Source organism: Phaseolus vulgaris, chromosome 1, assembly GCF_051622355.1.
Source record: "Phaseolus vulgaris cultivar YP4 chromosome 1, ASM5162235v1, whole genome shotgun sequence".
Taxonomy (NCBI): domain Eukaryota; kingdom Viridiplantae; phylum Streptophyta; class Magnoliopsida; order Fabales; family Fabaceae; genus Phaseolus; species Phaseolus vulgaris.
This window is the reverse complement of record NC_143498.1, coordinates 10,112,766-10,256,944: the sequence shown is the minus strand read 5'-3', so window position 1 is coordinate 10,256,944 and position 144,179 is coordinate 10,112,766. Positions and strand designations below refer to the sequence as shown.

At 35.3% G+C, this 144,179-nt stretch overlaps 6 protein-coding genes and 2 pseudogenes across 11 annotated transcripts; 4 read left to right on the top strand and 4 right to left on the bottom strand.

Annotated features, from left to right (window-relative positions):
• Nucleotides 1–7,204: 7,204 nt before the first annotated feature.
• On the bottom strand, nt 7,205–14,743 carry LOC137813497 (rust resistance kinase Lr10). 2 transcript variants are annotated; one of them, XM_068615787.2, is made up of 4 exons: nt 13,928–14,743; nt 13,219–13,250; nt 12,853–12,876; nt 7,205–8,585 (listed from the first exon to the last, which is right to left on the bottom strand). In XM_068615787.2, the coding sequence occupies exons 1-4, from the start codon at nt 14,695–14,697 to the stop codon at nt 7,345–7,347; spliced, it is 2,067 nt and encodes a 688-aa protein (XP_068471888.1). In that variant the 5' UTR covers nt 14,698–14,743; the 3' UTR covers nt 7,205–7,344. The 2 variants fall into 2 exon arrangements, with proteins under 2 accessions (XP_068471888.1, XP_090156207.1); XM_090300081.1 differs by having other exon boundaries at nt 13,932–14,731.
• A 5,274-nt stretch (nt 14,744–20,017) lies between these two features.
• Nucleotides 20,018–22,095, top strand: LOC137813496 (rust resistance kinase Lr10-like). Its single transcript, XM_090300073.1, has 2 exons — nt 20,018–20,777; nt 20,972–22,095. The coding sequence occupies exons 1-2, from the start codon at nt 20,501–20,503 to the stop codon at nt 22,060–22,062; spliced, it is 1,368 nt and encodes a 455-aa protein (XP_090156199.1). The 5' UTR covers nt 20,018–20,500; the 3' UTR covers nt 22,063–22,095.
• Nucleotides 22,096–44,978: 22,883 nt separating this feature from the next.
• LOC137813494 (rust resistance kinase Lr10) lies at nt 44,979–46,329 on the bottom strand. The gene is given in 2 exon segments (XM_068615785.2): nt 44,979–45,166; nt 45,169–46,329. Coding segments are annotated over 2 exon segments (1,167 nt in total). The 5' UTR covers nt 46,261–46,329; the 3' UTR covers nt 44,979–45,091.
• Nucleotides 46,330–50,859: 4,530 nt separating this feature from the next.
• On the top strand, nt 50,860–51,321 carry LOC137815483 (putative RING-H2 finger protein ATL21A). The gene has a single exon (XM_068618600.1). It carries the CDS (start codon nt 50,860–50,862, stop codon nt 51,319–51,321), a length of 462 nt encoding a protein of 153 aa, XP_068474701.1.
• Nucleotides 51,322–54,152: 2,831 nt separating this feature from the next.
• LOC137815482 (rust resistance kinase Lr10 pseudogene) lies at nt 54,153–55,542 on the top strand (annotated as a pseudogene). Its single transcript, XR_016519419.1, has one exon. The product of XR_016519419.1 is annotated as a rust resistance kinase Lr10 pseudogene (transcript).
• An 11,250-nt stretch (nt 55,543–66,792) lies between these two features.
• Nucleotides 66,793–86,965, bottom strand: LOC137813493 (LEAF RUST 10 DISEASE-RESISTANCE LOCUS RECEPTOR-LIKE PROTEIN KINASE-like 2.1). Of its 3 annotated transcripts, none has more exons than XM_068615784.2 (4): nt 86,141–86,965; nt 84,514–84,537; nt 69,493–69,516; nt 66,793–68,119 (listed from the first exon to the last, which is right to left on the bottom strand). In XM_068615784.2, exons 1-4 carry the CDS (start codon nt 86,916–86,918, stop codon nt 66,879–66,881), a joined length of 2,067 nt encoding a protein of 688 aa, XP_068471885.1. In that variant the 5' UTR covers nt 86,919–86,965; the 3' UTR covers nt 66,793–66,878. The 3 variants fall into 3 exon arrangements, with proteins under 3 accessions (XP_068471885.1, XP_090156193.1, XP_090156197.1); XM_090300067.1 differs by having other exon boundaries at nt 67,996–68,119; nt 84,474–84,537; nt 86,141–86,960; XM_090300071.1 differs by lacking the exons at nt 66,793–68,119; nt 69,493–69,516 and adding an exon at nt 71,183–71,393 and having other exon boundaries at nt 86,141–86,960.
• Nucleotides 86,966–90,244: 3,279 nt separating this feature from the next.
• LOC137813495 (rust resistance kinase Lr10 pseudogene) lies at nt 90,245–91,906 on the top strand (annotated as a pseudogene). The gene is made up of 2 exons (XR_016519417.1): nt 90,245–90,482; nt 90,678–91,906. The product of XR_016519417.1 is annotated as a rust resistance kinase Lr10 pseudogene (transcript).
• A 22,872-nt stretch (nt 91,907–114,778) lies between these two features.
• LOC137813491 (rust resistance kinase Lr10) lies at nt 114,779–116,050 on the bottom strand. The gene has a single exon (XM_068615782.2). It carries the CDS (start codon nt 115,828–115,830, stop codon nt 114,811–114,813), a length of 1,020 nt encoding a protein of 339 aa, XP_068471883.2. The 5' UTR covers nt 115,831–116,050; the 3' UTR covers nt 114,779–114,810.
• Between the last annotated feature and the right edge of the window lie 28,129 nt (nt 116,051–144,179).

The following is a 144,179-nucleotide window of genomic DNA, read 5'->3' as shown; positions in this document are numbered from 1 at the left end:
TCTTGGTCAAATTGACCAGAAGGTGGAGGCCCCCCGTACAGCACCTCGGCCCGACGAACGGTCAGGTCAAAACTCTAATTTATTAAGACCATGGTGTCCTTCATGGTCTTCAAATCTTCAGCCTCGGCCGCCTCCTTCCCCCGACGCTCTGAAGCGGCCTCCTCCTCCAGAAACGCCCCTTATGCTCGACCGTCTGTAACGCCTTTCAGAGCAGTGCGATCTCCGCCGCTTTGTCGGCGTCAGCCTTCTCCACCTCGACCAGCCGAGCCGCACCGAGCTCCAACTCTGCAACTTTTTCTCATAGGTTGTGTTCGCATCAACAACTTGTTGAAGATTATTGGATGCCTCCTGAAGATCATGCTCGAGGCGCGACAAATCTTCAATACGTTGCCTTCGAGCCTCGGCGCCTCGGCGGGTCAAGATCAACCCGCGATAGATTATCTCGACACCACCGTTGAGAACATCATCATCCGGGACCGACCCGATTAGCTCCTTGAGGTCGGGGGGCAAGTTAAAATTCATCGCTCGGGTGAAGCACATGTCACCCCCTAGCAAGGCCAGAGACGACTTTTCGACGACTGCAACGGGCACGACAACAACGATCGGGATAGGGCGGTTGAAGTCATCGGTTGGCGGCAACTCAACATGAGTCACCGTTCGGCTCGGAGGAGGGATCGACATCTGCCCCAGAGCCCTAACGGTGCGGGCAATATTCCCTCCCTCTCTAGCTCGTTTCTTCGAGCTCTTCGAGAGGCCCGCACGGGCAGTATTAGTTGTAGGGGCCCTGGCACCGGCTGCCCCCCTCTTCTCGTTCAGCTTGTTCCTAAAGGAGCTCAATATGCCGATTGCCTGCGAAATTTCCCTCTTGGCAATTTCTGAAATAAGAAAAAGAAAAAATGTTAGCAAAAAAAAAAGCAATAAACGACCGAAGCGTTAAGACCACATATCCTCGAAGGCCACCGCGCGATCGGTCACCGTGTAAAAGACATAAGCGGTCGAGCGGGGAGCTTCTTGGCGAGATTGTGGAACAACGCAAAAACTTCCCACTCATACTCACTTGGGTTGACCGGCCTCGGCCAATCCTTGATCTTTGTGGGTTTCCTCGTCCAGGACAACGAAAACCTTGTTTGTCCGACTTCATCAAAAAAGTAACGCGTGCCCGCCGGCTTCACGTACACCTTGAAGAACTTTTCTTTAAAGTTCTTATAAGAGGTCGTGAAGGCTTTGAACAACACGCTGCCAACCTGATTGACCAAAGAATGCTAACTGACCAATTCGGCAGGATGGGAGGCATAGAAATGCAAAAAACATGAAGGAAAAGGACGTACCCCAAACGTCCGGCACAACATGCGAAAAGCCTGCATGGACGCCCACGTATTAGGGTGCAACTGAGTCGGAGCCACATTAAGTGCCCGAAAGACACCGGTTGATGGAGATGTGCCTTCATAGTTTTCGGATTTTGTTGGTGAATGGCGAAAGCATCATGGATTGAAGATGAAGCAAGGTCCTCCTAAGAGTGGTGGTGACCTTGAAGGTGCATCAGAGGTAGGGATTGAGAGTGGTGAGGCCAACTCTACTTGGAAAGGGGAAATTTGTGAAGATTAAAAACCTAACCTAGGATGTTTTGGGCAAGAAGTGAAATTGGCACAATTTGGCAGCAATTCACTAAGTATATTAATCTTGAATTTACATGACCCAAGCTCTTCATTATATAGTAAGTAAGGGCTGGATTTGAACAAGAGAATTGGAGGGAAATTCAAATGCAAAAGAAATTGAAATTGGCGCATATTTTACACTTAGCACATGGAGCACATGAAGCATATTTAACATGTGATGGAAAACGTTTAGCACATGTTAAATATGGAAAATGTGGAAAATGTGTCTTGGTTAAACATAACCGGCCTTGGTTAAAATTAGGTGTTTTAGAAATCCTAATTTAACCATGGTTGGTTTTTAGGTGCCAAATTTCATCTAAGGAATTACAAATAAAATTCCTAATCTAATTTTGACAAGAAATTAAAGTCTACTCTACACTAGAGTTTATGGCATTTGAACATGTAAAAGAACGTCTTCTTGGATCTTCTCGGCCATAACTCTAGGGTTGGCCCAAATCTACCCTTTGGTGGGCTTGCATGTGGGCTTGTGCTTGGGCCTCTTCCATTACCGGCTGTGAACACATCAAAAGGAAGGGACACATGAAGGTCCGAAAAAAGACAACTGTACATGAAAAAGAAGGGGGGTTCGGTGGATGACCACTCCCTATAAACACCTTTTGCATTTGAATTACGCAAACCAACTCCCTTAACCCGACCCAGCAGTGAAGGTCCATTAAGGTAATATAAATAGCACGCATTTCAAGAGAAAGGTGATGGGAAAAACGCATGCGGAAACAACACACATAATCACAAATCAACTGCAGAAAATAAACAACACATGATTTAACGTGGTTCGGTCGCCAACTGCAACCTACATCCACACGGGCAACTATTAGGTTTTCATTATATCCTGTTGCACCCCAATTACAAGTACAATGATCTCTTTAAATAGAGATAATAAAGGGACACAATGATTAAGCCCACTCACTAAAACATGGTGTCTACTCAGCCCAACCCAATTGGTCCTGGCTTCATACCCAACAATCTCCCACTTGAAGTCACGGAACAATGTTCACCTGCGCTTCAACTGTGTACATGGTGTCTTGTCAGCCCAACCCAATTGGTCTTAACTTCATACCCAACAATCTCCCACTTGAAGTCACGGAACAATGTTCACCTGCGCTTCAACTGTGTACATGTACTTCTGTAATCTGTCGACGAAACTCAATGTTCCACCACTAGTTGCCACCAGCCTTCTTAATCATTTTGAAGACTTCGTTAAAACTCCCCTGAGTTTTAACACGTCATTCACTGACTCGTTCTTTGTTCCTACCGACTCCCACTTACAGGAACTGCTGGATCCTGAAACAACCTGAGAACAAACACTCTCCATATACCCGTTCTTTGTTCCTACCGACTCCTACTTACAGGAACTGCCGAATCCTGGAACAACCCGAGAACAAACACTCTCCATATTCCCGTTCCTACTGACTCCCACTTACAGGAACTGCCAGATCCTGGAACAACCTGAGAACTAACACTCTCCATATTCAACATGAAATTTTCTGGAGAAGTTTCAACCGCTAGAATATTGGTTCTCCTAACCCACTGTCGTCTAGGAACCTTAGCTGAAGCAGGAACCGTGCTCCCACTGCCACAAGTACCTCTTATTGGTCTACCTGAACCTTTCCATGCTCGTTCATCCTGAATCTGTGGCTCTGGGTTTCTCTCTTGTAAAGACAACCCTCTTCTTCCCACGATATTTTGTGAACCGGACTTTGTTTATCTTCTGAACTGGGATGGTCACTCCCTCAGACACGGTAATCTGACTATATACAACGAACCTCTCTTTCTTTCGCAGACCATGACAAGATTTCCCTTGACGACCTTCCACTGCTGATTTCCGAACTTCACTTCATGTCCCTGTTCGTCCAACTACTTAATAGAAATCAAACTTTTCCTCAAGCTTGGAACAACTCTGACATCCTTCAAAGTCCAAAAACCAACTGGTGTCTTCAACACTATGTCACTCATGCCCGTAACATCAAGAGTTCTGTTGTCCACTAGTCTTACCTTTCCAAAGTCTCCAATAACTAGATTCTGCAATGCTTCAGAATCCATGACCCAGGAATCCACACTGCTATCCACGCAACAGACTAAAAAGTCCTCGTCCGCGAAGTCTTCTGCAATGTTGACTTATTTATCATTAGGGCATTGATTCCTGAAATTCCCCACCTCCTTGCAGTTCCAACATGTTACACTTGAGCAATCCCGAGTATTTGACTGACTCCTTCTTTTGTTCTTACTCCCACTATCTCTGATATTTCTCTTACCTCTTATGACATATAGCGATTCACTAGATAATTCCCCAGAACTCCTTCTTCGAACATCCTCGCCAAGAATGAGATCACGAATCTTCTCAAAAGTGAATCCATCGAATCCCGCTAAACTGGTAACTGTTGTACCCGTTCCGGACCAATTGTCAGGCAAAGACAATAGCAATAGTAAAGCTTGAACTTCATCATCGAACTTAATGCCCACTGACATAAGTCTGGCTAAGATCATATTGATGTGCTCAGTAACTGAACTTGCAAATCCTCAATTTGCATTTTCTACCAACTGAAATTTGTACCATCGAATTTTTAATTCGGAACTTCCTGTCTTCTGCCATCTCAAATGACTAGTCGAGATACTCGGTACAACTAATTTCAGATCTTGGCAATCTTTTTTTTTTTAAAATCAAGATCAGAAAAATTGCACCACCCAAAATCACTCACCAACAAACCTGGTCGCAGTCTCCACTGCACTGGCGCTCCGCACCACCACTGTCGTTGGTCACCGCTGTTGTGAAGCAGATCTGGGAAACCCTAAGCCTTAGGACACTGCTGCAGCCCCTGCAAAACCCTAACTTTGGGACACTGTTGCCACCTCTGCGAAACCCTAACTTTGGGACGCTACTGCAGCTGCAATTTTCACATCTCGTCGATTACTTTTTGTTGATCGGATCTCTAGTGTGTAAACGAACAAGGCTCTTGATACCACTTGATGGGAAAAAAGCACGCGGAAACAACACACATAATCACAAATCAACTGCAGAAAATAAACAACACATGATTTAACGTGGTTCGGTCGCCAACTGCAACCTACATCCTGATGTGATTCCACTAGCCATATGGAGAATGATTCTTGACATTCTTAGGAATCACCTTGAGTTGGACATTATAGAGGCACTTTTCTTAGAGTTGGATCATTGTTCTAAGACAAGAACTCACCAAAAACTAGTACCAAATCCCAAACTCATTTGGATGTTCCACATATTGTCAAATTGAACCAAGAAAAGGAGGTAAAACTAAGAAGTACCGAACAGAATTGCATAAGAACACATTTCAACCGAACAAAATGAAATTAAAAGGCAAAGAACAGAACATAGGTGCTGGAAAACTAGAATAGCCGAACCAAACATCAAGAAAACAAGCTAGAACAAAGAATTAACAAAGAAGAAAGGAAGGAGAGAAGAAATGCTCATGAAGATGGAAGAATGGTTGGATGATCACGCCACTAGAAGTATGGATGCTCCTAGATGAGTGTGCAAGCCGCCACTTGAGGAAACCATGATCCTTCAAGATAAGACTAGAGAAGAAGGCTCAAAAGCTCTCCAATGCTCACTCCAATTTTGAGTATAGTTTCTTTAGATAAATTCAAATCTGAATTTTACAAAGGAAGCACCTCTATTTATAGCCTAAGGTGCTGAAAAAATAGGTGGGAAATTTCAAATAAACTCATTTGAAATTCCCACCAAAAACAAGTCACATGGGAGGTGTGACCTTTTTCTACTATGACACCTCCCAAAAACTACACCTACACCTATCTACTAATACACCCCCCTCCTAAAGCTCCTAACTAAAGCCTAAAAGATGCTAAAACAAAAGAGGTTTCTAATGTTTCCCTCTAAGCACCTTCAACTAAAGAAATTACAAAAAGAGAAAATAAATGTCCTCTAGCTCCCAAAGCTTTGAACATGCTTCTTGTAATCCTTTGAGGTGGACTTTGACCTCCATGGGCGTCCTCCATTTGTGCCTCCACCTCTTCTTGATCTTGTTGATTGGCCTCCATGTCCTCTTGAGCTTGATCTCCATCACATCCACACGGGCAACTATTAGGTTTTCATTATATCCTGTTGCACCCCAATTACAAGTACAATGATCTCTTTAAATAGAGATAATAAAGGGACACAATGATTAAGCCCACTCACTAAAACATTGTGTCTACTTGGCCCAACCCAATTGGTCTTGGCTTCATACCCAACAAAAGGTACGTCATTATCTACAATACTCTGACAACCGAATACTGACACCCTAACTGACTTGAGCGTTGGAGTGCCTTCTACAGGTACCATCCCCGCCTGTGGAGCAGGACGACCGAGAGGAAGGGAGCACATCAGGAAGCGCGAACGTATTGAGGAGTCTCAAGAGTACTAGGTCGACCAAGAATAAGAATAGGAGCAATCGTTCTCTAGGTCCCCAAACTCATTCGAGAACACTTCATTTTTTAAATATAAATCATTTTGTCATATTAGAAGCATGTATGTCATTCGAGAATTATTTCAATTATTTCTACCAACCCAATTCGTCTTATATTGAAGTTCTTCAACGTGTTAACAAAACTCTGAATCCAATTTGCTTATGTTAATTTGTTAGATTATGGCATTAGAAGAAACATTAGGTTAACTTATCTTTTAGGATTTTTGTGAAATGAAAGGTGGAAAGAAGATTCATATTCGTTTGTTATCTTGATATTACCAAATGCAGCCTCAGGACTTAGAAAATGATAAATAATATATTATAACGTTAATGAAATTGCATGTATAATGTTTGATATTAAGAGATTTTATAACTGCACAAGTAATTTTGTGTTAATAATGATTGTAGTAAATTGTTTATCACTAATGTTTTGTCGACAACTTTTAGGATTGTGAATAATAAGTTTAACGGGTTTAAAATGCTAATAAAACAAAGAAAAACATTAAACATATTTTTTTTTAATGTATAAAAGTATTAAGATTATTGCTTAAAAAAAAGTCAATGATGCGTGACACAACTTAATTATAAAGTTACTAATAGTGTTCCACCATTACGAGATTAGACAATGAATTTTTGTCATATGATGAAAGTTGGTAACACTATACACATGGTATTATTTATCGGAGAAATTTTAGTTAAAAAAACTCGCCAAAATATAAGTTAAGGGCTTAAGGTCATTTGGGATATTAGAAAGACTATTTTATTTCATACTCATCAAAACTTTTCTTAAAATACGTGTTTAGAAACAAATTAAAACAAAACAAATTAAAGTAACAAATTATAATTGATTTGATGAATTCTTTGATTACTTTCACATACAATCCTTTACTATTATCTAGCTTACCACACAATCTCAATTATTGTAGAATTTAGTACATGCACTTACTAGAAAATATACCTATTTAATTTATTATTTTAACTAAATTCACTTGTTATTATATTTGATCATGTTTTAAATAACAGTTAAAAGAAACTTAGGATGCTACATCTACTTTAGTATAATGAACATAACTGAAACTTTTTAACAAATGTTTAAATTTGGTAAACCATTATTTTAAACTTTTAAGTATACAACATTATATAGGAAATAACTCAGAGAATGTAAATATTATACATGAACAATGTTCGAGTCAATAAGTTGGATGCAAATAAACAACTAATATACATTATCAAATACTTTCATCTAGGGGAGCATTAGTGGCAATTTTCATGGAATTGCTTGAAGAACTAATAAACTCAGACAATGTTGTTTGGCCAGAGCAAATTTTTTCCAATGTTTCATGTGGATACAGAGAAGGCTTTGGAGGTATCTTAAGGTTCTCAATGTCTCCTTCAAGCATTTCGATTACCTTATTAATGGAAGGACGATCATTTGGTTTTAATTGTATGCACCAGAGTGAAACTATCATCATTTTTTTTGCAATTTTCTTCTCTTTCTCTATGACATCTTCCATTTCTATATCTTTCTCTTTGTCAAGTTGATCATAAATCCAAAAGGGAAAGTAAAGTTGGCTTGAACGCTCTGCATGGGGATTTAAGTTTTTTCTCTTGCTTGCTATCTCCATCAAAAGCATTCCAAAACTATACACATCTGACTTATCTGATATTCTTCCAATATTTGTATAAAACAATTCTGGAGCCATGTATCCAATTGTCCCTCTTGCTGCTGTCATAATCACAACACTCTTGTCTATTGGATATAGTTTTGCCAATCCAAAGTCAGAGACTTTTGGGGTGAATTTTTCATCAAGCAGGATGTTGTGGGGTTTGATGTCAAAATGCAAAATTTGCATCTCACAACCATAGTGTAGATATGAAATTCCACGTGCTACTCCAATTGCTATATTATATATTGTGTCATAGGTTAAATGCAAATTTTCTTCTCTGAAAAATATAAATTTGTCAAGAGATCCATTAGGCATGAACTCATAAACAAGTGCACGTTTTGAACCCTCAACACAATATCCAATTAATTGCACTACATTTTGATGATGTATTGTTCCAATTGTTGCAACTTCATTGATAAAGTCTTGTCCATTACCTTTTGATTTTCGTAACACTTTTATAGCAACAGAAGGTCCACTACGCAACTTTCCTTTAAATACAGTGCCATAACCTCCTTCACCCAATTTTTCATTGAAACCTCTGGTCATCTTCTTAATTTCCTTGTATGTGTATCGAATAGGCATCAAACTATTTTTCTCTAAAAAACTTTCAATATTTTCGTATTCTGACGAATGTCTTCTTCTCCACTTGTATAACAAAAGAGTAATAAACAATATCGTGCCAGCAACATATCTAATGAGTATGAAGTATGGTATAACATAGTGTCCGAACGTAACTAATGCTGATCCATATATAGTATAACCTTCAAGATTTGGGTTTGGTCCAGTTATTGTTAGAAACAATCCTGTGAATTAATATCTCAAATGTCATCATGTTGTAATAAAGAAAGCAAAAATATCACACTTCCTTAAAATAAAAAATCACTTGTCAACTTTTTTTTATTAATATAATAACAATAAAGTCTTTAAACTTTTAAATTTATTTACACTTACTATTATTATTATTATTATCATTTATAGTATTATATAGTGCCAATGCATTTTTTATGTTGTGTTTTAATTAAAAAAAATAGTATCTAATAAATAAAATATATATTTTATTTAATAAAACAAGTAATTGAATAATTTATTTTTACTAATATATATATATATATATATATATATATATATATATATATCATGATTATATAAAAAAAATGCATATTTCATAAGAAGAATAGATATTTTGATAATTATCTTTAACGTCATTTTTAATTAGATAATTTTATCTTTTAATAAATTAAAAATAATTTATTTATTTATTTAATTAAATAAATAATATATTTCTACTAAAAAATAAGTAAATAACTCTTTTACTTAAAAAGTAGTAGAAACACATAAATTCCCGCTGTCATATATTGATATTTTCTTTATTCAAACTAACGAAAACACATATTTCTCACATGTGTATTCACATTTTTCTTATATTAAAATATATAATTTTATAGTTTTATTATTTTTATACTTTATACTTTATACTTTATTTTTATTTTTATAAATAATTAATTAAAAAATAATATAAATTAACATATGTAATTTTTAAAAAATAGTATTATAAAATTATATAGCTGTTATTTTTTAAAAAAAGAAGTTATTTAGTTTTCTTTTAAATAAAGAAAAGTTATTCAACTTTTTATTTTATTAAATAAAGAAATAAATTATTTTTTATTTATTAAAAAGTAAATTTTTCCAATTAAAAATAAATATAAATAACTGTTATAATGTTTTCCTGATTTTATAGGTACTTTATTTATATACGTAGTTATTTTAGCTTTAAAAAATGGCTACTCAAAAGATAAAAACAGGATTAAAAAATTATATAACCATTATTATTTTTTAATAGAGAAGTTATTTAGTTATTTTAAAATAAATAAATAAATAAATATTTATTTATTTTATTAAATAAATAAATAAAATATTTTTTATTTATTAAAAGGTTAAATTTTCCAATTAAAAAAATATATGAATAATATTTATAATTTTGTAGACAATTTTTCTTATTTTGTAGGTAATGTTTTATATAAGTAGTTATTTTAGTTTTAAAAAACGGTTATTCAAAGGATAAAACGGTGAGAATTTGTGTACACCATATAAGAATTATCTTTATCAATGTTGATAAAACAATTTTAAAGAAATATATTTTAAAAATAATGATTTAAAAGTTAAAAGAAAATGTATATTATGTTTTTTTAAGTGGGAAAGTTAGACCATTAAAAAAATCCCTCTTTTACTAAAAAATAAAAATTATCAAAGAATAAAATTATCAATTAAAAAGATGACATTAAAGATAAAAAAAAAAAATTATTGTTGATGAAACTATATCCTTGAAGATGAGTGTTCGATGGTTGGCGGTTAGGTTAGGGTTTTGTCCTTTCTATGGTGATGCTCTTCTTCTAAGCGGCTAGGATTGCTTTTCCCTCTAGTGTTGTGGGATTGTGACAAATTCTTCTAGTTTTCACATTTTTTGGGGTGTCTCAAGGATCAAGGTTGCTATTCACAAGACAAGTCATCTTATACGACTCAAGCATAAAAGAAGACTTTTGCACAATCCTTGAATAATGTTGGTGATATCCTTCTTTCATAGTTGTCTTTTTCCTGCATCAACGGAGATTTGATATCTATTCAAATTGATGAAGATGTGTATCTCGTAGGTCTTAAAGATTGTAAAAGTCACATTCATGGAAGAATAGTATTATCCAAAGCTGAAAAATCTCTTACTCATGAATTTGTTAAACACAAACGGGTCTTAAAGATTTTATGAATTTGTTTTTTCTTCCCTTGAAGACATTAGATGAGTCCTAGGAGTGAGGTTTTTGGTTCTCAATCTGGATATCTTGATAGTCTTTGCTTGAACCATACTTTGTGTCAATTTGCATGAAGCTCACAAAAGTTCAATGATGAGTTAGGATCCACAGTCTTCGTATGGAATATTGTCAACCAAAAATAATTTTCTCTATAGAAAAAGGGATTAGTACTCCTCTTTCCCTTTATGATTGCACCATGAATAAATTTAGAGGTATTTTTGTTAGAGTGTTGGTTGATAATGATATGCTATATGCTTTGCCTAATCAAATTTTGGTGGAAAGACCTGATTTTGTTTTTATTGCAAATATTCAATTTGAGAAGTTACCTACATTTTTCTCTTCATGTAAAAGGATAGGGTTTGATATTTCTAAATGTAGACGACATTCTGATAACCTCAATAACACAATCAAACTGTCAACTATTTTATCCAAACTTGTTTTAGAGTATAAATTTGTGACTATCCAAACCAAAGAAACTAATGATGTCACTCACAAGGAAGTGGTTGGTGTCATAGAGAAATAGAATTCTGCGATAGAGATATAAATATATGATGTACTTGTTCGTAAGGCAGGGGTGGTGGAAGTTGAGGGAGTTGCTATTGATTTTGATACCCTTAGTTGAAGTTGTTGTTGGACAAGTGGAGATTGTATCTCTTATTGGTCAAAAGTTTAAGAAATTTGCAGAAGAATTATTTGTTGATGATAATGTTTATGTTGTTGCAGTTATTGATATAAGGGTTGGTTCACAATATCATAATGATATTTTTGTTGATATGCCCTCTTTGGAGAATGTCCATGAACCAAATGATTTGCTACAAAAAGAAGACTCCTTGCCTTATGAAAGTTTAGGTCTTTTTAAGGATTCTCTCATCTCAAATCTCAAATCTGCAACTAATGCAACAAAGTTCTAAATTTGTTGTTGGAAAACGAGTTACATCTAAATCTATTTCTCAAGATTTGGCCTTAAAAAATTGTTTTGAATCTCTTTCAGGTGATTAACAAGAGACTCAAGAGTCACGTTCGACCATCTTAGTAGTGAATATAGTTGAATTTACCTCGACTGACATTTTCTTAGAAGAAGCCAATTTGGTTTCTAAGTTTTGGGCTAAAAAGATGGATGGAATCATAAAGTGAAGAAATTGAATAAACCAGTTCAAACTTTCAAGAGATCGAAATGTCCTTCTAAGCTAGAGTGAAAGCCAATAAGAAGACATCCAAAACAGGTCAACCCAACAAAAAGTAATGGTAAGGATGTGCACCAATATCATAGAATTTTATTACCATCGCTGAATGCAAAGGATAGTCAATTTGATTAGATTTTTGGGATTCAATCATTCGTCTTTACTATCTTTATGGGAGCTACACATTAGAGAATGTTCTTTTGATTGTCTTGTCTTATTTACTTTTTTATTTTTGGTTTAAACTCTCAATATAAGTGCTTAGGTTAATTTTAAGAGTTCTTTATTTTTTATTTTTCTTTACATGAATTTGGTCTAGTCTCCCAATGTTTTTTTTTTATGTTATATTCTCTAACATGAGTTTTATTTAAAAACAATACACTAAGGTTATCCTCTAATATATATTATTTTAATATTGTTTTTATGAAATTATATAAATTTAAATTTTATAATGTTAATATTTTAATATTTTTTTAATATCTTGTTTACGAAATTATATTATTTCAATAAAATAAAAATGTGGATATTAGTTTTCTTAGTATTAATAAAGGAAGTTGTTAAGTTAACATATAAATAAGTCAATAAAAATGAAAAAAATTACTCTCCTAGCACCTGTACACAAATTGTTATCATTAAAAGTATCTTATTTGGAAGTGTTATGAATCAAAGTGATAGATCATAATAAAAAATTAATAGTAATGTGAAATTATTATAGAACTGTTTTGGCAAAAGTAGTTTTATAAATAATATTAGTTATATTTGGACAGTTTTCTATAAGTATTTTTATTAAAGAAAAATAAAAATTTAAAAATTAAACCAAATTGTTTATAATTTGGAAATTAAAAATTAAAATGGTTATATTAAAGAATGTCTAAAAAGTAGTTTAAATATAAATTAGTTTTAACTTTTAAATAATTTATTTAATGTTTTTATATTTTTATTCAAATAAATATATTTATAAAGAAACTTGTTCCATCATACTTATTACTTATAACATATATAAAGAGGAATAAAACCGTGTGATAGAAATAAATTAAACTATGTTTTCCCTTTTTACTTAAAAATATGTATATAGAAATAGAGGAACTCACCTTGCACGATAGCTAGACTAATCTCTGTAAAAAAAAACAAAAAAAACTTTGAGTTAATAAATAGTATGACACAATTAAAAGTAAAATATTCTTTTCTCATTTTGTGTAAAGTGTCAAAATAAAAAGTAATGTAAAATCTGGGGAACAATTTGGTGTTTTACTTATTTGTTGCATTATGCATTATTTAATTTAGAAAACCAATATAAAAGAAATTCAAATTTAAGTTAAGAGATTAAAACTGTATTTAAACATGAAAATTATGATAAAAGGTATAATAGGTAATATGATAATTATGTAGAATCAAAATTGGTTTTTGATATTAAGTACAATTCAAACGCAGGCAATCCAAAGAGATGGAATTCTTACCAAGAAAATACTGCCGCCAATCCACGGTCTCCCTATTCACCCAAAAAAGGAACAGAGTATGAATATCAAAGATGTACAGAAATTAATCAATAATATTTACATTATTTACTTACTATGTAAAGAAAAAAACTAAATTAAACGGTTTCAGATGGTTTTGAAATTTTTTAAGGAAATAGGTGGATTGAAACCCAACTACTGATTTAGTATGATTTTATTTTTAAAAATATATAGAAATATTTATCTATACTTTATAATAATATTTTATTATTTTGTATATACAATTTTTTCTATGTTATCTTTAATAATATGTTTAAATTACAATACAAATTTACAAAAATAAATATAAAATACAGTGGAAAAAAAACTAATTTAAAAAAAACTATTACATTTTACATTTAATTAAATTATAAATATTAAAAATATTTGATTTCTTATAATTATTTTTTTATTACAATGTAAATTCAATATAATATATATAATATATTTTATTATTTTATTTTGATATAATAAAAATCTCACATAAAATACAAAATAATATGCATGTGTTTATAAAAATTTATAAGATAATATAATAAAAAAATGTACAGATAGAGATAGAGTGTTTAGCTCGTAAATATATAAAAAAAAAATTAAACAAACTCAAATTTAACCGAACAATTGTGTTTAGTTTTACTTGTAAAAAGAAACATTAAACAGAGCCGGAACTGACCTACCTTCTTTGTAGCATTCAAGGGTCTGGCTGGAAGAACTGAAATAGCAGTCAGTATCTGCACAACGATCATCACAGACGAGAGGAATCCATGAAAGGTCAAATCCATAGAGTAGGGCTGTGTGCATCATGTCATAGGAATATGTATTTGTGTCCAAACCCCTCCAAGATGTGGGAGCAACCAGCTTCACTTCACAACCAACTTCAAAGTCCTCTGCAATTAGGTCACCAGCCACAGCGTATATGTAGCCTTTCCACTCCCAATTCAGGCATCCACGGGTATCCACATACTTAAGGTTCCCAGTCACTGGATGGCTACAATTCAAAAACACTATATGCTCATAAACAAGCGGCTCGGTACGATAATACCAGTCAGACGAAGTAATTAGTTGGTAAGAAGAACCATCCTTGGGAGGATTATGCGAGAGATCCGACTGGTAAGAATGAGTGAAATTGGATGGAGAGAAGAAATAGCGAGAAAGAGAAGAGCAATTTGATTGTTGAAGTCCAGGATCCATCAGTCGGATTGTGAAATTATGGTAGTTAATGGCCTGCACATGAAATGCTCCCGAGTAGAAAGAGAAGAGAGCTATATTGTTTTCACAAGATAGCTCATAGCTGGTGAGACCGCACCCTTTTGGGTCTCCTTTCAATCGGAATGGATAAGATATGTTGTTGATTTTGCCACAGGAAGAGGGGGGGCAAGCATCTTCTCCATGAATTAGGTGGAGCAGAAACAACAAGATTATCAAAGCTCTCTTTTTCCACATGGTTACGCCCAAACTCTTTTCTGTTTAAACTTCTACTGCCAACACAATCCAAGCTGGCCTTTAAAGGCAGATTTCACATACACACAGTAAATAAAGGGGGTCCCCATATTTTGAAAACCAACGCCACCGTATACAACTGCAAAAATATTAATATTTTAATAATATGTGCATCTACTGTGATAGGAAAATGATATATTTATAATCTGCTCCAATATACAATATACAACGATTGATGATTTTATATAAATACTAAAATTTTATACAGAAAAATGAAATTGTAAACTGGTGTAAGTTCTCAATATATTATTTCTAATTGTGATATTATGATTTTTTTTTCAATTTTTTTTTATATTTTGACTTTCACAGGTTTATTTTTTCTCCGGTTTTGTATTTTATTCCGGTTTTGTTTTTTTTTATTATTAATAATAGTATTATTTTTATTAATATCATTATTTAAAACTAATAATAATAATAACAATAAATATTAATAATAATTTAAATAATAATACCAATAATAATATTTTTAATATTATTAATAATAATATTAATAGTAATTACAATATTAATTGTAATTATAATAATATTATTTATTTTGAAAAAAAAAATATTTATCGCAAACATATTTTTTAATTGGACTTTATTGACATCCTTGTTATAATTTTATTCAAAATGATTTTTTGTATGCTTAAATGCATATTGTGATTAAATTTAGTATGGAGAATTTTATTTGTTGAAGTAATGGACAATTGGACTTGGAGTATGGTTGATGTTAATGCGTTGGTCATTTAGAAGAATTGTTTAGGAAATAGTGACTTGGTTTAAGTTTTTGCATAAGGACCACGAAGGAAGATGAATAAGGTGAACTGAGTTTGTTTATCACACGTGAAATTTATTTATCACATGAAAATGAAATCAATTACTTTAAACATTTTGAAGAATGTAACATTGGTAACACAGACCCAGTATAATAAAATTGTCCAGCCTAAATCATAAATTATAAATATTGTACACAACTACAAGTTCAACTAGTCCACTGCGATAATTGTACACAGATAACAATGACATTAGAGAAATTCACCTTGGTGTCCTCCACTGGTGTCACTTCACACATACCTCATACACTGCCCCACCGAAGAACAACAATAAGCTCAAAATGTCAGAAATTTGTTTAGTGTGCAAAAAGTTGATAGCAAGTCACCACCTATTCCTACATCCACTTATTGTGACTGACTATGCTTATACTGAGATTGGAGAACTTTTCCTCAGTGTCCTCCACTAAGGTCATTGTACAAACACCTCATGCACCACCCCACCAAAGAACAACACAAAAAACTCAAATTTTATAAAATTACTTCATTATACAAAAACTTGGTAGTAGGTCACCATTTATTCCTACCTAGGTCACCACTTAGTGTGTCTGTCACTAAATACATTGACACTGAGATTACAAAACTTGGCCTTGGTATACTCCACTGAAGTCGCGTTACACACACTTCATGCATCACCCACCCAAGAACAAAAGAAAGCTCAAAATTGCATCATTTTGTACAAAATGGTAGTAGGTCACCATTTATTCCTACATAGGTCACCACTTATTGTGATTAACTACATTGACGGTGAGATTAAAGAACTTGACCTCATAGACTACCCAAGAACAAAACAAAGTTTAAAATTTCTAAAATTATTTTTATTGTACAAAAACTTGGTAATAGGTCACCACTTATTCCTACATAGGTCACCATTTAATGTGGTTGTGACTAACTACATCACAACATTAACAGTGACAATGACCATCGTGTTCTCCATTGGGGTGACTTTACACGCATCTCATGCACTGCACCGCCCCACCCAAGAACAATACAAAGCTCAAAATTTATAAAATTACTTTGTTCTGCAGAAAGTTGGTATCGGATCACCACTTATTCGTACATAGGTCACCACTTACTCTGACTAATTAACACTGAGATTAGATAATTGTACATTGGTGTCTTCCATTGAGGTCACTTTACACACACCTCAACCACCTCACACAAGAACAACACAAACTTACAATTTATAGAATTATTTAATTGTACATAAACTTGGTAGTAGGTCACCACTTATTCCTACACATATCACCACTTAATATTACTATCTCTAACTATATTAATAATCATATTAGAGAACTTGACCTTTCTGTCCTCCATTAGGGTTACTTTACACATACCTCATGCACTGCACCATCCTACACAATAACAACACAAACCTCAATTTCTAAAATTAATTAACTGTGCAGAATGTTGGTAGCAGGGGTCACCACTTAATCGTACACAAGTCACCACTTACTCTAACTAACTACATTAACATTGAAATTATATAATTGTACCTTTGTCTCCTCTATTGAGGGCACTTTACACACACCTTCCTAATGAGACTGTTGAAATAAAGGACACCCTAAAATATGACTGGTTAAATTTGCTTGGAGTAGAATTGACTATATATAACTTATATTTAGCCAAGAAAGATTTGTGGTGGTGGTGCTGATAGAGAATGTAAACCCTGCAAAATGATGTAAGGATGTAAATGATCAATAAAAAATACTATTAAGTTTTACTATATAAACAATAAAACTATTTTGCAAGTTTATAACTTTCATGTTCAATGTTTTAAATTTTCGAATTATTTTATAGAGATTAGGTATGCGAATTTTTTTATACTTGAAAATTATGAATCTCTTAAATTATAAATTTTATAAATAAATAATTGAATTGATAAAATATATTATTGATAATAACATATGTCTTTTATTATTTAAATTTTTATTTTATTTTGAGAAAAAAATTTCGTATCCTCGATATTAATGATTTTCTTAATGATAACATAAAAATTCAAAACGGTTAGTTCTTGAAAATGTTACTTAAATATAGCAATTATGAGATTTTTTTTAATTTTAATTTTTTTTAAATTAAAATTTTCTTTCTACCAAACATTTGTCTCGTTTAAATTGAATAAAAAGACTTTAATATCTAAAACATCAATTATTTAACAATTAATAATATCAAAATTTTAATTATATTTTTTAGTTTTTTTTTTAAAATTTAAGTATGATATATTTTATTATATATGTACGTTAGTATTAAAAATTGTGACATTATAATGTGAATATTCTACTAAATATTTTTCTATTAGTTCAAAATAATCATGTAAAATAATTTTTTTTATCAAAATAAATGTTTAAAAACATATCATAAGAATAATTTTTAATTTTACAATTTTTTAAAAAAATATCACATCACGACTGTCGTAGAGTCGGTTGTTAAACAAATATTTTTATTAAAATAAAACAAGAAATTATAATTTAAAAAAATAGAATATATAAAAAAAAATTATTTGAAAATTTTGATTCACTAGTTCATCATATGTTTTGTCCCTTATAGAAATTACTTACATCTATGAAGTACGTAAATTTGTTGAAGAGTAAAAAAGACATTTAAACATGTAATCAACTTCTATCACAACGTCGTAATCTCACACAATGAAAAGAGGAGTTGTCAAAGTAATTAGAACAGTAAAAAAACCAAATTTGAGATCTAATTTTTTTTTCAACAACGTACAAGTTTTTACTAGAGTCTAAGTGGTTCTAATTCATGACTGCTTGTAGTAAATCCATCAAATTGTCAATTATAAAATAAATAAATAAACAAGTTTTATTATATAAATAAATTTATATATTTAAAAGTATATTTTATATAATTATAATTTTAAACCTTTTAAAAAGCCATTAATTTTTTTATTACAAAATTTATCATTTGTATTTATTTTTAAAAATTAGATATGTTTTTATTTATTTTATTTAGACAAGTCATTTTATTTAAGCTAGTTGATTAATTAGATTTAAATTTTGTTTATTTTTAGAATTTTTTATTTCTCAATTTCAACTAGGGTTATATCTATTTTATTTACAATATTTATTGTTTAATAAAAAATTAGTTATGTGTTATAAATTATGTAATAAAATACTAGTTATTTCATGTTGAATATTTTTTTCTTTGATTTCAACTACATAACAAATGAAAAAGTCACTCAGTAAATAATAAAAAGTGTAATAATTAGAATAAATATTTGATACTACATATCTTTTAATTTTTTATTTTATTTGTAGTTTATTAATATATATTAATTATTCACATACACAATTGGTTATCCTTTTTATTTTATTGAATATATGCAACTATGCATACTTAGTTTGACCCAAAAACACAAGCGTTTTGGTTTTACACTTCGTCTAATAAGTTTTTATTTGAACAAATAAAGTTGATACAAAGTCTAAGCATTCATAATACACATTGAAAAGTAGTATAAAAATATCGTATCTAAATATCTTTAATCTTTTATCTCTAACATAAGGAGGAGTTTGACAAAAAGTAGCTTAAACATACTCTTCAAGATATTAAACATTTTTCGAGAGAAAATTCTTGGTAAAACAAAGTAAAAGTATTTACAAGTCTTTAAGTTACACTTTGTAATGCTAACAACTACATATCATATTTTTAAACGCGAGCTTATTAGACGAAGATATATTGCAGGTTATTTTCTGTTTGTGACTACATATCGAGTTTCTTGACTATTTTTTTTTTCTTTAAAAATTCCAAATTTTAACAACTACTTTTTATGAATGACCACAAAGTTTTTTTTTTCTTTTCATTAATGTCACTTCTAAGTAGTTAAGTTTATTTAATAGTTTCATTTTCAATCAATAGATACTTTTATTAAATCATCCCAATTATATTTATTGGGAGATGCGCTTATGTTTAAAGATAAGTATGGTTTAGGATGTTGAAATTTGCTTATATTTAAGTTCATTAGTTTTTCTTTTTTAAATTGAAAGTAAAGAGAGAGTAGTTAGTAGTCTTTATGTGTTTCTTGGAAGAAACTTTTGTTGTTGTCACATGCACTGCTCATTAGTCTTTGGCTTGATTTTTCTGCATTATTACGCATTGAAGATATAGGACTTTTGTGGCAGTGAATTTCGAAGAATTTGAGAAGGTGGTATTGTATACGAGAATGAGTCTCACTGCATGATTGTTGTTTGGGGGAGGCAATTCTTGGCACTTAATATGCACCTACCTTGACATTCATAGAATTAAATGTATGCTAATAGTTATCGACAAATTGTGACACGGACCAAATTAAGGGACTTCATTAGACTTTTACTAATGAGAAATCATAAGTCTTTTTTTATCTTTTCTATGTTGTTTCTGCAACTGATTGCAAAAGTAAAAAACAAATACAAATTAGAAGTGTTAGCATAAACTAAAAGAGGCACTGAGCTCGATGTTTTCCCGTAAGAAAACAAAATGGCAAGAGTGTTGCTCCTCTAACGTGATTGTGCATTGATGACGCTATTCATGCTTCTTCTTATCAGAACTGGCAGCACCGCTCATAACGAGTGCGATGAGGAATTATCTTGTGGGCCGAAGCAACCCCCTATCAGATTTCCCTTCCAACTCATCAAGGAGATGGACGACCCATGCGATTATCCCCGTATTTGTCTTTCTTGCACTGAAAAATATGAGACCATGCTTGTGCTTCCTACTATGAAACTCCTAGTCACTTACATAGACTACCGACTTCAGTACTTTGGCTTAACGGACCCCGAGAACTGCTTTTCCAACAAGTTTAACCAAACCATCAATTTTATTCGAACTTACCAATTTGAATCATATGATGGACCACAATATATAACTTGAGCTTCTTCAACTGCACTTCAGCTGAGCATCCACACCTCAGAAACCACTACGAGGATGGCCCAAATTCACAAAACATGGTCTCCTGTCCGATTTACATTTCTGATTCTTTTCAAAGTGTCCTCCAATTTGATCTAACATCCTGTACCAAGATGTTCGACCTCACTGCGCCAATCGTATCCTTCAACCGGGGTATCTTGAATTTGAGATGGTCCAAAGCAAATTGTGCTGAGTGCAAAAGAAAAGGCAAGAGATGTACATGGAAGACCAACAACACCACAGGAGACATCGATTGTTTTGAATGCAAACCGAAGAGAATTCACGTTCCTAAATCTTTTATTTTTGCTTCTACAGGTAACATCAGAGACTCTTACACATTCGCTTTTAATATAGTTCAACTCCTTATTCCTACAATTTAGGATGTCAACAATTGAATGGCATTAAAAAGTATAAGCGTATGAATTGAAACAAGTAATGTTTAAGTGTAAAGACTGAAACAAGTACATAAATATTTCTTTTTTTAATGAAGTCTCCAACCGCTATTCTAGGTTCGATCCTTTTGGGGCTGGTGGTCATTGCTGTCTTCAAGAGCATCCTCTATTTTAGGAAAAAGCAAGAAGACCAAGAAAGAGTGGACAAGTTTTTAGAGGACTACAGGGCAGAAAAGCCAGCAAGATTCACCTATGCTGACCTGAAAAGAATCACCAATGGCTTCAAGGAAAAGCTAGGGGAAGGAGCTCATGGGGATGTGTTCAGAGGAAAACTTTCGAGTGAGATTCCGGTGGCCGTGAAGATCCTCTACAGTACAGAGGGAGAGGGGAATGAGTTCATCAATGAAGTTGGAATTATGGGCAAAATCCATCACATCAACGTGGTGCGTTTGCTTGGCTTCTGTGCAGATGGACTCCATCGTGCTCTTGTCTACAATTTCTTTCCAAACGGTTCCTTACAAAGCTTCATATTTCCACCAGAAGACAAGGACCATTTCCTTGGATGGGAGAAGCTTCAACACGTTGCTCTTGGTATAGCTAAAGGGATTGAGTATCTTCATCAAGGTTGCAATCGTCCCATTATTCACTTTGACATAAATCCTCACAACGTGTTACTTGATCACAATTTCACTCCAAAAATCTCGGATTTTGGCTTAGTCAAATTGTGTTCCAAGAATCGCAGTTTGGTGTCCATGACAGCTGCTAGAGGAACTTTGGGATACATTGCACCTGAAGTCTTCTCCAGAAACTTTGGGAACGTGTCTTACAAGTCTGATATTTACAGTTATGGAATGCTGTTGTTAGAAATGGTTGGTGGGAGAAAGAATGTGGACTTGTCTTCTCCACAAAATTTCCATGTTCTATACCCGGATTGGATCCATAACCTGGTTGATGGAGATGTACATATCCATGTTGAGGATGAAGGTGATGTTAAGATTGCAAAGAAACTAGTAATTATTGGGCTTTGGTGCATTCAGTGGGAGCCAGTGAACCGTCCATCCATAAAATCTGTGATACACATGCTACAAACTCAAGAGGAAAACCAGTTTGTTGTGCCTCCTAATCCATTTCAATCAACAACTTCCACTACAGTTAAGGGACTCAGTTCTACTAGACGACCTTTGCAGTTGGAAGTGATTCAAGAATGATTTACACCAGAAAAAATTAATGTTTAACTTTTAGAAAAATTATGGTCCATTATTTTATGAAATATGATGACGAAATCTATAACATCTAGTCTATAAACGTATTTTGTAGTGTTATAAACAATAATGAAATAAATGAATAAATTAGTTTGTTAAGTATTTTTGTCTGATTCAAGGTTCATTTGGTAATCAAGAAAACTTGTTGGTCATGAAGAAAACTTGAAGCCACAAGTGAAAATGTTTGGATGATGATGACCCAAGATAAAGATGTTGCAGACATCTTATAATATTTTTATTTTCTCTTTAATTTTAATTGCAATATTGTTGTTTGAATCCTTATTGGATTTGGTTATCATTCCCATGTTGTTCAATACTTAAGAAATTGTAACTTAATATAATTTATATGATAGCTTGGAAACAATTCTAGTAGATGGAACAAATCTAATTACAAAATAAAAATTCAAATTTATTAGACAACCAAGGAAGCTAGTTATATAAAATAGAAAAGCATAATAAAATTGAAATCCTTTCTAGAGCTAGTTTGTTACTTCTTTAAGGATTGTTGAGGTTTTTCTAGGTGGTACTTATAGAGGTTCAACTTACTGGTATTTTTACTATTTTTAACACTATTTCTAATGTAATTTTTGTTAAGTTTTGCATGATTAGGATCGCTATTGAATTTGTCCATTTCAAAGTAGATTGTATATTCGGAATGCTAGCACCATCAAATAATCCTGCAATATTTGCTAAAGAAGTAGTAGAACACCATTTATCATATTCCAGAAATTAATAAAAGTACCTGTACCAATAGTCCAAGAAGTATTATCAAGTATAGTATAGTAAAACTGCTTAATTCTAGGTCAAGAAGATGAGGATCTATAAACCATTCTAAACTCGTATTTAAGAACCCTGACTTTTAGGAGAAAAGACCAAGGCATGTTGTTATAAGCAAAGTTCGAAGCAAACTTAAGAAGATACACATTATTTTCATGATGAAGGTTAATAATCTTCAAACCTCCATTCTCAAGAGGTGAACAAATCGTCACTCAATTAACACTAGCTATGCCTTTTTTCAGAATATTACCAGTCTAAATAAAATTTCAACACCACTGCTCAACTTGCTTAAGAAGTGAAACAGGTCATTTATACATATTAAAGCTATAAGATAGAAATCTAGTAATCACTGTATTGACCAACTGAATCTGACCCATCATGCTAAGAGATTTACCTTTCCAAGATGTTAGATTCAATTTGACTTTATCAGCCAAAGGTTGAAGAAATCGACACTTTGGAGCACCAACAAAGATAGACACTCCTAAATAATTGAAATGAAAACAACCACGACTACAAGAAAGAATACGTTGAATTTTGGTGACAAAATCTTGCATAATTATCCATGGTGAAAAAACTACTCTTAGAATTAACATATATTATTGACCTAAAAAATCACCATATATTTTAAGAAAAATACTCAAATTTCTAAGAGACTTATTATTCGCCCTACAGAAAACAAATATGTCATCAACATATAAAATATGAGAGAGAGTGAGATAACCTTACGAACTAGTCATATGTAGAATCTTCTTATCATTCATAAACTTAGAGATACCTCTACTGAGAACTTCTTCTGCAAGACAAAAAAGTAAAGGAGACAAAGAAACACCTTGTCTAACACCTTTACTATAAGGAAAAAAACCCAACAAACTGTCATTTGTACTAATCCAACTGACAAACGATGGGTGAAAACCAAAGCGTGTCAAAACTAATAATAAGAACTTCCAACTCATAGTGGTAAAGGCTTTATGAATATCAACTTTGTATGGCACATTACCTCCTCTTACCTTTTTAGAAAACATGTTAATAACTTCAGAAGCAATACCAATACAATCCTGAATATGTCTACCCTGCACAAACCCATATTGATTAGGAGAAATGACTCTAGCAGCCACAAGTGCAAGCCTATCCGCCAGTATCTTGGAAATAATCTTAAATTTGAAATTAGCAACAACAATTGACCTGTAATCTTTAATGGATTCAACACCCTGAATCTTAGGAATAAGAGATACCACATTTTTGTTCATTACAGGGAGAACCCAATTTTGTTTAAAAAACTGTTGAACAACATTGCAAACACCTATCCCAATAATTTCCCAGCAAGAATGATAGAAAACACCACCAAAACCATCAGGACCAGGAGCACTATTACCATTAAGATTAAAAAGAGCATTTTTTTATTTCCAAAAAATCAGGACATTTAATCAACATCATATTCTCCTAAGAGGAAACTAGTCCAGGAATATAAGTACCAATAAAATCTTCCATATTTCTTGTATCTTGAACATTAGAAATAGACTCAGCATAAAGATTTGTATAAAAGTCCAAAATATGATCCTCAGTGAGTTTAGGTTCCTCAATAACCTCATTATCAATTTGTAGACGATGAATCCCACTAGAATTATTTCTCCTCTTGACCACAACATGGAAAAAAGCAGTATTTCTATCCCCATCTTTAAACCAAAGCATCTTGCCCTTTCTTTCCAAAAAAAATATTGACAATGAAAAGCATGATCAAGTTCCTCCTTAGCAATCTTTTCTTGACAGAGAAACCCATTAATATCAGACAAACTAGCAGACTCTAAGGTTTGTTGAATACCAAGGAAGAGACCCTGCTTAAGAAGAACTGCATTTTGAACATTACCAAAAGAATTTTTATTCCAGTTTCGGAGCTCAATTTTCAACCTTTTTAACTTATGTTGCAAAATAAACATATGACAACCAACAACTTTATTAGCCTAAGAATCATGAATAATCTTACATGAAGTGTCCTGAAGTCACATAGAAAAGAAACAAAAATTGCTAACCTTCCTTAAACAATTACTAGCAAGACTAGCAAGAACATGGGAATGGTCAAAACAATTTTTAACAAGAACCTAATAAGTACAAGAATCACATTCATCCAGACACACTCCATTACATAAAGCCCTATCCAGTCTTCTATAACATCTATGCAAACCTCTCCTTCCATTACACCAAGTATAACAAGGTCTAGTAAAAGGTCTACAAGAAAGATCATTAGTATTAATCCAATCAAGGAATTCATTACGAGAAATCTGATTAGGAGCCACCCCCCTTTGCAGTCATCCGCCGAGAGCACAACATTAAAATCTCTCAGAATACACCAAAGCCCTATGAAGAAACTAAAATCCCTCTAAAAAAACCATCTAACTAAGTATGTGTTGGCACCATAAACACCTGCAAAGTTAAAGCATTTATCATACAAAAGGCAAGTTACAAAAATAAATTGAACATTGACCAAGAAATTTTGGACAAGATTTGGAACCGACAAACACCAAAGCTTAAAAACTTTATTAATAATAGGAGACGTAGTCACCAAATGCATATTAACAGATTTGAAAAGGACATCGAAAGCATCAGTGTATGGCATCATAGGTTCAGCAAGAAAAACAAAAAGGGGTTTATGTAGTTTAAGTAAGCTAATCAACATCTCCACAGTTTTGTGGTTTCTCAGTCCTATAACATTCCAGAGAAATGAAGAGACCTCTATTGCGACGTTTTAGAGAGAATTGCCTTAGTAGTTTTTTTTTTTTTTATTTACTAGTCTCCTTAGGTGGTCTCCCTAGTTTTCTTTTAGTGTAAACAATTTCCTCCCTAGTATCGCTGGCATGCTCCTCCATCTCATTAGGATTTGCCCAAAATTTGGAGACTACCTGATTTTCAACAGTTATATGTTCAAAATTAAATTCAATAACGACAGTCGAAATAATTGGCGTACCAGTATGAGGATCACCTCCTGCATCTGTAGTTTCCAAACCATCAAGAGAGGACAAGTGATTTTGCAAGACCAACATATCGTTATCTGAGAGTAGTGCTTTAGCATCCCCAAGTGATTTAGCCTTCCGAGGAGAGGTATGACGCGACAGAGATGGTACAACCATAATAGTAGAGATTTGCACATGATGACCATCAATATAAGTTGTAACTGGTGCTTTAGCATTCCCAAGTGATTTAGGCTTCTGAGGAAAGGTATGACGCGACGGAGATGGTACAACCATAGTAGCAGAGACCTCCACATGATGACCATCAATAGGAGTCATAACTGAATCTACTACAAGTTGTGACTCTAAGCCCTTGACTTGCATAACAACCGGTGAATTTCTTACCATCCCCGGTTCTGAAACTTTAACTGTATCAGAAGTGGGAGTGAACAACCTGTGCCTGGGTGAGGACCTATCATGATCCGAGACATCCTCGAGAGGAGGCATATCTACAAAATCATCATCCCCTCCATTTGTTTTATCATAAGAAAGGTGACCCAAGAGTGACCCCGCATTAGCCTCGCCAGGAGCATCAGTTGTCAAATTACCAATAGGGCCATCCATGAGCTTCGACTGCGAATCTTTGTTCCGATACTCTTTATGTTGTTTAGGAACCGCGAACTTCCTCTATTCCTGTTCATCAGGAGTTGTCTTCTGAGAAGGTTTATGTTGTGGTCCAAGAACATGACCCTGATCATGAATCACGTGGCACTGAGAGCAAGCTCATGCCCGATCATCTTACAGTAAGAGCAAAATGGAGGGAGCCATTCATACTCCACTTCTGCTACAAAAGCAAAGTTTGAACGTTCAAGCAAGAGCTGATCGGGAAAAGGGGACAACAGATCAATATCCATAAACACTCTAGCAAACAAACACCTATTCTTTCTCATGGTATGATCATCCAAAGACAAAGGAATTCTAATGCCTCTGGTGATGGAAAATATCGCCCTTGGTCTCCAATATTCCAAAGTCAAATGGTAGATTCTAACTCAGGTCTGGGTTTTAGTACTCTTCATAGTAGATGGAACAAAGTTTTTTTTTTTTTTCAGGCCAACAATCCCCTAGCAATCCTATCTCGAGAGCCCACTGCATGTCTTATAAAAAAGGGAACTCAAACTCATAAAAACCCTTCCCAAGAAACATTGCTTTCCACAGTCTAATAATCTTCCACACAAGTTGCAACTTTTTAGTTAAATCAAGGTGTGTGAGAGGTTTATCCCCCTTAGATAGAATAATCCAACCATGTAGATGGGTCTTGCAATCCTCAAGACCTGCCAAGTAATCTTCCTCATCAACCCGGACAACAACCATGTCTCCCATAATACAAGGAGTTGGTAACTGGGAAAAAGGAATGTCACATGTATTTCCCAAAGCCTGAGCAAAAGTCTTCCTTTGGCCTAGAATAACAAACACTTTCTTATTAGGAAACACTTCTTGATCCATGAAACAGCCCATGGGATATACATACTCGTACTAGTAAAATTCTTCGTCCTTTTCTTGTTAGATGGGAGTTCCCTTCACTAGGCTAGGTTAAAATTAACATTGATGGGGTTGCTAGGGGATATCCTGGTCTTGCTACTTGTGAAGGAATTTTCCATGGGAGTATGGGGGAGTTTATTGGTGCTTTCTATGGTTTCTTGAAGTTCAGACTGTTATGGTTGCTAAGTTTTATGGAGTTATACATGCTACGGAGGAAGCTCAAAAGATGGAGCTTACTAATGTATGGCTTGAATGTGATTCTACATTGGTTTGTGTTGTGTTTACTGCTAGAACTAATGTCCTGTGGATGCTTCGTATTCAATGGAATACTTGTCTTAATTATTGTGGAAAAATCAGGTTTAGGATTACTCATATTTTTCGTGAAGGGAATGCGTATGCTGATAAGTTGGCTAATTTAGGATTTATTCATAGAGAATAATTTCATTTGTATAATAGGCTTCCATCTAGTTTGTTCTTAGAATTCTTTATGAATAGGTATAGTCTACCTATGTATCATTTTTGTTAACATATGGGTTTTGGTCTAGTTCCCCCATATTTTTTTTATATTTTCTTTCTTTTTCCTTTTTTTAAAAAATATTTTTTTCATGTAATGGCATATGATTGTTGTTACTTGAGATGTTAACCTAACTGAGATGTCAAGTGGCATAATGATGTCTAACATGAAAGCTTTTATATATAAAAAAAATATGTAATTCATTATGGTTGGAATGTCACTTAGTGTTGTGGTTCAAGCTTTTTATACCAACTTTGAGGTCCCTAGAAGTAGATGGAGTAAATGCAGTCTATAAGTGAAATTTTAGATTTTAAAAGCTAATTTGGCTATTAATACCAAGTATGGTTTTCATTGGTGAAATTATTCTCTTATATTCGACAGCTTTTTTAACAAATAGATTCGACTTTTTGAAATATAGTTATTTATAAAAAAATTTCATAAATTTGACCTAATTATCTTATATTTGTTTTTTTATTGGTTTAACATCTCGTAAACTATTAATGTTGATGTCAATTTCGTTAGAATATCACATTCATTGTGAATGCATTTTTGTTTATAGAATAAAGAAAAGTATACTTGATGAAAATAAATTCACATTTTTAAACAAGTAATTCTAAAGTAGAGGAACTATAGATAACCTAAAAAACATGAACAAACTCAAAATGAAGTTAATTAACAAAGACATACACTAGCACATAAAAGGTCAAAGACAGTAGTTCTTTTAGCAATTAGACAGCGATTTCGAATTGTTGTCTATCAACACATAGTTTATTCTATTGAGGTAGAACCGCCATCTATAAGCCACATATAGACTAAAAAAATATTAAATAAAAAAATAAAAAGAACACCAACCTCAAGGTGATGGCAGCGGTGAAGGACAACGACGACAACAGCGACAACGGTGGAAGGAAAGTGGAGCACAGTAGTGGAACAATGAACAAGAACTTAATTAAAAATTGAACCAATGAAAAAGATTTGAAACTCAATTCACCCCATCTTGAGTTAAAACAAGTCATTTATCCTTTTATAACAATTGACATTAGAGCTATTTTTTGAGAAATATTCAAAACAGAGATCCTAAATGTTTTTAAATGACTTTACAAAATCAAAACCTTTTTTGGAATGTGCTATTATGCATAACATTTATCTATGTGCAATATTCCAATAATATCTAAAAAAGTCTTACTTAAAGGATGTAAAATGGATCATTTAGGATCAAATAATTTGTGCTTGTGGTATAAGAAAAATGTAAGTTTCATATTAGAAGGTTTCTACCACACAAACTATATTATATGGATAAAAAGAGGTCGAGTACATGTCAATTGTGAGCTACTGCTCACAACTTCTATGGGTAAAGTATCAAGTGATAGATTACTCTAGTTTTGAAAGCAATATTTCAATATTTTTTTTAAAACAATAAAAATACAAGGGAGAATTGAATTGTGTCTTTAAAATTTCTTTGTTTTTCGTAAGTATAGTGTGATGTTTCACAGTCAGATGATAAGTTTAGTTTTCCAACAGATGAAAACTTTTAAGTTTTGTAACCTTAGTTTAAACATTTCACCCTCCTTAGGTTAGTTATTCAGATAACATGCAATATACAGAGAGACAAAGGAGAAAAGTGTTTTATACTAGTTTATCTACCTCAAAAAACTACATTCAATTCTTGATCAACCAGTCAAGTTCTACTAGGCAGACTATTGTTGCAAAGTATGCTCAACTATTCTTTAAAAAATTCATTGATGGATTAACCTAAGTATTCTCACAATCCACTTTTGGCTCCTAACTACTTCTGTCTGACCCTGCTCAAGTATACTTTCAACAAGTCAATTTTAGCTTAAATAAGTATTTTTTTTATGAGCCACTTTTGACTTTTACAAACACAAAGTTTGAGTGATCAATATATCACAATTTTAACTCATTAAAAAGGGTAAAGTCTTACGACATATACAATGTTGAGAAGTTGGACGGTCTATACCCTACTAGATAGTTTGATGATCAGTTGATCGTATGTGAATTATGAGTTTTGATGATAATAAAAATAAATTAAACGTTTTATTTGTGATATGAACATTCTAACAGTGTTTTGTGAAACTGCAGTTATAGTAGACAATCTGAATATCTATAGAGCTTGTTCAACAGTTTGATAGATCAGTTAAATGCTAAACACATTTGGTTAAAATAGTTTATTAGTTGTTGTTAATAGTAAATTTCATTCGTATAAATAAAACTTATTTAAAGTAAAAATAAATAAATAAATAAAACAGAAAGAAATTGATTCATTTGTTCTCTTGGCAAAATCATCAAATTTGTGATGTTCCAAAAATAGCAAATAAGGACTAAAAACAAAAAATAAATAAAAAGGATAATAATGGCAAATGGGTGTCATGCTTTTTCGTGGTATAATATTTTAAGAACCAGTCAACCTTTTCTTTTGAAGCATTCATACGCATGTGTCACTTGAAATCCTTTATTTCCTTCTTCCAAAAATGAAAGGATTTGCCTTTGGTAGGTTCCATCATTGTCTGAAATAGAAAAACAAGAATATAAAAAATATAGTAATGCATTCTTTCAAATTATTCAAACAACATTGGTCGCTAAAAAGGAATGAAAAGGAAAAGATAAAAAGGAGAACAAATGTAAATAATATGATGCTTGAAATGCCTTAGAAGAGGGGAACATTTCTTTTTCAACCAAAAGGACAAGTAGAAGAAAGTCACATTGAGGCAATCTTTTTTGTCCTATATCCTTTCTACCATACAAATAAACTAATGCTCATCCATACCTCATCCTACCCTTATACATAAAATTTGGGAAAGCCTTCATTTGTTATATTTGTGCCTCACACATATTCTTCCCTTTAAAGGATATAACATTCTTTATAAGATGTTGTACCAACCTAGTTGTATGGACAGCTGGGCTTCAGAAGTAAACATTAAATTTTAGATGTAGTGTATGTAATATCCAACTTGTAAACATTATGAATTTTTACCTACTAGAAAGACTTTTCTTGAACCTACTTCGAAAATTAGGCACGAATGTGGCTTAAAGATGACTTGGTAACCTTTCCACAAAGTTGGCTAATGCTTGTGCTTATGTTCTTTTACATACAACACATATTTGATAAGTATTCAATTATGATCACCAATATCACCTCTGCCAAGAATACTTCTATCATTATTGTCACCACAAGTGACATATCCCTCATGTTTCAGTTGCAAATCAATCAATTTTGAAGTGTCTCAAGACATGTGCTTTGAGTAGTCACTATCAAGATACCATAGATGGTTTTTGGTTGTCAATGAAGCCTGCAAAATAGATTGAAGGAACAGGTTTTGGTCCTCTTATTAACTTAGGTCTAGAACTATTAATTGTACTTTTAGGTACCCACCTAATTAAGCCATTTCAATTTTTCTTATGTTGCAGTTTCTAGTGGTATGACCTCTCAAATAACCTAACAGGTGACAAAAGGTGAGGATTGAGTTTTACTAAATTTAAAAATGTTTTTCTATTATTTTGTCTTATTTTGAAATTCAGGTTTATACCTTAAACTAGCTTTATCAAATTTTTTTTTGAGAACCTATTAGAGCTTCCAAATTTTCTTTTCCTATAAAAAAAAAACATAAATTTTTTTATAAGATAATGAACTTTCTTTTTTTTAAACTTCACAATTTTCACAGTTCTTCACTGATTTACTAGATTCAACACATTTACAAGAAGATTTTTTTGTACATGATCTCTAAATTTTTAAAATCATACTTGGTATTCTTTAACTTTTCTTCCAAAGTGTTGACCTTGTTTTTGAAATAGTTGTTTAGGCCTTTTAATCTATTCATTGAAAGAGCCAATCTATTTGCTTCCTCATTAGTTTCCTTAAATGAATCTAACAATTGACTATATTTTTCATTATTTTAAGAAGAGTTCAATCTTACATTACTAGTTCTAGATTCATATCCAACCATCAAGCATATGTTAACTTCTTCTTCTTATCTAAATGTGGAGTTGGATGATGACTCATCATTGTCTTACCAAGCTATGTATGCTCTTTTGGACTTTCCTCCTTTTTCATGTTTCCTTTCATAACCTTTTTCTTTGATTGAAACATTTGGACATTGTATTGCCACAACCAAAACAGGTGTAGTTAGATGAACCAAATTCAATAGGATTTTCTAAATTTATACCTTTTTGTTCACTGCACCTTATTCTTGCCTTTCTTTTTTGGGAATTTACTGAACTTTCTAGTCAACATGTTAAGTGTTTTTGTATCACTACATTCATTGGATTCTTCCTCACTTTTGTGAAGACAAGATTTTCGAGTAATTCCTTTGGTCTTCTTAACTTCACTTTTCTGCTCATTCAGTTTGTTCATTTCAATCTCATGCTTTCTCATTTTTACAAATAGGAAGCTATTGTTTGGGTGGTCAAATCTCTTAATTCTGAAATAGTCGTGACCTTGGGTTGCCATATTCTATCTAAGCACTTCAGAACCTTGATATTCAACTATACCTTGATATTCAACTATTCTCTATCAAAGATCTTCCCTAAACAAATGAGATGATTTACAACATATGTAAACCATTTCTACACATATGTAATTCTCTCTCCCTATTGCATTCTGAAGAGTTCATACTTGTGTATCAGAGCATGTTTTTCGGCTCTCTTTATATTTGAAGTTCCTTTATGAGTTACTTCCAAAATCTCCCACATTTCCTTAGCCGAAGAAGATTGTGATACCCTAAAAACTTAATTCATATTCAACGTAGAGGTTATAATATTCTTTGGAGTGCACTCATATTGAGATTTCTTTATTTTCCATTTCAAACCAGTCAACCCATGGATTTTCAACAAGTTCATCATCTATGACATGCTTAGGCACAAAATAACCATTAGCAATTGCATCCCAAATACCCTGATCAATTGATTGTATAAAGATCTTCATTCTAACTTTCTGAAATTGATAATTAACAACTCCAAACTTGGATGACTTGTTAATAGAGGCACCCTCAGCATAAGGAAATTTATTCTCAACCATTTTCATAAAACAAGGACTGAAACTTTAATAAATTTAAATAATCTAGCTTTGAAATTGTTAGAATGATAGGTCGAGTTCAAGAGAGGGGGTGGATTGAACTTAAAAACAATTTCTTGAAAATATAGTTTAGAATGGAGTTCTTAAAAAATCAAATTATTTGCGAATAACAAAATAACAAATTAAAATTTTAGTTCACTAGTAAAAAATTTAAAATTCAATCGGTTAAATTAGATCTAATCAGAATATCAATTTGTTAATTTTTTCTAAAACATAAGAATCAATTCAAGAACTAAATGCAAAAACGTAAATAGAGAGAGAAAAAGGATCACAAAAGAACTTTTATACTACTTTCACTCTTTTATTAGAGTTACATCTAGTTTTTTAATCATACTATTTGAGATTCCACTATGGAAAAAATCTTTACAACACAAAGAATACCAAAGAAAGAACTCTTGAACCCTACAAGAGTGTTATACCCAACAAGAACTACAAGAAAAAAGGGTTTTAACTTTTGAACTCTTTTATTGTTTGGATATGTGGATACAAAAATTCTATTAGTAACTTTTATCGTAAATAGTACCAATAATATATATATATATATATATATATATATATATATAAAGTGAAAGTTTGTAATTTATTTGTTATATCCATTTCTTATAGTTGTGGTTGAACAAGCACATGGATGCTTAAACGATAAAATGAGTAAAAGATCAAATGTTCTTAGTTTCAAAACCTGTGGTTTTTTACGTGGGTTTTAAAACCCATGATATTTTACGGGAGTTTTGAAACCCATGGTATTTTATGGATGTAATAAAATCCATGCTATTTTACGGGGGTTCTAAAACACATGGTATTTTACGAATGTTTCAAAACCTGTGGGATTTTATGGAGGTCCTAAAACTCATGGTATTTTACAGAGATTCTGAAACCCATGGTATTTAACAGAAGTTTTGAAAGACTTTTCCTGGGGTTTAAAAAAAGTCTGGGAAAACCTTCCCCAGGGATGGTTGTGAAACTACAATCTTAGGTAAATGACTTAATGAAGGTTTTAACCCTTGGTGATGTAAAAATAAACCCCTATTAAAATCATTTTTTTTTCTTGTAGTGAAACAACACCCTGTTGCTATTATAAAAATTAGAAATACTATCTAATTTCAATTCACCTACACTTAAGAAAAAGAATCAATGAAGAACTACACATGAATACAAGTAGGACCAACTAAGTTCCAAAAATCCAGGAAATAGTCCAAGAATACCATAAGAATGCTCCAAGAATAAAAACTTTTGCTCAGAGTAAAACCCTCTCTTAAAAACCTAAGTTCTCTATCTTCAAAGTTTTTCAAAAGATGTTTAAAAAAAAAAAACATTTTTCAAAAATTGATTTGTAAAGTTTAATGGATTAAAAATTCCAATCAATTTGTTGGTTTTTAATTTGAGTTTTCAATCTATTAAGACAAAATAGATAACGATATCCTAAAATTTTAAAAGATTTAAATTTGTTAAACATATAAAATAATAATATCCTTAAAACCAAGAGTTTTGAATATGTCAAACAACTATTTTTAACAAATTAAATATCTCTATAGAACTTTTTTAGATTGTAAGTAATTTTAACATATTAAAACATAATTTCAATGAGGGGTGATCGATCCTTCGGAAGTGTTCACTTTGGCACAATTAAAGGCTTGGTCTTGAGTAACTTCTAAAACTGTTTCTGCTAGTTTTACTTACTCTGAGTGGTGCATTGATCCTAAGGCTTGTATGTTTTCAATAAAGTGAGCTTTTATAAGAGTTACTCCTTCGGTTGGATTGTTTGTTGTTCTAAGCTTCTGTTGTTCTTTTTGCCCCTTGTTGTGGTTGCAAAGAGATTGTATTGAGTTTGTACAGGTTAGATTTGAATTTGTACGGGTTAGTTTTGAATTGGTACGGGTTAGTCTTGAAAGTGAACGGGCTGTACGGGTTTTTAGTGGTAGATTTGTTTGTCTCTCTATTTGTTGGTTTGAGAGACCAGAGAAATTGTCTCATGTTTTTTAGGTATGTATAAGGGTTGAACCACCCCTTAAGTGGTTCCTGTTATTTAATCCTTTTTGCTGATAAAAAAAAACATAATTTCAATTAATTGAAATTGTCTTAATACCTAAGTTTTAAACAATTTAAAAACATTTAAAACATTATCCTTGGATCATTTCTTATGATTCATTTATGTTGATAGTTATAAGCATACAATTTTGGATCATCATGAGGGTTGGATTCATGAAATATAATTTGGCTCAATCTTCGACTCCAACAATAGGTGCATAAGTGTAAAACCAATTTTGGTGCAGGGTAATGTGCCAAGTTGCACTTAAATCCATTATCCACATAACATTGTTTTCCACCACTAGAGCTAATTATTGTTACTCTCGCCAAAATATGTTTGTCTTATAAAGTACTTGCTACAGAATCTTGTGAGGTTGATCCTTCAAAGTTCTTTCCTCCAATCTTTCTATGTCAATAATCTTTCTTTGCATGCTCTCTCTTGTCATAATGACAATATTTAAGATGCTTCTTACTTATAGATATTGATCTATCATGAATTTGTCTTCTACTAGAGCTACATTTTTTTGATCTACCTCTCATCATCAAAGCCTCGACTTGTTTCAAACTTTTCAACCTTTTTATGTTACCTTTTTGTGACTGAATTTTGCATCATGAATAGCTTCGATAACATCCTCAAAGTTTAAGTGTCCATTAATATTTTTATTTTTGCTATATTGATGATTAGTTGAACATTCAACTCAAGTAAACTTTAAAGTAGAAGCTTTCCACACTCATTTTCAAGTATGTTCAAATTTACTACTTAAAGTTGGACAAATAACATATTAAGGTTGTTGATGTGGTTTATCATTGACTTTGATTCACTCTAAAGAGTATACATTTTTTTCTTCAAGAACATTCTTACGTGGAGTGACTTAACCTTGTACAATTTTATGATAGACTCCCAAATCTCCTTTATAGTAGTAGTCTTTTCTACAATACTGGACAAAATTGCTTTTGGCATTACTAAGTGCAAATTTTCAATAACATTGTATTAATTTCTTTCCACCTTTGATTCGTGATATTTATTACAGTAAATGAAGATGAATATTCCTTGTCTGATGTGATGCTTTAATGTAGCGTACGTTATCGCACGTAATCGTAATGAAGAAAGAGAAGTTTTGATGAACCCTAATTGTAGAGAAAAATAAATATAAAAGAAACTTTTATTCACTTGTATATTAGAGAGTAAAATACATGATGTATATATAAGAAAAAGATTAAGACCTAGCTGAAACAGAAAAGGAAAGTTGGGCCAAACAAACAAAGCCCAATAATTTAAAATAGAAAATTAAATATATTAACACCCCCCTCAAGCTGGGGAGTAGATATTTGTCAGGCCCAGCTTGGATTTGAGAGTAGAGAATTGTGCGGAAGCAAGGGGCTTGGTGAATATGTCAGCAACTTGCATTGCAGAAGTAATGGGTAGTAGTTTGAGGAGACCAGAGTTAAGTTTTTCACGAACTAGGTGGCAATCAATTTCGATGTGCTTGGTTCGTTCATGAAAAACTTGATTGGAAGCTATTTGAATGGCAGATTTGTTGTCACAATACAGGGTTGCAGGCTGGGAGAGAGGAAGATGTAAATCCTGAACGAGGTAAGACAACCATTGTAACTCACATGTGGTGGTGGCAAGGGCTCTATACTCGGCTTCAGAGGAGCTGCGGGAGATAGTTGGCTGCTTCTTTGATTTCCATGATATTAGGGAGTCTCCTAAGTAGATGGAATATCCAGTGACAGATTTGCGTGTGGTAGGACATGTTGCCCAGTCAGAGTCACTAAAACCACAAAGGTAAAGTGAACTAGTGTGAGAAAAATATAATCCTTCACCAGGGGTGCCCTTGAGGTAACGCAAAAGACGTGAGACAGCTTGCTGATGATGAGTTGTGGGTGCAGATATGAATTGGCTTAAATTGTGGACAGCGAAGGCGATGTCTGGTCGCATGTTGGTTAAGTAAATTAGACGTCCAAGGAGTCTTCTGTACTGAGAAGTGACATCAACATCGAGAGGTGAGCCTTCGTAGGGAGAGAAACGGGAGGTGTGAGTCATAGGAGTGGCCACAGGTGCAGAGTCAAGCATGCCAGTTTCTTGAAGGAGATCAAGAGTATACTTGCGTTGACTTAAATGAAGACCAGTACTGTTGCGAGCAATTTCCAGTCCCAAAAAGGAGGTGAGATTACCTAAATTTTTTATCTTGAAGTGATGGTGAAGGGATGCAGTAATTGTATTGATTTCCTCCGTGTCATCACCAGTTAAGAGCAAGTCATCAACATAAACAAGAATAACAGTGAGTTTATCATTATTATATTTAAGAAAAAGAGAGTGATCAGCAACAGAAATAGAGTAATTATTTGATAAAAGAAAAGTAGAAAGTTTGGCGTACCATTGGCGACCAGCTTGACGAAGGCCATACAAAGACCGTTGAAGCTTGCAAACATGCTGGGGAGAAGGAAAAGAAAGGCCAGGTGGGGGGGGTCATGTATACCTCTTCATGGAGATCACCATGAAGAAATGCATTATTGACATCAAGTTGTTTTAAAATCCAATTTTTGGTAGTGGCAATAGCAAGCAGAAGGCGGAGGGTAGCGAGTTTAGCAACAGGTGCAAAAGTGTCTAAGAAATCAAGTCCTTCAAGTTGGGTAAACCCTTTGGCAACAACTCTAGCTTTGTGGCGCTCAACAGTGCCATCAGAATGGTATTTGATTTTATATACCCATTTACAACCAATAGTTTTCTTTCCTGGAGGGAGAGGGGTAAGTTGCCAAGTATTGTTAGCAGCAAGAGCTTGAAGCTCATCTTGCATGGCAGATTGCCAAGAAGCATGTTTGGAGGCTTCGTTATATGTCTGAGGTTCAGGATGAGAATTGATAGAGGAAATAACATTTCTAAAATTGGAAGATAAGGAATTGTAAGACAAGTAATTATGAATAGGATATCTACTACTTACAGTGTTGGTTGCAGTGTGGAAATCTGCAAGATAGGCAGGTTGTCGGGGAGGACAAGTTGATCTTCTTGGAAATTGGGGTGAGATGCTTCCTGGAGATGCAGGCGGTGATAATTCTGATGGAGGTGCAATGTTGGATGCAGGAGCAGAGACACTATTTGTTGGAAGATCATAGGATAATGAGGCTAGTGGAGGAACAGTATTGGGTGCAGGAGTAGAGGCACATGGCTCGACAGGAGGTGCAGTATCAGAAAAAAAATCAAAAGCAGAATTATATGCATTAGAAATAGGGAGAGATAAAGTGTTAGGGTCCTTAGGCAAGCCACTGTCCAATTTATAGGGAAAGTGGTTTTCATGGAAGATTACATGTCTTGATATCTCTATGCTATGAAACTTTAAATTTAAGATAATATAACCTTTTGTATTTTGCGGGAAGCCAAGAAAAATACCTTTGATAGATCTATCATCTAATTTTTTCCTATGTGCAGTAATGGTACTAGCATAACAGAGACAACCAAACACTTTTAGAAAGGAAATGTCATATGGTTTTCCAAACAACTTTTCATGAGGAGTGATGTTATTAAGTAATGGAGTAGGAATAGCATTTATTAAGAAAACAGCATGATTTACAGCAAATTCCCAAAAAATAGGAGGAAGATTTGCTTGAAAAAGTAAAGCCCGGGTTACATTTAGTATGTGTTGATGTTTACGTTCTACAATGCCATTTTGTTGTGGTGTTTCAACACAAGATTTTTGATGTATAATTCCCTTTGAAGCATAAAAATTTGACATAGCAAACTCAACACCATTGTCAGTACGAATCGTTTTGATATTAGTTTTGAAATGATTTTGAACGAAAACAGTGAAGTTAATGATGTGCTGACGCACTTCAGATTTGTTATGCAGCAAAATAACCCAAGTATAACGCGAGTAATCATCAACAATAGTCAAGAAATAACGAAAACCTTGCATAGAAATTATGGAACATGGTCCCAAATATCAAAGTGTACAAGATAAAAAATAGCAGAGGTAACAGTATTACTTAAAGTGAAAGGAAGTTTTCTCTGTTTTGCACGACTACAAGTGTCACATACATGATGAGTATCAACAGTAATAAAAGAGTATTGTTTGCTTAAAACATGTAATCTTTCATGTGAAGGGTGTCCTAGTCTATAATGTCATACTGTTTTGTCTGTGATATTACAATTAATAAAAGGAGCAAAACAATGCGGTTTAGAATGACTAGAAGCAGGCAAGGTAGTGACAAGGTACAAGCCAGCGGTGGCTTTAACTGTACCAATCCTCTCTTGAGTGAGATTGTCTTGTATAATGCAGTGGGTTGAAGTGAAAGTTAAAGTGCATTTAAGTTGGTGTGTGAGTTTAGAAACAGATATTAAGTTTAATTGAAAATGAGGCACGTATAACACATCAGACAAATAAAACTTATCAGAAAAACGTACTAAACCAGAATATGTGGCATAAACAGTTTGGCCATTTGGAAGACTAATTAAGACAGGTTTAATTTTAGTATAAGTAGTAAAAACGTTCAAATTGTGACAAACATGATCAGTGGTACCAGAATCAATAATCCAAGATTCTTTTATAGAAGATAGTGAAGAGAGAAACTTACCTATTGAAGAATGCTCAGTATTGGGGATTTCATCCGTAGAGATGGTGCCGACTTGATTAATTTGAGTGTGAGGGGCAGGATCCTCAAGGTTTTGCTGACGCAAAATGTTGGTAAGGAATTGGCACTGTTGTGATGTAAGTTGAATTCCCTTTACATCCTGTTCTTTAGGAAAAAGCTCAGAAAAAGTGTCAGTAGTAATCATATTATTGGCTTGGGATGTCCAATTGGAGAATTTGTAGCCAGGAGGGAACCCATGCTTTTTATAACAGGTGTCAACAGTGTGACCAAGACGATTACAAAAAGTGCAGACTTTTCTAGTAAAAGAAAACTTTGAGGTTTTAACATTACCAGAAGGAAAACCCACTTTGCGAAAACAAACAACCTCAGTATGACCATATTTACCACAAAAATTGCATGTAATAGTGTGACTACTATTAAGACTATGAAGACTAGGATTTTCATTAAACATTGCCTAAAAGATTTTTAAAACCAATCAAGATTTTGAAAGAGAACAGAAAAAAAAAAAACCAAGAACAGCAAAGAGGAAATAAAAATCAGAGAGAAGCGCAGCAGAACTCTTCATTCGAAGAGCTCTGATACCATATTACAGTAAGTGAAGATGAATATCCCTTGTCTGATGTGATGCTTTAATGTAGCGTACGTTATCGCACGTAATCGTAATGAAGAAAGAGAAGTTTTGATGAACCCTAATTGTAGAGAAAAATAAATATAAAAGAAAATTTTATTCACTGGTATATTAGAGAGTAAAATACATAGTGTATATATAAGAAAAAGATTAAGACCTAGCTGAAACAGAAAAGGAAAGTTGGACCAAACAAACAAAGCCCAATAATTTAAAATAGAAAATTAAATATATTAACAATATTCACGGGTCTTTTTTTCAATGGCATCTATACAATTATCTTTTCTCAAAATTCATCTTCATTTTCTGAAAGAGAAATTATTCTAATTAAATTTCTCTATCTCGTATTTTTTTTACATGACTTTATACTAACTTATGCATTTTTTATTATCAATAATATTAGTTATTAGAACAAAAATGATAGACAGTGAATCAGTACATCGAGTATGTTTTCAATAAAAGAGGTGAGTCACTTATGTACACAATTATATATAGTTAAAAAGGTGAAAATTAATTAGAGAGATGAGTGTGTTAATAAGGGATGAATGTGATTGACTATGGAGAGGCGACTCGAGCATGAATGAGAATGGTTATGCATGGGTGCAAGAATGAATGAGTTGTGAGCATGATTGAATATGGGGGACAAATGAAACACTACTTATGGATTCTAACTTTATGGCATTAATGGGATTAAAAATGTCGGTAATATCACAACTTAACGAGAATTAGAAAATTGCAGATAATGTTATGGTGTTAACAAAATAGCATTGTCTACTGTTTGGTGTTAACAGATTTTAAAAAATAACTAGCAATATTTAGTATTAATAAGGATGGTCTAAAAGGTTGTTAGTAAATTGTTTATCACTAATATTTTACCAATAGTTTTGAGGACGATGAATGATACGTTTAATGGCTTTAAATAACTAATAAAACAAAAACCATAAAAAACATAAGAAAATTTACTGTATAAAAGCATTAAGATTATTACTTTTGAAAAAAAAGTCGGTGAGGTGTAACCCTACTTAATTATAAAGATATTAATAGTGTTCTATTATACCCTATTAAACATCAATTAAGGGTCTTACAGTTATCGTAGAAGATTTTTTTCAAAATAATTGGTACCTCTAAATCTTCTTCTACATCATAATAACAAAATCTGCACGAAAAATAAATATGCAAACCTTAACCAACATCGTCTCCATCTAGGCGAAATTTTAACTATTTTGTCTGAGGTTTACTTTTACCTTTCCTATCTTTGAGAGCATGGATATGGATATTAAATTTATGCTAGTCCCTAGATAAAAAATGTCTTTCCCATTAATAACTTCCTTATGAAAATGGGTATGATCCTTCAACTTGAGAGGTAAAATATTTTTAAATTATTGCACTCCAACTTGATTGTAATTTCATAGTGTCCTCCTCAATATTTCATAGTGTCTTCCGTGAAATTTGAAAAGGTAGGTATTAATGAGTTATTTCTCGACAAGTGGATTGAGTCAACTGTAGTACAACTGATAAAGGGATTGTCGTATCCTCAGGGACTATAATCACAACAAATGTGTCTTTCGTTATAAAGTGTAAACATAATCATGTAAAATTGTACAAATGATGGTAAATTAAACTGAAGATAAATTTTGTGAGGTTAAAAATTGGTGTGAAAAAGAGATGTTCTTAGATTGATAAAAGTTTTGAGATTGAATAAACCTTGTAACATTTATGTACTAAGTTATCTATAAACACAATGTGATTCAAGTTCATTACTCCCTAATACCAAATCAAGTTAATTCTTTAATTATGGTTACCTAGAAAGCAAACTATCATAATCAATCTATTGACTTACAATAGTTTGATTTATGCATTACTAATGGAGTAGATGCATTACTACATGATAAATCTTGTAAGAAAACAAATAAGGGTTATTCATACTCAAGTAATAAAGGTCAATTTTCTGAACGAATTTCAAACTGCTAAGTGAATTGCAAATCGGTAAGCGAATTGCTAAATATTGCATTACCACCACCTTAGATTTGTTGAACACAACCCCCACTTCTCAAGTGCAAGTATGGAGAAAGGAATTCAACAAGGGAAAATTTGCTCAACACAACCCTCATGCGCTGAGCATATTTGTTCTAAAGACAACTTTGACGCAGGAACTTGTCCTTTTCATATTTTGCTACAAAGGAAATTTGTTGTGGAGATTAAAGATTTGTGGATGTTACAAAAAATTGTCCAACATACGAGGACAACATGAATATGTATTTATAGATTTTTCTATCATTTTCATTAAGAAGAACAAATAAGAAACATGAAAAAGATAACGAGAATAAATATCAGGTTGTAATTTGTATGACACGGATGGTGAAGTTATACATATATATAATTAGATTTACTATTTGATTCACGTGCATAAATTTTAATTATCTTTATAGGATAAATGAGTTTCAATGTATGAGACCAATTAATGTAGTTTAAATACCATTCATTTAAATTCTTAAGGTCAAATCTCCAACTACTAATAATTTAGATTCTCACTTCTTAAAATAATGTCAGATATAAGGTAAAATTGAGAACACCTTATTCAAGTCAAACAATACCAATTAAAACAAAACAATGAGGCTAGGGACCCTTACTTGACAAAGAAGATTATAATTTGAACAATATACATATAAAAAGAAGACTTAATGCAACGCATCATTCATTCATTGGGCTTGCTTTTCATTTATTTTGAAGAGTGCAAGTATTTATCGCACTGTAATGTTATTATTTACAGAGAAAATTGTTATGATTCAATTCTTTTCATTTTGAACTCAAATTCCACCATTTGGTTCCAATTGAATTAAATATTTTAGGATAAGTTTGTTAGAGATAATGAAAGGATAAATCTTCCAAGTAAATTGTAAAACATATAGTTCAATAATTTACTCCTTGAGAGTTTTTAATGGAGTAGAAGAAAAGAATCTAATAACTTATATCTTCCATTAAATTTGTCATGCCAAGAACAATAACAAAGGGTTAAAAAATCTTTTTATTTTTATGCCAAGAATCTAAGTTTGTAGTCTTGTCAATCTATCTACTTAAGATTCTTATGACAAGTAGACTTTCCCAAGTTGTTAAGACCCTATATAATTTTATATCCTTTTAATTTATTTGAATTTTGGTGCAACTACTTTCGAACATTTTGATGAAATAGACTTTCTGACGATTATTCTTACATGCCTTTCTTAAATACTTCATTTCTTTAACATAAATCATCTCATCATATTAAGAATCGATCATGCAAGAGTTATTTCCTCCATTCTACAAAACATGTTAACAAAACTCTAAATCCAATTTACTATGTAAAATTTGTTAGTGTACCGGTAGGCTCCATATGATCGAGATGTTGGGTCTGTACGACTGAGACCATATCTTGGGATCCGGTCGGGGTACCGACCGAGACCAAAATTAAGGTTACGCTTAAACAGGATTAGCAGAGATAATCAACAATCAAGAGATAGGAAATACATTTCTAAACATGAACCAACTCTCTAATATGGCCTAATAAGGAAGGGCCCATGATAATTATATAAATAGGCACAAATTCCCTAAACCAGTTATGTCATCATAGTGTGCTAAAACACCGAGTACCGAACATTGTACTCACTTGAGCGTCAGAGTGTCTTTTGCAGGTATCATTCGAGATCGAAGACCGCAAGGAAGAGAGATAAAGCAGTGAGAGGGAAGTGGATTGTCTATTTCTAGAAGGAGGAAAAGAGTATCGATCGACCGACTAAAGGAGCAACTGCAATCGTTCTTTGGGCCCCAAGTTCAAGAACGTTAAATTATTGTGTTAAACGAAACCTTGAATTCACTTGTCTTGTAGGATTTTCGTGAAATGAAAGGTGAAACGAAGATTCGTATTCATTTGTTATCCTCATATTGTCAAATGCAGCTTCATATCAGGACTTAGAAAATCGTAAATAATATTATAATGTTAATGAAATTGTAAGTATAATGTTTGATATTAAGAGATTTTCAAACTGGCACTAGTAATTTTTTTGTTAATAATGATTTTAGTAAATTATTTATCACTAATATTTAGCTGACAGTTTTTAGGATTGTGAATAATAAGTTTAACGGGTTTAAAATGCTAATAAAAAAAACTATTAAACATAAATTTTTGTAGTGTATAAAAGTATTAAGATTATTATTCTAAAAAAAGTAAATGATGTGTGACACAACTTAATTATAAAGTGTTCCACCAATACGAGATTAGGCAGAGAATTTTCGTCCTATGATGGAAGTTGGTACAATTGTACACATGGTTTTACTTATTGGAGAAATTTTAGTTAAAAAAACTCGCCAAAATATAATTTAATGGCTTACTAATGTTATTTGGAATATTAGAAATATTTATTTTATTTCACACTCATCAAAACTTTTCTTAAAATAAGTGTTTAGAAACAAATTAAAATAAAACTAATTTAAATAACAAATTATAATTGATTTGATGAATTCTTTTTTGATAATTTGATTAATTACTTTCACATTCAATCCTTTACTATTATCTAGCTTACAATACAATCTCAATTATTGAAGAATTTAGTACATACACTTATCAGAAAATATATCTATTTAATTTATTATTTTAACTAAATTCACTTGTATATTTGATTAAGTTTTAAATAACAATTAAAAAAAAACTTAGGATGCTACAACTACTTTAGTATAATTAACATATCGAAAATCTTAAAACAAATTTTTAAATTTGGTAAACCATCATTTTAAACTTTGAAGTATAAAACAATAGGAAATAACTTATACAATGTAAATATTATAGATGAACAATGTTCAAGTTACTAAGTTTGATGCAAATAAACAACTAATATGCATTATTAAATACTTTCATTTAGTGGATCATTAGTGGCAATCTTCATGGAATAGCTTGAAGAACTAATGAACTCGGACATACGGTTGTTTGATCAGAGCATATTCTTTCCAAAGTTTCACGTGGATACAGAGAAGGCTTTGGAGGTATTTTAAGGTTCTCAATATCTCCTTCAAGCATTTCGACTACTTTATTCATAGAAGGACGATCATTTGGTTTTAATTGTATGCACCAAAGTGAAACTATCATCATTTTTTTTGCAATTTTCTTCTCATCCTCTGTGACATCTTCCATTTCTATATCTTTCTCTTTGTCAAGTTGATCGTAAATCCAAAAGGGAAAGTAAAGTTGGCTTGAACGCTCTGCATGAGGGTTTAAGTTTTTCCTCTTGCATGCTATTTCTATCAGAAACATTCCAAAACTATAAACATCAAACTTATCTGATATTCTTCCTATATTTGTATAAAACAATTCTGGAGCCATGTATCCGATTGTCCCTCTTGCTGGTGTCATAGTCACAACACTTTTGTCTATTGGATAGAGTTTTGCCAATCCGAAGTCAGAGACTTTTGGGATGAATTTTTCATCAAGCAAGATGTTGTGGGGTTTGATGTCAAAATGCAAAATCTGCATCTCACAACCATGGTGTAGATACGAAATCCCACGTGCTACTCCAATTGCTATATTATATATTGTGTCATAGGTTAAATGCAGATTTTCTTCTCTGGAAAATATAAATTTGTCAAGAGATCCATTAGGCATGAACTCATAAACAAGAGCACGTTTTGAGCCCTCAGCACAATATCCAATTAAGTGCACTACATTTTGATGATGTATTGTTCCAATTGTTGCAACTTCATTGATAAAGTCTTGTCCATTACCTTTTGATTTTCGTAACACTTTTATAGCAACAGAAGGTCCACTGCGCAACTTTCCTTTAAATACAGAGCCATAACCTCCTTCACCCAATTTTTCATTGAAACCTGTGGTCATCTTCTTAATTTCCTTATATATGTATCGAATAGGCATCAAACTATTTTGCTCTAAATAACTTTCAATATTTTCGGATTGTGAGGAATGTCTTCTTCTCCACTTGTATGTCATAAGAGCAATAAATAATATGGTGCCAACAACATATCTAACTATGAGGTATGGCATACAATAGTGTCCCAACATAATTAATGCTGATTGATATGCACCGTAATGTTCAAGATTTTGGTTTGGTCCAGTGATTGTTAAAAACAATCCTGTGAATTAATATCGCAAATGTCATCATGATGTAAAAAAGAAAGAAAGAAAAATCACACCTTCCTTGAAATAAAAGAATCACTTGTCAACTTTTTTTATTAATATAATAACAATAAAATCTTTAAACTTTTAAATTTACTTATACTTATTATTAATTATTATTATTATATTTTTATTATTATATTATTATTATCATTATTATATAGAGCCAATACATTTTTTATAATTATTTTTTATGTTATGTTTTAATTAAAAAAATTATTATTTAATAAATAATATATATATATATATTTTATTTAATAAACCACGTAATTGAATAATTTATTTCTACTAAAAATAATGTATATCATTAAATAAAAAGAATACATATTTCATAAGAAGAATAGATATTTTGATAACTATCTTTAACGTCATTTTTAATTAGATAAATTTATCTTTTAATAAAAAAAATATTTTATTTAATTCATAAAATAATAATTAAATAATATATTTCTACTAAAAAAATAAGTAAATAACTTTTTTACTTAAAAAGTAGTAGAAACACATAAGTTCTCGCTATTGATATTTTCTTTATTCAAACTAACGAAAACACATATTTCTCACATGTGTATTCACATCTTTATTATATTCAAATAGATAATTTTATAATTTTTATATATATTTTTTATGAATATTTAATTAAAAATAATATAAATTAAAATATATAATTTTGAAAAAATAGTATTGTAAATTATATAGCCGTTACTTTTAAAAAAGAAGCTACTTAATTTTGTTAAAATAAATAAAATTTATTCAATTATTTATTTTATTAAATAAATAAATAACTTTTAATAGGTAATTTTTTTTTCTGATTTTATAGGTAGTTATTTATAAACATAGTTATTTTAGCTTTAAAGATGGCTAGTCAAAGGATAAAAATAGGATTAAAAAGTTATATAGCCATTATTTTTTAATAGAGAAGTTCTTTAGTTATTTTAATAAATTTTTTACTTAATTTTTTATTTTATTAAATAACTAAATTATTTTTTATTAATAAAGGGTAAAATTGTCCAATTAAAAATAATTTTTATAATTTAGTAAACAATTGTTTCTTATTTCGTAGGTAATGTGTTATATAAGTAGTTATTTTAGTTTTAAAAAATGTTATTCAAAGGATAAAACAGTGAGAGTCTGTGTACACAAAATAGAATATTATCTTTATTAATTTTATAATAGATAATAAAATTAAAAAAAAAACATATTTCTAAAAGAATGATTTAAAAATTAAGAGAAATGTATATTTATGTTATTTTAAAGTCAGACCATTACAAAAAAAAAATCCTCTTTTCACTACTAAAGATTAAAATTATCTAAGGATAAAATTATCAATTAAAAAGATGAAACTAGAGATAAAAAAAAAATACTGTGATGACAAAACTATATCCTTGAACATAAGTATTCGGTGGTTAGGTTAGGGTTTTGTCCTCCTATGGTAAAGTTTCTCTTTTAAGTGGTTAGGGTTTCTCTAGTGTTGTGAGATTGGGACAAATTCTTCTAAGTTTTCAAATTTATTGGGGGTGTCTGAATGATCAAGGTTGATCTTCACAAACTAAGTCATCTTGTACGACTCAAGCACAAAAGAAGATTTTTTCACAAGCTAGTGATATCTCTCTTTTACAGTTGTTTTCTTCTTGTATCAAAGGAAATTTGATATTTGTTTAGATTGATGAAGATATGTATCTCGTAGGTCTTAAAGGCAGTAAAAATCACCTTCATGGAAGAATAGTACTATCTAAAGGTGACAAACCTCATACTCATATGAACATCAACTAGAAGTTGGATCTTGCTTGAGAGTCTTTAGAATCTTGGAAAGTTATTCCTTTGAGAAAAGTGTTTTAGGAATTTGTTTTTTCTTCCCTTGAAGACATTAGAAGAGTCTTAGCAACGAGGTCTTGGAATCTCAATTTGGGTATCTTGACAGTCTTTGTTTGAACCAGACTTTGTGCCATCTTGCATGAAACTCACCAAAGCTCAATGTTTAATCAAAATCCACAGTCTTTCTATGGAATATTGGCAACCAAAAACAATTTTCTCTAAAGCAAGAGGAATTAGTACTCCTATTTCCCTCGATGACTGCACAATGAATACATTTAGAGGTTTTTTGCTAGAGTGTTAGTTGATATTGATATGCTATATACTTTGTCTAATCAAATTTTGGTGAAAAGACTTAGTTTTGCCTTTTTGCAGATATTGAATTTGAGAAATTGCCTCCATTTTTCTCTTCGTGTAAAGTGATAGGGTATGATATTTCTAAATGTAGACGAATCCTGATAACCTCAATAACACAATTAAACTGTCTGCTGTTTTATCCAAACTTGTTCTAGAGTATAGACTTGTGACTGTCTAGAAAAAAGAAACTAATGAAGCCCTTCACAAGGAAGTGGTCACAGAGAAACAAAATTATGTAGTAGAGGGATAAATATATGAGGTACTTGTTCGTAAGGCAGGGGTGGTGGAAGTTGAAGGAGCTGTTATTGATCTTGATACCCTAGTTTGAAGTTGTTGTTGGTCAAGTGGAGGCTGGATCTCTTGTTGGTCAAAAGTTTAAGAAATCTACTAAAGAATTAATTATTGTTGATAATGTTTAAGTTGTTGTGGTTGTTGATATAAGGGTTGGTTCACGATCTCAGGATGATATTTTAGTTGATATGACGTCTTTGGAGAATGTCCACGAATCAAATGATTTGCTAAAAAAAAAGACTCCTTGCCTCTTAAAAATTTTGGTCTTTTTGAAGGATTCTCTCATCTCAAATCTGCATCTAATGCAACAAGTCTTACATTTGTTGTTGTCCAACGAGTTACTTCTAAATCTATTTCTCAAGATTTGGCCTTACAAATTGTTTTGAATCTTTTTCAGTGAATATAGTTGACCTTGACCTAAACCCTAAACCCTAAACCCCAAAAATATTTGTAATGACTATTTTCTTCTCAACTTTGTATAAAGAAGATATATATATATATATATATATATATATATATATATATATTGTGAAGAAGATAAATATATTTGTAATGACTCTTTTCTTGGTTTAACATGCTCTAAACGATTGGTGAGTGTTGATATGTCAAAGTGGGAATATAACATTCATAATGAAGACATGTTATTTTATATATAAAAAAAAAGTTTAAGAAAGATTAATTAAACACCAACGACGAAAGTACTATATTAGACCGACATTGACATTGAGAGACGAATGCTTAGGGAACAAATGCTTAGGGAACGAATAAGATTAGATACCCTAATAGTGTTAGTCGTAAACGATGGATACTAAACGTTGTGTATATCGATCAATGCAATGTTGTAGCTAACGCGTTAAGAATTCTGCCAAGATAATACGTTTGCAAGAATTAAATTCAAAGGAATTAACAAAAAAAACTTGAACTAAACTAAAAGGAAAGTTGATAAAGAGAGACACACCAAAATGTACTTCATTATAACCATGGGTGTCACAAATTTCAAAAATATCAAGACCTTTATTCAATAAATATATTTTACACTACTAATTACACGTGGCACATAAAATAATGTTATTAATGTTCCACTTATCTTACAAGAAAAAAATACATGTCCATTAAGTAATTTTGTCAAAGAAAAACATTTTCTTCTATTCTTTTATGATTTTCCTCAAACTCATAGCTCTTTACCCACTCCTTTTCGATGTATCGAGTTTCTTGACTATTTTTTTGCTTTAAATTCGAAATTTTAACAACTACTTTTTATGAATGGACCACAAAGTTTTTTTTTCACATTAATGTCAGTTCTAAGTAGTTAAGTTTATTTAATAGTTTCATTTTCAACCAATAGAGATACTTTTACTAAATCATCCCAAATATATTTATTGGAAGATGCGCTTATGTTTAAAGATAAGTATGGTTTAGGATGTTGAAATTTGCTTATATTTAAGTTCATTAGTTTTTTTTTTAAATCGAAAGTAAAGAGAGAGTAGTTAGTAGTCTTTATGTGATTCTTGGAACAAACTTTTGTTGTTGTCACATACACTGCAGTGCTCATTAGTCTTTGGCTTGACTTTTCTGCATTATTACGCGTGGAAGATATAGGACTTTTGTGGCAGTGAATTTCGAAGAATTTGATAAGGTGGTCTCGTATACGAGTGTGACTCTCACTGCATTATTGTTGTTTGGGGGAGTGAATTCTTGGCACTTAATATGCATCTACCTTGACATTCATAAAAGTAAATGTATGCTAATTCTTATCGATAAACTGTGACAAGTACGGACCAAATTATGGGACTTCATTTTTCCATTAAAGAACTATTTTAAAACGCAGACTTTGACTAATTTTTATTTTTATTTTTTATCAGCAAGACTTTGACTAATGAGAAATCATAAGTCTTTTTTTTTTTTATCTTTTCTGTGGTTTCTGCAACTGATTGCAAAAGTAAAAAACAAATAGAAATTAGAAGTGTTAGCATAAACTAAAAGAGGCACTGAGCTCGATTAACAGCTGTTTTCTCGTAAGAAAACAAAATGGCAAGAGTGTTGCTCCTCCAACGTGATTGTGCATTGATGACGCTATTCATGCTTCTTCTTATCAGAACTGGCAGCGCTCATAACGAGTGCGATGAGGAATTGTCTTGTGGGCCGAACCAACCCCCTATCAGATTTCCCTTCCAACTCATCAAGGAGATGGACGACCCATGCGGTTATCCCCGTATTTGTCTTTCTTGCTCTGAAAAAAACGAGACCATGCTTGCGCTTCCTACGATGAAACTCCTAGTCAGTGACATAGACTACCGAATTCAGGAATTTAGCTTAACGGACCCCGAAAACTGCTTTTCCAACAAGTTTAACCAAACCATCAATTTTATTCGAACTTACCAATTCGAATCACCATATGGTGGACCACACAATAACTTGAGCTTCTTCAACTGCACTTCAGCTGATCATTCAATCCTCACATACTACTACGAGGATGGCTCAAATTCATGAGACATGGTCTCCTGTCCGATTTGATGGGAAAAATGTACGCGGAAGCAATACACACAATCACAAATCAACTGCAGAAAATAAACAACACATGATTCGTGGTTCGGTCGCCAACTGCAACCTACATCCACACGGGTAACTATTAGGTTTTCATTATATCATGTTGCACACCAATTACAATGATCTCTTTAAATAGAGATAATAAAGGAACACAATGATTAAGCCCACTCACTAAAACACGGTGTCTACTCAGCCCAACCCAATTGGTCCTGGCTTCATACCTAACAATCTCCCTCTTGAAGTCACGGAACAATGTTCACCTGCGCTTCAACTGTGTACATGGTGTCTTGTCAGCCCAACCCAATTGGTCTTGACTTCATACCCAACAATCTCCCACTTGAAGTCACGGAACAATGTTCACACGCTTCAACTGTGTTGTGTACATGTACTTCTGTAGTCGACGGAACTCAATGTTCCACATCTAGTTACCACCAACCTTCTTAATCATTTTGAATACTTCGTTAAAACTCCCTTGAGTTTCAACACGTCAGTCACTGACCCGTTCTCTGTTCCTACCGACTCCCACTTACATCTAGGAACCTTAGCTGAAGCACAACTCGTGCTCCCACTGCCACAAGTACCTCTGACTGGTCTACCTGAACCTTTCCATGCTCGTTCATCCTGAATCTGACATGTGGCTCTGGGTTTCTCTCTTGTAAAGACAACCCTCTTCTGTCCACGAGATTCTGTGAACTAGACTTTGTTTATCTTCTGAACTGAGATGGTCACTCCCTCAGACACGGTAATCCAACCATATACAACGAACCTCTCTTTCTTCCACAGGCCATGACAAGATTTCCCTTGACGACCTTCCACTGCTAATTTCCGAACATCACTTCCTGTCCCTGTCCACTCAATTGTCTAACAGAAATCAAAATTTTCGTCAAGCTTAGAACAACTCTGACATCCTTCAAAGTCCAGAAATCAACTGAAGTCTTCAACACTATGTCACTCATGCCCGTAACATCAAGAGTTCTGTTGTCCGTTAGTCTTACCTTTCCAAAGTCTCTAATAACTAGATTATGCAATGCTTCAGAATCCATGACCCAGGAATCCACACTGTTATCCGCGCAACAAACTAAAAATTCCTCGTCTGCGAAGTCTTCTGCAATGTTGACTTATTTATCATTTCGGCATTGATTCCTGAAATGCCCCACCTCCTTGCAGTTCCAACATGTTACACTTGAGCAATCCCGAATCTTTGACTAACTCCTTCTTTTGTTCTTGCTCCCACTATCTCTGATATTTTTATTACCTTTGATGACATATAGCGATTCACTAGATAATTCCCCAGAACTCCTTCTTCGGACATCCTCGTCAAGAATGAGATCACGAATCTTCTCAAAAGTGAATCCATCGGATCCCGCTGAACTGGTAACTACTGTAACCATTCCGAACCAACTGTCAGGCAAAGATAATAGCTGTAGTAAAGCTTGAACTTCATCATCGAACTTAATGCCCAATGACATAAGTCTGACTAAGATCGAATTCGTTTTATTGATGTGCTCAGTAACTGAACTCGTAAATCCTCAATTTGCATTTTCCACCAACTGAAATTTGTACCATCGAATTTTCAATTCGGAACTTCCCTTCTTCTACCATCTCAAATGACTAGACGAGATACTCGGTACAACTAATTTCAGATTTTGGCAATCTTTTTTTTTTAAATTAAGACCACAATAATTGCATCACCCAAAATCAGTCACCAATAGACCTGGTCGCAGTCCCCAATGCACCGGCGCTCCGCCACACTGGACCGCAGCTGCCAGAACACGCACCGTCGCTGTTCACGCTCCGCACAACCACCGTCTGGTCACCGCCGTCGCACTGCAATCCATGTCGTCTCAGACCAGCACACGTGCAGAACGCACATGCAACCCTAACTTTGGGATGTCGTTGCCGCCCGTGCGAAACTCTAGCTTTGGGATGTTGTTGCCGCCTCTGCAAAACCCTAACTTTGGAACGTTGTTGCCGCCTCTGCGAAACCCTAAGTTTGGGACGCTACTGCAGCCGCAATTTTCACGTCTCGTTGATTAATTTCTGCTGATCGGATCTCTAGTGTGTAATCGAACCAAGGCTCTTGAATCCACTGATGGGAAAAATGCACGCGGAAGCAATACACACAATCACAAATCAACTGTAGCAAATAAATAACACATGATTTAACGTGGTTCGGTCGCCAACTGCAACCTACATCCACCCGGGCAACTATTAGGTTTTCATTATATCTTGTTTCACACCAATTACAAGTACAATGATCTCTTTAAATAGAGATAAATAGAGATAATAAAGGGACACAACGATTAAGCCCACTCACTAAAACATGGTGTCTACTCAGCCCAACCCAATTGGTTCTGACTTCATACCTAACAATCTCCCACTTGAAGTCACGAAACAATGTTCACCTGCGCTTCAACTGTGTACATGGTGTCTTGTCAGCCCAACCCAATTGGTCTTGACTTCATACCCAACACGATTTACATTTCTTATTCTTTTCAAAGTGTTCTCAATTGGATCTAACATCCTGTACCAAGATGTTCGACCTCACTGGGCCAATCGTATCCTTCAACCGGGGTATCTTGTATTTGAGATGGTCCAAACCAAATTGTGCTGAGTGCAAAAGAAAAGGCAAGAGATGTACATGGAAGACCAACAACACCACAGGAGACATCGATTGTTTTGAATGCAAACGGAAGAGAATTCACGTTCCTAAATCTTTTACTTTTGCTTCTACAGGTAACATCACATTCGCTTATTAATATAATTCAACTCCTTATTCCTACAATTTAGGATGTCAACAATTGAATGGCATTAAAAAGTATAAGCGTATGAATTGAAACAAGTAATGTTTAAGTGTAAAGACTGAAACAAGTACATAAATATTTCTTTTTTTAATGAAGTCTCCAACCGCTATTCTAGGTTCGATCCTTTTGGGGCTGCTGGTCATTGCTGTCTTCAAGAGCATCCTCTATTTTAGGAAAAAGCAAGAAGACCAAGAAAGAGTGGACAAGTTTTTAGAGGACTACAGGGCAGAAAAGCCTGCAAGATTCACCTACGCTGACCTGAAAAGAATTACCAATGGCTTCAAGGAAAAGCTAGGGGAAGGAGCTCATGGGGCTGTGTTCAGAGGAAAACTTTCGAGTGAGATTTCGGTGGCTGTGAAGATCCTCTACAGTACAGAGGGAGAGGGGAATGAGTTCATCAATGAAGTGGGAATTATGGGCAAATTCCATCACATCAACGTGGTGCGTTTGCTTGGCTTCTGTGCAGATGGACTCCATCGTGCTCTTGTCTACAATTTCTTTCCAAACGGTTCCTTACAAAGCTTCATATTTCCACCAGAAGACAAGGACCATTTCCTTGGATGGGAGAAGCTTCAACACGTTGCTCTTGGTATAGCTAAAGGGATTGAGTATCTTCATCAAGGTTGCAATCGTCCCATTATTCACTTTGACATAAATCCTCACAACGTGTTACTTGATGACAACTTCACTCCAAAAATCTCGGATTTTGGCTTAGCAAAATTGTGTTCAAAGAATCCCAGTTTGGTGTCCATGACAACTGCTAGAGGAACTTTGGGATACATTGCACCTGAAGTCTTCTCCAGAAACTTTTGGAACGTGTCTTACAAATCCGATATTTACAGTTATGGAATGTTGTTGTTAGAAATGGTTGGTGGGAGAAAGAATGTGGACATGTCTTCTCCACAAAATTTCCATGTTCTATACCCGGATAGGATCCATAACCTGGTTGATGGAGATGTACATATCCATGTTGAGGATGAAGGTGATGTTAAGATTGCAAAGAAACTAGCAATTATTGGGCTTTGGTGCATTCAGTGGGAGCCAGTGAACCGTCCATCCATAAAATCTGTGATACACATGCTACAAACTGAAGAGGAAAACCAGTTTGCTGTGCCTCCTAATCCATTTCACTCAACAACTTCCTCTACAGCTAAGGGACTCAGTTCCACAAGACGACCTTTGCAGTTGGAAGTGATTCAAGAATGATTTACACCTGAAAAAAATTAATGTTTAATTTGTAGAAAAAATATAGTCCATTATTTTATGAAATATGATGAAATCTATAACATCTAGAGATCTGTAAATGTATTTTGTAGTGTTAGAAACTATATTGAAATAAATGAATAAATTAGTTTGTTAATATTGTCGTCTGTTTCAAGGTTCATTTGGTAATCAAGAACTAGAAGGAAGGTGATTCAAGGTTATTTTGGTAATCAAGAAAACATGTTGGTCATGAATAAAACTTGAAGCCACAAGTGAAAATGTTTGGATGACGATTACCCAAGATGAAGACGTTGTAGATGTTTTATAATGTTTTTACTTTTTCTTTAATTTTAATTGCAATATTGTTGTTTGAATCGTTATTGGATTTAGGTATATTCCCATTGGTTTCCAATACTTAAGAAATTGTAACTTAATACACTTTATATGATAGCTGGGAAACACTCGAACAAATCTAATTACAAAATAAAAACTCAAATTTACGAGACAACCAAGGAAGCTAGTTATATAAAATAGAAAAAATTAATAAAATTGAAATCCTTTCTAGAGCTAGTTTGTTACTTTTCTAGGGGTTGTCAAGGTCTTTCTATTAGTGTTGGTACTTTTAGAGGCTCTATTAAAGGATACGGATACCAGAGTTATAGAAAGATCCTAATATTAATTGGGAGTCTTTTATAATGATCAGTTGTTTCTCTTTATAGAGGGGAATAACCTTTATTTTATCTTTGTGTGTTATGATTCTAGTATTTAATTATTGATTATTTCCTTCTTTAGTTAAACCCTATAATGAGTGTACTACTTGTATATATTCAAACCATTTTGTTTTGATTTGAATAATAAGAAAAGAAAGAAGAGATATTCATTTTCATATCCTTTGTCTTCAGTTTACTCTTTTGTTCATCTCTGTTCTATTTTGTAATATGGTATCAGAGCTATGCTTGCTACATTTATTCATGGGTGAAGTTGATGATCCCTCACAAGATTTTAGTTCACCTTACCATGTTACTTCATCAAATAATCCTTCCTTTCTTATTGTCCCTATTATTCTTGAGGGACCAAATTATCATCATTGGTCTCGTTCGTTTCAAATGAGCCTAATTTCAAAGAACAAAATAGGTTTCATTGACGGAACTATAGAAGCTCCCAACAGTACCAAATCATTGTTTCCAACATGGCAGAGAGCCAATATGTTGGTTGTTTCGTGGATTCTCAAGGCTGTTTCTCAATCCATCGCTCAGAGCATCATCTGTATGGACAATGCCTTTGACATATGGAATCATTTTAAGAAAAGATTCTCACAAGGAGACATGATTCATATTTCTGATATCCAGGAGGTGATTTGTTCTTTTAAACAAGGTGAGTTGACTGTTACAAACTATTTCACTCAGTTAAAAATTCTTTGGGATGAACTTGATCTTTTCTGCCCGCTATCCGCTTCTTCATGTGCCTCTAAATGCAATACTCTTGTGAATGTTTCTAAATATAAAACATAAGACCAGATTATTAAATTTCTAAGGGGGCTAAATGATAATTATTCGACTGTGAGAACTCGAATTCTATTGATGGAACCTTTGCCATCCTTGAATAAAGTTTGTTCTCTTGTTACACAACAAGAGAGGCAAATATTTGGTGATCAATCCAAGGCAATGATTGCTAATAGGAAAGGAGGTTATAAAAACAATGCTACAACCTATGGCAGAGGTGCTGGATACGGAAGAGGAAGCAATTGAAGAGGATATACTTCCAAAATTTGTAGTCATTGTGGAAGGACAGGGCATACCATTGATACATGCTATAAAAAGCATGGCTTTCCACCTCATTTCAAGTTTAAAAATCAGAATCATGATCAGAGTCATACTACTAATGCAGTTTTTCAGAATACAAATTTCAATAATAATGAGCAGAATCATGAAGGTTCAAAGTCAGAAGTGGAGTCTCAACAAATTAGTTTTACTCCTGACCAGTATCAAACATTGTTAACTCTTTTACAATAGACCAAATCCAGTGGCAATGCTTCTAATCAAGTCTCTATTATTCCCTCCAATCCCTCCAATCCAACAGGTAATAATTTTATTTCTTCTTTTAGCTCTTGGATTATTGATAGTGGTGCTACTGATCACATTTGTTCATTCTTAACTTATTTCACTTCGTATCATCAAATTGATCCTATTTATGACAATTTACCAAATGGAAATCAAGTCATTGCCAATTATTCTGGAAGTGTTTTTCTCAATCAAAATCATGTCATAGACAATGTTTTGTACATTCCTTGCTTCAATTTTAATCTTCTTTCCGTAGCAAAATTGATTGATAAACTATCTTGTATTCTTACCTTTGACTATAATGGTTGTCACATTCAGGACAAGATAACTATGAAGATGATTGGAATCGCTAAGACGCAAGATAGACTTTATATACTCAGGATCCCATCTTACCAGAAATTTCAAATTAAACCCCTTGAATGTACACACGCCATCAATACTGTTAATGTCAGTGCTAGTGATCTAGAAACCCTTTGGCATTTTCGATTAGGTCATATTTCAAATAAATGTATTGATGTTATCAAGAATAAATTTCCTTTTGTTAAATATAACAAATCTTTTGTTTGTGATGTTTGTCATTTTGCAAAGCAAAAAAGACTTTCTTTTCCTATTAGTACATCTAAATCAAAAAAATGTTTTGATTTGATTCATGTAGATATTTGGGGACCATACTCAATACCATCAATCCATGGTCATAAATATTTCTTGACCATAGTTGATGACTATTCGAGGTACACATGGATTTTTCTTTTGAAACAAAAATCTGAAGTTGTTAAGGTTTTGGAAAATTTTGTTATTTTTGTTCAAACACAGTTTGAGACAACAATAAAAATAATAAGAAGTGATAATGGAACTGAATTTTTCATGACTAATTTTTTTGTCAGTAAAGGAATAATACATCAAACATCATGTGTCCATACTCCACAACAAAATAGTATAGTTGAAAGGAAACATGGTCATTTATTAGATGTAGCAAGAGCTCTTATGATACAATCTCATTTACCCAAAATTTATTGGTCATATTCTGTGATACATGTTGCGCATATTTTAAACATGCTTCCCACACCTGTTTTAAACTATTCTTCTCCTCGTGAAATGCTTTTCAAAACTGATGCAAATTTTAATGGATTAAAGGTGTTTGATTCTTTATGTTATGCTAGCACCTTATCAACAAATAGAATTTGATCCAAGAGCATCAAAATGTGTTTTTATTGGTTTTCAACAGGGGACAAAAGGATATACTTTGTTGAATATTCAATCAAGAGAAATTTTGGTGTATAGGGATGTTGTCTTTTATGAATATGTTTTTCCATACCAAAGGGTTCAAGATACTAGCAATGAAACTAACAGTCCTGGCGTTAATGATCAAATTTTGTTTGCTGAAGATCAATCTGTCTTAAGTCAGCCATCACAAGCCATTCTTGAACATTGTGATAATACACCTTGTGATAATGTTGAAAATAGCAGTGATAATAATTGTGAGTCACAAATTGAGGTTTTAGAAGAAGATTATTCCCATATAGACCAAAACCTCAATGAAAATCATGATATAGAACAAAGTTCTGAATCAGATCCATCTGTCCGAATGAGCACAAGAATAAAAAAATCACCTGAGTATTTAAAGGATTATCATTGTAATCTTAATGTTTCCAGTACATCTTCAAGCGTTAAATATCCTTTGAATTCTGTTTTGTCTTATAGCAATTTATCACCTTCTTACAAATCTTTTGTTATGTCTCTTTTTTCACATGTTGAGCCAAACACTTATTCTGAAGCTGTGAAACATGACTGTTGGAGAAAAGCTATACAATGTGAGATATCTGCTTTAGAGTCAAATCAAACTTGGGAGACTGCTCTTCTGCCTCAGAACAAAGCTGTCATAGGTTGCAAATGGGTATTCAAAATAAAATATAAGGCTGATGGAACAATTGAAAGGTATAAAGCAAGGTTAGTGGCAAAGGGATATACACAAACAGAAGGCATTGACTACCTCGATACTTTCTCTCCGGTAGCAAAGATGACCACCATAAGGTTGCTTCTTTCTTTAGCTTCTATTTATAATTGGGAATTGAAACAATTAGACATAAACAATGCCTTTTTACATGGAGATTTGAAAGAAGATGTATACATGGTTGCTCCTCCTGGATTGACTTCTATTCCACCAGGAAAAGTTTGTAAACTAAAAAAGGCTTTGTATGGCCTTAAGCAAGCCAACAGGGAATGGTTTGCCAAACTATCATCATTTTTGTTTTCTATGGGATATACTCAATCTATGAATGATCATTCCTTGTTCATTAATTCTTCTGAAGGATCTTTTACAACATTATTAGTATACGTGGATGATATAATATTGGCAGGAAATGATAAAGAAGAGATTTTTGAATCAAACAAGCCTTGGGAATTTAAGATACTTTCTTGGTCTAGAAGTAGCAAGAAGTAAGACAGGAATAATGGTAAATAAAAGGAAATATGCATTGGAATTATTAACCGATGCAGGTCTTTTAGCCTGCAACCCTGCACCCACTCCTATTGATAATCATGAGAAATTCTCTTCTACTGGAAGTATTCCTTTCACAGATATTCAAGCCTACAGAAGATTGATTGGAAGGTTTATGTATCTCACTAATACCCGACCTGACATAACATTTTTTGTGCAACAACTTTCTCAGTTTCTTGCTAAGCCTACAATTGTTCACTATAATGCAGCGATTAGAATTCTTAGATATATCAAAGGGGCTTCAAGTCTTGGTCTATTTTTCTCTTCCACTACTTTTGTTCATCTCAAAGCCTTTTGTGATAGTGATTGGGGCACCTGCAGTGATTCAAGACAATCAATGACTGGTTTTAGTGTGTATCTTGGGAATTCTCTCATATCTTGGAAATCAAAGAAGCAAGGAACAATATCAAAGAGTTCTTGTGAAGCTGAATACAGGGCAATGGCCACTGTTACATGTGAAATTCAATGGCTAACTTATTTTCTTCAAGATTTCAAAGTTCCTTTTGAGCAACCATCTCTTTTATACCGTGACAATGACTCGGCAAGATACATTGCAGCAAATCCAGTATTTCACGAGCATACAAAACATATAGAAATAGATTGTCACGTGGTCAGGGAAAAATTAAAGAAGGGTCTCATCCATTTGCTTCCCATTTCCACCACAGAGCAACTGGTTGATATTTATACCAAAGCTTTAAGTCCTCAATCTTTTAAGAATATTTGTTCCAAGCTGGGTCTCATCAATATTTGCTCTCCAGCTTGTGGCGGGGTATTAAAGGATACGGATACCAGAGTTACAGAAGGATCCCAATATTAATTGAGAGTCTTTTCTAATTATCAGTTGTTTCTCTTTGTAGAGAAGAATAATTGGGTGTCTTTTCTAATTATCAGATATTTCTCTTTATAGAGGGGAATAACCTTTATTTTATCTTTGTGTGTTATGATTCTAGTATTTAATTATTGATTCTTTCCTTCTTTAGTTAAACCCTATAATGAGTTTACTACTTGTATATATTCAGACCATTTGTTTTGATTTGAATAATAAGAAAGAAGAGATATTCATTCTCATATCCTTTGTCTTCAGTTTACTCTTTTGTTCATCTATGTTCCCTTTTGTTCATCTTTGTTCTATTTTGTAATAGGCTCAAATGATGAGTTTACTAGTATTTTTACTATTTTTAACACTATTGCTAATGTAATTTTTGCTAAGTTTTACATGATTATGGTCGCTATTGAATTTGTCCAATTGAAAGTATGGAATTCATTATTATGGTTCAAGCTTTTTATACCAACTTTGAGATCTCTTGAAAGATTAGAAGTAGATGGAGTAAATGCAAATCTATAAGTGAAATTTTAGATTTTAAAAGCTAATTTGGCTATTAATACCAAGTATGGTTTTCTTTGGTGAAATTTTTTAACTCTTATATTCGACAGTTTTTTTAAGGAATAAATTTGACTTTTTGAAATCTTGTTATTTATTATTTTTTTTCATAGATTTGACTTAATTCTCTTATATTTGTTTTTTTATTGGTTTAACATGTCGTAAACTATTAACGTTGATGTCAATTTCGTTAGAATATCACATTCATTGGGAACACATATTTTTTTGTATATAAAATCACTAATGCAAAAAGTCCCTTAAACGACAAGCAATTCACAACGTTTATACTGCCAACCGCTATCCTTAAAACGTGGTAGTATTTTTGTAATGAAAAGAGTCTAAGACAGTGGTTATGTGGTAAATCTGCCGTCTTAGACGAAGCACTTTGGTCTAAGACGGTGGCTATAGTCGCCATCTTATACTTATTTTTTACCTTAACTCAAAGCGCGCCACTTTCGTATTTCTTCTTCTTTGTGCTTGTCTTCCTTCTGTGCCTTCATGCTCTCTCTACTTCTTTTTCATCTTCGAGGTCTTTGCAAGTTTCTCTCATTCACTCACACTCATTTTGCATTCTTCATTGCTTATTTGTTTCTTTTTTTGTTTCTCTTATTTATTCGTTCCTGCATCCTTATTTTGTTTCATTGTTTAGGGTTTCCTTGTGCCTCTATTGGTTTTCGTCGTTGTTGCTCTTCACCATCGCCTTCACGTACAAGGTTGGTGGTGTTTTTTTTATATTTTTTAATCATTGTAAAATTCATTAAAAATAGGTAGAAAGTGATATTTGATCCAATTTTTTTTTGTGTGGAAACTTCATTTAGTAAAATATTTGATGGAGGAGTCTTCAGATTGAAGAAAAAAGTGATAGATTTGGAATTGTCAATAAGTAATATGAAAAAACATGAAATGGTCATAAATTTTGACAGAAAAGTCGGATGGAGACGCATAAACAATGAAAGTTGCTCGAAATGAGGAGACGAAACCCGTGACCAATAACTGAAGGGGAATATTGTGTCCACCAAAAATTCCAAAAATCCACCATTTACTATTACCTTTTAAATTCTTAGTATTATTTAGTCATTTTTTAGGTATTTTAAGGTTTTAGTTCCCATACTTACACTAATCAGAAAATTCTGAAATTTTTCATGATTTTTCTTAGTATAAATTAGTGATTTATCAAAACCCTAGAATAGCTAATCAATAGTGTAGGAATTAGATGTTTGTAATACATTTTTACCAATGTATATAATTTGATTCTCTGAATAAGTGTATCTGGGCTGGGATGGGTTTTAATTGTATAGGTACTGGTTAATTTAGATGGGATTAGCATTAAACTGGATGAACTAAACAAAAATTCCCATCTAAAACGGCGGCTATGGTAAAAAGCCGTCATTTTAGAGCTTTTAGGAGGGTCTAAAACGACAGTTTTTTACCATAGTTGCGTTTTAGATCTTTTAGGAGAGTCTAAACCAGCAACTTTTACCATAGTCTCCTTCTTTGTTTGAATATAAGAAGGCGAGCCTAAGTAGTCGCCTTCTTTGCTCTGGAACATAAGACTGTGCACTGATCAACAACACCTAGGTAGTCGTCGTTTTACGGTTAAAATAGTTGTCGTTTTTAACCTTTTCTGCACTAATGAATAGAATAAAAAAAAGTATACTTGATGAAAATAAACTCACATTTTTAAACAAGTAATTCTAAAGTAAAGGAACTATAGATAACCTAAAATGCATGAACAACCTCAAAATGAAGTTAATTAACAAAAGACATAGAAAAATGTACTTAGTCATATCCATTAATATCACAAATTTTGAGAATAATACACAAATATCCTGTTTATAGACCTTTATTCGATAAATACTTTTTACACCGTTAATTACAAGTGTCAGTTAAAACAATGTTGTTAATGGCAAAAAAAAGTCTCTCCAACAAACACAAAAAAATATCCAAGAACACAGGAGTTTCTCCAAGATTTCAAAATAAAGTCTCTCTATTCCTTTTGATTAAAGTTTGTCAACTTTTTGAAGTCACAAATAAAATATTTTATAATAATTTTATGAAAAATCATATTTAATTGTTGAAAAATATTATGATATAAAAAACATAAAAAGTTAAAAGTCAACAAGTTCATAACACAAAATAACAAGTTGATTTCACTTAACAATAGAAATCAACAACTTGAAATAGATTATTTTTTTGAAAACATAGTTTATCTTCACAAAATAAAATAGATTAGATGAGAACAAAAACAAAACAGTTGAAAAACTAAAGTGATTTTAACTTGTTGATATGATAAATCAATCAATTAAAAATACTTATTATTATAGTCTTAAGGACTTCAATAAAGATAATTTTTAACAAATTAATATCTCGGACAACAAGTTGAAAAACTAAGCAGATTTTAAAACAAATTGTTTAAAAAAAAAATCTTGGGGCAGAGTTGGATCATAATGCATGGTTAAGAAGAAACAACCAAAATACATCAAAAATCTTCCTAGACATGCACACACAATTCGTGCCATCCAATCTACAATGTAGGTTTTGGAAACATCAATTAAAAATGTGACTTGATCTTCAAGGTCTAGAAATTCACTCTATTGAAAAGTATGGATTTTTCTCTTCAAGAACATTCTTATATTAAGTGACTTAACGTCGTACAATTTGAGGAACGTGTCCCAAATATTCTTCAAAGTAATATTCTTCTCTACAATGCCAGACAAAATCACATCTGTCATTACTATGTGCAAATTTGCAATAGCATCTGTCATTCACTAGTCTATCTCATATTTTGTTGACATGAATTTATATTAACTTATGAACTTTTCATTAACAATTATATTTTCTACTAGAACAATAATGATAAATCATGAACTAGTATACCAAGTATGTTTTCAAGAAAAAAAAAGATAAATCACTAATGAGCACAACTATAATTAAAAAGGTAAAAATTGATAAGAGAGATCAGTGTGTTAGGCAAAGATAAATGGGATTGACCAATACAAGAACATTATTAAATAGTAACTAATTTTAGAGACAAAAATAATTAGTCACTATATTGACTAAATTAGATACTAATTTAAAGACTAAAAAATAATTGGTATCTAATTTCTATTATTAATAAAATATTATAAAATAGTTTCTAAATTGTATCTAGCAACAAAAATTTAGCTACTAATATTTTAGATTTTAAATTAGTCTTTAAAAGATTAATAGAAACTAATTTAGAACATAAGTAGTTAGTAGTTAAAACCTGGGTAGCTAAAGGTTAGATACCAATTTAAAAACTATTTTATAAATATTTATTAATAATAGAAACTACTTTAGATACCAATAATTTTTTATTTATAAAATGATATCTAATTTAATAAATATAGTGACTAATTATTTGATTTTTAAGATTAATTTGTTTGTTGTAGTAAACTTTGGAGAGGAGAGGGGATCGAACATGAATGAGAGTTATGGATGGGGTGCAACAATGAATGAGTTTGGTGAGCATGATTGAAATTGGAGGATGAAAATGAAACACTAATGATAGATTATAATTTTATGGCATTAATAGGATTAAAAAATGTCAGTTATATCAAACATTAACTGGAAAACTACAATTATGGTGTTAAGAAAGTTGCATTGTCTTGGTAGATAATACTAGTGATATTTGGTATTAATGAGGATTATCTAAAAAACTGGTTTATTACTAATGTTTTGCCGAAAATTTCTAGGATTGTGAATAATACGTTTAACGCGTTTAAAATACTAATAAAAAAAAACACTAAACATAAATTTTTGTGGTGTATAAAATTATTAAGATTATTACTTTAAAAAAAGTCAATGAGGTGTTGTGTAACACAACTTAATTATAAAGATACTATTAATATGAGTTGTTTATTAGAGGAATTTTAGTTAAAAAACTCCCCAAAATATAAGTTAGTGGTTTAATGTCATTAGAAAGACTATTTTATTTCACACCCATAACAACTTTTCTTAAAACAACTTTTCTTAATATAGCGTGTTTAGAATCAAATGGAAATAAAATTAATTAAAATAATTAATTATTTTTTTATCGACAAAAAGTAAAATTAAATTAAGAGGAACACTTAAGTGTGTCATCCTTATAAAAAAACCAACACATCAAAGTCAGAAATAACCAAAACAACAAACAAACACAGGCAAAAAATAATTTAAGTTGCTAAGATTGTTGCCAAATTATGCAGAAAAATTCTGTACAGGACCCTTTTTACAGCTAAACAAACCGCGTGCTTAGCTCTTTTAATTCCTATATCAAAGACTTTTCTGTGCATAAACCATTAGATGCTCAAAAGATTATCACCACAAAAAAGAGAAGATACTTCCCAGAAGTGTAGCTTGCTAGTCTAAATGCTATTGCTTCCTTTACAAAGCTCCAGGATTGCTTCAAGTTCCAACTGCCATCCTGATTGCATTAAGGTTGGGTCTGCAACATCCAAAAGGGGGACCAGCAACTTCTGCATAAAGGTAAGAGATTGAAGTTTTGGACAAGGCACGAGGGCATCGAAGATCACAAGTCATTCCTTTTTTAGGTACACTTTGATCAACTCAAGCACCAAGACCACCAAACCAAAGAAAAAGCTACTTCCAGCAAACAATGCATAGGGTGCTTGAGGGTATCTGCGCAAGACCGACAGCACCCCTACTACTTTGGTTCACATTGGATTCCTCAAGAAAACATGCCTTAGCTGCAGAATGACCATCACCTACACCATTATAAGTTGGCTCCCCTTTAGAGCATAAACCTGCAACTATCTAGCCAACACATAGTGAATAAAAAAGAAAAAATAGGTGTTTGTTGCTTCTGCCACCAATCTACTACAGAAGACAGCTTCTATGTCTGTGAGTAGGAGCTCCCCTGACCTACAGGACTACATATTCTCATGCACTTTAGACAACACCTCATCATATTATGCATAATAATACCAAAATACCAATGCTTATTGACAGAAGGCGTTTGATCCAGCTTAGAAAAAGATGACCACCAGTGATACAAATTCTGCCACCAACCCTCACCATACATACTCTACCTTTCCACATAAGTATTGATCAGCCAGTAAGGGGAGGACTCTGTCAGCAGATAAGTCTTGTGCTTAAAAAACATTTTGCACCCCCTTTAAATCATAAACTAACCAATTATGTCTGATTTGATGATTCCTTGATTGTTTGATTACTTTCACCTACAATCCTTTATTGTTATCTATAGCTTACAGCACAATCTCAATTATTGTAGAATTTAGAAGAGACACTTCACCAGAAAATATACCTATTTAATTTGTTATTTTTAACCAAATTTAGTTTCTCACTTGATATTATGTTTGATCAAGTTTTAAATGACAATTAAAAAAACTAGGTTGCTACAAATACTATAGTATAATGAACATATCGAAAAACTTTGAACACATTTTTAAATTTGGTTACCATTCTTTGTAAACTTGCAATAGGAAATAACACAATGTAAATATTGTAAATATTATAGATGAATAATGTTCAAGTCAGTAAGTTGGAGCCAAATAAACAACTAATATGCATTATCAAATACTTTCATCTAGTGGAGCATTATTGGCAATCACCATGGAATAACTTGAAGAACTAATGAACTCAGACAATGTTGTTTGGTCAGAGCAAATTTTTTCCAATGTTTCATGTGGATACAGAGAAGGCTTTGGAGGAATTTTAAGGTTCTCAATGTCTCCTTCAAGCATATCGACTACCTTATTAATGGTAGGACGATCATTTGGTTTTAATTGTATACACCAAAGTGAAACTATAATCATCTTTTTTGCAATTTTCTTCTCATCCTCTGCAACATCTTCCATTTTTATATCTTTCTCTTTGTCAAGTTGATCATAAATCCAAAAGGGAAAGTAAAGTTGGCTTGATCGCTTTGCATGAGGGTTTAAGTTTTTTCTCTTGCTTGCTATCTCCATGAGAAGCATTCCAAAACTATAAACATCAGACTTATCTGATATTCTTCCTATATTTGTATAAAACAATTCCGGAGCCATGTATCCAATGGTCCCTCTTGCTGCTGTCATAGTTACAACACTTTTGTCTGTTGGATATAGTTTTGCCAATCCAAAGTCAGAGATTTTTGGGGTAAATTTTTCATCAAGTAGGATGTTGTGGGGTTTGATGTCAAAATGCAAAATTTGCATCTCACAACCATGGTGTAAATACGAAATCCCACGCGCTACTCCAATTGCTATATTATATATTGTGTCATAGGTTAAATGTAGATTTCCTTCTCTAGAAAATATAAATTTATCAAGAGATCCATTGGGCATGAACTCATAAACAAGGGCTCGTTTTGAGCCTTCGGCACAATATCCAATTAAGTGCACTACATTTTGATGATGTATTCTTCCAATTGTTGCAACTTCATTGATAAAGTCTTGTCCATTACCTTTTGATTTTTGTAACACTTTTATAGCGACACAAGATCCACTACGCAACTTTCCTTTGAATACATAGCCATAACCTCCTTCACCCAATTTTTCATTGAAACCTTTAGCCATCTTTTTAATTTCCTTATATGTGTACCGAATAGGCATCAAACTATTTTGCTGTAAATAACTTTCAATATTTTGATATTCTGACGAATGTCTTCTTCTACACTTGTATATCAAAAGAGCAATCAGTAATATCGTGCCTACAACATATCTAACTATGAAGTATGGCATAACATATTGTCCCAACGAAATTGATACTGAGCCAAATGCAGTAGTGTAACGTTCAGAATTTCCCTTTCGTCCGTATATTACTAAATTCAATCCTGTGAATTAATATCGCAAATATCATCATATATCATATAGTAACGAAGAAAGAAAAAAAGAAATTCACACCTTCCTTGAAATAAAAAAATCACTTGTAAACTTTTTTATGAACATAATAATAATAATAAATTTTTAAGCTTTTAAATTTATACTTTAATAAATAAAACATATTTTTTTTATTTAATAAAATGAGTAATTAAACAACTTATTTCTATTAAAAATAATCTATATCATTATAAAAAAATAAACAATTTTGATAAGACGTTATTTATAATTAGATAATTTTTAATTAGATAATTAGATAATTAGATAAATAACTTGAGTTTTATAAAATATATATATATATATATATATATATATACTTTATTTATTTATTTAATAAATTAAATAATTAAATAATTTATCTCTATTAAAAAAATAAGTAAATAACTTTTTTACTTTAAAGCGGTAAAAGTACATGCGCGCCAATCTATCCATATTTTTTATTTAAATAAAATAGTTTAGAAAAGATATAAATCTAAAATATTTATTTTAAAAATTAAAAGAAGATGTTTGTTTATGCTATTTTAAGTGAGAAAGTTATACCATTACAAAAAATATATATCCTCTTTAACTAAAGAATAAAATTATCGATTAAAAAGAAAACACTAAGGTGGTTAAAATATCTATACCCTATATATAGTGCATCGATAGCCACTATATATGTTATTTTAATATTATTTTTAAAAAAATTATATACATTTTAAATTTATTATTTTATTATTTTTCAATATCTTGTTTACAAAATTATTTATTTTTAAAAGTATATTATTTTAATGTAATAAAAATGTGGATATGAGTTTTCCTAAAGAAAGCTGTTAACATATAAATACTTAATGAGAATGGAAAAAAAAAGTACTCTTTTAGCACCTGTACACAAATTATTATTATTAAAAGTATATTGGAAGAGTCCAAAATCAAAGTGATAAATTTCATCAATAAAAAATTAATAATAATGTGAAATTTTATAGAACTATTTTGCCAAAGAATAGCATATATAAATAATATTAGTTATATTTGGACAATTTTTTAAAAATATTTTTATAGAAGAAAATTAAAAAAGAAATAAAATCATTTATAAATTATAAATTTAAATTTAAAAAGGTTATATAAAAGAATGTCCAAAAATTAGTTTACATATGAATTAGTTTTAACTTTAAAATAATTTATTTATATTTTTATTCAAATAAATATATTTATAAAGAAACTTATTCCATCATACTTATTATTTATAACATATAGAAATAGAGGAATAAAACCGTGGGATAGAGACAAAGTAAACTATTCTTTCCTTTTTTACTTAAAAAATATATATAGAAATAGAGAAACTCACCGTATATGATATTACCAATAGTTCCTGCAAAAAAAAAAGTGTTGAGTTAATAAATAATATGACAAAATCAAATTAAAATATTCTTTTATATAAGGGTCAAAATAAAAAAGTAATTTAAAATCTAGGGAGCGATTTGGTGTTTTACTCGTTTTTTCCATTATGTTATTTCTTATTGTGAAATCTTTGTTTACATAATTTACAAAATGTTATTTTATCCTTCTTCATAGACGCGGAAGGTAATTTTGGCTTTCCAATTTATTGCAATTTTTAACTGTCTAAATTTAAATTTTAAAGGCAGTTTTCGACATTTTAAACGAAGAAAAAAACATGAATTTTGAATTTTGAATTTATATGGGTGGGATATGACTTACATTTGTCGTTTTATTGGCATAATTGGGAGGTTAATTATCGTTCACAATTAATTGAAATAGGAAGGTTACTCACGTTCACAATTAATTGTTTTCAAATGGAGGTTACTTACCATACTTAATTAATTGTTTTTATTATTGTTGTCAATGTTTAACCCATGTAGAGAGAATTTGTTTTGGGGCTATTTATAGAGGAATTCATTGTACTCCCAGTACAATTATAGTGAATAGTTTTTTGCTCTCTCACTGGTGATTTTTTACCTATATTTAAAAGAGTTTTCCACCTAAAAGTTTTGATATCATTCTCATTTTTCTTGTTACTTTAATTTCTCATAATCTATGGTTGAAATTATCATACTTCCCAACACGATATCCTAAAATAGGAAATAAAGATGAAGAGTTATTTGGTTGATGATGAATTTTTAGGTTTCAAAGATGACTTGTTTCGACATATTTATTATATTTATTATGTTTTGTATATCACAAATAATTCCTTCCCTTATATCTTTTGTTTCAGCTCAGACATCTATAGATCGTCTCCATCAATTTTGGAAGTGTGGTCTACATATGTATTGGACAAATCCACTTAATGACGATTGGTTTTAAGTTAAAATCTAATATGGTATAGAGCCTATAACTCATTTGGTAATAACCTAGTGGTTTTATCTTGTTCTACAAACAATGTGAGATTTTTCAATACCCCTTTCACATTGAGAGTTATTGTAGCACGATGCAATTTTAGTGGGATTGAAGACCCTATTTGCATTCTAGTTTGTGCCCTTTTTACACCACCTCAGTTTTGTCTTAACATATGTTGTGTTCTATCATGCGTAGCTGTCTCTTCTTTCTTCATGTTTCTGTTCTAGTTTGGTTTAGGTTATCTGCTTTGCTTTTTTATTTTTTGTTTTATTATTCTTTATTATTTTATTGTGTAATTAAATATGATATGTGAAAATGAGGACTATATGCATTCTATTAGTGTATTTTATACGGTAAAACGTTTTTAAAAGTTTCTTACAATTTTATCACAAGCTATGATCCTTAAAATATTTGTCTTCATCTAATTTGCCAAGCATGTCTCATTCTTTATATGATCCTAAGTCTTTTGTGTACTCAAATTTGGTCCTACCTACATTTGTTGTGATTGTTGATGGTTCCTTAACGCCATTAACAAGTACTGAATTTGTCTTCATATTTACTTTGTCCCTTTTACATGTTTACTATATTCCTAAACTCACTTTGAATCTTGTCTATGTTATTAATTATGTGACTCTAGCTACTCGTGCTAAGTTACTAGACGATTTATCACCCAGTAGATGATCTCATATGAGAGTCTATATGTTTTGAGATAACAAACACTGTAAGGTGTGTTATGACATAAAAAAATTCACTCATGTGCAATTTAAGATTAGAAAATATATTAGAGAAGATAAGCAAGATCATCTAAAGGAGGAATGTGGTCCAAATGAAGGATTCAAAGAAGAAAATACACATTAGACGATTCTGCTGGAATAGATCAGATGATCTAATGAACTGCATCAGAAGATATCGAGGAATTGTGTCAGACAAACTCGTTAAGAAGATCTCACCAAATGATCTTGGCGATGATGGTATCTGAACGTAGCTTTATTCACACTTATTAACTTTAATCATAAATTATTGAAATGTAATAATAAATAAATCCATTGTTTTAATTAATATTCTTCTAATTAAGTTTATTTGGGCCTTAATTATTATTTCATTTAATTTTGTATTTTTAACCAGTTGCTTCTTTTGGATTAAAATAGGAAAGAAAATCTGAAGTGAAGAATTAGAGAATTAGATCAACAAATATCTTAGAAAATGAATTGAATGCAAATTTTTTGCACGAATATTCTCTAAAAATTATGGAATTAAAATTCTTCTGCAAAAATCCTTAAAAAATAGAGCAAATATACTTTGAAGATATTAAGAAAATCTTTTGCAATATTTATCCAAAGAGGAAAGGCCTAAACAGAGGAGGTGGAAGAAATAGAGAGGTTAGAAATTTTAATGAGTTTCTACATAATATGGAACTCCTAGACGTGCCACTGGTTAGGAAGTATACATGGTATAGGTCCAATGCAAAAGCTAAAAGTAAGGTTAGAGAAGGCATTAGTATCCTTTGAGTGGCTTGACTAGTGACTAGACTAGTGGCTAGGGTGTTCTCAATATGTTCTACATAGTCTTGTTTCGGATCACTCTCCAATACTATTAAAGTACTCTATAAAGGATTGTGGACCTAAACCATTCAGATATCTAGATGTGTGGCAAAATGACCCAAGTTTTAAATCCCAAGTTAAAGCTAAGTGGAGTGAATATGATATTTCTCAGAAAATTGTATTGTGGCTCTAAAGGAAAGATTCTAGAAACAGAAACTGGATATAAAAAAAATGGAATATGGAGGTTTTTAGTCTCACAACTACTAAGAAAAATCAACTAATAAAAAGGATTGAAGATTATATAATAAAAAGGATTGAAGATTTATATAATCTGGATGAAATAAAGAACTAGATGAAGAAAGTGAATTAGAAAGGATAGGCCTATTAAGTGAATATAGACAACTTTGTGAAAGGGAGAACTTGATACTTAAACAAAAAGCTAGAGTTAAATGGCTTGATCAAGGTGATATGAACTCAAAGGATTTTCATTCTAGAATAAGGTAGATAAAAGGAATGAGTTAAAAGGCATTCACGTGTTAGGAAACTGGTGTGAGGAACCAGGAACAAATAAAGGAGTGGTAAAAGAGTTCTTCCAAGATAGGTTATGTGGCCTAATTTGAGTGTAAAGCTAGGAAATGTGGACTTCTTATCCTTAACAGAACATGACAATGAGGATTTGACTAGGGAAATAGAGGAGGTTGAAGTCAAAGAGGTTATGAGTCATTGTAGAAGTATAAAAAGTTTGGGGCTAGATGGTTTCAATTTTAGCTTCATTAAGAATAATTGGGATATAATAAAAAAAAAGATGTATCAAGGATATTAAATATTTATATACATATGGGTATATTCCTAGCGGTTGTAATGCATCTTTTGTGACCTTGGTACCTAAGAAAGAAGACCTAATGGAGTTGAATGACTTTAGACATATCTATATTGTGGGAAGCATATATAGGATCATCTCTAAGGTGTTAGCAAATAAGCTGAAAAAAGTTATACCTAAAATAATAGATAGCACACAAGTAGCTTTTATACAAGGTTGAAGGATGTTGGACAACATAGTCATTGCTAATGAGATTATAGAAGAGATGAAAAGAGTTTAAGAAAAACAGGGATTATAGTTAAAGCAGACTTTGAAAAGATATATGACTATAATTGGGAGTTCTTGTACTATATGATAGGAAGATTAGGGTTCTATAGTAAGTGGATTGGATGTATAAGAACATGTATAGAATTTGGTACTATATCTATATTAGTAAATGGAAGTCCGACAAAAGAACTAAAACCTGGTAGAGACCTAAGACGACAAGGGGACCCTATGGCCTCGCTCCTTTTTTATTATTATAGTGGAACGGTTAACATGTATTGTTAGAAAGGCAATGGAGAAAAACTTATATCAGGGTATTCAGCTTGATGATGATACTTTCTTTTTCTGTAAGGAGAATGTACAAAATATCGTATCTATAAAGAGTATTTTGAGAGGGTTTGAGCTAGCTTCAAGGTTGAAGTACACTTTCATAAAAGTAGCATAGGTGTTATTGGCATTGGGACTGATGTACTGACAAACCTTTCATCTATCTTAAATTGTGAACAAATGTCTATCCCCTTTAAATACTTAGGCATGATTGTGGACATGAATCCTAAAAAGACAAAATTTTGGGAAAAAGTAATAGTAGGTATTAGGAATAAGCTCACTACTTGGAAGGGTAGGATTATGTCCTTTGCTGGAAGAGTCTGTTTGATTAATTTTGTTTTTTCTTCGGTGCCCCTGTTTTTCTTATCTATGTTTAAGGTGCCAAAAAAACTACAGAGGAAGTTCTTGTGGGGTTGGGGGTCTGAGAGAAACAAATAAACTTGGATTAAATGGGATGATCTGTGTAAGGAAAAGGCCCTAGGTGGACTTGGAATTAAGGACATTGTGAGTTTTAATGAAGTACTCTTAGCAAAATGGAAAGGGAGATTGGGAGTGGAAAGTCAGGGGTTGTGGTTAAAACTAATTAAGTTGAAATATGGCTTGTGAAGGGGTTTAGATATTGGAGAAGAAACTAGAGTGAAGTCAGTGTGGTGGAGAGACTTGAGAAAAGTGTGTGGTGAAAGTATGCAAAGTAGTTGGTTTAACAAAAATATAGAATGGAAAATCAGGATTGTAAATATAGGGAGATTTTGGGAGGACACATGGTGTACAATTGTACCACTAAAAAAAAATTCTTAGATTATGTGTGATCTCGGATGATAAGGAGAAAACAATATGTTAACTAGGTAGTTGGATTGACCAGGTATGGGTGTGGAATCTCAAGTGGAGACGAAGTAGATTTGGGTGGAAAATGGAACTAGAAGTAGAGTTATTGAACATCATAGGGGGGATAAACATCAAAAGAGAAGAATATGACACATGGAATTGGAGGTGTGGTGACCAAGGAGTTTTCACAGTAAGATCAGCTTACTCCTAGATCCAGAAAAACTATGTACTATAAGAACATACTGGTTATATAGTTTTATGAAGAACAAATGTAAGCCCAACTGCACAACATGTGGCTTGGGGGATGCTTAGGGGTAGAATACAAACAAAAGTGTTGTTGGAACATAGGGGGATACGGTTCCCTAATCTTGTATGTGTTTTTTTGTCAAATGGCAGATGGGTCACTTAATCATATTCTACTACATTGTAATAAATTTCATGTTGTCTGGGTTATGTGTGATTAATTGGTTGGGATCCAATCCGTACACAATTGGGACATAATGGAACATTTCCAAAACTTTAAACTATGTGAATTGAAATGATAGATAAAATATAATATGGAAGGGAGTATGGATAACTATTGTGTGGAGAATTTGGAACCATCAAAACAAGATTATCTTTAAGGAAGGGAAGGTAGATATACATGAAATATTTTGTATGGCACAACTGAATGTGTGGGTGTGGCTGACCCATAAGGTGCCTACAACTAATTTCTCCTATTCAAATTGGGTGTTATGTATAAAAAACCTGTGACTAGTGAATAGACTGAAGTGGTAGAGGGGTGTGAAAATATTGTAGAATTTGTCGCTATAAGTTGTAACCAAAATGCAGGGAAGGGCTAGAAAGTGTAGGGTGGCCTCGTTTCTGACTATGTTTGTTGTTGATGCAAAGTGAAGGGACAGAAAAGGGAAAATGGTTATGTCATTTATCTTTCAAAAGTTGTTTAGTTCCAAGTTGTAAAAAATGTAAAAAAAAAAACTACTGGGATACGAAGGCAGAAGTAGTTGAATTGTTGAAAATATGTGATGGTTCTTGTTTTGAATATATGTTTGTTGTTTTGCATAATTGTAATGAATATCCTGAGGCAAATTGGTAAAACTTTTAGTGTAATTAGAGTCACCTCTTTGATGATGATGAATGTTTTTTTTTTCATGTTATAATATCTAAGAATAACTTTATGTCATAATTGGTAACCAAAGGATGGAAAGGTGTGTGTACATGTGCAGGGAATGTGCAGAAAAAAGTAAATTACTTCTCTATTGCAGTAGAGGCTCGATATAGCTTTGAGCAACAATAATTACAACTCTATCAATGGTATGAGAAGAAATGGAGTAGGCCTAAGCACCACATGGTATACAATTACTAGATTAGGGATGTAAAAAGATTCTACTACTGGAGTTATACTCATGCAATATAGATTCTAAGAATGGTCTATAGCTAAAACTACAAACCTGATGCGGTATTAACCTACCATAACGGTTCTTGGTTCATTGAGAGGACTATGGGAACTTGAATTAAGAGATGTTGATTGTCATTTTTCCTATCGCAAATCTTTTAGGTTTGCTTATTTTGTAAACTAAAAAATTTATGCCAATACTTTTTTTATACTATTTAAAGCATCCCTTAAATGTTATATTCTTATCTATTTATTATTCTTTGTTAATGAAATATATATATATATATATATATATATATATATATAAACTCTAATATTCATTTTCATGGGTCCTTATCTTTTGTTCTCAATTAGTATTTTAGTATTTGAATGCTTAAACAGATACGACCGGACGACTTAGTGAGTCGGCAAACACTCAGACCAACTAACCACCTAACCATGGTGAGAAGGTCACATGACGCAACGTGGCCGACCGACCATTGACAATAAGCCAAAGGTTAACTAAGTCAGCATGGTTAATCCATAGTTAAGGGTTGTTTAATGCAACCCTAAACAGGAACCTATTTCCTAATCCGACCCACCAAGGAAGACCCATTAAGGTAATATAAATAGCACGCATTTCAAGGAAAAAGGTACGCCATTATCTACAGTACTCTAAAATCTGAGTGTTAACACCCCAACTGACTTGAGCGTTGGAGTGCCTTTTACAAGTACCATCCCCACTTGTGGAGTCAGACGATTGAGATGAGGAAGGCGTAGCAAAGTTTGGAGCATCAACGACTGACCGAAGGTGGAGGCAGGAACAATCATTCTCTAGGTCCCAAACCCGTTCGAGAACAATTGGCGCCCACCGTGGGGCTAAGAGAATAGTGCGAAAAACAGCAGTAGATGGTATCAAGCCGCAGTATGACTAGCAAGAGGATGTCCGAAGCAGACCAGACAACAATGATGTTGGCTCTCCAAAAGGAACTCACAGAGATGAAGAAGGCCCATGAAGAGGAAACCAGGAAGAACAAAGAAGAGATCAAGAACTTTCGAAAGGAGAACCAAGAAATGAAGAAGTTGGTAAAAGGAGGACCGTCCCTTGTCTCTACCAACCAGGTTGGCAGGTTCTTCGCCATAGTTGTCGGCCCTCAGACCGAGAGGGAACCGAAGAACAAGAACCCCACCTTAGAGATGGATGGTGAGTCCCATCCCAACAAGACAATGAACACAACCGGAACTGCTGTGACCGACCGTCATCACCCTTTCACTGACTTTGTTGTTGAGGCTCCCCTACCAGACAAGTGGAAGGGATTCAATGGCGATCGGTATGATGGCACGACTGATCCCGATGAACACATGGATGCGTATACCACTCATATGAGTCTGTATACGACCGATGACGCGGTCTTATGCCGAGTCTTCCCAACCTCTTTGAAGGGAGGAGCTTTAAGCTGGTTCACAAAGCTCCCTACAAAATCAATAGATTGCTTTGAAACACTGGTGGCCAAGTTCGACGTCCATTTCGCGACGAGCTGACCCCATCATTGAACATCCATTGCCTTGGTCAGCATCCGCCAGGAGAATGGAGAGTCCATCAGAAAGTTCATCGACCGATTCAAAAAGGTTGCTATGAGCATCCGAAACCTCATTCATGAGGTGGCAATTCATCATATGTTGACGGCCCTCCGACCGGGTCCTTTCACAGATAGCTTGTGCATGCAACCCGCGACAAGCTTGTACGAACTTAGGCGACGAGCCGCCATGTTCATGCACTTGGAAGAGCTGCACGAGTTCAGGACCCAAGCTCGGGCAAAGGCGAGCGACGAGAAGAAGGACGAAAAGGAACGACAAGGAAGGTCCGAGTCGGACGAGGCGATCCCAAGCGATACAATCGTGGGCCTCAGTTCTCACGATATACACCCCTCAACACCGACCAAGGGAAGATATTGCAGGAAGACCTTAGCGCGAAGCTGATCCCGCCACCTAGAAGGGCTCTGAGCCCTAATAATGCCGATCGTAGCAAGAAGTGTCGGTATCATAAGAATACCGGTCATTTGACTGAGAAGTATCAGGCCTTGAAAGACAAAATAGAAGAGTTAATTCAAGCAGGGCACTTGCGTCGCTTTGTGCAAGGCGGTCGCACCACCAGGCGTTCCCCTTGTAGGGAGGAAGCACCAAGGAAGAGAGACCGCACCCCTTCAGAATCCAGGAAGGACGATCGTCGCCGAGAACGTCGAGGGAGGAGGGACAATCCTCCCAAAGACGACTGTAGAAGAGGCCGGAAGGTCATAAACACCATCGCCCGCGGGTTTATCAGGGGAGGGAGCTCTAACTGTGCGCGGAAGAAGCACCTGCGTGTTGTCCATCAAGTGAACTTCGTGGCCATTCGGCCAAGGATGCCACCCATAACGTTTACAGACGATGACTTCAAAGGGGTAGACCCCTCCCAAGACAATCCAATGGTGATATCGGTCGACATCGATAACTTCACCATCATGAAGACCCTAGTAGATCAGGGAAGCTCGGTCGACATTCTCTACTGGAAGACCTTCAAAGCCATGAGGATTTCAATGGAGGAAATGATGCCTTATGACGACCATGTCGTCAGTTTCTCTAGAGAGCGAGTTGGAACGAAGGTGTACATCGAGCTGTACACCACCTTCGACCATGACAAAGCCAACAAAATCCTAAGGATAAGGTATTTGGTTATCAAAACCAATACCTCGTGTAATGTTCTTCTCGGGCGATCATCCTTCAACAAGCTTGGGGCGATCGTCTCCACCCCCCACCTCGCAATGAAGTTCCCCTCCTTATCGGGCGACATCTTGAACATTCACGTGGATAAAAAAAATAGCAAGGGAGTGTTATGCAGAAAGCCTGCGAGTGGAACCCACTCGGCAGAAGGTCACCAACAGTCACTCACCATGGCGCAAGATGCCTGGGCAAGGAAGGTCTCCTTGAAGACATGCGCAACCAGCCGAGCATACGATCGCCATGGTCGAGCTTGACCCGCGAGAGGTTGAGCCAAGACTTGAAGCAAAGGACAAGCTACGACATGTCCCCCTCATCGATGAGGAGCGGTACACGAGTGTTAGCACTGCAATTGCAGTCGTTGATGCCGAACTCATCCATCAAGCCCTAAAGAGAAATGTTGATCTTTTCGCTTGGACGGTCGCTGACGTCCCAAGCGTTAATCCCGAGATTATCACTTATCAACTTTCGGTATACAAAGAGACGCGTCCAATTGCGCAAAAGAAGAGAAACCACGGTGAAGACAAGAGACTCGCGGCTAGAGCCGATGCCGAAAAGCTCCTTAAGGTCGGGTTCATCCGTGAGGCCCGGTACTCTACCTGGTTAGCCAATGTGGTGATGGTGACCAAGTCGAACAACAAATGGCGAATGTGCATCGACTTCAAAGATCTAAACAAGGCATGCCCTAAAGACTCATACCCATTGCCTAACATCGATCGACTTGTCGATGGAGCGGTAGGGCACAAGGTATTGAGTTTCTTGGACACTTATTCTGGCTACAACCAGATAAGCATGCACCCCAGGGACAAAGAAAAAACATCCATCACGACCAACGGTGCGAACCACTTCTACGAAGTAATGTCGTTCGGCCTGAAGAACGCGGGGGCAATGTATCAGAGGTTGATGGACAAGATCTTAAAAGGAATGAACGGTAGAAGCGTGGAGGTCTACGTGGACGATATTGTTGTCAAATCTGACTCGTGCGGCCAGCATATTAAGGACTTGCAAGAAGTCTTTGACGCTCTTCGAAGGAGTAACATGCGCCTCAATCCCGAAAAGTGCGCATTCGAATTATAGGATGATCGGTCGAGCTCTCAGAATTCGACATTCGGTATGAACCGAGAGGTGTAATCAAATCCCAGTGTTTGACTGACTTCTCGGCATAGCTACCACCACAACCTGACGCCCCTGCGACGTGGACGCTATATGTTGATGGGTCATCCAATAAAACCTCGTGCGGCGCATGTTTGCTGATCGAGCAAGCACTGTAGTTTGCTTTCAAAGAAATAAACAACCAGGCTGAATATGAAGTCATCCTGGCTGGTCTCAGTTTAGCTCACAACCTCGGGGCGCGCAAGGTCAGATGTAAAAGTGACTCACAACTAGTAGTCGGTCAAGTCAAAGGCGAATTCGAGGTGAGGGAGCCCCTCCTCCAGCACTATTACCATACGGTCAACAACTTGATCGCCAAATTCGATAAAGTCACTATCGAGCATATACTTCGACAAGACAACAAACGAGCGAACGCGCTGTCTCGCCTCGCATCCACTAAGAAGGAAAGCCACCACCGATCGGTTATTCAGATCCATTTGAAGCAACCAAGCGTAGGAGAGGCCAAATGTCTGGCCATCACCGAAGTCGATACTTGGATGAGCCTAATCATCCAATACCTAGAGCATGGAACCTGCAAACTAGGCAGTGAAAAAGCGATTAGATTATTGTAATGCGCCCGATATACCATTATCGGCCAAGACCTATACCGAAGGGGGTATTCAACATCGCTCCTGAAATGCCTCACCAAGGAGCAAACCCAATATGTATTGCAAGAGATACACGATGGAGTATGCGACAACCACTCTGGGGCCCGAACGATGGCGGTCAAAGTTATCAGAGCAGGATACTATTGGCCGACCATTCAAGGTGACTGGACAGAGCATGTTAAAAAGTGTCTAAAGTGTCAAGAGTTCGCCCGCTTCATCATCTGAAACTAGAGGAACTCCACAACATGACTTCGCCCTGACCGTTCGCCATATGGGGAATAGACATCATTGGTCCTTTCTCGCCCGGTAAAGGCCAAACGAAATATCTGCTAGTTGTCGTAGACTACTTCACAAAATGGATAGAGGCAGAGCCCCTCGTTGCCATATCCACAAAGAACGTCCAGAACTTCGTATGGAAGAAAATTGTGTCAGTTTGAAGTGTCAAACACAATCGTATCCGATAACGGCCGACAGTTCATCGACCAAGGGCTCCAGACCTTCTACGATGACCTCGGCATCAAATCCATCGCGAGCTCGGTCGAACACCCACAAACGAACGGTCAAGCAGAAGCAACCAACAAAGTCCTCTTAAATGAGTTGAAGAAGAGGCTCGGCACGGCAAAAGGAAGGTAGACCGAGGAGGTGCTTGCAGTCCTATGGGCATACCGATGCACCCCCTAAACCACAACACAAGAAATGTCATACAGCCTCATGTACGACACCGAGGCCATGATCCTAGTGGAAGTAGGCGAACCGTCCATAAGGCGGCAACTGTTCGACTTATCCCTCAACAAGGAAAGTCTATCGGTTGGGCTTGACCTCATCAACGAACTTCGTGACAAGAGCAAAATTCGCGAAGCTGCATGCAAGTTTTGGACAACAAGAAGATACAACACGAAGCTTCGGCCAAGGAGCTTCCACAAGGGTGACTTCGTCTGGAGGATGCGAAGCAACACCAAGAGGTCGAACGACAAGTTCTCATCAAACTGGGAGAGACCGTTTCAGATCCGGGAGGTAAGAGAATGGGGAGCGTATCACCTTGAGTGGCTATCGGGAAAAATTGTACAGAGGACGTGAAATGCCACACACCTCAAATTTTATTTTAGCTAAACAATGAATAAGATTCACGCACCTTTTCCTCATCCGGTGACACCAACGGTCAGAGAGGTTTTAAAGAAGCGTTTTCATCAAACAACGTGAAAACCATAAAATCAATGAACAGGCGCGGTGCGGCCAAGATGAAGCTCTAACCAGCATTCCCTCCCAAAACTGAAACCACAAGTGTTGGCCAGGATGAAGCCTTAACAGGTATACCCTCCCGACACTCCTCACAGATGGTTCGGCCAGGATGAAACCCTAATCGGCATTCCCTCCTGAAACCAAAAGCACAAGTGTTGGCCAGGATGAAGCCTCAACTAGCATACCCTCCCATCATCTTGTCACCACAGTTCGACCAGGATGTAGCCCTAACCAACATTCCCTCCCGAGACCAAATGAACAAGTGTCGCCCATGATGTAGCCTTAACCGGCATTCCCTCCCGACACCCACACAAGCGTATCGGTCCATCCTGATATCGCTAGCTACACCGACCGCACAATTTAACTTGTCTAAATAAGACACATTCTGCATTATCACATTCTGATGGCTGACCGCCCTTAATTTGTTAACCAATTTACTTATGAGCGACAGATCGAATTCATTAAGTTAGTTGTTATTAACTCACATTCACACTGACTGAACTAAACGACTTGTGCAATTATTTGAAAGCAAAAACAACCGAATGTATTCATCAACAAGAGGTGGAGGCCACACCTCGACCTCAAGGGAACAAAAAAGAACGAGTCTACAAAACCTAAGAGCCTAAGCTCTAGTCTTCAATATCTTCGCTCGGGGCAGGTTGGTCGGCACTCTACAGATTTAGGACCTCATTCGCAGGAACCAGTTGGCCATTGAAGACCTCCATCTCTTGGTCAAATTGACCAGAAGGAGAAAGCCCACCATACAACACCCCAGCCTGGCGGACGGCCAGGTCAAAGCTTTGAGTTATCAAGACCATGGTGTCCTCCATGGTCTTCAGCACCTCGGCCTCTGTCGCCTCCTTCCCTTGACGCAAAGAAGCGAACTCCCCCTCCAGAAACGCCCCCTTACGCTCGACCTCCTTCAGCGCCTTTCGTAGCCGAGTAATCTCAACCGCCTTCTCAGCCTGCGAACACAACTTCTTTTCATAAGCTATGTTGGCCTCAACGACCTGCTTCAGGTTGCTGGACACCTCTTGAAGTTGATGCTCGAGACTCGATAGCTCCTCGACATGTTGCCTACGAGCTTCGGCCCCCCGACGGGTCAGTATTAAGCCCCGACATATCATCTTGACGCCACCATCGAGTAGGTAGTCCTCAGGGACCGACCCGATGAGCCCTTCGATGCCGGGGGTCAGGCTGAACTTCATCGCCCTTGTGAAGCACGAGTCACCCCCCAACGCCACCAGGGGCGACCCTTGGGTGGCCGCCACAGGCACGATACCGCTGTTGGGATGGGCCGGTTGAACTCGTCAGGCTATCGAACAAAGCGAAAACCTTCCACTCATTCTCGTTTGGATTGACCGGGCGTGGCCAATCCTTTATCTTTGTAAGACTCCTCGTCCAAAACAAGGGAAATCTTTGTTGGCCGACCTCATCGAAAAAGTAGCGCGTGCCCGGCGGCTCCACGAACACCTTAAAGAACTTTTCTTTGAAGTTCTTATAGGAGGCCGAGAGAGCCTTGAACGACACACTACCTGCCCGACTGACCAAACAACACACTACGTATTGGGGTGTAGCTGACTCGGCGTCACGTTAAGCGCCCAAAGGACGCTCACCGTGAACGTGTCAAAAGGAAGGGACACGTGCAAATCTGAAAACAAACAACTGTACATAAAGAAGAAAGGGGGTTCGGTAGATGACTGTCCCCTGTACACACGGTCGTCCAACGAACAAGGGCTGAATGACAATAAAGAGTCCTCGACCGAAGCCTTCAAAACTGGAACCTTATCCATAAACTCAGCCATTGAGGCGTCCGTATGAAACACGAACGCAATCTCACATACCTTGGGATCGACCCAAGAAGGCCCCCCATGAGGGCGCAGTCGCTCAGACGAGCTCGACTGATCCGACGCGTTACGAACATCGTCACCCCTCACTTCCACCAATTGTGGGGCAACGGTTTGAATCGCCCGGACCGAGATAATGTTGTTGGAGGAGGAAGTGGAAGAAGAAGAAGACGAAGAAGACATACAGGAGGGGGGTTCAGGAAGAGGAGACCGAGCGGTAGAAGAAGAAGAAGTAGGATGCGAGCGGGTAGACATGACTAACCTTAATACGAACGAGGAATGCAGCAAAGATCACTCGGATTTGTTCGGGTATCGGAGTTCAATGAATATCAGAACGCGTGAGAAGCCATTGTTCCCAGCCCCTATTTATAGCCCGAAGATGTCTTGGAAACCCAAACGATCTCAACCATTGAATCTGCCTGATCCAATGACCTACGTCGTTTGGCGCCCAAAAAAACCCCTCATAAATGCATGTCACATCATCCGTTCAGGCGCCGCTTCCAATCACTTCACCTATCATTACGCCACCGACCGAACCCCAACTCTCAGACTCTTCGACTGTACCAGCTCTCCAGCCTGGGGAGCAAATGCACCGATACGACCAGATGACTCAATGAGTCGGCCAACACTCAGACCAACTAACCACCTAACCATGGTGAGAAGGTCACATGATGCAACGTGGCCGACCGACCTTTGGCAATAAGCCAAAGGTTGACTAAGTCAACAGGGTTAATCCATAGTTAAGGGTTGTTTAATGCAACCCTAAACATGAACCTATTTCCTAATTCGATCCACCAAGGAAGGCCCATTAAGGTACTATAAATAGCACGCATTTCAAAGAGAAAGGTACGTCATTATCTACAGTACTCTGACACCCGAGTGCTAACACCCCAATTGACTTGAGCGTTGGAGTGCCTTCTGCAGGTACCATCCCCACCTGTGGAGTCAGACGATCGAGAGGAGGAACGCGTAACAAAGTTTGGAGCATTTGCGACCAACCGAAGGTGGAGGCAGGAGCAATCGTTCTCTAGGTCCCAAACCCGTTCAAGAACAAAAATCATTTTAAAATGGGAGGGGAAACAATTTTAATTTGAAAGAACAATACAAAAAAAAATCAAATTTAAATTAAGAGATTTAAACTATATTTAAACATGAAAAAATGAATAATAGGTAACATGATAATTATGTAGAATCAAAATTAGTTTTTGGTATTACGTACCAATTCAAACATAGGTAATCCAAAGAAGTAGAATTCTTACCAACAGGATAGTACAGCCACCAAGCTATTCATACAAAAAGAAACAGAGTATCAATATCAGAGAAGCACAACGCAACAAGCAAGACTATTTACATAATTTCACAAAGGTTATGTTCATAATCTATCTAAATGCTTTTATTTCTTTTTGAAACCAAAAAACTGTTATACATGAGTTCATGCATATGATAAATTAACTTTTATTAAAAAATATTTAATTAATGAAGTGATGTTTTATCGATAATATGAAACTGAAATCTAAGATGTTAAAATATAGTTTTTTTTAATATATAAAAGACGGTTTTAGTGATAATCAGGTAAATATCTCTTATTTATATGTGGAGTTAATTGAATAAATATTGGTATTTATTAAAGAAGATAATGGAGATAAATACAATTTACCTTTAGTCAGTGATTAATGAAAGAAAAAATATCAATTTCTTTTAACATAAAAAAAATAATTAGAAAGATTTACAAATTATAGAGTGGACAAATATTATTGTTTTAAATTGTGAAGTTTTGAATCAAAAGAATGAAATCACTATGACTATAGCAATAAATACAATAAGCATTGACATGTGAAAAAGAATTTAGTAAATCTTTAAATCGCTAAAGATCGCAAGTTTACAATAACTATGCAAAACACTTAACCTTAATCACGAAGAAATAGTTATCAAAACGTTATTATATCAGGGGGATACAGTTGCATATACCAAAATCAATTACATAAATTTGCTAGGTTATGCACATTTCTTAAAAAAATTAAAAATTAAATTCAAAACTTAGAGAATTAAAAATTTAGTTATTATGATAATTAATAATAAAGAACAGCCTCCAAAACATCAAGGAAAAATTATAATAAAATGTATAAAAAAGTTAAGTACAAGAGAATCCTTTATTGATTATTAAATATTATATCATTACTATTGTTATTATTATAATAGATAACTACAGAAATTGTTTAATAATTTTTACTTTATTTATTTACTATATAAAAAACAAACTAAATTAAACGGTTGCAGACGGCTTTGAAACATTTTATGGAAATAGGTGGATTGAAACCCAACTATTTTTATAAAATGATTTAATAAGGTTTTAGTTTTTAAAATATATAGATATTTATCTTTACTTTATAATAATATTTAATAATATTTTATGATTTTGTATATACAATTTTTTCTATGTTATCTTTAAAATTATGTTTAAATTACGATACAAATTTACAAAAATAAATATAAAATTTAGTGAAAAAAAAAACTAATTGTAAAAAAAATAACTATTCACATTTTACATTTTACATTTAATTAAATTATAAATATTTAAACTATTTGATTCCTTATAATTATTTTTTTATGATAATGTAAATTCAATGTAATATATATATATATATATATATATATAATACATTTTATTATTTTATTTTGATATAATAAAAAACTCACATAAAATACAAAATAATATACGTGTGTTTATAAAAATTTATAAGATAATATAATAAAAAAATGTACAGATAGAGTGTGTAGCTCGTAAATACAAAAAGAAAAATTAAACAAACTCAAATTTAACAGAACAATTGGGTTTAGTTTTAGTTGTAAAAAGAAACATTAAAAACAGAGGCTGAACTGTCCTACCTTGTTTGTCGCATTCAAGGGTCTGGCTGGAGGAACTGAAATAGCAGTCAGTATGTGCACAACGATCATCATCACAGACGAGACGAATCCATGAAAGCTCAAATCCATAGACTAGCGCAGTATGCATCATGGGATATGAATATCTATTTGTGTCCAAACCCCACCAAGATGTGGGAGCAACCAGCTTCACGTCACAACCAACTTCAATGTCCTCTGCAATTAGATCACCAGCCACAGCGTATATGTAGCCTTTGGACTCCCAATTCAGGCATCCATCAGTATCCACATACTTAAGCTTCCCAATCACTCTATGGCTACAATTCAAAAACACTATATGCTCATAAACAAGTGGCTCAGTACGATAATACCAGTCAACCCAATGAATTGTTTGGTAAAGAGAACTATCCTTGGGACGATAATACCGGTGAAACGGAGGAATTAGTTGGTAAGAATTAGTGAAATTGGATGGAGAGAAGAAATAGCGAGGAAGAGAAGAGCAGTTTGTTTGTTGAAGTCCAGGATCCACCACTCGGATTGTGAAATTATGGTAGTTGATGACCTGCACATGAAATGTTCCCGAGAACAAAGAGAAGAGCGTTATATTGTTTTCACAATATAGCTCATAGCTGGTGAGACCGCACCCTTTTGGGTCTCCTTTCAATCGGAATGGATAAGATATGTTGTTGATTTTCCCACAGGAAGAGGGGGAGCAAGCATCTTCTCCATTAATTTGGAAGAGCAGAAACACCAAGATTATCAAAGCTCTCTCTCTCCACATGATCACGCCCAAACTCTTTTCTGTTTAAACTTCTACTGCCAAAAGAATCAAAGCGGATATTTTATTGGCAAATTTCACAGACATACGAACAGTGTATAAACCAGTAAAAGAAAATTTATATATTTACAGTAAAAGTATATTTTATATAATTATAATTTTAAACTTTTAAAAAGTCATTAATATTTTTATTCAAAAATTTATCATTTTTATTATTTTAAAATTAGATATATTTTCTTTATTTAGTCAAGTCATTTTGTTTAAGCTAGTTGATTAATTAGATTTAAGTTTTCTTTGTTTTTAGAATTTTTTATTTCTCAATTTTAAGGATTACATCTATTTTTTTTACAACTTTTATTCTGTGTAATAAAATATTAGTTATGTGTAATAAATTATGTAATAAAATATTAGTTATTTCAAATTGTTTTTCTTTAATTTGAACTACATACTAAATAAAGAAGAAGTAACTCATAAAAAAAAAACATAATGATTAGAATAAATATTTGATACCTCAAAGTTCAACCAACCCTTTAAATGAGTTTTTCATTTTGTACTTAAACAATAAAGTATAAAACATAGTTCACCAGTATCAGTTCTTTCATACACAAACATTTTTTGTTATGTGTTTTGTCTCATCGAAGAGATGCAACTATGCTTGCTTCATCTGATCGAACAGACACAAACACTTTGATTGTATACTTTGTGATGCAATTCTTCTTGAGTATTGGATGTAACTGATAGAAGGCAACGAAAGACTTGTAGATTTGTAGAACAAACATCGAATAACTATGGAAGTTTATGGGTTTAGGCGTGTTACAAGGTGCAAGGATCAAGGAAGAGGCTGGACCAACTTCCTTGAGTTCTAATAATGCAAGAAACATCCTTGAGACTCCTAAAGAGACTACTAAGTTCTTAAACTACTTTTCATTTCTAGCTTGTCATGTTACAATCCTAAACACAAGGAACTCTCCACTCTTGTGTTGACACATGGCAAGGAGTGATTGAAGGTGCCTAGTCTTGTTTGGAGAGAAGGATATTCTTATTCTATAATTGGCTTGGAAATACAAAGCTAAAAAATATTATTCTATTATTTACAAATTTATACAAGACTAAGGCAGATATTACTTGTTGTATTCTTCCAAAATGATCATTTGCTCTTAGTTGAAAGAAAAAGTGGCTTTAGCTAGGGTGGTCCTCCATTACTTTGTCTTATAAGGTTTTATTTGAACAAATAAAGTTGATATGAAGCCTAAGCATTCATAGTACATATTGAAGACTTATAAAGGCTTATGCAAATAATGTTTGTTTCTTCATTTCTCTCAAGTGCATCTTGCTCAAAATCTCTTAAAAAGCATGCATAAAGCTACTTCACGCAAACAACTTTTCTGAAAAGATGAAATGAAAGTCTTGTGAAGTCAACAAGTTATCTTAGGTCATATACGTAACACAATCTGCCTACGCTTGATAAGTCATATAGTGCGTAAAGAAGACACATGTTTTTAACGTTTCATGGAAAGCATTCAATGCGTTTACATGCTTGAACATGGTCAGACACAAGACTAAGAAAATTAAGGATGCAAATTCTCATAACAACTCCCAAAAATATTTGTAATGACGCTCTTTTCTTCTCAGCTTTGTATAAAGAAGATATATATATATATATATATATATATTGTGAAGAAGATAAATATATTTGTAATGACTCTTTTCTTGGTTTAACATGCTCTCTAAACGATTGGTGAGTGTTGATATGTCAAAGTGGGAATATAACATTCATAATGAAGACATGTTATTTTATATAAAATAAAATAAAAAGTTTAAGAAAGATTAAACACCAATGACGAAAGTACTATACTAGACCAACATTGACACTAAGAGATGAATGCTTAGGTAACGAATGATATTAGATACTATAATAGTCTTAGCCGTAAACGATGGATACTAAGCGTTGTGTATATCAACCAATGCAATGTTGTAGCTATTGCGTAAGTATTATGCCAAGAGAATACGTCTGCAAGAATTAAATTCAAAGGAATTAACAAAAAAAAAACTTGAACTAAACTAAAAGGAAAGTTGATAAAGAGAGACACCAAAATGAACTTCATTATAACCATGGGTGTTACAAATTTCAAAAATATCCTATTTAAAGACCTTTATTCAACAAATATGTTTTACACTACCAATTACACGCGGCACATAAAATAATGTTATTAATGTCCCACTTATCTTAGAAGCAAAAAATATATGTCCATTAAATTTTTTTTTTTATCAGCAATAAATTAATAGAATAAATAGAGACACTTAAGGGGTGTCCCAACCCTTTTACAGACCCACACTAGAGTTAAGCACACAACAGTATAAACTAAAGTTACAAATAATTCACTTAACACTAGATGGGTTACAGGGAAAGCTAGCTGTTTCTTTGAACATCCTACACATCAACTAGCCAAAGAACATCCTACATGTCCATTAAGTAATTTTGTCAAAGAAAAACATTTTCTTCTATTCTTTTATGATTTTCCTCAGACTCATAGCTCTTTACCCACTCCTTTTTGATGTATCTAGTTTCTTGACTATTTTTTTTTCTTTAAATTCGAAATCTTAACAACTACTTTTTATGAATGAACCACAGTTTTTTTTTCACATTAATGTGACTTCTACGTAGTTAAGTTTATTTAATAGTTTCATTTTCAACCAATAGAGATACTTTGATTAAATCATCCCAATTATATTTATTGGAAGATGCGCTTATGTTTAAAAATAAGTATGATTTACGATGTTGATATTTGCTTATATTTAACTTCATTAGTTTTTTTTTTTTAAATTGAAAGTAAAGAGAGAGTACTTAGTAGTCTTTATGTGTTTCTTGGAACAAACTTTTGTTGTTGTCACATGCACTGCTCATTAGTCTTTGGCTTGACTTTTCTGCATTATTACGCATTGAAGATATAGGACTTTTGTGGCAGTGAATTTCCAAGAATTTGAAAAGGTGGTCTTGTATACGAGAGTGACTCTCACTGCATTATTGTTGTTTGGCGGAGTCAATTCTTGGCACTTAATATGCACCTACCTTGACATTCATAGAATTAAATGTGACACGTACGGACCAAATTAAGGGACTTCACTTTTCCATTAAAAGAACTATTTTAAAACGCAGACTTTGACTAATTTTTTTATTTATTTTTTATCAGCAAGACTTTGACTAATGAGAAATCGCAGGTCTTCTTTTTTATCTTTTCTGTGGTTTCTGCAACTGATTGCAAATGTAAAAAACAAATACAGATTAGAAGTGTTAGCATAAACTAAAAGAGGAAGCTCGGTTAACAGCTGTTTCCCGTAAGAAATCAAAATGGCAAGTGTGTTGCTCCTCCAACATGATTCTGCACTGATGACGCTATTGCTGTTATAACTTGATTTTGAGATGGTCCAAACCAAATTGTGCTGAGTGCAAAAGAAAAGGCAAGAGATGTACATGGAAGACCAACAACTCTACAGGAGACATCGATTGTTTTAAATGCAAACCGAAGAGAATTCACGTTCCTAAATCTTTTATTTTTGCTTCTACAGGTAACATCAGAGACTCTTACACATTCGCTTTTTAATATAGTTCAATTCCTTATTCCAACAGTTTAGGATGTCAACAATTGTATGGCCTTATAAAGTATAAGCGTATGAATTGAAACAAGTAATGTTTCAGTGTAAAGACTGAAACAAGTACATAAATCTTTCTTTTTTTAATGAAGTCTCCAACTGCTATTCTAGGTTCGATCCTTTTGGGGATGGTGGTCATTGCTGTCTTTATGAGCATCCTCTATTTTAGGAAAAAGCAAGAAGACCAAGCAAGAGTGGACAAGTTTTTAGAGGACTACAGGGCAGAAAAGCCTGCAAGATTCACCTACGCTGACCTGAAAAGAATCACCAATGGCTTCAAAGAAAAGCTAGGAGAAGGAGCTCATGGGGCTGTGTTCAGAGGAAAACTTTCGAGTGAGATTCCGGTGGCTGTGAAGATCCTCAACAATACGGAGGGAGAGGGGAATGAGTTCATCAACGAAGTCGGAATTATGGGCAAAATCCATCACATCAACGTGGTGCGTTTGCTTGGTTTCTGTGCAGATGGACCCCATCGTGCTCTTGTCTACAACTTCTTTCCAAACGGTTCCTTACAAAGCTTCATATTTCCACCAGAAGACAAGGACCATTTCCTTGGATGGGAGAAGCTTCAACACGTTGCTCTTGGTATAGCTAAAGGGATTAAGTATCTTCATCAAGGTTGCAATCATCCCATTATTCACTTTGACATAAATCCTCACAATGTGTTACTTGATGACAACTTCACTCCAAAAATCTCTGATTTTGGCTTAGCCAAATTGTCTTCCAAGAATCCCAGTTTGGTGTCCATGACAGCTGCTAGAGGAACTTTGGGATACATTGCACCTGAAGTCTTCTCCAGAAACTTTGGAAACGTGTCTTACAAGTCCGATATTTACAGTTATGGAATGCTGTTGTTAGAAATGGTTGGTGGGAGAAAGAATGTGGACATGTCTTCTCCACAAAATTTCCAAGTTCTATACCCGGATTGGATCCATAACCTGGTTGATGGAGATGTACATATCCATGTTGAGGATGAAGGTGATGTTAAGATTGCAAAGAAACTAGCAATTATTGGGCTTTGGTGCATTCAGTGGGAGCCAGTGAACCGTCCATCCATAAAATCTGTGATTCACATACTAGAAACTGAAGAGGAAAACCAGTTGGTTGTGCCTCCTAATCCATTTCACTCAACAACTTCCACTACAGCTAAGGGACTCAGTTCCACAAGACGACCTTTGCAGTTGGAAGTAATTCAGGAATGATTTACCGGCAAAAAATAATGTTTAACTTGTAGAAAATTATAGTCTATTATTTTATGAAATATGACGAAATCTATAACATCTAGTCTATAAAGGTATTTTTGTAGTGTTAGAAACAATAATGAAATAAAGGAAATTCTTAAACTAGAGGTAGAGTATTTTTTCAAGTATTGTCATCTCATTCCACTATAAGAAAAAAAAAATATTTACCAAAGGTTATTTAGCAGATATTAATATAATTTTAGGAGAAGATTTTTTAACCTGTTTGTAGAAAAAAAAAAATAACTGATTGATGATGGTTTTTCTATGTAGGCTTTCTTGTCTCTGTGGTTAGAACTTACCTATTTCTATAACGTTCACTAAATATCAAGATATGTGCAAAAGTTTAATTGAAAAGATATTGACATTATAAAAATAAATTTGCGTGAAAATTAAATGAAAACAGAGTACATACTTAGAAGAACTCAATTGATAAAATCAAGATTGAAGTTAATCTTTCTCACTCTTCTGAATCATGGATAAATAGAAACATCCAATATTTTGAATTAATTGATGATGCAACATATAAGAGTCATTCATATTGATGTCTCAATTATGAAATTATTAAGATTATCTCCTAAATATTGATGACTTAAGTAGTTAGAAAACATTCTCATCATTGAGAAAATATGTTATATAGCAATTGATATATTCCATGTCTAGTATCAAAACATATCAAATATTCTCATTTAAGTCAGATTCTTAGAAGTACTTTTCAGTTAAATTCAAGAATCAAGTTCATGAATAAAAACTCAAGTTTTAAGCACAAAATACAAGAATGAAGTTCATGAATAAAAATTCAAGCACTAAGCACATGATCCAATCATCAAGTTCATGAATAAAAATTCAAATTTTAAGCACAAAAAACAATAATCAAGTTCATGAATGAAAATTCAAGCTTTAAGCATAAAATGAAAATACCAATATCAAATAAGAAAAAAATATCATATATAAATATTATCGGGATTCATTAGAGTTTAAAAAGATTACATTCAATCTAAAAAAAAGGAATTAGCCACCTATGGTGGCCATTACCTGCACCAAAGCAAAAGATAGAAATCCAAAATGTTTCTCCCTGACGACTACTGATGACATTTTACGGCAAGTGCATCGCATTTGTCAGAAATAATAATTGTCCCTAAGGACGAATATCGATCCCACAAGGAATAGTGAATTATCGAGTACAAAATTCGCTAAATATAACAATAGAATAATAAAAATAGTTTTGAAGTGATTGTGGTGGCACTGATCAATAAGAAAACAAACAAAGAATTAGTTGCTTCAATTGGAAAAATATGGATTAGATTTCATCTCTCCCACTCTCATGTATTTTGATTAGCATGTTAATATTGAGTTCTTTGATTGAAATTGATGGTCGTAGAAAATTCATTTCTATCGATCTCTCGCATATAAAACTCTCGCATACTTATAAAAACAACTTAGAAATCACAATTAGACATTAATGGCAATTAACATTTCAAGTCTATCTCTAGCACTCAAATATGTTAAGTATTGATGTTTAGGTATGAACCCTAAAAATACCTCTCGGTCATATTTAAGATTCTTAATTTGTCACGGAAAGTTAAAAGTAAAACAACAATACCAATAATCAATCAAGAACTGAATATTATATATAAGATATCACCTCAATACATAAAAGTTTGAGCATATTACTCCCAATCCAAAAGGGTAGAATTAGCCACGCATACTTCTAGCACCTTCCATTCTCCCAATTGGGTTTCAATTCACTCTATGGTGTTTTCCTCTCAATCTGACACACTAGGGTTGAACTTCTAACCCCCTATTTATCCTAATTTTCTAGGGTTAAGTGGCTTCATGTATCGTGCTAATGGGCCAAGTGATAAAACATAAAAAAATGCTCAATCTTTGTTTGCATCTTTTTCCATTCTGGGACCTTCCAACTTTCTCTTTTTAGCTCAAATTATTCTCCTTTACTCCAAATCTTCAATCTTCCCTAAAAATCTGCAATTAACACCAAATTTGAGAATAAAATGCTCTTATTCAAATAATGCTCATAAAAAATGTAAAAAGGTATTCATAAATTAAGGATTATTTTATATGTAAATTAGCAATAAATCCTCATAAGTGCCTATATTTTAATATGAAATATTACTGAAATTAGACACTTATCAACTACTTCCTAGGGTTTCTTTTTTCTCCCTTTCTTTCATCCTTATGCCCTTATTTAACTTAATTGCACTTAGGCTAAGTGACATCTCTATTCATTATTGTTGAACAAGGTACTTTGATGTTTCCAAATCTGCTTTAAAGACTTGAAGGATTTGTTGTTGTGTATGTGTTGTTTAGTAGATTTTGAATATTAATTCACACCTAGTTATGATCCAAGTTCATTTGATTCTAAATTTCTTTTGAAAGTTTTGTTTTCTAAAATTTGTGTTAACTTTAGTTAGTTGTTTCATGATTTAAATCAGTTGGAAAAGCTTTGGTTCAAAGTATGGTGACTACAAAAGTTGTTCATCTGGATGATTTATCATGAGAACCGATTGAATTGCACTTAGTGTTTTTTTAAAAGGATTTAAAAATGATTTGTTTCCTTTTGTCTTTTATGTAAATCCAAAATAGTCGGTTATTTCGATAATTGAACTGACTGTTTTATGTGTTGTCTTTACTAGAAAAAGAAATCAAATAGTTTGTTTTGAAAATCAATAAAGTGTTTTTTAAAAAAATTTGTTACAGTTTTTCAAACTGTTTTTAAATGCTTTTAAACTGTTTCAATTAATGATCTAACAGTTTTAACCTCTTTTTAAAGTCTATATAAAGGTTGGTTTTTTATCATTTGGAAAATAAGGAGTTTTGATAAAAATGTTTTCAAGAAAAGATCAAAGAGCTTTTACTCATTCTAAGAGTCTTGGATCATTGCTTGTATGTGAAGTAGGAATATGGGTTTTCTATTCAATTTCTACTGCTTTGAAAAGCCCAGGTGTATTCTATTTCTTTCTTTGAATCTGTAATTCTGTGTAAAACAATTTTTGAAAGTGGTTATGGAAATTATGGTTTTGGCTAAGAGTGTTGTGTGTTCTTTAGGAATTCAAGATCAACATTTTTGGTGTGGTTTTGTAATCTGGTTTGGATTTCATAGTGAATTCTCAGTGGTTAACTGAGGATTGGATGTAACTCTTGGTTAAGAGTGAACTACTATAAATCTCTCTTTTATTCTCTGATAAACTGCTATATAATTTGTTCTATTATGCTGCATTAAACAATCAGTACTTTCGATAAAACAATTGGTTGATATTTCTTAAAGAACTGTTAATTTGTTAATAATCTAGTTGAACAGATAAATCAATTGATTGATTTTACAGATATTTTCACTCTATTTCCAATTTTTGCGAAAATCTTGTGAAAACAATTCACCTCCTCTTATTTAGGTCATACATTCTAACAATTGACATCAAAAGTCGAGTTCTTGAAAGTTACTCAAGTTTCGATCCTAAATCTTTTTGAAAAATGGCTGAAAAAATACCCTTTTCGAAGGGTGCTTCTATAAACAAACCACCTTTGTTTTGTCCGCTGAACTATCATTTCTGGAAGGTAAGAATGAAAATTTTTGTTGAGTCAATTGATAGGTGAATAAGGGGTGCTATCATCAATGGTTCTTTTATTCCTAAGCTTGAAAAAAATGATGTTTTTATTGAAAAATCTTGGTCCCAATGAACTGAGAGTGAAGAAAAAAAAAGGCTCAATATGATTGTATTTCCAAAAACATCATAACCTATACTTTGAACTCACATGAATTTTTCAGGGTTTCTCAGTGTGGATTAGCAAAGGAGATGTGGGACATCCTTGAGGTGACTCATGAAGGTACAACAAACGTAAAGAGGGAAAGGAAGCATGCCTTGATCCAAGAGTACGAGTTGTTTAGGATGCTGAAAGGGGAAATCATCTCTAATGTGCGAAAGAGATTTACTCACATAATAAATCATCTCAATGGTATTGGCAAAGTCTTTGAACATCTAGATCCTAAAATGCTTGGACAAATCTTAGCAGTTAAAGGTCATTACCATTTCTGAATCAAAGGATCTAACTACATTGATCACTTCATCCTTGTTTAGAAAGCTCAAGGAGCATGAGCTTGAGATGAATCAATCGAATGACTAAGGGAATGAAGAAAAGCATGTGAAAAGCATTGCTTTAAAAATCGCAGCACAAAAGATTGATCAAGACTCAAGTGACTGTAGTGATAGTGAAACTTTCAACCTACTTCTATTTCATATTTTACATCATTACTTAGCAATTCCTTTTTATTTTCATAATTTCTCTGCTCAGCTGGAAAAGGATATCTTAACTTCAGGTAATAATTACATGTAGTTTTGTTGATAATGGATAGGTAATAACATATATGTTTGTAATAACACTGGGTAGGTATTGATCATGTCTTGAGTTCCTCTGTTTTCTAAAAGAATACAATTAATTCTAATTTCTAGGCATGTGATGTTAAAAAATAATTTAAAAATCATACATTTACTAGACAATCATGTGCACAATGCTTTCTAATTTGATGTACCTGCCTCATCAATATAACGAAATGATGTTTTCATTAATCTAATTTTTCACTCATGAGGTTATGTTCACAATATCATACTCTTAGAATCTGGGTTTGGATCTAACTCAATCCCATAGAATTTACTCTTAATATGCTTGGTATCGCTAGTTTAGTTTACTCTGATCCAAATGGAATTGTATGTGTGTATGTGTATATAATGAAGTTTTTTATGCAAAAAAATTCTTCAATATAAGGATACATGATCTTTGAAGGCGGCAAATCCAGATGTTATCTTTGAAGATTTTATTCGGTGACATTCACATGGAGATTGGGAAGAGTATGATGACCATGAGGAAAGTAAATCATCATCATCCAGTGCTCTTGACATTAACAAGTCAAAAGATAGTTGGCCTGCACAAGGGAAGCTTTCAAGGAGAATGTCTGAACATGGAAATTTATGGAGAAAGCTTTGGAATAGTGCACCTGCTCTTCTTGCTTCTGAACATAAACCTCTTCTTGATCCGAATAAGGAAGGAGAAAAAATAAGTATTTTTCTAGAATAACATACATATTGGCATTACTTTATTGTTATTCAGATTTTTGGTCACTTGGTAATTTATAGTGGAATAACATTATTTTTCAGGTAAACTTTTCACTTATTGTTTAACACTTTCTAGGTAAACTTACATTTTTATTCCCCATTTTCTATAGTTATTTCCTATAGATCCTAATCACAAGCTGGTTTGCTTCAGTGAGTTCACTTTGCAACCATAGAACTTTTTTTCTTCTCAATTGCCACACTTCTCTAAAACATTACACTAAAAAACCGCCACATTTGGTTCAAATATATCTCCAGAAGATCCAATTGGTGTCATATTTGTTGATCAAGAGTGATCAAGTGCTTTGAAGAATTCAAATTGTGCTTTGAAGAATCCAAATCCTATTTGTTTGATGCAAGGCTATGTTGCTGCTGTGTTTTGGGAGGGATCTGGGTAGTTTTATTTGTAATCCGCTCCTTTGTTGAATCTAAAGCTAATGTGTTTTAAATCCTTTTTGAAATAAAGTGTTTTTCCAACTAAGTGAAAAACAACTTGTTGTTTTGTCAAATTAACCGGTTGTTTTACTCTTAGGAGTTTTTTGAAAAGGTTGAAAATTGTTTAAGTTTGGTTGACTTAACTGCCAAACCAAACAATCGGTTGTTTCGTGGTTTCAACCGATTGTTTCTTTGAAAATCCTAACGGAATTTTGTTTTGGTGGTTGAATGTGCTTTAAATGATTTCCAACTGAATACGCTCCTTCATTAAATGCTTTGACCAATCTTTGGAAAATATAAATAGTTTGTTTATGTTTTCAAACAAGTAAGAGAAACAAATTTGAGTTTTTCAGTTGTGAAAGAGTTGATTCAAGATTTGAACATTCACATCAAAGCTTTGGGTTTTCTAAGAGAGTGGAATAGGATTGCATTTGTATTTGATTTCAGATTATTTTGTAAACAAGTGTAATCTCTTCTCAACCTTCTGTATTTCTGGTGTTGTGTTGCCAAGGAGTGTTGTGTGTTCTTGAGGTGGTCAAGATCAATACTCTTGGTGTGTGATTTGCCAAAGTGAGTGTGTTTCTTGAAGGGTTCAAGGTCACTGCTTTGGTGGATTGTGTGTTGTAATCTGATTTGATTACTTAGTGGATTACACAGTGGTTTTCTGGGGACTGAATGTAGCTCTTGGTTTAAGAGTGAACCAGTATAAACTGTTGGTGTATATTTCTCTTACCCTTAAACTCAATTAAATTATGTTTTAAGTTTTACTGGTATAAACAACCGATTGTTTCGCATAAATAACCGATTGTTTTTCTGTTGCTTTGCTGTTTTATTGATTTTGTTCTTGGCTAACCTGATTTCTGTTCTGGATTCATACAAAGAATTTTGTTAAACTTTAAAAAGATTTCAAAAACCTCTCTTAAACAATTCACCCCCCTCTCGTTTAAGGCCATATATTCTAACAATATTGGTAAGGAGCATCCGGGTCTAGTTAGAGGGCTATCATATGGAGCTTGTCCCAGCTTTGCTTTCAAAGGATACATAACAAGGCTAAGCATGCTTCTTCTAGTTCAACTTTGTCAAATGTGGAGGACAAGCTAACTCAAATGGAAAATGAGCTTGCAACTGTGAAAAATCAAATGAACACTTTTCTTGTATATATTGCTTCAAGAAAAGATGTTCCAGAACATTTTACTGCAATGGCAACTAATTTGGCTCATGCATCCACCAATGAGGTATTTAAATATTTATTGGTGTCTTTTATTTTATAATTATAAACATACAAATTCATTAACTTAAAATTATTTATTTCAGGCATCAAATTATGGAAGTGGTGTTCCATCACCTAATCAAGTAATAGGATCAAGTGCTGGAAGCAAAACTGATTAAGGATGTGTGTTTTAATTTTAAACTTGATTAGGAATTTTTGAACATTTTATGTGTTTTAATTTTCAATTACATATAAACTTTTGAACATTATTATGTGTGCTTTAATTTTCAATGAAATTAATGGATAATTATAACTTTATACATTATTTTATTTTATTATGATAAAGTGGTCGTTAAATTTTATAATTGTATAAAACAGATTATAAAAAAGTGGTGGTTAAATTTTATAATTGTATAAAACAAATTATAAAACAGATTATAAAAAAATGGTGGTTAAATTTTATTTATTCATAATTAAAATTACGTCAGTTAAAAACATCACTACTTACGTATATTATGGTGCCAGAATATTCTTCAATGAATATAAATTGCGACAGTTATAACTGACACTATTTACATATAAAAATAGTCACTATTTACATTATGTTTAAAGTGACGGGTGTTGCGACGGGTAGCGTAAAACCGCCACAAGTGTATATTGTGGCAGTTATAAACGTCAATTTATACGAAAATAATCGTCACAATATACATTTTTTTTTGTGTCACAAGGAAATTTGGAAAGTTCTTGAAAAGGGACAGTAGGAACAAAGCTCAACAATCAAACAATTATAATAACAAGAAAATAACTTATTTTTAACTTCAATCTCAATTCTATTAATTTAATTCTTAAAAATCTTTTAATTTGTTTTATTTAATTTACATGCAAACTTTATGTAAACAATGTCAACATATTTTGAATTGAACTTTTGTACATATATTTCAATATTTAGTGAATGTTATACATTAAAATTTTGAGAGAATTGTTCCTTGTGAATTCGATATCCGTCTCTTGAGATACATTATTATTTCTAACTTGGTACAGTTACCGAATTAAGTTTGCAATGAACAAGAACATCTATCAAAGAATAGAATGAAACACGAATAGGTAAAAACAAAAAGTAATTTGATAATTCAAAAGGAAGAAAAGAGAAAAATGAAAAGGAAAATATGATTTTATGTCTCCAATAATTTCATAGTTTGACTAAGGGGTGATAAGTGTAAAGAATTTTCAAGATGACTTTTTTTTTGCTAATGGCTCATAAAAAGAAGGAAGGTCTTCATATCCTAACACACAATGTATCAAATAAATTAAAAAATTAAATAAGACCAATTGTTTGCATAAAGGAGAAGAAACATGAACACTCAACAAATTCAATCATATCACTTAACTCACATGGTTGAGCTTGTTGGATTCAACTTTTCAAGTCATATTTGCTAGTCCTTAATAAATAAAACCAATAGTAAACAATTTAACACCCATTAAAACACAAGAATTTTTGCTTTTACCCAAAATAGATAATTTTTCATTAAAGAGAAAATGAAATTTTTAATCATTCCATGCATTAGATTTCAATAAAAAAAATAACAAAAATAACAAAAAATACAAATAAAAGCAACTAGAAAGGAAATCATCAGTAGCAAAAGTACAAGGAAATCAAATAAATAAAAATGAAGAAAATAAAGCACATAAATAAAGGGAAATAAAAGATAAAAAAGGAAAAAGAAATTTGGCCCTTAACCAAGCTTTAATCCTTGTCTCGAGTCTTCGACTCCTCTTCCTTGGATGTCTCACATACATCGTCTTGTGCATCCATCACTTCCTTGAATGAGGTCTCCATAATAGTAACAACTCCAATAACTTCGTCAATGGAGTTAGGGATGACAATAATTAATATGCGTGAAAAAAAAAACGATACTAAATGAATGTACTTTGATGGATACTGTGGCTAATAGGTGTGAGTATTTTAATTGTCTACTTGTTGATGAAGGTATGGGTATCATGGTATCCAACTCATATGATATATGATTTTTGGCTAATCATTGATAGTGAGTTTTATTTGGATATTTTTAAATTAATCAAGTGATCAAAATAAATTTATTGGATAAATAATTATTTGAAATTTAATTTCATATATATACTCTTTTATTTAGAATAAGGAAATTGAAGTTGTCTTTAAAAAGATTATTTTTTCAAAACATATTTTATGGTGCAATTTATTTAAATTTATTTTTTAGAAAGACCAAATTTATTTACAATAATATTCTTGTTATGGGATTTATTTACAATTTGTTTCAAAACATTTGAATTATAATTTAAAATTATTTTATACAACTTTATATTTTAATTTTATAAATATTTTAAAAAATACATGGGTATCAATGAATACCCACATGTATAAAAAAAATAGCTAATACTTTTTCGTGGATACGGGCAAGTAGCGGGGTGAGTAATGAGGCAAAAAAATTTAGATGGGATGGGTAGTGGGTAAGTATTACCCCTGTCCTTCCTATCCCATTGTCCTCCCTAAGGGGACCATGATCTCGAAGCCTACTGGACAAGCAATCTGAAAAGTGTAATCAAAGATACAATTTATTTAATTTTAAATTCTAAGATTTTTTTTTTAATAAAAGGGATAAATGAAATAAGAAAAACATAACAAATAAAAGAAAAAGAGAAAAAACTTACCATTGGGTTGTCTCCTAGCCAATTCGTCTTTTACATCATTGGCTTGACGCATGAAAAAGAGTCTTACTAAGTACCTTAATGTGGAACACGTCATTTTTTTTTTGGATTTTTCTTAGCTTTGAAGACCCATAAAGTAATTTCTTCATCATGTACCCTTAACTGAGTTCACTATTAAACATTAATTAAGGCTCTTGTAGTTGTCATAAAGGATCTTCTAAAAAATAATGGGTACCTATAAGTCTTCTTCTACATCATAATAACAAAATCTGCACGAAAAAAAACCTTAACCAACATGGTCACCACTATCTTGGAGGGAATTTTAACTGATTTGTTTGTCAATTGAAAGGTTGTTTGCTTGGATTTTATTTTTACCTTTCCTATCTTTGAGAGTATGGATAAGGACATTAAATTAATGCTAGTCTCTAGATCAAGAATGTCTTTCCCATTGATAACTTCCTTATGATGATGGGTATGATCCTTCAACTTGGGAGGTAAAATATTTTTAAATTATTGCACTCCAATTTTTTTCTAATTTCATAGTTTCCTCCTCATTAATTGGACATGATCCTTCAACTTGAGAGGTAAAATATTTTTAAATTACTGCACTCCAACTTGTTTCTAATTTCATACTTTCCTCCTCATTAAATGTCTCCTTTTTCAGCAACTCTTTCATGAGTTTTGAAAAGGTAGGCATTGATGGGTTATTTCTCGGTTAGTGGATCGAGTGTAGCACAACTGATAAAGGGATTGTCGTATCCTCAAGGACTATAATTACAACAAATGTGTCTTTCATTATAAAGTGTGAAAATAATCATCTAAAATTGTACAAATGATGGTGAGTTAAACTAAAGATAAAGTTTGTGAGATTAAAACTTGATGTAAAAATGAGATGTTCTTAGATTGATAAAAGTGTTTAGATTGAATAAACGTTGTAACCTTTATGTACTTATTTATTTATAAACACAATGTGATTCAAGTTTACTACTTCCTAAGACCAAACCAAGTTAATTCCTTAATCATAATTACCTAGAAAGCAAACTATTATAATTGATCCCTTGACTTACAATAGTTTGATTTATGCATTACTACATGATAAATCTTACAAAGAAGACAAATAAAGGTTATTCATACTCAATTAATAAGGGTCAATTGTTGAACGAATTTCAAATTGCTGAGCGGATTGCTAAAAATTACATTGCCACCACCTTAAATTTGTTGAACACAACCCCACGTGATGAGAAGATTTTCTCCCAAGTGCAAGTATGGAGAAAGACATTCAACAAGAAAAAAATTGCTCAACACAACCCTCATGTGAGTATATTTTCTCTAGAGACAATTTTGGTGCAAGGCTAAAAATGACTTAGCCAATTTGACTTGTGTTAAGTAGATTAAAAGGCTTAGGGAACTTATTCTTTTTCATTATTTTGCTGCAAAGGAAATTTGTTGTGGGGATTAAAGATTTGTGGATGTTACAAAAGGTTGTCCAACATACGAAGACAATGGGGATATGTTTTCATTTTCATTAAGAAAGAAACATGAAAAAGATAGCAGAAATAAATATTAAGCAGTAATTTGTATGACACAAATGGTGAAGTTACAAAAAAAAATATTTTATACATACATATATATATATATACATATATACATATATATATACATACATATATATATATATATATATATATATATATATAAAGACTAACTATTTGATTCACGTGCATAGATTTAAACTATCTTTATAGTGACTAATAAGGTTAAATGAGCTCCAATATATGAGACCAATTAATCTAGTTCAAATACCATTTTTTTAAAATTCTCAAGGTCAAACCTCCAACTACAAATAATTTAAATTTTCACTTCTTAAAATCATGTCATATATAAGGTCAAATCAAGAACACCTTATTCAGGTCAAACAATATCAATCAAAACAAAACAATGAAATTAAAGAACCCTTACTTGACAAAGAATATTATATTGAACAACAAATATAAAAAGAAGACTCAATACAACGTTTCGTTTAGGCTTGTTTTTCATTTATTTTGAAGATTTTAGGCTTTTTTTTCATTTATTTTGAAGAGTGCAATTATTTATCGCATTGTAATGTTCTTATTTACAAAGAAAATTATTATGATTGCATTCTTTTCATTTTGAACTCTAATTCCAAATTTCGTTCCAATTGAATTATAATTTTTAGGATTAGTTTGTTAGAGATAATGAAAGGGTAAATCTTTCATATAAATTGTAAAACATAGTCCAATAATTTATAACTAAAAGGTTTCTAATGGAGTAGAAGAAAAGAATATAACCAAGTTTATATCTCTTACATTAAATTTGTCATGCCATGAACAATACTAAATGCTAAAACAATCTTTTTGTTCTTATTTGAGTAAAAGAACATCATAAGAAAGAAACATAAGTTTGTAGTTTTGTTAATCTTTGTGCTAAGATTCTTATTAGTCTTATGATAAGTAGTTTTGCCCAAAGGGTTTGTTAAGACCCTAAATGATTTTATTTCCCTTTAATTGATTTGAGTTTTGGTGCAACTATTGTCAAATATTTTAGATGAAATATACTTTACTCAACTATTATTCTTACATGCCTTTCTTAAATACTTCATGTACTGGCACGACCGGACGACTCATTGAGTCGACCAGCAATCGACCTACGTCGCCGCCAAGATAATAAATACGGCCATGTCACTACGCGTGGCCGACCGACCCATAACGTTCGAGTCAAAGGTTGACCAGGTTAGCAAAGCTAATCCATGGTTAAGAGTAGCTTAACACAACCCTAAACGCAAACCAACTCCCTTAACCCGGCCCAACAGTGAAGGCCCATTAAGGTAATATAAATAGCATGCATTTCAAGAGAAAGGTACGTCATTATCTACAGTACTCTGACAACCGAATACCGACACCCTAACTGACTTGAGTGTTGGAGTGCCTTCTGCAGGTACCATCCCCGCCTATGGAGCAGGACGATCGAGAGGAAGGGAGCACATCAGGAAGTGCGAACGTATTGAGGAGTCTCGAGAGTACTAGGCCGACCGAGCATATGAATAGGAGCAATCGTTCTCTAGGTCCCCAAACCCGTTCGAGAACAATTGGAGCCCACCGTGGGGCCGAGAAAGCAGCGTGAAGAAACAACAGCAGATGGTATCGACCCGCAGTATGGCAAGCGAGAGAATGTATGAAGCAGACCAAGCGGCAATGATGTTGGCGCTCCAGAGGGAGCTGGCGGAGATGAAGAATGCCAATGAGGAGGCTACCAAGAAGAATGAATGGGAAATCAAGAATGAAGAAATTAGTGGATGGAGGACCATCTCTTGTCCAAACCAACCAGGTTGGCAGGTCCTTCGCAACAGCTGTCGGCCCCCAGGTCGAGAGGGAGTCGAAGAACAACAACCTCACCGGAGAAATGGATGGCGAATCCCACCCCAACAAAACGGTGAACACAACAGGCAGCACTGACCCTGACCGGCGTCATCCCTTCACCGATTTTGTCATGGACACCCCCTTCCCAGACAAGTGGAAGGGATTCAACAGGGACCGGTACGATGGGACGACTGACCTTGACGAGCACATGAATGCGTACGCCACTCACATGAGTTTGTACAACACTGACAACGCAACCTTGTGCTGAGTTTTCCCAACCTCGCTGAAGGGAACAACCTTAAGCTAGTTTACCAAGCTCCCCCCAAATTTAGTGGATTGTTTCGAAACACTGATGGCCAAGTTCGACATTCAGTTTGCAACAAGCCGCCCCCACCATCTGACCTCTCTGAGAACGTTCATTGATCGGTTTGGAAAAACTGCTATGAGCATTCGAAACCTCAGCCATGAGGTGGCAATGCACCATATGTTGACCGCCCTTCGGTCGGGACCCTTTGCGGACAATTTGTGTATGCAAACTGCGGCAAGCTTGGACGAGCTTAGGCGCCGAGCGGCCAAGTTCATGCAGTTGGAAGCGTGAGTTCAGGAACCAGGCTTGAGCCGAAACAAGCAGCGAGAAAAGAGACGAGAAGGAACAACAAGGGAGACCCTTCACGGTACACACCACTCAATGTCGACAGAGGAAGAATATTACAAGAGGCCCTTAGCACGGAGCTGATCTTGCCACCGAGAAGGGCTTTGAGCCCTGATAACGTCGGCCGTAGCAAGAAGTGTCGGTATCACAAGAACACCGGTCATTCGACCGAGGAATGCCAAGAACTGAAGGACAAAATAGAAGAGCTGATCCAAGCAGGGCACCTACGCCGCTTCATGCGAGGCAGTCGCACAACCAGACTTTCCCCTTGTAGGGAAGAAACGTTAAGGAAAAGAGACTGCACTCCTCCGAGACCAAGGGAAGACGACCGTCGCCGAGAATGAAGAGGGAGGAGGGATGATCCTCCCAAAGATGACCGCAGAAGAGGTCGCGAGGTCATTAACACCATCGTCAACGGGTTTGCCGGAGGTGGAAATTCGAATAGTGCACGGAAAAAAAACTTGCGCGCTTTCCATCAGGTGAACTTGGTGGCCGAGGCTGAAAAGCTCCTCAAAGCTAGGTTCATCCGCGAAGCTCGATAATCAACTTGGTTGGCCAACGTAGTGATGGTCACGAAGTTAAACAACAAATGGCGAATGTGCGTCGACTATAAAGATCTAAATAAGGCGTGCCCCAAAGACTCATACACTCTGCCTAACATTGACCAACTCGTTGATGGGGCGGCCGAGCACAAAATATTGAGCTTCTTGGATGATTATTCTGGCTACAACCAGATAAGCATGCACCCCAAAGACAAGGAGAAAACGACCTTCACAACCAACGGTGCAAACTACTTTTATGAGGTAATGTCGTTCGGCCTAAAAAATGCAGAAGCTACCTACCAGAGGTTGATGGACAAGATTTTCAAGAAAATGATAGGCAGAAGCGTCGAAGTCTACGTGGACGACATTGTGGTGAAATATGACTCGTGTGGTCAGCATGTCAAAGATTTGTAAGAAGTCTTTGGCGCCTTAAGGAGGGTCAACATGCGCCTCAACCCCGAAAAATGCGCGTTCGGCGTCGAGGGCGGCAAGTTCCTCGGTTTCATGTTGACACACAGAGGAATCGAGGCCAACCCTGACAAGTGCAAGGCCATAACTGAGATGAGAAGCCCAAAGAACCTGAAAGAAGTTAAACAGCTGCTCGGTCGTCTAACAGTCTTATCAAGATTCGTTCCTCGTTTAGCCGAACGAATAAGACCAATGGCACAAATGCTTCGGAAAACGTCAAAGTTTAACTGGAACAAGACATGCGAAGGCATCTTTGGCCAGTTGAAAGAATTCTTGTCATCACCGACCGTCATTCAGAAGCCAAGACTCGATCTGTCGATCGTAGTATACTTGGCCATCTTAGAGGAGGCAGTCAGCTCCGCCTTGGTCCAAGAAATCAACAATGAAGAACACCTAGTGTACTTTGTCAGCCGCACGCTCCACGTAGCCGAAAGAAGGTACTACATGATCGAAAAATTCGCCCTGGCACTGGAATTGACCACCAGGAGGATGCGGCCATACTTGCAAAATCACGCCATTACTTTAAGAACCAACTATCCTATATATAAAATACTGTCTAAACTCGACCTTGCTGGACGAATGATAGGATGGTCGGTCGAGCTATCGAAATTCGACATTCGGTATGAGCCAAGAGGTGCCACCAAATCTCAATGTTTGGCGGACTTCTCAGCAGAGCTAACACCACAACCCGACACACCGACCGGGTGGGTACTCTTTGTAGACGGTTCGTCCAATAAAACTGCTTGTGGTGCAGGGGTCGTCCTGGATGGTCCAGGGGACCTCCTGATTGAACAAGCGCTCCAGTTCGCTTTCAAGGCAACGAATAACCAGGCTGCACACGTCCTAGGAGCACGGGAAGTTGTATGCAAGAGCGACTCGCAGCTGGTTGCCGGTTAGATAAAGGGTGAATTCGAGGTAAAAGAACCCCTCCTCCAGTGTTATTACCACACGGTCAACAACTCTATTGCCAAGTTTGACAAAGTCATCATCGAGCATATACCACAGCAGGACAAAAAACGAGCAGACACACTCTCCTGCCTCACCTCGTCTAAAAAGGAGAGCCATCATGGCTCAGTCGTCCAAATACACCTACAACAACCAAGTGTAGGTGACGCCGAATGCCTGGCAATCACCGAGGCCAGTACCTGGATGAGCCCAATCATCCAGTACCTAGAACATGGAACATGTCAACCGAGCAAGGAAAAGAATATCAGGCGACAATGCGCCCGATACACCATGGTCGGCCAATATTTGTATCGAAGGGGATACTCGACCCCACTCCTAAAATGCCTCACCAAAGAACAATCCCAGTACGTATTGCAAGAGATTCACAATGGAGCGTTCGGCAGCCATTCCGGGGCTCGAACTATGACGGCCAAAGTCATCCAAGCAGGATACTATTGGCCGACCGTTCATGGAGATTGCGTAGAACACGTCAAGAGGTGCCAGAAGTATCAAGAGTTCGGCCCGCTCCAGCACTTGAAACCAGAGGAACTACATAGCATGACATCGCCCTGGTCGTTTGCCATATGGGGAATAGACATCATTGGCTCATTCTCGCCCGACAAAGGCTAAACGAAACACCTGCTAGTTGTTGTGGCTTACTTCACAAATTGGATAGAGGCCGAGCCCCTAGCCACCATATCCGCCAAGAACGTCCAAAATTTCGTATGGAAAAATATAGTGTGCCGGTTCGTAGTGTCGAACACAATTGTGTCCGATAATTTCCGACAGTTTATTGACCAAGGCCTCCAAACCTTCTACAACGACCTCAGCATCAAATCTGTCACAAGCTCGGTCGAGCACCCACAAATGAACGGTCAAGCAGAAGCGGCCAACAAGGTCCTTCTCAACTAATTAAAAAAGAGGCTCAGAACTGCAAAAGGAAGATGGACTAAAGAGCTAATAGAAGTCCTATGGGCATATTGGTGCACCCCATAAACCACCACACAAGAAATCCCATATAGCCTCACATACGGCACAGAGGCGATGATACCGATGGAAGTGGGTGAACCGTCCATCAGATGACAAATATTTGACTTGTCCCTCAACAAGGAAAGTCTAGCGGTCGGACTCGACCTCCTTAACGAGCTTCGCGACAAGAGCAAAATCCGCGAAACAACGTGCAAGCTCCGGGTGGCGAGAAGATACAACATGAAGGTTCGGCCAGGAAGCTTCCAAAAAGGTGATCTTGTCTGGAGGATGCAAAGCAATGCCAGGAAGACGGACAACAAGTTCTCGTCAAACTAGGAAGGACCGTTTCGAATCCGAGAGGTAGGAGAAGGAGGAGCATACCACCTAGAATGGCTATTAGGCAAAATTGTATCAAGGACGTGGAATGCCACGAACCTCAAATTTTACTTTAGCTAAACATGAATAAAATTTACGCACTCTTTCCTCGCCCGGCACCACCATCGGTCAGAGAGGTTTTAACGAGGCGTTTTCTTCAAGCAATGTGCACGCTACAAATCATACACACAGCTCGGCCAGGATGAAGCCTTAACCGGCATACCCTCTTGAGACCCAAACGTGGGTGTTGGCTAGGACGAAGCCTCACACGGCATACCCTCCCAACACCCCATACGCGGTTCGACCAGAACAAAGCCTTAACCGGCATAACCTCCCAAAACCCAAACACAAGTGTCGGCCAGGGTAAAACCTAAAGCGATATACCTTTCCAACACTTCATCCATGGCTCGGTCAGGACGTATCCTTAACCGGCATACCCTCCCGATACCAGTAAAGGCATATCGGCCTACCCCAAGCGAATAATTAACTTGCGCAAAACAAAAGTTCACAATTTAGTTATACTTCAGAGGTCGACCGTCGTCCTGATTCAATTCGTTATTAACACACGCTGATGGAAGAGGCCCAAGCACAAACCCACATGCAAGCCCACCAAAGGGTAGATTTGGGCCAACCCTAGAGTTATGGCCAAGAGGATCCAAGAAGACGTTCTTTTACATGTTCAAATGCCATAAACTCTAGTGTAGAGTGGACTTTAATTTCTTGTCAAAATTAGCATAGGAACTTTATTTGTATGTTTTCTTAGAATTAATTTTGGCACCTAAAACACCAACCTAGGTAAACTTAGAGTTTCTAAGAAAACCTCTAAATTTACCAAGGCCGGTCTAGAAAGCCCATGGAGGGGGTGAGCATACAAACTAGACACACCCCTCCCCATGTGCTCATTTAGGCTCCCATGTGCTCACATTTTCCATGTGCTCCCATGTGCTCACATTTACATGTAATTTGGCTAGCATTTCCTTTTCATTTACATGTGCATTTATGGTCCTCCTAGGCTATTTAAGGAGGAGCCTACCTCATGTAATTCTAAGACTATTTTGAGTAATGAAATGCTGCCCAAGTGCCATTCAAATTAGTCCCTTGCCAAATTCTCTCTAGAATTAGGTTTATAGTCTTCAAACTTCACCCTCAAATGGAGATGGTTGAACCACTCCAACCCTCACTACTCCTCATGCACCTTCAAGGCACCCATACCTCTTAGGAGGGCCTTGTTCCACTCTCCTCCACTAAGCTTCCGCAACCATCATCAACAAAAACAAAGAAAAGCTCATAGGAATGTCATCACACGCCAACCAGGTTCATTAATGTTAATCGTCTTAACTCACATTTACACCGACCAAAAGAAAAGACGTGCAAATAAAATTAAATAAAGACGACCGATTCCATTCATTCAAAAGGTGGAGGCCACACCCCGGTCCCAAGGGAAAAAAACGAACAAGCTTAAAAACCTAAAGCCTAAGCCCTAGTCTTCAATATCCTCAATCGGGACGGGCTCGTCGGCGCTCTGAGCATTCTGGACGTCGCCCGCAAGTACCAAAAGGCCATCGACGATCTCCACATCTTGGTCAAATTGACCAGAAGGTGGAGGCCCCCCGTACAGCACCTCGGCCTGACGAACGGCCAGGTCAAAACTCTGATTTATTAAGACCATGGTGTCCTTCATGGTCTTCAAAACTTCAGCCTCGACCGCCTCCTTCCCCCGACGCTCTGAAGCGACCTCCTCCTCCAGAAACCCCCCTTACGCTCGACCGCCTGTAACGCCTTTCGAAGCAGTGTGATCTCCATCGCTTTATCGGCATCAGCCTTCTCCACCTCGGCCAGTCGGGTCGCACCGAGCTCCAACTCCGCAACTTCTTCTCATAGGTTGTGTTTGCATCAACAACTTGTTGAAGATTGTTGGATGCCTTCTGAAGATCATGCTCGAGGCGCGACAAATCTTCAATACGTTGCCTTCGAGCCTCGGCGCCTCGGCGGGTCAAGATCAACCCGCGACAGATTATCTCGACACCACCGTCGAGAACATCATCATCCGGGACCGACCCGATTAGCTCATCGAGGTCAGGGGGCAAGTCAAAATTCATCGCTCGGGTGAAGCACCTGTCACCCCCCAGCAAGGCCAGAGGTCGGGATAGGGCGGTTGAAGTCATCGGTTGGCGACGACCCAACACGAGTCACCGTTTGGCTCTGAGGAGGGATCAACATCTGCCCCGGAGCCCTAACGGCAGTATTCCCTCCCTCTCTAGCCCGTTTCTTTGAGTTCTTCGAGGGGCCCGCACGGGCAGTATCAGTGGTAAGGGCCCTGGCACCGGCTGCCCCCCTCTTCTTGTTCAGCTTGTTCCTAAAGGAGCTCAACATGCCGACTGCCTGCAGAATTTCCCTCTTGGCAATTTCTGAAATAAGAAAAAGAAAAAACGTTAGCCAAAGAAAAAGCAATAAACGACCGAAGCGTTAAGACCACATATCCTCGAAGGCCATCGCGCGATTGGTCACCGTGTACAAGACATAAGCGGTCGAGTAGGGAGCTTCTTGGGGAGACTGTCGAACAACGTAAAAACTTCCCGCTCATACTCATTTGGGTTGACCGGCCTCGGCCAATCCTTGATCTTTGTGGGTTTCCTCGTCCAGAACAACGAAAACCTTGTCTGGCCGACTTCATCAGAAAAGTAATGCGTGCCCGTCGGCTCCACGTACACCTTGAAGAACTTTTCTTTAAAGTTCTTATAAGAGGCCGTGAAGGCTTTGAACAACACGCTGCCAGCTTGACTGTCCAAAGAATGCCAACCGACCAATTCAGCAGGATGGGAAGCATAGAAATGAAAAAAACATGAAGGAAAAGGACGCACCCCAAACGTCAGACACATCATGCGAAAAGTCTGCATGGACGTCCATGTATTAGGGTGCAACTGAGTCGGAGCCACATTAAGTGCCCGAAGGACACTGGCTGATGAAGATGTGCCTTCATAGTTTTCGGATTTTGTTGGTGAATGGCGAAAGCATCATGGATTGAAGATGAAGCAAGGTCCTCCTAAGAGTGGTGGTGACCTTGAAGGTGCATGAGAGGTAGGGATTGAGAGTGGTGAGGCCAACTCTACTTGGAAAAGGGAAATTTGTGAAGATTAAAAGCCTAACCTAGGATGTTTTGGGCAAGAAGTGAAATTGGCACAATTTGACAGCAATTCACTAAGTATATTAATATTGAATTTACATGACCCAAGCTCCTCATTATATAGCAAGTGAGGGCTGGATTTGAACAAGAGAATTGGAGGGAAATTCAAATGCAAAAGAAATTGAAATTGGCGCCTATTTTACACTTAGCACATGGAGCACATGAAGCATATTTAACATGTGATGGAAAACGTTTAGCACATGTTAAATATGGAATATGTGGAAAATGTGCCTTGGTTAAACATAACCGGCCTTGATTAAAATTAGGTGTTTTAGAAATCCTAATTTAACTAAGGTTGGTTTTTAGGTGCCAAATTTCATCTAAGGAAAAATTACAAATAAAATTCATAATCTAATTTTGACAAGAAAGTAAAGTCTACTCTACACTAGAGTTTATGACATTTAAACATGTAAAAGAACGTCTTCTTGGATCCTTTTGGCCATAACTCTAGGGTTGGCCCAAATCTACCCTTTGGTGGGCTTGCATGTGGGCTTGTGCTTGGGCCTCTTCCATCATCGGCTGTGAACATATCAAAAGGAAGGGACACATGAAGGTCCGAAAAAAGACAATTGTACATGAAAAAGAAGGGAGGTTCGGTGGATGACCACTCCTTATAAACATGGTCCACCAAGGAGCAAGGACCGAATGCCAACAAAGACTCCTCGACGGAAGCCTTCAAAACTGGGACCTTGTTCAAAAACTCAGTTACTGAGGCGTTCGTATGAAATACAGACGCAACCTCGCATACCTTAGGATCAACCCAGGCAGGCCCCACATGAGGACGCGGCCACTCGCATGAGACTGGTCGATCCGACGCATTACCAGCATCATCTCTCCTAACCTTCTCCACTCGCGGGGCAGCGGTCTCAACTGCCCCGGCCTAAATAACTTTGTTGGACGAAGAAGTAAAAGAAGAAGAGGACGACGATGACGACGAACAAGAATGGGGCTCAGGAAGAGGAGACCGAGCGGGAGAAGAAGAAGAAGTGGGATGGGAGTGGGTAGACATGACTAACCTTGGAACGGACGACGATAGCAGCAAAGATCACTCGGATGCACTCGGGTGTCGAAACTCAATCAATATTAAAATGTGTAAGAGGCCACTACTACCAACCCATATTTATAGCCCAAGAACGTCTCGGAAACCCAAACGTCACAAAATCTCAACCGTCAGATCTGCTTGATCTAACGACCCACATCGTTTGACGCCCAAAAACCCCCTCATAAATGCACGTCACATCACCCGCTCAGGCGCCATTTCCTGTCACTTCATCTACCATTACACCACCGCCCGAGCCCCATTTTCAGACTCTTTGGTTGTACTAGAACACGAGCATGGGGGGCAACTGTACTGGCACGACCGGACGACACATTGAGTCGGCCAGCAATCGACCTACGCCGCCGCCAAGATAATAAATAGATGGCCACGTCACTACGCGTGGCCGACCGACCCATAACGTTCGAGTAAAAGGTTGATCAGGTTAGCAAAACTAATCCATGGTTAATGGTAGCTTAACACAACCCTAAACGCAAACCAAATCCCTTAACCCGACCCAACAGTGAAGGCCCATTAAGGTAATATAAATAGTACGCATTTCAAAAGAAAGGTACGTCATTATCTACAATACTCTGATAACCAAATACCGACACCCTAACTGACTTGAGCGTTGAAGTGCCTTCTACAGGTACCATCCCCGCCTGTGGAGCAGGACGACCGAGAGGAAGGGAGCACATCAGGAAGCGCGAACGCATTGAGGAGTCTCAAGAGTACTAGGTCGACCGAGCATAAGAATATGAGCAATTGTTCTCTAGGTCCCAAACTCGTTCGAGAACACTTCGTTTGTTAAATATATATCATTTTGTCATATTAGAAGCATGTATGTCATGAGGAATTATTTCAATTATTTCTTCCAACCCAATTCGTCTTATATTGAAGTTCTTCAACATGTTAACAAAACTCTAAATCCAATTTTCTTATGTAAAATTTGTTAGATTATTTGTTAGATTATGGCATTAGAAGAAACATTGGGTTAACTTATCTTGTAGGATTTTCGTGAAATGAAAGGTGGAAAGAAGATTCATATTCGTTTGTTATCTTGATATTACCAAATGCAGCCTCAAGACTTAGAAAATCGTAAATAATATATTATAACGTTAATGAAATTGCATGTATAATGTTTGATATTAAGAGATTTTATAACTGTACAAGTAATTTTGTGTTAATAATGATTGTAGTAAATTGTTTATCACTAATGTTTTGTCGACAACTTTTAGGATTGTGAATAATAAGTTTAACGGGTTTAAAATGCTAATAAAACAAAAAAAACATTAAACATAATTTTTTTGTAATGTATAAAAGTATTAAGATTATTGCTTAAAAAAAGTCAATGATGCGTGACACAACTTAATTATAAAGTTACTAATAGTGTTCCACCATTACGAGATTAGACAATGAATTTTTGTCATATGATGAAAGTTGGTAACATTGTACACATGGTATTATTTATTAGAGAAATTTTAGTTAAAAAAACTCCCAAAATATAAGTTAAGGGCTTAAGGTCATTTGGGATATTAAAAAGACTATTTTATTTCATACTCATCAAAACTTTTCTTAAAATACATGTTTAGAAACAAATTAAAACAAAACAAATTAAAGTAACAAATTATAATTGATTTGATGAATTCTTTGATTACTTTCACATACAATCCTTTACTATTATCTAGCTTACAACACAATCTCAATTATTGTAGAATTTAGTACATGCACTTACTAGAAAATATACCTATTTTAACTAAATTCACTTGTTATTATATTTGATCATGTTTTAAATAACAGTTAAAAAAAAAACTTAGGAGGCTACAACTACTTTAGTATAATGAACATAACTGAATTTTTTTAACAAATGTTTAAATTTGGTAAACCATTACTTTAAACTTTTAAGTATACAACATTATATAGAAAATAACTAAGAGAATGTAAATATTATACATGAACAATGTTCAAGTCAATAAGTTGGATGCAAATAAACAACTAATATACATTATCAAATACTTTCATCTAGGGGAGCATTAGTGGCAATTTCCATGGAATTGCTTGAAGAACTAATAAACTCAGACAATGTTGTTTGGCCAGAGCAAATTTTTTCCAATGTTTCATGTGGATACAGAGAAGGCTTTGGAGGAATTTTAAGGTTCTCAATGTCTCCTTCAAGCATTTCGACTACCTTATTAATGGAAGGACGATCATTTGGTTTTAATTGTATGCACCAGAGTGAAACTATCATCATTTTTTTTGCAATTTTCTTCTCTTCCTCTATGACATCTTCCATATCTATATCTTTCTCTTTGTCAAGTTGATCATAAATCCAAAAGGAAAAGTAAAGTTGACTTGAACGCTCTGCATGGGGGTTTAAGTTTTTCCTCTTGCTTGCTATCTCCATTAGAAGCATTCCAAAACTATAAACATCAGACTTATCTGATATTCTTCCTATATTTGTATAAAACAATTCTGGAGCCATGTATCCAATTGTCCCTCTTGCTGCTGTCATAGTTACAACACTTTTATCTATTGGATATAGTTTTGCCAATCCAAAGTCAGAAACTTTTGGGGTAAATTTTTCATCAAGCAAGATGTTGTGGGGTTTGATGTCAAAATGCAAAATCTGCATCTCACACCCATGGTGTAGATATGAAATCCCACGTGCTACTCCAATTGCTATATTATATATTGTGTCATAGGTTAAATGCAAATTTCCTTCTCTGGAAAATATAAATTTGTCAAGAGATCCATTGGACATGAACTGATAAACAAGGGCATGTTTTGAGCCCTCAACACAATATCCAATTAACTGTACTACATTTTGATGATGTATTCTTCCAATTGTTGCAACTTCATTGATAAAGTCTTGTCCATTACCTTTTGATTTTCGTAACACTTTTATGGCAACACAAGGTCCACTACGCAACTTTCCCTTAAATACAGAGCCATAACCTCCTTCACCCAACTTTTCGCTGAAACCTATGGCCATCTTCTTAATTTCTTTGTATGTGTATCGAATAGGCATCAAGTTATTTTGCTCTAAATAACTTTCAATATTTTCGTATTCTGATGAGTGTCTTCTTCTCCACTTGTATGTCAAAATAGCAATAAACAATACGGTGACAATAACATATCTAAGTATAAAGTATGGTATAACATAGTGTCCCAACGTAATTAATACGGATTGATATGCACCGTAATGTTCAAGATTTTGGTTTGGTCCAGTTATTGTAAAATACAATCCTGTGAATTAATATCGCAAATGTCATCATCATGTTGTAATAAAGAAAGAAAAAAAAGCACACCTTCCTTGAAATAAAAAAATCACTTGTCACCTTTTTTTATTAATATAATAAAGATAAAATCTTTAAAACTTTTAAATTTATTTATACTTAATGTTATTATTATGATCATCATCGTCTACACTATTATATAGCGAATACACCTTTTGATAATTATTTTTGTTGTCATATTTTAATTAAAAATAATAATTCTTTAATATAAAATATAATTTTTTATTTAATAAAATAAGTAATTGGATAACTTATTGCTACGAAAATAATCTATACAATTATATAAAAAAAAGTACATATTTTGATAATGATCTTTGACGTCATTTTTAATTTGATATTTTTACTTTTTAATAAATAATTTTTTTAATAAATAATTTATTTCTACTAAAAAAATAACTAAATAACTTTTTTACTTAAAAACTTGTAGAAACAATTCATATTTTCTTGATTCAAATAAAACAATTTAAAAAAATATATATTTCCAATAGAATGATTTAAAATTAAAAGAAAATGTATGTTTATGTTATTTTAAGTGGGAAAGTTAGACCATTAAAAAAAATATCATCTTTTACTAAAAGAATAAATTTATCATAGGATAAAATTATTAATTAAAAATATGATACTAAAGGTGGTTAAAAAATCTATCCTCAATGGTATAGATAACTACCATATATATTATTTTAATATTATTTTTACAAAATTATATACATTCTAAATTTTATACTTTTAATATTTTTAATATATTTTTTACAAAATTATATTATTTTAGTGAAATAAAAATGTGGATATGAGTTTTCCTAGTATTAATTAATCAAGGAAGTTGTTAAGTTAACTTATAAATAGTCAATAAGAATTACTCTCCTAGCACCTGTACACAAATTGTTATCATTAAAAGTATGTTATTGGAAGAATCAAGAATCAAAGTGATAGATCTCATCATAATAAAAAAAAGAATAATAATGTGAAATTATTATAGAACTATTTTGGAAAAAATAGTTTTTGTAAATAATATTATTTATATTTGGACAATTTTTTATAAGTATTTTTATAAAAGAAAAATAAAAAGATAAAAATGAAATCAAATTATTTATAAATTAGAAATTAAAAGTTAAAAAGGTTATATAAAGAATGCCTAAAACTTAGTTTACATATAAATTTGTTTTAACTTTTAAATAATTTATTCAATTTTTTTATATTTTTATATTTTATTCAAAATAAATATATTTATGAAAATACTTGTTCCATTGTACTTATCATTTATAACATATAGAAATAGAGGAATAAAACCATGTGATAGAAACAAAGTAAATTATTTTTTCCATTTTTACTTAAATATATATATATATATATATATATATATATATATATATATATATAGAGGAACTAACCTTCTTTGATTGTATCAACAGTCACTGCAAAAAGAAAAACCTTTGAGTTAATAGATAGTATAAAATTAAAAGTAAAATATTCGTTTATGTAAAGGGTCAAAATAAAAAGTAATGTAAAATCTAGGGAACGATTTTGTGTTTTACTCATTTTTTACATTATGCTATATCTTATTTTTGTGAAATCTTTGTTTAAATTTGTTACGTGAGTAATCTACACTTGTCTGGATTAACTAATGATTATATATATATATATATATATATATATATTATCAGCAATGATATATATATTTAAGGAGGAGCATGCACAATGTCATGGAAGAACTGTTTTACTATATGACTGGTGAATTTGAATTACTTATATTTTAAACTTAATAAAAAAGTTTAATTTTTTTCCTCAAATCCGACTCCCTTTTTTATTCATGACATTAAAAAAAAATTGTAGTTATATAACTTACAAAATGTTATTTTTATCCTTCTTCATCATAGACGCGTAAGGTATTTTGGATTTCCAATTTACTGCGATTTCTAAACTGTCTAAATTTAAATTTTGGACATGATCTTCTTGTTTGGGATTTTAAATTTTGAGTTGTTTTCAAATTTTCTTTTGCTTTACTTCTCTCCCACTTTTTTCTTTTTTTCTTCTTTCTTTCATGATATGTAAATTTTGAGTTAGGATTCAGAATAGCATCACAATCCTCCATATCTTAATACGCCTATTTACCCTAATTTTATTTACTTGTTGTTAGCATAATAATAATATATATATATATATTAAATAATTAAGTGTAGGGTAACTTTTATATTATTTTCATATTTATATATTTGTTATGTTTTGAGTCTTTCTATTAAGATTAGTATATGAAATCAATTTCTTTTCATGTATCATCATATTTTGTTTCATTATTATCATGGTACTAAGTATATATATTCATTTGGTACTATTATTAGGCTCGCTTTGGTTCTACAAACATCTTTTGAGACGCGTGTTGAGAAGTTTTACATGGTCTGCATCAAGTATGAGAGTGTAGTTTATACATGAATAGACAACTTCACTTAATGTCATTTGGTTTGGTTTTAGGTTAAAATCTAATATGGCATTAAAGCCCATATCATTGGTAATCACCTACTAGTAGAATCACCTGGTTTGACAGGCAAATGTGGATTTTCTATTACTTTGTCGCTTTCAAATGTTTATTATATTCCAAATCTCATTTTCAATTTTGTCTCTGTCATTTAATTAATTATGTGACTTTTGGTTATTCATTTTTTTTCTTCTACTAATTATCTTTAATTTGGAAGGTTGATTGAGATAAATTGTAGATAAGGGATTTTATATAGTAGATGAGCTAAAGAATTCGTTATTACAACTTCGATTATTGATTTACCATCTTTATGTATTGGACATGTTTCTTTCTCTAGATTAACTTACTAAGTCTTCATTAGAATTTTACGCAAGTTACAAACCATTGATATTTTTTATTATTGTAAACTTGTCAAATTTACTACTATACCTTTTATCAAGTGTTTTTACATGTCATACATCTTTTGGCTTGGTTCATTATGATGCATAGGGTTTATCCTTCTTTCCTATCAATGCCTATCCTACTTTTATGTCTCTTTTATTGATGATCATATTTATTATTGTCGGGCTTATCTTATGAAACATTTTTCTGAGTTTTTTTTAATGTATATCTTATGTTTCACACTAAGCTTAAAACTAACATAATGTTGTTATTAAATGTTTTTAATGTGATTTGGGTGGTGAGTACACTTTTAATAAATTTTGTGAATTACTTACCATCGATGGAACTCTTCATCAAACTTCTTGTATTGATACTTCTCAACAGAATGGAGTTGCTGAAAGAAAACATTGCTACATTCTTGAATCTGCTCATTTTCTTTTATTGTATGCTTCAGTTCCAATGAAATTTTGAATGAGGTTGCTCTTATTTTTGTCCATGTTATAAACCGAATTTCATTTTCTACTATCTCAGGTGTGTCTCCCTTTTGAAAGTTATGTGGTTGTGTTTCCGATTACTCTTCCTTGAAAGGTTTTGGTTCTACTTTTTTTCTTCATCCACAAAGTTAAACATAGTAAATTGTCCTCTCATTTTGTATTATGTGTTTTTCATAGTTATAGGGATTGTCAAAAGAATTATCATTGTCATGATCCTACCAATCACAAACTCTATGTTTCTCATCATGTTATTTTCCATAAGTACATTCCATTATATTCATTTCCTTCTAACTCTCATAACTCTACAAGGTCAGATCTCATTTGTATTGATCCCTTTTTCATAAATGATGATGATGTAAATAATCTTGGAATTGAGAATTGCAAGGATTATAATGGTACTACAACAACTCAAGATCTCCCCATGACTTCCTAAGCACCTTTTGTGATTTTGATCCCTCACATCCTTGGTATCCTCAACGTGTTCATAAGTCCATCCAATCACCAAATTTGGTTTAATCTATTTATTCTTCTTCCTTTAATTCCTTCTTAACCAGAATTCATAGTTTGTTTGAGTCTTCTTCTCATCAAGAGGTTTTCCTTGATCCACTATGACAACAGGCTATGCAAGAGGAACTTTCTACTTTATATAAGACTTCTACTTGGGATTTGATATCTCCTCCTCCAAGAAAAAAAAAGGCATTGGCTCTTGGTGGGTCTATAAAATTAAAACAAATTTGGATGGGTTTGTTGACCATTACAAAACTTGTTTAGTCGTTAAGGATTCTCTTAGGAATATGTTCTAGATTATGCAAAAACTTTTGTATCGATTGCTAAGATGACTACCACTCGTACTCTTATTATTGTTGCCTTTATTTTTCAATAGGATATTTTTTAGATAGATATTAAAAATGATTTCTTAAATGATGATATAAGAAAGGAGGTATTCATGATACCTCCTCTAGGTGTTTCTCATAATCCAAGGGAGGTGTGTAAGTTAAGAAAGAGTTTTTATGGTCTCAAACAAGCTCCCAAACTTGGTTTGAAAAGTTCTCCATAATTATTGTATCTTTTGGATTTTGTTCTAGTGATTGCACTTTGCTTTCATTTTGAATACTACTTCTCATGATTGTATTATTCTCTCTTTATATGTTAATGACATGATAATCATCGGGGATGATGTAAATCAAATTGTAGAGTTGAAATTGTGATACAATCCTAGCTTGCATTGCTATGAGTTTTTTGTTTTGTATTTTTGGGGTGTGAAATTTGGTGGGATTGGATGACTAAAATAAGTGAAAAAAAAACCATGAACCCTAAACCCTAAACTCCTAAGAAGTTCTAAGCTAGACACAAAACTAATGCTAGCAAAGAGTGAACAAAGAAGACAAGATATGCACAGATTTGGACAACAATTCAATATTCTATTCAAAGCTCATTTACAATGGGCTAGCACTTGTATTTATAATGTTACAGGCAGCCAAGGTGCAAGCTTCAACCCCAAAAACCCTCCACTCATAGAAGGACAAATAACTCTCTCTAATTGGAGCAAATCCTCTCAAATTAGAAGTTGATAAGTGTTCTTCTCTAATTGGAGAGAATCCTCTCCATTCTTATGAATACAAATGGCCTTTTGGCATTGGTGGGAATCCTCTCCATTGAGGGGATGACATGTGGACTTTCATGCCTTCCTTGTCACTTCATGTTTTCTATTTTCATTCTAGTAATTTATTTATGCATTCTAGATGGCTTAGAGTTGCATTGGGTCCAAGGAGGCCCAATTGTAACTCTAGCTAGACTCTTTCTTTTTCGATTTACACCCAACTATAATTGGCCCAATATATGACCCATGAAAATTGGCCCAAAACATGGTCCAAGAAAATGACCCAAATACAAGTCCAAAATAAAGCCTATACTACTCTATACAATGGTTATAAAACTAGAGAAAAATGGAAGAGCAGACAACAATTATTTCTCCTTGAGACGAGAGTTTTCTGAGCTCCTTTTTCTACTTCCAATCTTCTTAGCCAAATGTTTTGAGTTTGAATGGGTTTTTATCATTGTAGTTGGAAATATAGTTTAAAATGAAAGGATTTGGGTTATTTTCGTTATTTCTTGGAGAATAAAGTCGTATATTCTCCTAAATGTTATCTTCTCTCTCAATCTAACTATTTTTTCACTTTAACACATGCTCTAATTTCTAATACTCACACAACTAACACCCCTATTGAGCTTAATGTGAAATATACTTCTTCTAATGATGTCTCTTCATATCTCACTATGTATCATACTATTGTTGATAAGCTATTATATCCCCCCCATTTCTCATCTTTTTATTGCTTATGTTGTTTATGTTGTGAATCAATTTCTTATTTCTCCTACCAAAATGCATTGGATAATTGTTCTTTGCATTCTTAGATACCTTTGTGGTACTCAACTTGAGAGCCTTCTCTTTCCCTCATCATCTTCCTTGAAGTTGTGTGCTTATTCTGATGTTGATTGGATTGGTGACCTTACTGATCATAAGACTATTACATGTTTTTGTATTTTTCTAGAAGATTCTATTATCTATCGGAAGAACAAGAAATAAGATATTATTTTTGGTCCCTCTATTGAAGTTGAATATCGTGTCATGACTTTAACCACTATTGTGATAACTTAGTTGCGTTGGCTTCTTTCTAACATGGATGTTTCTCTTTCTAGACCAATTCTATGTATCATGACAACAAGAAAAGTTTTACTTAAATTGGTACTAATGCATGTTGAATTTAAAAGAGATATTGGATTATAAATATTAGTTAAAACTAATTTAGTCTTTTTTTGTTGTCATATTTATATATTTATGTCATTGTTATGTCTTAAAAAAAACTTCTTAATAAGACTAATATTAAATTTTTTATTACTTTTGTTTTTCATGTTTTAATCTTTACTTCATTGTTGTTACTTATTGTGGTTAAAAATCTTCACAAATAATATTTTATAAATTATTTACGTTTAGGGTTTGGGGTTTGGGGTTTAATTTAGAAGACCAACATAAAGAAAATCAAAAATTTAATTGAAGAGATTAAAACTATATTTAAACATAAAAAATAAAAAAAAAGAATGTAAAATAGACAACACTACAAGAAAATCATTAAATAAAAACTAATTTTAGAGACTAAAAATAGTTAGTCACTATATGATACAACCCAACTTTATAAGTAGATGACCAAGGACATAAAAGACAATTCAACCTATTATTGCTAATAAAAAATCATCATTCAAGTGAAACTTATAAAAACATGTGTAATAGCAAATCAACTCACATAATGTGGTATTCAAAACATGATTTATTTGTGCTTAAATTTTTCTGAGTTAATTTTGCTTTACAATTTATGTTGAACAATGTGCTTTGATGTCTTCAAATCCAAGTGGAATGCATGAAGACCCTTATTGTTGGTTGTATGTGTGTCTAGAGTATTTGAATTTGTTAATTCACTCTTTGTGATGATCCAAGGTTGTTTGATTTCAATCCTTTTGAAAAAGATATGTTTTCTAAAGGAAGTGAAAAATCAACCTGTTGAAATTTCGATTCAACCAGTTGTTTTACACTTGGTGTATTTTGAAAAGGATTTGAAAAAGCTTGACTGCGTTTGACTTTGCTGTCAAACCAATTCAATTGATTGATTCGTGTTTTCAACCGATGGATTTTCTGAAAACATTAACCGAATTTTGTTAAGTGGCTTTAATATGCTTTAAAGGATTTAAACTGATTTTGGCTCTTGTATTAAATGTTTTGACCATCTGATTGGAGTTTAAATAAGTTGTTTTACGCTCCTGGTTATAATTCAACTAAGAGAAATCATTCAAATCAATTTTCCAAGATTTAAAAAAACCTTGGATCATTCTTAAGAGTAGAATAGGACTGTGCTATATTCACTGTGCTTTAATCTTTGATTTTACTTAGGTGTACTCCATTCCTTTCTTTCTTGATCATTGTAATTCTGTGTGAACTGGTGTTGTGTAGTTTCAAAGGTTGTTCTGAAAATTGTGTGGTGTTGTCAAAGGTGGTGTGTGTTCTTGAAGGGTTCAAGATCACCATTTTGGTGTGTTGTTTGTAATCAAGGTTTGATTACTTAGTGAATTCTTAGTGGTTTATGAGGACTAGATGTAGCTTTTGGTAAAGAGTGAACCAGTATAAATATTTTGTGTTAATCTCTCTATCCTTACACTCTTTAAATCTGTTTTTGCTTTGATTTTCAACTTTGGTGATATAAACAACTGATTATTTCGCAAAAACAACCGGTTGATTTTCAACAATCAAATTAAAAACAATTTTCTAATTGGCTGAACTGATTTTGAATTGATTGATTCTTCATTGTCTTTCACTCTACCTTCAATATTTGCAAAAATTGTTTCATGAACAATTTGCCCCCTCTTGTTTAAGGCCTACATTTCTAACAATTGGCATCAGGAGCTAGGTTCTTGAAAGTCATTCAAGTTTTTTATCCTAATTTTTTTTATGGCTGAAAAACTATCCTTTCGGGAGGATGCTGTAATAAACAGGCCACCTTTTCTTTGTGGACTAAATTATCAGTTTTGGAAGGTTGGAATGAAGATCTTTGTTGAATCTATTGATAGAGGAATTTGGGATGCCATTGTAAATGGCCCTTTTATTCCAATGTTTGAAAAAGATGATGTTTTCATAGAAAAACTTTTGTCCCAATGGACTGAGATTGAAAGTAAAAGAGCTCAATTTGATTTTATTGCTAGAAACATCATCACATCTGCTCTAAATTCTGATGAGTTTTTCAGGGTGTCACAATGTGCCTCAACAAAAGAGATTTGGGACACTCTTGAGGTTACACATAAAGGAACCACTGACATCAAAAGAGCAAGAAAGCATGCTCTAATTTAGGAGTATGAGATGTTTAGAATGTTCAAAGGGGAGACCATTGCTAATGTACAAAAGAGATTCACTCAATTGTAAACCATCTCATCAGCCTTAGCAAAATATTTGAAAGGAAGGAACTTAACATCAAGATCCTCAAATGCTTGGACAAAACTTGGCAACCTAAAGTCACTACTATCTTTGAATCGAAAGATTTGACTTGGCAACAACCTCCCTGTTCGGTAAGCTTAGGGAACACGAGATGAACATGTTGAATGATCAAGAGCATGAAGAGAAGCATGTGAGGAGCATTGCTTTGAAAGTTGTTGGTCATAAAGGAGGTCAAGAATAAAGTGAGGGCAGTGATGGGGAAACTCTTAACTTGTTTACCAGAAAATTCAGCAAGTTCTTGAAAAAGAACATGAACAAGAACCAGTCTTCAAATAGGTATAATAGTAAGAAACTCAATGATTTTAATTCTAACAATTATACTTGTTTTGGTTGTGGTAAGCAAGAACATATCAAAGTTGATTGCCTCAACAATGAAAGAAAGAAACTTGAGAAGAAGGGCAAATGTAAAAGAGCCTACATTGCTTGACAAGACAATGACGTTTCTTCCACTAGCTCATCATCAAATGGAGATGAAAAGGCAAATTTGTGCTTGATAGAAAAGGGAAAATCTGAAACAAGTAAGTTCCAGCACCTCCATAAACTTTGAAAATTACAGTCAACTTCTTGATGCTTTTAAAGAGACTCTTGAAGAAGCTAATAGGCTGACCCTTTTAAATAATTGATTGAAAGGCATGAATAATTGGCTTGAAAACAGAGTCAAGACTTTGGAAGAAGAGCTGAACAATTCGAAAAATAATTTTGAAAATCTGGAAATGATTTACGAAAACTCTTCTTGCAAATGTGACTCTAGCTTTTGTAAAAACTGTGAATCATTTGAAAAGAAAGTCCACTATCTTGTAGAAACTGTGGATAAATTTTCAAAAGGCCAATCAAACTTTGAAACTGTTCTTGCATCTCAAAAGTGTGTTTTTGGCAAAGTTGGATTGGGTTTTAATCCACACAGCAAGAAGAGACCAGTTTCAAAGCCATTTTCAAGCTTTTTTTGAAAAACAACCGATTGAATTGTCGAAACAACCGGTTTTTTCATGCTTTTACTTTATGAAGAAGGGCCACTCTGTTAGATTCTGCAGAGTTAGGAAATTTTATGTTCCTAAGGGTGTTTTGAAGTGGGTTCCTACGAATTCTAAGGTTCCTAATCATCTAGTTAATGCCCATGAACCTAAATTTGTAAGGGGACCAAATCGTGCCTTTTGATTTTGTTTCTTGTAGGGTTCTTTGATGGAAAACCAGCATATGTGGTACCTGGACAGTGGATGTTCCAAGCACATGACGAGGGATAAAACCAAGTTTGTTAATCTACTTCTCAAGCATGAAGGTCATGTGACTTATGGAGACAACAACAAAGGGAAAATTCTTGGGAGAGGAACCATTGGAGACAAGAACACCTTCTTGATCCATGATGTGCTTTTTGTGGAAGGACTCAAGCATAGTCTCCTTAACATAAGCCAGTTGTGTGACAAAGGTTATCAAATAACCTTTAAGCCCAACACATAACAAGAATCCATGAAGAATTATGCAGAAGAAAATTAGCAGAACACCATTCTGCAGAAGCTGGAATTTTGTCAAGAAAAACAACCGATTGATTCTTCGAAACAACCGGTTGAAATTCTGCAACAGAATGAACTTCCCAAAAAATGGAGGATTCCTATAGATCTTTATGTGGACAACATCATTGGACAAATTGTTAAGGGAGTGTCTACTCGTAACTTTGTCTCTAATTACTGCAAACACATGACTTTTGTATCTGAAATTGAACTTAAATCTATTGGTGACGCACTTAAAGATGAAAATTGGGTTGCTGCCATGCATGATGAGCTAAATCAATTCTCCAGAAATGATGTGTGGTTTCTCGCTCCCAAGACTGATTGCATGAATGTCATTGGAACCAAGTGGGTGTTCAGAAATAAATTGGATGAATCTGGTGTGATAACAAGAAAAAAGCTAGGTTGGTTGCTACAGGATACAATCAAGAAGAGGGTATTGACTATGATGAAACCTTTGCACCTGTGGCCAGATTGGAAGTTGTGAGATTACTACTTACTTTTGCTTGCATGAGTGGTTTCAAATTGTTTAAGATGGATTTGAAGAGTGCATTTCTCAATGGATTCATCAATGAGGAAGTTTATGTTTCACAACCTCCTGGTTTTGAAGATCATCAACATCCTCACCATGTGTACAAGCTGAAAAAAGATTTGTATGGACTCAAGCAAGCCCCTAGACAGTGTGGTATGAGAGGCTTAGCAATTTTCTCTTATCTCATGGCTATGAGAGAGAAAAAATTGATAAGACTCATTTTATTAAAAAGTCAAAATCTGTTATCATTTTGGTTCATATTTATGTTGATGACATCATATTTGGTGCTACTAATGACTGCCTATGTGAGGAGTTTGTTGCAACTATGCAGGGGGAGTTTGAGATGTCTATGATGAGAGAGTTATCCTTCTTCTTAGGATTGCAAGTCAAGCAATCAAAGGATGACATCTTCCTAAGCTAAACCAAGTACTACAAGGAGATTCTCAAGAAGTTTGAGATGGAAAACTGCAAAGAGGCATCCACACCAATGTTCACAAGCTATTATATGGATGATGGCTTGGCTGGAACAGTAGTAGATCAAACCAAATTCAAAGGATTGATTGGTTCTTTGCTTTATCTCACTGCTAGCAGGCCAGACATCATGTTTGTAGTTTGTCTATGTGGTAGATTTCAATCAAATCCAAAAGAATTTCACTTCAAAGTTGCCAAACGAATTCTAAAATATCTTAAGGGCACAACCCGTGTTGGTTTATGGTATCCCTTTCACTCTCCTATACATTTGGTTGGTTATTATGATTCTGATTTTGTAGGGGGCAAGCTGGATAAAAAAAGCACAACGGGTACTTGTCATCTTCTTGGTTCAAGCCTCGTATCTTGGCATAGCAAGAAGTAAGCTTGTGTGGCCCTCTCAACTGCAGAAGCTGAGTATATAGCTACTGGTAGCTACTGTGCTCAAATCCTTTGGATCAAACAACAACTAGAGGATTTTGGGTTGTACGTCAGTAATATCCCTTTGCTTTGTGATAACACAAGTGCCATCAACCTCACTAAAAATCAGATTCGGCATTCAGGGACTAAGCACATTGAGATCCGCCACCACTTTATAAGGGATCATGTGAGCAATGGAGATCGTGAAATTCAGTTTATTGAAATTGAAAAGCAACTTGCAGATATCTTCACTAAGCCACTGCCTAAGGAAAGGTTTTTCTTCTTAAGAAATGAATTGGGTATTCTTCATTCTCAAATTATTTCTTAATTTTGTTTTTATCCCTTTTCTTATTCTATTTGTGAAGACAAATAAGGGGAGAATGGTATGATTTTTGTGTTGTACTTTGTTGTTGCTGCACTCTATGGTTTCTTATGTGTTATGTATGCTGCTATATCTCTGATTTGCACCTTAATTCACCACTGTTTTCAAACTGTTTTTCTAGTTTATCTGCTTGAAAGCTTATGCAGAAAACTGGTCTTTGTGTGCTTATTAAACTTGGGTTATCATGCTGCTATATGTGTCTTGTATGTGCATGATTTTTGTTTTGTAGGATCCATCAAATTAAAAAACGACAACACAAGTAAACTAGGGATTTGTCTTCATAAAATCGGGGGACATTGTTGAACAAGCTGCTTTGATGTCTCCAAATCCAAGTGGAATGCATTAAGATCCTTGTTGTTGGTTGTGTGTGTGTCTAGAGTATTTGAATTTGTTAATTCACTCTTTGTGATTACTCAAGGTTGTTTGATTTCAATCGTTTTGAAAAAGATATGTTTTCTAAAGAAGTGAAAACTCAACCTATTGAAATTTCGATTCAACCGGTTGTTTTACACTTAGTTTATTTTGAAAAGGATTTGAAAAAGCTTGACTTTGTTTGACTTTGCTATCAAACCAATTCAATCGATTGATTTTTTAACTGATTGATTTTCTGAAAACCTTAACAAAATTCTGTTAAATGCCTTTAAGTTGCTTTAAATGATTTAAACTGATTTTGGCTCTTGTATTAAATGCTTTGACCATCTGATTGGAGTTTAAATAAGTTGTTTTACGCTTCTGGTCATAATTTAACTAAGGAAAATCATTCAAATCAGTTTTCCAAGATTTTCAAAAAGCTTTGGATCATTCTTAAGAGTGGAATAGGATTGTGTTGTATTCACTGTGCTAATCTTTGATTGTAGCCAGGTGTACTCCATTCCTTTCTTTCTTGATCACTGTAATTCTTTGATTGTAGCCAGGTAATTCTGTGCATTCACATTTCAAAAATCAAGTTGCTAAAAAAGATTCTATTTGTGTGGCAAATTGTTTTCATAACTTGTGAAATTTTATCCTTTTTAATTTGATAATTTCTAAATGTAAACTTCATAGTTAAAATTTAATTAAGTGTTTCTTTGAGTCTTAAAAGTGCTTTTATTGCTTGTCTTGTTAAAATTTTGTCTTCATCTTCATTCAAATTTGGTTTAGCTTTCTTTCTTTCAACTTTTCTTGTCTGTCTTCAAATTTCTTTAAGTTTTGTTTGAGTGAGTGATAAGAGTTTTGACCTCTTTCACTTGAAGCAATTCTCATACGTGTGGGCTCTTTGGATTTTAAAACCTTTCTTGATTGAGTGATCTTAACCCTTCTTCCTCTTTTTCTCAAAAAGCCAAGTGATACACGTGAGAGAGTGATTTAATTGTTCGTTTGAACTAATTGATTTTGTTTGTGCACAAATTATGACTCACTTGTCATCAGGGGAATCCTCCAAGCCACCTTCTCCTCAAAGGGAAAACCTTATGGTGGAGCTTGAAGAGAACAAGAGGAGCTTGGTTCAAAGAGAAGAGGATATGAGACAAACGATGGAAAGGCTTCAAATGCTAGAAGATTCACAAGAGAGGCAAAATCGACAAAGAAGATGGGATCCTAGAAGAGCAACAAGGTATCAAAGGCATTATGGGAGTCAAGAATAAGACGAGGAAGAATGGAGAGGCCACAATTATGAAGATATGCACCACCATCATCAACAACCCAAGAAACCCATACCTTTTGTTAAATTACCATCTTTTAATAGGGATAGTCACCCTAATGTGTATCTAGGATGGGAAGCTAAAGTAGAACAAATCTTTAGTGTATATGATGTAGATGAGGACCAACATGTAAAGTTAGCTTCCCTAAAGTTTGAGGATTATGCCATGAAGTGGTTGCATCAAATTGTATTGGACATTGGGCTAAAGAAGATGTCAATCGTGGTCTCTTGGAATGATTTAAAGGTTTGCATGCGTGCGGTTTGTTACTCCTCATTATAAGAAGGAACTCTTGTTGAAGCTCCAACGAATTCATCAAGAAAATAGAAGTGTAGATGAATATTTCAAGGACTCAGAAATTACTTTGACTAAAATCAATATGCATGAAAGTGAAGAGTCAAAGATAACTAGATGTTTGAGTGGATTAAGGAGAGAAATTCAAAATGTTGTAGAACTATATGAGTATACATCTTTGGAAAAATTGGTTCACCTAGCCATCAAGGTTGAATCACAAATTTTAAAGAAAAAATATTTCAAAAATACTCATAATGATGGCTTTTACAAATCATCTTGGAAAGACAAAATAAATTTCAAAATCAAGATTTTCCTTCCAATTTCTCTAGAGAATCCACCCCCACAACATAAAATTTGTAAAGACAACCCTTCTCCTTCTAGTACTAAATCGTCAACCAAAACCTCAAGCAAAAAATGTTTTAAATGTTTAGGTTTTGGACACATAGTTTCAAATTGCTCTAATAAAAGAACCATGATGGTAAAAAGGGGGATAATAGTAAGTGACCATAATTCTTAATCTTCTAGATCTAACCCCCCTTCCTCTTCAAAAACCCCTAGTCAAGATGAATGAGAAATACCTTGTGAAGGTGACTTATTGGTGAAAGTTGGCAAATATTTTTCACACCCGATGCCTTATCAACAAGTTATGTTCCATGATCATAGATGGGGGGAAGTTGTGCAAATGTGGCAAGTACAAAAGTAGTGGAAAAACTTGAATTACCCACTATCTCTCATACAAAGTCTATAAATTACAATGGCTTAGTGAAGAGGGTGAAATAATGGTTAATAAACAAGTCCACATAATCTTTGCCATTGGGAAATATAAAGATGAAGTTTTGTGTGATGTTGTGTCAAAGGAAGCCACAAACATGCTTTTGGAAAGGCCTTGGCAATATGATAGAAAAATTTTACATGATGACATTACCAACAAAATCTCTTTCAACTTCCATGGGCACAAAATTATATTAAAACCTCTCTCTCCAAAAGAAGTTATTGATGATAAAAAAAATGAAAACAAAAAGAGAAAATGAAAAAGGTGAGGAAAATCACAAAATCAAAATGGGTCTCATCATCTCACCACACAGTAAAAACGGTAATGTTGGCTCGACCGAAAATAAATACTGCCTATCCTACTAGATATTCTCCTTCCTTATTTTTTCCATCTATTGATAGTTCTAAATACTTCAAATATTTGTTAGAGAAAATTGGGGATGACTTTCCAAAACCTCTTAAAGGTTTACACCTTTTAAGAGGCATTACATGTCAAAATCACTTTGTCCCTAACCATTCTCTACAAGCATCGCATGTATATAGAACTAATCCACAAGAACTTCAAAAGCTCAACGAACATTAGTTTGATTCACTTCACACCTCTAGAAATGTTTCTATCTTTCCTGTGAACAAACTAACTATATTATCTACAGGAGTTCTAAATTTGAGGTCGAATTCTTTCCAACCTAGGGATAGAACCCAACTTTACAAGCAAATGAAAAAGGGCACAAAAGAGAATTCACACCTAGGTCATTCATATCAGGATAAGAGACAAGGTCCCACCATCCCTCAGAAGATCCTCAGAAGAAGAAGACCTAGACATGGACCAAAATAGCAGTTGTTCTTTCTTCTAGTCTTTTGACAAGACTAGACTACGTAATAAATTAGGCTCAAATTGGCCCAAGAAGAAGAATAAGCTAGCTTAGGCTTCTAGAAATCCTAGTTTATAGAAGATCACCCTATGTGTCATCCATGTGCTACATTCTATAACCTAGCTTCTAAAAAGGCCATTTTTAACCTAGTTTCTAGAAGGTTTTCCTCTCCATGTGCGACACCCTTGGCCAACCCTAGATTCTAGAATGTTTCCTTCAATAGCCACCCCCTCACTTGTTCACCAAGGCACTAAAGGCTATAAATAGGGTACCTCACTTCTTGTATACGACATTTGAATGAATAGTAAAGAAACTCTCATTGAGTGAAATCCTAAGTGTTGTACAAATCCTTTGAGTCTTATCTTGGCATAAATGGCTGCAAGTGGCGACTCACTTCCTCACTCATCTAGGAGATCTCTCCCTCAAGTGGCGTGAATCACCTTCATTTTCTCCACTTCACAAGCTTCTTTATTTCTTATCTCTTTCATTGTTTTTCCATTCCATCTGCCAATACTCTTTTAGTTCCTTTTATTCTTTTCTTCACTATTGAATTCCACACTTCTCATTCCTTATTATGTTTAAATTTGTGTTCATCATTCATCATAGAGCGTATATTTTTCCTTTGCTCTTTTGAAGAGAACTTTCACACTTACTTAACCACTTACCACTTGGTTAAGTTTGTGTCCAATGACAATCTTCACCGAGTCTTCACCTATTATTACAAATAAAAAAATCACAATCCAAGTGAAACTTATAAAAACATGTGTAATAGCAAATCAACTCACATCACTATATTGACTAAATTAGATACTATTTTAGAGACCAAAAAATTATTAGTATCTGAAGTAGTTTTTACTATTAATAAAATTTATAAATTAGTATCAAATTAGCTACCTAGATTTTAGCTATCAAGTACTTTAGATTCTAAAATTGGTAGGTAAAAATTTGGTAGCTAATTAAATACCAATAAACTAATTAGATACAAATTAAAAACTAGTTTATAAATTTAGAAATTACTCTAAATATTCAATCTATTCAATATCTAATTAATTTTTATCTAGGTTTTATTTAATGATTTTCTATATAGAATCAAAATTAATTGTTAGTATTACGTACTAATTCAAATATAGGTAATCCAAACAGGTAGAATTCATACCATAAACATACCACATCCACTGATACGTCGAAGGTCTCCCTTCTAATCCAAAAAAGAAAGAGAGTATCAATATCAGATAAACACAACGTAACAAGGAAGACTATTTACATAATTTCACAAAATTTATGTTCATAATCTGTCTAAATGCTTTTATTTCTTTTTTTGAAACCAAAAAATGTCTTACATGAGTTCATGCATAAAGCAGGTAAAATACAAAAAACTGATAAATTAATATTTGTTTAAAAAAGATTTAATTAATAGAGTGATGCTTTATCGATAATATGGAATGAAAATCTATGACGATAAGTATACACTTTTGAAACTTAGTTTTAGAAAATGTCAAAATATAGTTTTTTAAGCAGTTAAAATATGTTTTAATCGATAATAGATGGTTTCAGTGATAATTGAATATTTAACTTTTTTTTTTACCGACCAGGTAGTCGGGAGTGATGACGTGGCAGCAAGTGGTAATATAGGCGTGTTGAACGGAACACCTGGCTAACGGAAGGGAAGGATATCGGGGAGTTCGTGTAGTCGCCAATCGTTAAGTTGGCGTGCTCCGATTTCTAGCATATCTAAACTGGCAGTCACCAGGCTTGTGTCGTAGTCGCCGTATGTGAACTTAGGCGACCAAGTGGTCAGAGATCGCCAAAAGATCAGGAAAGCTTGTTCAAGGCCTTCAAGGGGCACGAGTACGAAGGATGAAGTTATCAAATGATCATTCCCTAGCCAGAGGTTGAGGCCAGGGAACAGTTTACCAGAACATGTACGATGAGCAAGTAATGCAGATCGTGATAGCGGCAGGCGAGATCACAGAGAAGGGGCGCAACGTGACACCCCGTGCTCGCCACTAGAAGAAGATCGCGCTCCAAGGCAGCTATGCACCGAGTTGCTCCTCACCTGAGTAACTTAGTCGAACAGCCTGAAGAGTAGGAGTGGCGCTCAAGCAGAAGACGTTCCAGATGGTGACACGTGTACAGCTGGATGCGAGCCACGTGTCAAGAGGTGTAACCGTCAGGAGAGAGAAAATGCACAGGTATATAAGGAACTCTTAACAGATTCTGAGGTACGCGCGTTTAGAACACTTCTTTACGCTTTGAGAATACTTGAGTACGCTGAGAGAGTTTTTGCACGGTTCCTTGAGTTTTTAACTTTTCTCTCTTAGAGTTTTGGTGATTTCGTCACTGACTTGAGCGTCGGAGCACGATCGGCTGCAGCGGCGCCACTCTGTCTTTTGCAGGTTCTTGAGGAGAATCGAGGTGTGAAGGACGAAAGCTAGCGTGGTGCAAAGCCGATCCAGAGGAAGATACCTTCGGCGTGGCAAGACTCTTGCGCTCTGGTCAACCGGCAGGATCATCAGGCGCCCACCGTGGGGTCGTGTAAAACCTGTCCCCATCCACAACGTGAGTTCTTGAAGTTTCTGTAGTTTCTGTGTGGTTGTGTGCTGGTGCAACCATTTTCCACTGTTCGTTCGAGCTTTTGTTCGGTGATTTCGAGTTTTCCACCGTTCGTTCAAGCTTTTGTTCAGTGATTTCGAATTTTCCGCCATTCGTTTGAAGCTTTCGATTGGATTCTTGAAGTTTCTTGCTGTTTGCACGGTTTTCAATCGGTTGATTCGAAGGTTTACCGTTCAGTCGCGTTTCTGATTGGTGAATCGGGAGTTTTGCTGGAGGAGCGGTAGGTTCGTGGTGAGATTGCAAGTTTCTGTGAAGGTTTCGACGTCCGAATCTACCGACGTGCTGTTGTGGTTGCGTTTTTGGAAGTTCTTGGGAGTTTGGGAATTTCTGACCGATTGATTGCTGGATCGATCGTTCGCTGGTGAAGGTTTTGCTCGTTGAAGTTTGGTTTGCTGAGTTTTCATGAGAAAGATGAGAAGCAACCGTTCAAGTCCCGTTGTGCCAGTTGTTGTAGAAAGCGCCATGACCATGGCACAGATGATGGAGATCATGCGTGCGCTGCAAGCGAATGTGGAGGCATCGCGCATAGAGCAAGCGAAGATGCATGAAGACCTGGTCGCCTCTCAGGCCAGGAATGAAGAGCTCAGCAAAGTAACTGAGGAGTTGCGTCAAGCTCTTTAGGAGCAGAGAGGACGCCCAGTTGTATAAGAGGTCGCGCCGTCGTCGCCACCGCGCGTTTTCCCAATGTCGTTCGCTCAGGCGATCACAGACACGCCTATCCCTGCGAGCGTAGTACCTGTGAAAGCTTCTATCACCGGCATGGAGGACCCTGAGGCACATCTCACTATGTTCCACACGCAGATGATGCTGTCAGGGGGCTCGGATGCTGTATATTGCAAGATGTTTGTGAGCACGCTCCAGGGAACAACGCTGGAATGGTTTGTGAGCTTGCCTACAGGTCACATAACCAATTTCCAGCAGTTTTCGAAGCTTTTTGTCGAGCAGTACATTGTGAACAAGGCGCCACCTAGGGTGTCTTATGACCTGTTCGACATCAGGCAATACCAGGAAGAGTCCCTCAGGGACTATTTGAATCGTTTTGGAGCACAGATGGTCCGCTCGCCTGCTAAAGACAAGCAGATGTTGGTATACACCTTCAAAAAGGGCGTGCTGTCGGGACCTTTCTGTGAGGGGCTGATTAGGGCTCACCCCGCCACGTTTGCTGAAGTTAAGCGACTTGCGGTGGCCCACATCGCCGACGAGAGTGAGGTCGCCGAGAAGAGAGGGAGCGTGGCCCCTGCTAGGCCACGTGCCCAGACTAGAATCCAGCCGCAGAGGGTGCTGGAGACGATGGCGGCCAAGAAGGATCAGAGGACTCGCCATCCTTATGATCTGAGGAAGAACAAGGGAAGGGGCCCAGGACGCCCCAGGGAGTATAATCGCCCACGAAAGTACAAGTTTGTCATGGGGTTGGCGGATCTGATCGCCATTCCCAACATAGCAGCCAGGCTTAAGGCGCCTGAGAAAGTGGGCGACAAGGTGTTAGGACCAAAACCAAACGCCTGGTGTGAGTTCCACCAGAGTTTTGGTCACACAGTTGATTCGTGTTTGGCCCTGGGATACCAGCTCGACGATCTGGTCAAGAGCGGGTTTTTGAACGATTACCTGCTGGACAAGAGGACGGGAGGCGCGTCGAGCTCCCAGCCGGCGGGTGGTGAGGCTCAACAGCATGAGATGCCCACTCATGGCGAGATCCACACCATCGCTGGAGGTTTCTCGGGTGGTGGATGCACTGCGTCACAGCGGAAGAAGTATGCAAGGTCTGTGATGACAGTGGATATGTTTGAAGACCACTCACCAGATGTGGATATTACATTCACGAAGGAAGACCTCCGGGACGTTGTGCCTCACGACAACGATCCCATAGTCATCTCGCTTGTCACGGCGGGAAGGAAAGTCCACCGGGTACTGGTGGACCAAGGAAGCTCGGCGAATGTAATGTTATGGCCGACTTTCACACAGTTGCAACTACCCCTTGACCAGCTAAGACCCTATGGAGGGTGCTTGTATGGGTTCGCTGGCGATCAGGTGGAGGTCAGGGGGTACATCGAGCTAAGAACAACGTTCACGAATGAGGTGGCCTCGAGGACGGAGAAAATCAAGTACCTCGTTATGAATGCCCCCTCAGCATATAACATTCTGTTGGGGAGACCAACCCTCAACAGAATAGGAGTTGTGCCCTCAACTAGGCACATGAAGGTTAAGTTACCATCGATGGAGGGGGTGGTGATCACCATCAGATTTGACCAGAAGGAGACGAAGAAATGCTATGAGAATAGCCTCAAGAATAAGAGGTCAGTGAGTTACATCACCACGACGCCGCCTCCCGGTGTGAAGCCCCAACCAACGGAATGGCGAGTTGGTGATGCGGCGATGGAAGTGACCGCCGGAGGCGATGTCACCATGGTGGATGCTGAGGTTGAGAGAGAGAGCGCCGGACGGGAGGAAGAAGCGAGGAACCACCCAGAGGAAGCGAGGGAATTGGGAATCGCCAAGGCGGTGATCGCCAGGGAAACCAGACCCAAACCTGTCGAGGAGTGGCTCGAAAGGGAGATCGGGGGAAGGTCTTCAAGCTGGGAAGATCTTTGGAGGCTGAGCTCCAAGACCAGATCGCCAAGGTGATAAAACGGCATCTGGATGCCTTTTCATGGTCTGCTTCAGACATGCCGGGAATTGACCCCGATTTCTTGTGTCACCACTTGGCAATGGACACACAAGTCAGACCAGTGCGGCAGAGAAGAAGGAAGTTTAACGAGGAGAGGAGGTAGGCGATTAGGGATGAAACACAGAAGCTCCTCGCCGCAGGCCATATCAGGGAGGTCCAGTACCCTGAATGGTTGGCCAATGTCGTACTGGTGAAGAAGAGCAATGGGAAGTGGCGCATGTGCGTCGACTTCACAGACCTGAACAAGGCTTGCCCAAAGGATTCGTATCCTTTGCCAAGCATAGATGCCCTGGTCGACAGTGCAGCAGGGTGCAAGTTGCTGAGTTTTCTGGACGCCTTCTCGGGGTATAATCAGATAAAGATGCATCCTATGGATGAAGAGAAAACTGCCTTCATGACTGAGAGGTCGTGTTACTGCTACAAGGTGATGCCCTTTGGGCTGAAGAATGCGGGGGCCACGTACCAAAGATTGATGGATAAGGTACTTGCACCAATGCTGGGAAGGAATGTGCAAGCGTACATAGATGATATGGTCGTGACCTCGCCAGAAAAGAGCAAGCACGTCTCGGATCTGGAGGAGTTGCTCACCACGATTGCCAAGTTCAGATTAAAGTTAAACCCCGAGAAGTGCATTTTCGGCGTGGAGGCAGGGAAATTCTTGGGTTTCCTTTTGACTGAAAGAGGAATAGAGGCAAATCCTGATAAGTGTGCTGCCATCTTGGCGATGAGGAGCCCGGCTACCGTGAAGGAGGTGCAGCAACTTACAGGTCGGATGGCCGCCCTGTCTCGTTTCGTGTCAGCTAGTGGAGAGAAGGGCCATCCGTATTTCCAATGTTTGAGGCGAAACAACAAGTTTGTCTGGTCGAAGGATTGTGAAGAAGCCTTCGTGAAGCTTAAAGAGTACTTGGCGAGCCCGTCGGTTTTGTGTAAACCCTTAGTAGGAACCCCTCTCAGGTTGTATTTTGCTGTGACTGAGAGGGCGGTGAGTGCGGTGCTCGCCCAAGATCAAGACCAGGCTCAGAAGCCTATTTATTTCGTCAGCAAGGTGTAGCAAGGCTCGGAGGTGAGGTATCAGGCCTTGGAGAAAGCTGCACTGGCTGTAGTATTTTCGGCGAGGAGGTTGCGCCACTATTTTCACAGTTTTACAGTGCTAGTGATGACCGACTTGCCCATCCAGAAAGTCCTGAAGAAGCCTGATGTGGCTGGGAGAATGGTGAAGTGGGCGGTGGAGCTGTCGGAGTTCGACATCAAGTATGAGCCCCTAGGTCCGATCAAGGGGCAGATTTTCGCTGATTTTGTGGTCGAGCTCTCGTCAGAAGCAGCACGAGTTGAAGGGGATGACTTTCGTTGGGTGCTCTCGGTGGATGGATCGTCAAACCAGCAGGGTAGCGGTGTTGGAGTCATTCTAGAAGGGCCCAACGACGTTCTGATAGAATAGTCCCTGAGGTTTGCCTTCAAAGCCAGCAACAATCAAGCAGAGTATGAAGCGTTAATCGCCGGAATCTTGCTGGCCAAGGAGATGGGGGCTAGGGTGCTGATGGCTAAGAGTGACTCCTTATTAGTCACGGGACAAGTAACAGGCGAATTCCAGGCCAAGGATCCACAAATGGCGACGTACTTGGAGTATGTGCAGGAGTTGAAGAGTTCCTTTCTCTCATTTCAAGTGGTGCATGTGCCTAGAGAGCAGAATGTCCGAGCAGACTTGTTAGCCAAACTCGCCAGTTCGGGCAAGGGGGGTAGGCAGAGGACAGTGATCCAAGAAACTCTGAAGACGCCTAGAGCATTTGTGGCAGACCACCTGGTTCTTCAGATAAGCAAATCGACGGAGAAAGTGGCGAGGAGTCACAGGTCCTTGACCCAGGAGACTTTAAGATCGCCGAGAATAGGAGCATGTCGGGGGGAGAGGGTGAACATGACGCAGGTCTGCGCTACGCATGAGCCAGACACATGGATAACACAGTACCAGCGCTGCCTGGCAAATGGCCTTCTACCGCTGGATCCGACAGAGGCTAGGAAGATAAAGAAGAACTCCAGCAAGTTCACCATGATCGATGGCGAGCTATATAGGTTTGGGTTTATGCACCCACTCCTAGAATGTGTGCACGGAGAAAAATGCACTAGAATCATGGCCGAGCTCCATGAGGGGATATGTGGGAGTCACGTCGGGGGTCGAGCTCTGGCTGCAAGAACTCTCCGTGCAGGTTATTACTGGCTAACAATGAGGGAAGACTGCAAGAAGTATGCACAGTGTTGCAAGCAATGTCAGCAGCACGCCGATTGGCACAAGGCGCCTCTAGAGGAATTAAAGTCAATTTACAGCCCTTGGCCGTTTCATACGTGGGGAATCGACATTCTAGGACCTTTCCCATTGGCGATCAGGCAGATGAAGTACTTGGTGGTGGCGGTTGAATACTTCACCAAGTGGATCGAAGCAGAACCAGTAGCCCAAATCACCGCACACAAGATCGAGAGTTTTGTTTGGAAGAACATCGTGTGCCGGTTTGGTGTGCCTAAGCGCCTGGTGTCAGACAATGGGACTCAGTTTGCAAGTCACCTACTGAAGAAGCTGTGCGAAGAGGTGGGGATACAGCAGGTGTTTGCATCCGTCGAGCACCCCGAGACAAATGGCCAAGTAGAGTCCGCTAATCGGATGTTGCTGAGGGGTTTGAAGAGAAGGCTGGAAAAAGCTAAGGGATCGTGGGCTGAGGAGGTACCCCGCATAGTTTAGGCGTACCATACCACCGAGCAGTCAGGAACCCACGAGACCCCGTTCAGCTTGGTCTATGGATGTGATGCAATGATTCCAGTGGAAATCCAGGAGAGCTCGCCGAGATTTCAGAATTTCGTGGCGAAAGACTCGAACGAAGAAAGAAGGTTAAATATGGATTTACTGGATGAGGTCAGGGAAGAGGCAGGGGTAAAGGCTGAGGCAGTGAAAAGGACGATTGAGCGAAGGTATAACTCGAGGGTGACGCCAAGGCAGTTTAGAGAGGGCGACCTGGTGATGAGGAAGGCCCACCAGTACGAGATGGAAAACAAGTTATCGCCTAAGTGGACAGGACCGTTCAGAATAACCGAGGCGCTCGGGAATGACGCCTACCAGATAAAGTCCAGATAAAGTCCTTCTCGCCGTCGAGCGAGTTCAGGCCAGATAAAGTCCTTCTCGCCATCGAGCGAGTTCAGGCGAGAAAAAGTCCTTCTCACCTCAGAGTGAGTTCAGGCAAGATGAACTGAAAAGTCAGGGGTGTTCGTGACCTTAAACGGCGGGAAGGGAAGGAAAACGCCTTTCCCCCTTTAAGTGAGGCATAAATATTGACATAGTAAGACCAGAGAAAATTTCCACGCTTGTAGGCGGTATGAAGACAGATCAAATCCTTCTCGTCTTGAACGAGTTCAGGTATGGCGTGAAGGGCGAAAAATGTTTAAGAGATAGCTAAGGTAGGTTCAAAGAGAACACCTCGCTATCCAGTTCTTTGTTCTGAAACTCAGGGAGGTAGAGAAGGATCCGAAAGGCACCTCTACCCCCTAGATGAGGGAACAATAGTCCAGCGATGAAGGCAGAGAAAGCCTACATCGCCAGAACCTTACGGCGATCAGAAGAATTCCAGGCGATGACGAGCGTAAAGCCTAGCCTTGCCAGGGCAGATCAGGTAAACTGTATTGTGATACAAGTTTAAGATAAAACCTGCTGCCTAGTAAGTAACTTATTGCCTTAAGTTTGCAAGTTACGTTAAATGTCACCGTTTGAAAGTTGGTAGTTGCTCAAATTTTACTTTGAGGTAACAGTTCGATAAATCGTTATGAGATTAACAGTTTGCTCGAGTTCAAAGCAGTGAGCAGTTAAGCCTGAAGAATCGCTAAGTCAATTTGTTTAAGCGAGTTCTACCGGTTATGTTGGTTAATCACACAGCGAGTAAGAAGCGTTTGAGGCACGGTATTAGACAACAATATCTTAAGCATAAGGAGTTACATAAAGCAATGTCAGTTCAAATACATACGAAGAAAAGTTACATATAAAAGTTCTTACAAACAGAAATGAGCACCAAGTTTTCAAAGAAAAAAGTGATGGAGGGAGACAATTAATCTTCAGAGGGCACGATCTTCCCATCCACCACTTCATTGTAGATTGACACCATGGAGAGATCGAGCTCGGGATATTGACACGAGACTTGCTCCAAAGTGGCGTCGAACCCGGCGGAAAGGACTTGGGCGGAGCTTTGCTCGAGCTCTTGAGCCTGCTTCTGCAGCTCATCAATTTGCTTCTTCAGCCCTTCGGTTTCCTCACGAGCCCGAGCAAGCTCTTCGGCAGCTTTCTTGCTTTCCTCCCGAGCATGGGCCAGCTCTGCAGCAATCCTCGCGTTTTCCTCTTGAGCGTTGCCGAGCTCGTCCTTGGTATCGTCCCTCTCCTTCTCGACTTTCCCAAGGAGCACCTCCCGATCTGCTGACCTCTTTTCAAGGTTCTCCACCTTGGCCGCATCTGCTTTCATTGATGCCTCCAAGTTGGCCACCTTGAGCCTGTAAGGTACAAGTTTACTCTCCAGCTCGATTTTCTCTAGAGCCTAGAGGTGCAGTTTTTGGTGCAGATCGGAGGCCTCCTTGCGTGCGCCTCTTAGTTCGGCATCCATGGTGTCCTCCAGCCTTGAATGGTCGATTTCCGCCATCATCAGATTGCAAGAAAGCTTCTCTGCCTCCATTCTTATCAGGCGGTTTGCCTCCTTGAGCGCCGCATTCTCGTCTTGGAGTTTCTTGCTTGAGATCTTCACAGCTTTTGTTATGATTGAGGGGAGATCCTCTGCCATCATTTTAAGTTTGGCTGTGAAGGGTCCCCAGATCTCGTCGATGGAAGGGGGGAAGTTTGAAGTTGTTGCTGGTGGAGGTGCTGGAGGAGCTTGGTGCTGACTTTCACCACCACCCTCTTGAGTTTGAAGGGCAAGGGGGGCTTCTTGGCGTGGTGGTGGAGTCGGAGACTCTGTTATCAGGATCGGCGAGTTATGGCCACCTTCATCTCCTCCTGGTGCAGCCCCAGCGATAGAGGCGGTTGAAGGAGGACCTTCTCCAGCAGATAGAAATGGCGTGGAGGCGCTTGGAGGATTCCCAATGAAATTAGGCTCGCTGCCTTCAACCACTGGGGGCGCGACAGCCAAGGGTGTTGCTTGGACTGGCGGTGTTGGAGCTGGAGGAGAGGGCGGTGTTGGTGTTGGGAGAGCAGGTGGTAAAGAGGGTGCCACCCTTGTTCTTTTGGTGACGAGGCCGTCCTCAGTCGCCTCGTCATCCTCTTCTTCCTGTACCACTTGAGGAGTTTTCCTCTTTGGCTTCCTCAAGACAAGTTTTTTTCTTTGGGGGCGGGTAGTGTCTCCGAAGGAGTTGCACCTCGGGGGGGAGTTTTGCCCTGAGCAACGGCGATCTCCACCACCGAGTTGGGCACGGTTTGGGAGCCCGCCGCCAACTTGTGGGATCGGGCGATCGCCCTCAGCTCAGCCAGTTTTCCTTTTCCCAACATGAGGTCTGCACAGGGTAGAAAACAGATAAGTAGGCCCCAAAGCAGAAACAGGTTATACAAACATATGCACGCAGAAATAACGCAAGCAAGTAGCGCGTGGATTAAAAATCAAGATCAGTACACGACAAACAGAACGCCGAATGATAGATGGTAGAAATGCGAAGTCAATTCCAACCCAAAGTGAAGGTCTTGGTGTCGAGGTAAGGGCTAACCTATGTGAGCTTCAAGTTGGCCCTCGAGGAACTCGAAGGAGATTATCGAGGCGGTGGGGAAAGTGATGTTGGCGGCTGCTACGCTCTTCCAGAAAAGGCAGAGATCCTTGCCCAACTCCCCCATGTTGTCAGGACTCCTTGGCCTCCTGAAGCACTCCTTGGAGTCTTTATTCCCCTTGTGTACCCAGTACAAGGGGAAACCGTCGAGCAGTGAGGGATCTTGCTCGTTTGGGCGCACCTTGATGAATTTTCCTTTCCAGTCTTTGTAGGATTGCTGGAAGATCGAGAGGATTGACCTCCCAGCAATCCCATTTAAGTTAATCCAGAGGCGGTCTCCAGGATTCTTAGCCTCGAACGGGAAAAGGAAGACATCTACTGAAGCCGGCAGCCCCAGGTGTGCGCAGATGATTTGGAACGCCCTTACGAATGCCCAGCTGTTGGGATGAAGCTGGGCGGGGGCGATATCGAGCTCGGTTAGCAGCTCTCTCTCGAAGCGAGTAAAGGGAAGTCTGAGCTTCACTTTCTTGAAGAAGATGGCGTAGAGGAAGCAGAACGACTCGCCGTTGTTTCCTTTGTCGTCTGCACAGATCGGCTCGTCCGGGAAGCAGGGCAGCACGGCCACCTTGCTATCATGTTCCTTGTGGAAGGAGAGGTCGGACTGGTCTCCTTTCCTTAGTCGGTGCACGCCCAACTCCGTGTTTATTGAAGAAGTCTCTTTTAACAAGAGTGGGGTGGCCCAAGGATAGAGTTCCTTGTAGTCATTTGGAGGCAAGGAAGACCCTTCAGCGACTGGCGGGGTTGCCTGAGCGAGGTTGGCGTGAGAAGTTGCAGGCGTCTCAGCCTGGGTAGAAGGAGCACTAGATGCTCGAGGTGGGTTACGCGCTGGTGGAGGATTTGCCCCAGGAGCAACCCTACGCGCTTGGGGTGGAGGGTTTCGCGACGAAGAAGGAGGATTCGCGGTGGATTTTGTGTGAGTCATCGCAGGAACTGCAAAGGAAAATGAAAGGGATGAAACAAAGCCAACAGAACGACTCGATTGAGAACGAAGAAGACAGAGCGAACGAACGAGAGTTCGCTGGGATGAACGTAACAAAGAACGAAGCCCTAAGCTACGAGAGAAGGAGAAAGGAAAAAAACAGCCCACACTGTATGCTTCAGACAGATAATCACTAGTACAAAATTTGAAAACAACGACTATTTATTTAGTGCGGCTTTGCGTTTAAACGCATTTGTAAAAAACGCGGTGGCATTTTTGTAATTAAATTGATTTACAAATGCGGTCTTACCCTAGAACCGCATTTGTAAATCAATTTTACCCTAAAAATAGAAGCGCGCCACTGGTTTTCACTTTCACTTTCGTCTTCTCCGCTCTTCGTTTCAACGTTCTCAGCTCTCTCCGCTTTGCATTGTAAGTTTCAGCTCTCTCTGCTTCAACGTTTGTTTTCGTTTTCGTTTTTGTCATTGTCATTATTCACTTCCTTGGCATTGTCATTTCGTTTCCTTACTCGTTTTCTACATATAGGTGGTTACTGTTCTATTGGTTCTCTGGTTTTTTCTGCTCCGCCACCGCCACTGCTTCCGTCACCGCCACTGCTTCCGCCACCGCCTTCGCCTACGCCTTCGTCTTCGTCTCTGATCACCATCAACCTAAAGGTTGGTGTTGTATTTATTTAATATTTTGAATTTATATTTAAAATTTTGAATTCATATTTAATATTTTGAATTTTTATTTTTCTGTATTATAATATATATTTAATTAATAACTAATATAACTTGGAATGTATATAACTA

Coding starts and splice junctions, on each gene's coding strand:
- LOC137813496 (XM_090300073.1), top strand. CDS start 20,501: ATGGTCTCCTGTCCGATTTACATTTCTGATTCTTTTCAAAGTGTCCTC. Junction 20,778..20,971: donor TTTTATTTTTGCTTCTACAG/GTAACATCAGAG, acceptor CCGCTATTCTAG/GTTCGATCCTTTTGGGGCTG.
- LOC137813493 (XM_068615784.2), bottom strand. CDS start 86,918: ATGTGGAGAGAGAGAGCTTTGATAATCTTGGTGTTTCTGCTCTTCCAA. Junction 84,538..86,140: donor CCTTGAATGCGACAAACAAG/GTAGGACAGTTC, acceptor TTGTATGAATAG/CTTGGTGGCTGTACTATCCT. Junction 69,517..84,513: donor GTGGCTGTACTATCCTGTTG/GTAAGAATTCTA, acceptor TTTTTTTTGCAG/GAACTATTGGTAATATCATA.
- LOC137813497 (XM_068615787.2), bottom strand. CDS start 14,697: ATGTGGAAAAAGAGAGCTTTGATAATCTTGTTGTTTCTGCTCCACCTA. Junction 13,251..13,927: donor GAATGCTACAAAGAAGGTAG/GTCAGTTCCGGC, acceptor TTGGGTGAATAG/GGAGACCGTGGATTGGCGGC. Junction 8,586..12,852: donor TAGTCTAGCTATCGTGCAAG/GTGAGTTCCTCT, acceptor ATTAATTCACAG/GATTGTTTCTAACAATAACT.
- LOC137813491 (XM_068615782.2), bottom strand. CDS start 115,830: ATGCCTATTCGATACACATACAAAGAAATTAAGAAGATGGCCATAGGT.
- LOC137815483 (XM_068618600.1), top strand. CDS start 50,860: ATGGCAAGAGTGTTGCTCCTCCAACGTGATTGTGCATTGATGACGCTA.